This window comes from Phycodurus eques, chromosome 1 (genome assembly GCF_024500275.1).
Source record: "Phycodurus eques isolate BA_2022a chromosome 1, UOR_Pequ_1.1, whole genome shotgun sequence".
NCBI classification, from domain to species: Eukaryota; Metazoa; Chordata; class Actinopteri; order Syngnathiformes; family Syngnathidae; genus Phycodurus; species Phycodurus eques.
Window position 1 is genome coordinate 7,224,962 of NC_084525.1, and position 144,179 is coordinate 7,369,140.

The 144,179-nt window shown below is 41.1% G+C and overlaps 8 protein-coding genes across 10 annotated transcripts in view; 6 read left to right on the plus strand and 2 right to left on the minus strand.

Moving 5' to 3' along the window:
• Positions 1 to 20,272: 20,272 nt before the first annotated feature.
• Positions 20,273 to 24,711, minus strand: slc16a7 (solute carrier family 16 member 7). Its single transcript, XM_061673985.1, has 4 exons — positions 24,481 to 24,711; positions 24,272 to 24,415; positions 20,555 to 21,391; positions 20,273 to 20,481 (listed from the first exon to the last, which is right to left on the minus strand). Exons 1-4 carry the CDS (start codon positions 24,695 to 24,697, stop codon positions 20,273 to 20,275), a joined length of 1,407 nt encoding a protein of 468 aa, XP_061529969.1. The 5' UTR covers positions 24,698 to 24,711.
• A 13,638-nt stretch (positions 24,712 to 38,349) lies between these two features.
• LOC133407588 (calcium-independent phospholipase A2-gamma-like) lies at positions 38,350 to 45,280 on the plus strand. The gene is made up of 8 exons (XM_061685640.1): positions 38,350 to 38,487; positions 38,535 to 38,753; positions 39,967 to 40,124; positions 42,635 to 42,729; positions 42,808 to 42,979; positions 43,067 to 43,124; positions 43,201 to 43,395; positions 44,691 to 45,280. Exons 1-8 carry the CDS (start codon positions 38,350 to 38,352, stop codon positions 45,147 to 45,149), a joined length of 1,494 nt encoding a protein of 497 aa, XP_061541624.1. The 3' UTR covers positions 45,150 to 45,280.
• A 7,101-nt stretch (positions 45,281 to 52,381) lies between these two features.
• LOC133401787 (neurofascin-like) lies at positions 52,382 to 76,968 on the plus strand. Its single transcript, XM_061675177.1, is given in 28 exon segments — positions 52,382 to 52,404; positions 52,999 to 53,111; positions 53,205 to 53,310; positions 53,411 to 53,601; positions 54,950 to 55,072; positions 55,428 to 55,646; positions 55,988 to 56,099; positions 57,834 to 58,021; positions 58,098 to 58,229; positions 58,312 to 58,455; positions 59,659 to 59,770; positions 59,861 to 60,024; positions 60,760 to 60,907; positions 61,005 to 61,056; positions 61,058 to 61,130; positions 61,223 to 61,324; positions 72,310 to 72,507; positions 72,668 to 72,738; positions 72,820 to 73,042; positions 73,176 to 73,291; positions 74,376 to 74,586; positions 74,665 to 74,787; positions 74,854 to 75,027; positions 75,121 to 75,252; positions 75,326 to 75,395; positions 75,865 to 75,876; positions 75,971 to 76,006; positions 76,176 to 76,968. Coding segments are annotated over 27 exon segments (3,540 nt in total). The 5' UTR covers positions 52,382 to 52,404; positions 52,999 to 53,035; the 3' UTR covers positions 76,408 to 76,968.
• Positions 76,969 to 78,980: 2,012 nt separating this feature from the next.
• LOC133401788 (acidic mammalian chitinase-like) lies at positions 78,981 to 89,223 on the plus strand. The gene is made up of 12 exons (XM_061675192.1): positions 78,981 to 79,042; positions 79,122 to 79,162; positions 79,231 to 79,260; positions 79,354 to 79,558; positions 83,000 to 83,056; positions 83,151 to 83,316; positions 83,393 to 83,517; positions 83,597 to 83,720; positions 83,811 to 83,993; positions 87,769 to 87,885; positions 88,430 to 88,562; positions 88,671 to 89,223. The coding sequence occupies exons 2-12, from the start codon at positions 79,138 to 79,140 to the stop codon at positions 89,009 to 89,011; spliced, it is 1,506 nt and encodes a 501-aa protein (XP_061531176.1). The 5' UTR covers positions 78,981 to 79,042; positions 79,122 to 79,137; the 3' UTR covers positions 89,012 to 89,223.
• A 6,955-nt stretch (positions 89,224 to 96,178) lies between these two features.
• LOC133407707 (chitotriosidase-1-like) lies at positions 96,179 to 98,641 on the plus strand. The gene is made up of 8 exons (XM_061685876.1): positions 96,179 to 96,219; positions 96,603 to 96,677; positions 96,893 to 97,046; positions 97,124 to 97,248; positions 97,330 to 97,423; positions 97,536 to 97,700; positions 97,788 to 97,865; positions 98,410 to 98,641. Exons 1-8 carry the CDS (start codon positions 96,179 to 96,181, stop codon positions 98,557 to 98,559), a joined length of 882 nt encoding a protein of 293 aa, XP_061541860.1. The 3' UTR covers positions 98,560 to 98,641.
• A 1,726-nt stretch (positions 98,642 to 100,367) lies between these two features.
• On the minus strand, positions 100,368 to 111,882 carry pm20d1.2 (peptidase M20 domain containing 1, tandem duplicate 2). 3 transcript variants are annotated; one of them, XM_061674210.1, is made up of 13 exons: positions 111,592 to 111,882; positions 111,379 to 111,465; positions 109,236 to 109,471; positions 103,126 to 103,212; positions 102,906 to 103,039; positions 102,709 to 102,828; positions 102,557 to 102,632; positions 102,428 to 102,489; positions 102,269 to 102,347; positions 102,114 to 102,185; positions 101,880 to 102,045; positions 101,712 to 101,811; positions 100,368 to 101,562 (listed from the first exon to the last, which is right to left on the minus strand). In XM_061674210.1, the coding sequence occupies exons 1-13, from the start codon at positions 111,761 to 111,763 to the stop codon at positions 101,433 to 101,435; spliced, it is 1,521 nt and encodes a 506-aa protein (XP_061530194.1). In that variant the 5' UTR covers positions 111,764 to 111,882; the 3' UTR covers positions 100,368 to 101,432. The 3 variants fall into 3 exon arrangements, with proteins under 3 accessions (XP_061530194.1, XP_061530104.1, XP_061530289.1); XM_061674120.1 differs by having other exon boundaries at positions 111,559 to 111,882; XM_061674305.1 differs by lacking the exon at positions 101,712 to 101,811 and having other exon boundaries at positions 101,464 to 101,562; positions 111,559 to 111,882.
• Positions 111,883 to 125,327: 13,445 nt separating this feature from the next.
• Positions 125,328 to 131,224, plus strand: LOC133401414 (major facilitator superfamily domain-containing protein 4B-like). Its single transcript, XM_061674433.1, has 10 exons — positions 125,328 to 125,557; positions 125,633 to 125,831; positions 125,925 to 126,167; positions 126,260 to 126,422; positions 126,538 to 126,653; positions 129,732 to 129,905; positions 129,984 to 130,131; positions 130,740 to 130,810; positions 130,900 to 131,020; positions 131,130 to 131,224. Exons 1-10 carry the CDS (start codon positions 125,328 to 125,330, stop codon positions 131,222 to 131,224), a joined length of 1,560 nt encoding a protein of 519 aa, XP_061530417.1.
• Positions 131,225 to 140,993: 9,769 nt separating this feature from the next.
• The window catches only part of LOC133401480 (CMRF35-like molecule 3), a 3,285-nt gene continuing 99 nt past the window's right edge, over positions 140,994 to 144,179 (plus strand). The window contains exons 1-4 of the mRNA XM_061674567.1: positions 140,994 to 141,094; positions 141,172 to 141,537; positions 142,921 to 142,984; positions 143,947 to 144,179. The exon at positions 143,947 to 144,179 is cut by the window's right edge and continues 99 nt beyond it. Coding sequence (XP_061530551.1) covers positions 141,058 to 141,094; positions 141,172 to 141,537; positions 142,921 to 142,984; positions 143,947 to 144,049 — 570 coding nt within the window. The 5' untranslated portion in view covers positions 140,994 to 141,057 and the 3' untranslated portion in view covers positions 144,050 to 144,179. The remainder of the gene's footprint in view (positions 141,095 to 141,171; positions 141,538 to 142,920; positions 142,985 to 143,946) is intronic.

The following is a 144,179-nucleotide window of genomic DNA, read 5'->3' on the forward strand; positions in this document are numbered from 1 at the left end:
AAGCCTTCCACAAAGGTCAATAGGAAATGGTTGCTGTCTGCTTTATCTGCATGAGGCGACTCTGAAATTCAGCCAAGTCAGAAACAAGATTATCTTGATTGAAGGCAGTGTGGAAATTTGGCCTTTGAATCTGTTTTAGTGGAGTATTAACATCTAAGTGGGTAAAATCAATACAAACAAGTCTTGAGTGGGAACTTTTTCAATTTGCAGAGGCCCCGCCCCTAATGTTGAAAGCAAATTGAGTTTTTACACCTGTCACGTCAGTTGATCTTAACATTTAATAGCCTCTCTTCAGTATATTAATCTGTTCCGTTAGAGCCTTGTTGTGGATAAGAGGTAAAACAGCGAAGCAACTCATTAACTTGTTGGGCACAAACCTTTCCGCATTTGAGCTGTGATGTGAGTAAATGTAGGCAAAAAGCAGAATATACATTACGCATGCCTAATTTCTCAGGAGGTAGTAATAACCACATGCAAATGTACATCCTGAGTCTAACATTGACATTTACCCAGGGCAACGTTATTTGATCCCCAGTCAAATGTCATTGCATGCACATTATGAAATATTCAAATTAACAAAAGAACTGTAGGTTTCCATGTTGAGGTTTTCTCCCCCAACCCCCCCAAACAGCTGATGACAGTCTGCACAGAGCACAGATGCTTTTACCTTCTGGCTCTGGGCTGGGCCGTTCCATTCCAGTAAGCATCTCCATGCCTCCTGAGATCTCCGACTGTTCAACTCTATTGGCCACCAGGTGTGAGACATGAATACAAGAGAAGGCGTTTATTCATGGCCTTTAAGAATGTCATCGAGAGTTATCTGCGTTAATATTTGCAATTTAGCATCCCGAGCTTGATGTGCATTTCTTGTATGCCAGATAAGGAAACATCATGCAGGGAGATAACAGTGCCTTTGAAGGATTTTGAAAAGGGATGAAAATCTGGCGAGATGTCACGCAAGCAATCATTTCAGTAGCCTTCATTTTGCAATGCCACCAAAGACCGTTGGCTCCCTCACATAAATCACATGATAACTCCAACAATTATGCTCGCTCCTGTAATTTTTTTTCCCCTGACGGCTGTATTCATCACCCCAGATGAAACCGTGTTTGCCCTTTATATGTTTACGTCAGCGTCTAAATCACGTGAACAATATCACATCCATGTGTTACATGTCAGGTATGCACAGCAGAAGGTTTGAGTCGAAGCTGGAATATGCTGCAATGAAGCATCATGTCTTCTGTTACATACGGAGGAAAAAATGCCAGCAAACTGCTGAAATTCAGAGCAATTCTCTCCCTCCTAAAGTGACACCTGCACAATGACAGAATGCTGTATAAAAATAAGTAGGCTATTAAAGGGTGGGTCTCTGAGAAACATAATTCAGGAGGATATCATTTATATTATATGACACATGTCAAATCTTTGCCCATCTCCTCTTCAGTCAGAGAAGGATTCGGTTGAGATCTCAGCCTGACGCTCCTGACAAGGTCAGAATGTCTCATGCAACCTCTTTGTGGAAAGCACTCAGCACAACAAACGTAGCCTAAACTGCTTGATGCCTACTGTTTGCACTCTAAAGGCAGCTCGCAAGACTTGATTATGGACACCAAGCCTGGCACGCTTCTTCCTCGAGCATTTGTTCTGGGCCACTGCTGCCCGAGTGTGACTTGAACAGCTGGAGGAAACGCAACGGCAGAGGTCAGCCACAATCGCCCCGAGAGTAATGAAATCTGTAGAGAAAAATATGAAATTTGATGGTCGGTTTTGAAAAAAGCAAAACAAAAAGCAGACAATGCAATAAAGGGAGCTTTCACTTGAAATGACAAAAGACAGAGTGAGTCCACCCTAAATGTTGTCTTCAGACCAAAAGGTTAGCGTATCTGAAATGGGTTCACAGTTCACACACAGTTAGGTGTTTGGCTGACATATTTTGTAAGGGTTTGACAGCAACAAGAACATGGATTGATTATGTTTCTTCAGAAAGAGCAGAAAACTGAGGTCTGGCAAGAAACTAAGACGGCAGAAGTGAAGGTAGAAACAAAACAACAAGCAACGCAACAAATCTTTTCTAACCCCCCCCCAAAAACAGCAGATTACAGCAGTGGGGGGGCGGGGGGGCGGGGGGGGGTGTTGGGGTGGCCGGGGTGGGTAGGGGTTGGGAGGAGCAGCAAACCTCCGCTGACTACATGACTTTAGAACCAGGGGCGAGTCTAAAATCAGAGGTTTAACAGTGCTGAACTGCTGGCCAGGCAAGATTAATTTCAGTGTTTGATACATTTGAATGCAATTTTCATTCCCACATTTATAAAAGAGAAGCATAACACTGTTAAGGAAACTCTATGACTCAGCCAACAAATCTGAGAGAGGTTATTAAATGTTGAGCCACAGCAAGAGAAGCATGGATTGACATTTTAAAACAAACATACATACTGTACTAATTTCTGGGGGAAGACAGCTAAGTACTACCTCTACATACACATTAACAGTATGTATTTTTTCTGGAGTAAACCAGCCCTCTACAGTGAGAACTTAAAAATGACAAAAATTAAAGTTGACGTTGGACTTCTTTTTGTAGACTTTTATATAAAATGTAATTCATCATATCTAAAACACATGAACAGAAATTGACTTTTGTGACGACTTTGAATAGTAATATACGGAGGTGTGGACTCGAGTCACACAGCTTGGACTCAGGTCAGACTTGAGTCATGAATTTGATGACTTAAGACTCCACTTGGCAATGTGTTAAGACAGCGATGAGTCGTGACTTCACTTGGACTTGAACTCATTGACTTGTAAAAACTAGTATGCACCCTTCTCAAGTTGGTGCAAATAAACCTTGGCATAGAGGCGTGGACTTGAGTCACATGACTTGGACTCGAGTCAGACTCGAGTAATGAATTTGATGACTTTAGACTCAACTTGGCAATGTGTTAAAAGACTTGCAACTTGACTTGGACTTGAACAGCACGTCACTTACGCTTGTTTTCATTAGCAATAGCAGCTGGCTTTGCGCGCAATCACGCAAATAGTTACACGGCGGGCCGACCGTGCGCTGTCTGGGCTTCCTGTACATTATGGTCTAGTTTAGTTAGTGTAGTGTTCTCAAGATTCAGTCTGTACTTTTTTTTTTTAATTCACTTTATTTACCAATCGATCAGCACACAACTAACATCTATTCGACATGAAACTACCTTTTTCTTTGTTTCCTTTTCTTCGTGTCTTTTTTACATCGTGCCCCCTAGTGTTCCGATTGAGATACCACAGTTAGATACAATTGTAACTTTATAACAAGATGACAAACTTGTGTTCCTCTTTTTTTCAATTAATGTCTTGTATTTTTGATACTCACAAGAAATGCCAATTTTAAACTGAAATCTATTTATATTTATGTTTGAAATTTCCTCACTAGAAATGTTTGTAGACAAGAAAATGCAGTTTCCTGCTATATGCAGAATGTGAATTAAAGAAAAAATACTGTTGATTATCTAAAAGAGTAAACCAATTGGTCATTCAATATTAAGTGAAATGTCTCATTTTCTATTGTGTATTCAAAATTTCTCTTTAACCAAGCAAAAGTACAACAAGCTGGCAATTTTTTGACTTGAGTTCGTTGTCACATTTCTGTGGGGCCAATTATGTATTACTCGTGCACTCACTGTAGTTGTCTCGCCATGCTGCACTATTTGCATATACTGGCCACTCATGCCAGAGTAGCATCTGCTCCATTTGCACACTGATTGAGGAGTATCTGCAACATTTGCACAATCAACATTGTCCCAGATTATCGCACTACTCGTCAATTTAAACCGCATACACTCCTTGAAGTCTCAGCGCCCTTTGCACAATGGTCATTGCACCGGACTATTGCAATATTAGTCATTCGAACTGCTCTAAGTGCTAGAGGACTATGCATCTTTTTGCACAATTGTTTTTTGTCAATGTCTTTATGTCTCCAAGTGTTCTGTAAATTGACGGTCTGTTGTACTAGAGCGACTCCAACTACCGGAGACAAATTCCTTGTGTGTTTTGGACATACTTGGCAATAAAGATGATTCTGATTCTGAAAATATATTTATCCTTATCCAATCTTGATTATTATGAAAGAATTGTCAGTAAAATACTCGATTACTAACTGCAGCACTACTGTATGCAAATTCTTATTGGTGACATGTCTGTTCAATGTCACTTCAGAAATAAAGTGAAAAAAAATAAGTCATAGCATAGCATTTTCCTAGAATAACTGAAAACGTACTTTCAATCGGTTTTGAAGGGGCAATGAACTAAGCCCCCCCCCCCTCCCCTTGACGATTGGCTTTGAAGGTGCACAATTTTTGATCAGCCCCCTGAATTTTCTTATAAAGATTCAATGCACTTGTTTTGAAGAGCAGGATGAAGCGGCTGGGGAGAGGGAAGTCTGGGGACTGCCCCCGCGACCCGACCTCAGATAAGCGGAAGAAAATGGATGGATGGATGGATGCGCTTGTTTATCAAATTTGTTTTGATAAATAAATATGGATGTTAAATATATAAATGCAATATATAATATATGCATATTAGTTAAATATAAATATGATATGTATTACAATATTTGTATTTTTATTGTAAAATGACTCGAAAGGACTCGAAACTCAAAGTGTAGGACTTGCGACTTGACTCGGGACTTGCATGTCTCAGGACTTGAGGGCAAAGACTCGAAACTTACATATGACTTGCAAAGCAATGACTTGGTCCTACCTCTGCTCATATATAAGATCCTCTTTTTTCTCGTCCCTTTCTATGTGTCCAAATAGGAGTTATATTGTAAATGGGAATCCGGTCAGTTAGCTTGTCAGTAGCGCCTTGGCTCTAATATTAACACATGCACATGACACAACAGCTAGCTTCTCTCATTCCAATTCAAACAGAAGACAGTGCTGCTGTCTTTGACCACCTGAAACATGTCCTCGCTAGAAAAAATCATCAGCTAACTCCTACCTAACAACATAAACACTGAGCTATGACTGAGTTACAGCAAAAATGAGGAATGGTAACGATAATAGTTTAGGTATTATTATTTTTGGAGTTATAGAAGTTAAGAAATGTTCACTTCCACGTCCTGGTTTGCACCAGGTATTTAAACCACAACTTTGTATGACTAGACTGCAGCATCCATTGATCTGTGCAGTCAGCGTGCACAGAGTCCAGTCTTGGAGAGGTTGGAGATATTGGGTGGAACAAACAATTTTTGAGGTAAGGGGGGGGCATTATTTCTGTTGTTAAAATATTACATTTCAACCAGGTACTGTATAGTTATACATACATATACTTTTGTATACATTTGTTTAAAAAGGAAATATGGTGCAATACATACTTTATTCATACATACATACATATGTACATACATTTAGGGGTGTATGATCAACCCCCCCCCCCCCATAAAAATGGGCTAGAAGCGCCTATGTTTAGAACCTTGAATGTTGAATTTGTGAGAATGTAACTTGTTTTCTCACAAGATGATTTCCTTTCCCAAGAAAGTAATGTTATCGTTATTTTCAAAATGCAAATAAAATAAAGTCAACTGCGGTGAGCTGAGCAGCCAAATTGGATGGTCAAAGGAAACAAATAACTGGAGTGAACTTGAGCTCACCAGATCTTTGCTCGCCTGCACAGGCAGGATGTGAGAATAACTAATAGAAAAACTGAAATTGTATTCCCCCCCTGTAAAGAGGGATGGTTGCATATCCAGGTGCCTGCTTCAAGTACCCCCTGTGTACGACTCCTGGGTGCGGAGAGAGGAAATATTTTTCTTCCAGACGATGGAAGAGCGAGTCAGGTTTATGACTGTTGGGGGGGCCTTTATTTCCCTGAGAAGAGTCATTATTATTGCCCTGCAAATTTATGGCTTACTTCTGAGGAGAACGTACCAGCTGAGTGCCTATCATTTCTCTTACCAGATGATACATTATTGATAAGTCTATGGACCTATCATCTCTTACGTGCCAGGGCCGTAACTCATCAGCACACAACAACAATGCAATGTGTGTGTCTACTCTGTTTTCCCTACTGTATTTTTTCATGTTACAACTCGAATGCTTTAATCCAGACTGCTCAGATCGAAAGAATTGTTACTTTTAAAGTCACTGTAGAGTAAAATTGCCTTGTAAATTTGACACACCACAGAGAAGTGTTGTTAACAACCCTGCCACATTGAAACGATTACCAAAAAAAAATAAAAAATCACCCATGACAAAAAAATGAAGATTCAAAATTGGGAAAAAACAAGTCATTGTCTCCATTCTCAAATTATGTGGGGTCATCTGCTTTAAATGAAATATCACTACAGATGGATGCTACCGTAACTTCCCGTGTATAATGCGCACTCATGTATAAAACGCAAAAAAAGTTGACCTCAAAATTCTGGAAGACCCTTCTACCCATGTATAATCCATTTTTACAATGCATGATTTTGCGTCTACCCATATGATCAAAACGTGAAGTAGTATCTGTATTTTGTTACTTTTTTCAAATAATTATTCTGAACTTAACACGTAATACTTTCTTTTTATTTACTTGCTCTTATTTTGAAATTCACAGTCATACTTGTATTTAGTAAATGAGAAAACACACAGTTGTGCTCATATCGTGTTTGATTACCCAGGCAAAATTTGTAAGATGGGTACAATTCTTTAAAGAAAACATAAAGGACCAGGCGAAACACATTTAATTTTATTTTAACGGGATTCAAATTAAACTGTCAAACATTTCACAAAAGCATTATCATTAAACAAAACATAACCATAAATAAATTAATGATGGTTGTTGTTCAGTCATCAGTCGTATTTAAAAAACAATATTTCACAAATTCTGCCTGGGTATGTAAACATATGAGCAGAACTGTACATATATGCAGTCATATTGGAATGAAAGTGTACACCTTTTACATAACCTCTAGATGGGGGCATACATTTATAAAATCGGAAAGTTCTTTCCATTTTCCCCATATACCTATGTATAATGCGCACTATTGACGTTTGACAATTTTTTGGGGGGGGAAATGTGCATTATATATGAGAAATTACGCTACTTCATCGAGCATCTTTCTTATGCCTACACAGAACTACATGTTCTCCTCACTCTCGGGCCAACAACGAGGAACTCTAAAGCAAACAAGTGAGCCGATTAACAGAAGAGAAGACGCATTTTCGGGCCAAAAAAAAAAAAAATCAACAAAACTGAAATTGGTGAAAAAGAGTTTAATGCTATATCTCCCAGTCATGGACGACATTTTCAGCAATTATATTCAAACAATACAATACAACATATTTAGAAACACATGTTCATAGTCACTTTACAGGGTTTTTAAAGTAGAAAGAAATGCTTTCCAAAATTGGGTATCATGAGCAAGTTTGCATGAGCTGGGGTCACACATGGGTTGATGAGACGTAGAAAATGGTTTAAGACGGGACAGATGCAGGCTGAGAGACAGCGAGTGTGCCCCGTGTCAGCCAAAAGGGACAGCACTTGCCTCTCATTTTCATAATGTAGCCAGGACATGGAAATGTGAAATCATACACAGGGATGAGTTTTTGCGACAAGTATGTTAGCATAGACAGTGGAAGGTGCAATATAGATGATCGAAGAAGAGAAATGATGAAATACTGTTTAAGCGTCGGCTATTTTTTCAATGCAAGCTGGTTGCTATTATGTTGTGAAAGAGTAATAAGGCAACAAAGGCTATCCTCCTTTTGACGTTGTCCTTCACCTGGCTGTGAACAGCTTCTGTGTAAAAGGGCAAGAAAGATGGAAAATATTATTTTCTATGAGAACAACCCAACATGAGCTACACACCAGAGTCTCTGCAGTCTGCACACTGAAAAAAGTTAATCATCGGTGATGTTTTATACGAGGCCTCCCACACGTGCGCCCCTCGCTGAAGGACCCTTCAGCCCAGCAGCAATCATCCTATTTAGACAATGAGAGGGCCTACTTTTTGCGACGTGCTATTGTGTAACGTAGCCTTCGGTTGCAATCATGCTCTTCACGCTGCCACGATGACGCTTAACTTGGAGCTTTTGTTTTTGTTTTTTCCAGGCCGATTGTTTATGTAAGCAGTTTAATTAAACCCTGGATAGGTTGATTATCGTAAACGAATGCTTTTTAACATTTGCACATTTTGGAATATAAAAACCCAACTACATGGATCTTCTAAATTGTGTCCTCTACCACAAGCTGACAAACTATAAATGTAAGCAAGTATCTTTGAGACATTTCGTTACATATTGTAATTTCATCTTGATTGTAAAAACATACATCATGAGCCTCATTAAAGAAAGATAAGGCTAAATCTCATTTATTCATTTGTAACTTCCCCGGTTCTTCCTTTGCAGAAGTCTTTTAGCACGTTGACAGTGATGTATGAAAAAGGGTGTGTACCAGCTGGATTGTAAACAGAGCAGGATTTATCAAGTTTTAAAGTGATAATTTTCACATTTTAACGCAATAAGTTATCATGTTTAAACGTGATAAAATTTTACTTTTGCATTCAGCAAAAAAAAAACAAAGCAATTACTTGCAGTACAGGTCACTGGTGGAGCCCGATGAAGGGAGAGAAAGGTACGTGTGTCTTTTTGGGTCTTATAAATGAAATCTTACTAGTTATGCAACTATGATGTTCTTCTAGAATACTGTAAAAAAAATAATAATGAGGCTGAGGTTTTAAAAAAACTGGAAACCGAAAGTCAAATTTGTCACATTTTAATGTTAAATGTTTAATGTTATAATGTTAAAACTAGAAACCTATCACATAATGTGATACTGAACTTTTTTTTTTTCTGTTATGGCAACAATAAGCTTCCACAAATTCTCACTCCTCGATGTGAATTTAAAACAATTTGGAGATGTTCCTTAACATGGCGGCGTCAGAACAACTTCCGCCTCGCTGTCAAAACATCAAAGAGCTAGTAATGTTGCAATTAAGAGAAATGAAATCCACCAAAAGACTCAACGAATGTGTTTATTTGCTTCCCACATTCTCAGCCCCAGCCAATCCATCACCACTGAACAACCTTATGAATACATTAGAATAAATTACAGCTGATTGGCTGTGCAGGAGTCACTTGGTGACTTATGTTGTTTGTCATTCTCTGTTTCACGAGCTGCTGCAGCCTGCAGGTGATGATGCACAGGCCGTGTATCGGAAGAAAGCACGGCAGCATCATGCAGCTCTCTCTGAGTGAACGTTCACACTATTGCTTTAAATTCTTTTTTTCTCTACATGGCAAACATTAAGACATTTGTAATTGTGACTTCAGATTTCAGCCGACACTACCGAATGACTGCCTGCACTTTGAGCTGAGTTAAATACACACAGAATGATCGGACAAAGAGGCACACTTGGACAGGACGAGTGGAAGGAGAGAGCTGATTGGAGGAGACAAGTGGCGCAGGGCACACTAAGACAGGACACAGGTGAAACTAATAACAAAACAGAAATAGCAGCCATGACATACACACACACACACACACACACACTCCAAGCCATAAGTGTTAAACAAATTTTTGTTGTTGGCCACATTGTAGAAAACATTAATATTTAACTGTCTCATCATATTACATATACACAACAAACTGATGGATAACTAGTTTTGAAATCAAAAGTCAAGGATAAGAGTTTGTTCAACTATTGTTCAAGTTACTGTAAAAGGAGGTTTGGTAACAATAAATGCTTGCAATATCAATATAATATTTATTATATTTGACAATTTGAAATGTTGGTACAAAGTTGAACAAAAATTCTGGAAGTTGACACATTATTTGTTTTTGTGGGCCACATAAAATGATGTGGCCGGGCGGTTCTGGCCCCCGAGCCATGAGTTTGACATTTTTTGATAAATTTTAGTCTTGTTATGTACCTTCAACAAAAATTTAGGACCATTCGGACTTTATAAATAAAATTCTTACCGACAACTGACACTGGAAGTGAGGGCTTACGGGTAACTGCCCAAAATGACTGTTATTGTAGTCTGCAACGGTGTAGAATTGTCCGGCATTATACTGACAGCTGTTTCTAATATTGTGACTCTTAATGAAAAAATATTATAGCACCGTTACAAACAGTGATATGTTATGTCATGTGATAATCATGTGACAAACAGTGATATGTCATGTCATGTCTCCTGGTCCACCTGAGATGTGACTTTAAGGTTTTGTTTCTTACTGATAAAATATTACACGGCACTAAACACCTTCCTATCTTGCTGACTTAGTAGTACCTTATGTTCCTTACGCTCGGGTCGGTCTTTTGGTGACTCCGAGAGCTAAAAAAGAAGTTAGCAGGTACTCTGGAATGCCCTATCTGTGGAAATTAGAGCGACTACCTATGTAGAAATGTTTGCTTTAAGATTCTTTTCTGATTAAGGGTTTTAAAAATAAACTTGACTTGCATGTACAGTATTTATTGGAAAAATGCTTATGTAAAAGGGAAAAACCTCAAATATGAATGTAGAATGTGTCTATGTGATATGACAACTCATTCGTAAAGCGTTAGGCATTTAAACCCTGACATACTGTTCATTTTCCATATACTGTATGTTCCAGGTCAATTTTGATTTGGGCCAAGAATATCCTCCTAATAATTTTTTTATCAGTTTTAGAACTACATATCTTTTTTCATTGTATTAATGACCTGTCTGACATTAATAATTTGATAATTAATCCTTAATGTTTCAGAGAAAAGAAAATATATTTTTACTTGCTACATTGCAGTTACCTGTTTTTGCAGGTCCAGAACTCACTTTTACTTGTTCGGATTTTCGAGAAAGGCAGTGCAGTGAACGACTGGTTAGCGCATCTGCCTCACAGTTCTGAGGACTGGGGTTCAAAGCCCGGCCCCGCCTGTGTGGAGTTTGCATGTTCTTCCTGTGCCTGCGTGGATTTTCTCCGGTTACTCCGGTTTCCTCCCACATCCCAAAAACATGCAGGGTAGGTTAATTGAAGACTCTAAATTGCCTGTCGGTATGAATGTGAGTGCGAATGGTTGCTTGTTTATATGTGCCCTGCGATTGGCTGGCGACCAGTTCGGGGTGTACCCCGCCTCTTACCCGGGGATAGCTGGGATAGGCTCCAACCACCCTAGTGAGGATAAGCGGAATGGAAGATGGGTGGATGGATGGATGATTTTTCGAGAAACCCCATGACCCTCCAAATCTAACAGTTGCAGGTTTCTGCAGTAAACTGTGCAAATGTGTTGTAAACACAGACAGTTCTCAGGACTATTCCAAGCTCTCTCTTGAACACTAGTCACCACACTGTCTCATAAAAAATGTCAACATTTTTAAATTACAGTTTCAAGATTCCCACCTTTCCCACCACTTTCCTTAATTAAGCACACACTGGTAAATGTAATAATACATTTTTCATAAACACGGGTTAAATTCGATCCAGTACAGCCACAGTGTACACAAACTTTGTAGCACATGTACAAAGGAATGACATTTTCATTTACATTGTTTATTTTGGGATTCAATTTAAGGGTCTAAGAATGACATTTAGGGAATTTTTATTTGCTGTCAAATGTCAAACTAGGTCAAATTATACCAGAAGACTATGTAATACTTAAATAATAAATATATGTGCACATTTTGTAAACAATAAACAAAGACTGTGTTTTTTAAAACATGTATTGCAGCACCCCTCCTTGAGCCATTACTTTATTGTGGTGGTGGGGTTTGTGTGTTCCAATGAACCTAGGAGTTAAGTTGTCTGGAGCTTTATGCCCCTGGCAGGGTCACCCATGGCAAACAGGTCCTAGGTGAGCGACCAGACAAAGCATGGCTCAAAAGACCCCAATGTTGTATAAATAATATTGGAAGACGTTTTCCCTTGTGGGTAACCGGGGCCACTCTGGAGCCAGGCCTGGAGGTGGAGCTCGAAGGCAAGTGCCTGGTGGCCAGGCCTGCACCCATGGGGCCCAGCCGAGCACAGCCCGAAAGGGTGACGTGGGCGCCCCTTCTCATGGGCTCACAACCTGGCACTAACACAGCCCCAAACCATCACAGATGCTGGCTTTTTAACTTTGCGTCCATAACAGTCCGGATGGTTCTTTTCCTCTTTGGCCCGGAGGACACGACGTCCACAATTTCCAAAAACAATTTGAAATGTGGACTCGTCGGACCACAGAACACTTTTCCACTTTGCATCAGTCCATTTTAGATGAGCTCAGGCCCAGAGAAGCCGGCGGCGTTTCTGGGTGTTGTTGATAAATAGCTTTTGCTTTGCAAAGTAGAGTTTCAAGTTGCACTTACAGATGTAGCACCGAACTTTATTTACTGACATTGGTTTTCTGAAGTGTTCCTGAGCCCATGTGATGATATCCTTTACACATTGATGTCGGTTTTTGATGCAGTGCCGCCTGAGGGATCGAAGGTCACGGGCATTCAATGTTGGTTTTCGGCCTTGCCGCTTACATCCAGTGATTTCTCCAGATTCTATGAACCTTTTTGATGATATTATGGACTGTAGATGATGAAATCCCTAAATTCCTTCCAATTGTACGTTGAGGAACATTGTCCTTAAACTGTTCGAATATTGTATATAATATTATATAGAATATAATATCGCCGTAATACTGTATTCGTTGTTCTTTGGCGAGGATCAAGAATATCTACACCTGTGAGTATTGTTAGATTGTCTGTCTACATCTGTTGACATGGCACCACAGTAATGCTAAATGTAACAGAAAAACAGAAAAAGTGGGGTCAGCAAAAGAAATAAATAAAGTGAAATTGACCATATTTGGACATACAAGGTTTTCGCCCGACAGCGATGGCATACTCTCTAGGTATGAAAATAAGAAACTTCCACGTGAAGTCATCAGTACTGCTCAGCAGCACTTCAGTTTCAGGGGTGGGCGGTAGCCTAGGGCCTCCACCTTAGGGCGCATCCAAACGCGTTTGAGTGGGCATCCAAAACCTCACAACCCCCATCGACGATTGGTTTTCAATTGTGATAAAGTTTGATCCCCACCACCACCTTCCAGTCAACAATTATTGTTCTGGGGTATCACCAAAGTGGTGGGTGCCCCGAGCAGCAGCACACTGCAGGCCACTAGTTGGACCAACATGTTTCACCCCGGCCTCCATCTTGAGGCTGAGCTGCTACGCCTCACTTACTCTGCTAATTATTTATTATCTTCTCCCTTTTGCATTTCCAGTCCCAGTCATCCTCGCATTCTCAGCCCGAGCACGGGTGTCGATTCCTGAGGGCGCGGCACTGCCTTTGGTGGGCATCTGCAGATTCATGGGAATAAGGAGGGGATCTGGGATTGACCATTCCAAATGGAGATAATCAAACTAAAAGAGGTCATATTAATCACTCGAGCATGTCTGATAGACCGAAAACACAAGCCAGTTGCGTTTCATCAGCCACATGACACACATTACTTCATGTGTGCTCAGCGTGTAAATGTGTTACCGGGCAGCCTTGTGGGCAGTGAATGCCATTTACTCTTCAACCGAACATGTTTATGCTGCAGTGTGATTCAGCGTGGCATTCAAAGGATAGATTACAATCCGCGTCTTCCTCCTGTAACACGCACACAAGAACGCTGTCGGTTGTCCACAGCAGAAATACAAGCGTTAGTGGGTTTCTGCATTGGCCAGATAAAGAGAAACAATGGTCCTCATAGGCAGCACAGAGCTTCCACACCCAGACTTTCTGTGACACATTCCTTCCAACAAAGCCTAAATGTATTTTGAGTGGCAGATTAAGGATATTGGTCAGAGCCCGCATTGTCAGCACAGAAAAGTGGGGTAAATGTGCGTATAGATGATAATTCACACATCTTTATAATAGTCGGCAGACAAAAAAGTCATTTTCTTCTGGCTTTCGGGGAGTGTGTTTCACAGATTGTCAATTTTGGGCACCGTAATCGCATTAAGTCTTTGTCAAGCATTACTCATGACGGAGAAGTTCAGGGCCTTCTCTGGTTTGTGCACGTTCAAATGAATCCATAATGAAACTTGCTGGATCATGGGGAATAAATCCATCCATCCATCCATTTTCTGAGCCGCTTCTCCTCACTAGGGTCGCGGGCGTGCTGGAGCCTATCCCAGCTGTTATCGGGCAGGAGGCGGGGTACACCCTGAACTGGTTGCCAGCCAATCGCAGTGGGGGAAAAAAATAACATCCAAATACAATGTTCCTGCTGTTCATTTTGATCATCTCTTAAATAAACTTTATAGCAGCGATTCCCAATACTTGTTTAGCCAAGGTGCAATCTAACGACACACCATCAAACGAAAATTGAGCAAAAAATTTTTATATTGAAATAATGAGGATCGAGTCCAGGGGGTGGGGGTGGTGGGGGCATCAGTTTTTCCACAGTTGTTGCTAATTTTGTCCACTAGACATTGCGCAAATGACCACTTAATGTAATTGCCCACGTGAGCATGACGGTGAGACCTGGAGGGGCGTGATCCTGAAGAATGGTCCCTCCCCGACCAGAATCCGAGCGGTGTTCTGTTATTGGACTTCTGATTCAGATTTTCCTTAACGAATACCATGTTCAGACATAAGGATGTCCACGTGCACCTGGCACCATTTAGATGGTCGACTTTGTGGTCATGTCAATTGACTTCCATGTCTTGGACACTCGGGTGCAGAGATGGGCGGAGCTGTCAACCGAACACCACCTGGTGGTAAATTTTATCCGTTTTAAGTTTCATTTTTTGGAATGCAGAAACAATTAAAAATCCAAAAGTGGTGATAAACTTACTTGTCGAGCAGAAATGTAATTTCAGGCCACTTCTGAATCCTTTCAGCTGCTTGATGTCCCGCCATCTCTGAAAGGCAACGCCTACGTTCACCAATCAATCCCATGTTGTTGCTTCTTCACTCTTATTTCTGTTTGCTAGTCTTATGCCCAGTTGTTGGCAAATGAGGGATGAGCATTTATTTATTTTTATTTAGTTTCAGCAAACCTACTGAATCCCAAAGAAACAGGTCAGGGCAAGGCTGCTAGGGCTTAATTGCTTTGAGTGTGTCGGCGAGTGCACAAGAAATGATTGACACCTCTTCAGTCACACCCTCTTTCTCTGATTGGTTGATTTTCATCAGATTTATTTTTATTCCTCTGATTCCTCTGATTTTCCTCCCATCTTCCTCAGTGGTTTCTTGCAAATCAAATAAGAGGACAAAAAGTGTTTTTTGTTTTTGTATTTATCGCTAGCTGTTTCAGACTGTCCCCTAGTGGTCAGCTGGTTGAAAATATATGAATCGTCCATTCTTATTCTTCTCGTCTTCTCGCAAATATTGACAAATGTTGTTGTCAGGTAACGAAAAGTATTAATTTGTCCTTGAATGTTAAATGTTTTCCTATTAGTAAATGTTAAGGAAATACTAACTATTACTATGCAGGGGAGTTTGCATGGCCTTCAGAGATTCAGTGCTGACAAATTTTTTATTTTTTTTCAAACAAACAATTTCAATAAATGTTACGTTTCACTTGTGACACACACAAAACATTATTCGTAATTATTTATATATATACTGTGATAACCGTCACCTTGCATATTATGCATAAATACAAAGACTCAAAATAATGCAAAGGCCAAATAGTCAATGGCACTCTCAGTCACACACGGGAACATGCATGTGTATTATATGATGCACTTTCCTATTATTATGTCCTCTCGCCAGCTATTCTTGATAATAGCCACCTTGCACAATAGAAATGAAAAGAATGACTACAAATACTTCCCAGAGAGAAAAAAAGAAATAGTCCACCCTATGCTCTTAGTAATTAATGCGCATGCTGTACAATTATTTCAACCATCCATTTATTTTTATTGCAATTGTCCTCTTTAAGGTCACAGGTGAGCTGGAGCCTAGCCCAGCTGACTTTAAATGAGAAGCGGGTGCCAACCCTGAAATGGTCACAGGCCAATCACAGGGCACATTTGACATACAGTACAACCATTCACAGTCAGTCAAACCTACGGACAAGGAGTTAAATTCACCGAAGAAGCATGTTTTAGGAATGTAGGAGAAAGCGAGAGTGCCTGGAGAAAACCCATGCAAGCACAAGGAGCATATGCATTTCACAGTGTAAGCCCAGATTTGAACTCTCAACCTCAGAAATGTGAGTCGGATGTGCTAACCACTCTCACACCATGGCGTGCTCCACAATTATTTATTTACAATTATTTTATTTCATATGTACATTGGTGCCTTGAGATACAAGTGACCCGACACACAAGTTTTTCAAGATTTGATTTTTTTTTTTTTTTTTTTGCGAAACAAGCGCTACATGGTAGCAGTGAACTCAAATCGCTTCACAACAAGCAGCAGTGCAGATCGTGAGCAATTCTTCAAAAAAGAGGCTTTAAGCTTTTACATACAGGTCACATTTGGAGTTCACTGTCAAACTGAACAAAAACAAAGATAATTACACATTGTGTATTTAAAAATTTACCAAACTTCACGAACTTAATGCTAACACATAAGGAAAAACACTTATGCTAGAAAGACTAACAAATAGCATTTATATCTATAACGCTTTAAGAAAGGGATATCTGAACACAAATGATGCAGCATCACATGTAGACAGAGAATATTACAATACTCATAGGCATATATTATTTATCCTCTGCTATAAATTACCAATATTACTGCCGATTACTGAGTCACTTACAGTAAAGGAGTGAAACTCTTCTTCATTTATCTGCATTATTGTATTATAATGCCCCGAGTGGGCAAGTAATGCACACCAGAAGGAACTTCAATGAAATTAATCATGATGCATAAACTGGTTAATTCTTGACATTCCATGTAGTTATGTGATTACTGTATGTTTTAATAAAGTACAACATTAAAAAGTGCTATTTTCCTTAATACAAACGGGCTGGAATGGATCTCAAGACACCACGGTACTTTGTTATTGATAACAACCACCTTGTGCAATAAAAACAAACTAAACACCAAGAAACACTCGCAGTGTGACAGGAGACCAGTGTGGGGCGGGAGATCGAATGTCGGACAAGCTTAGCTCAGTTCGAATGACCAAGTGTGAGTAGGGCCTTAAACCAAATGTTCGGGCCACAGATGATAACTAAACGCTTCCATCTCCGGTTGACGTGATAGTCACGCTGCTTGTTTGTGTAAACATGGCATAGACAGATTACTATTGGGTTGGAAAGAAGATTAGCAGTTCTTATTAACCACTATGTTGGATTAAATAGACAGTATCAGTCATGTTTTACACGTGCACAGTTGCCGTTGCCACAGGAATAGCTTCCCGGATTAAATCGTGTGGTCCAAATTAAAATCAGATTTACTGACATCAGTCACAGTTCATCGCAATGATTACACTCAAGCTGTTGAGAGAGGAGATGATAATAAAGCTTATGGGTTCCGCTACTCATAGGAAGTCTTGATTTTTCTCTCTTTTGCCTCTCTTTAACCTCTTTTCCCATTGCTAACAGCCTAACGTCACATTTGGGTCCGCATGATCACAGTTGTGACAAAAGATTCTCAAAGGAATTTGAATAATTAGCTCAATTGTACCTGTTATCTGATTGAAATGAAACAAAAAGAACTCACCCTAAAAGCTTTACCCTTAAACATTCCATCTCATCTGCAGATAATGTTATCCACGCTTGTAGAAGAACCTATTGATTCACACACATAAACAATTTCAGTCCATAAGAAAGGGAGTCGATATGCACCTTACAGGGACATGATAAGGATGGAACATTTAAGCATACATTTGTAATAATGGCATTCTTTCCTTGAATGCCTCTCCAATGTATCTTGGACTGCAGATGCTCCATGGTATGAAGCTGTAGTCAAAGCAGAATGTACAGGGGCTTTTAACTGGAGCTAATAATGTGACCATACCAGTCAGTCCTCTTGGGTTTTCTTTCTCTCCAGAGGCTGCCAAGAGTATTTTGAGTCTGAAGCAGTCCTCGACGTTTCATTACAAGATTGTGGCGCAAAGTCCTGAAAACAACCAAATCAAAAGTTATACGAAAACACGGAGGTTGATCAATTCAAACACAAATACGACTGAAAAGGTGCAGGAGGTTTCTGACCAACAATGAATCAGAAGAATTAAAGGTTATTCATTCATCATAGTTGACATTTCCTATAGACATTTTTTGTGGCCAAATTAAATAGAAATAACTCACCCCCCTCCATCTCCATAATTTCTGAAAATAATAATAATTTCAACAACAAGAAAACATTTGCTAGAGTAGTGCTAGAGTAGTTCCTCGTTTACTGGGGGTTACATTCCAGAACCCCCACAATAGATGAAGTGGAGTAGAGACCATATATCTATTGTTTTATTTAGATTTATTTTAAAGTTGTATGCATAATACCAATACAAAATATGCATGTGAGGTGCAGGTATTATTTTTGCCCACTTGGGGTCGCCAGGCCCATGTTCTAGACTGTAATATCTGTGACTTTTAATGTGTATGGCTCTAAAAACCGGGGCCTGGCAGGATAGTAGCGGACTATTAAGTGGCTTACCCTACGCTAGTCTGCGTGTTGAGCTCCTCTGACTGTCAGTTGAACCGTGCAGCTCGTATATGAAAGTGCTTGTCACGTGTTTACTTTGCTACCGTTTGTAAAATAAAGCGATTGAAAGTGCATGGGCGGCGGCCTGTGAAGGGATTGCAGTTCATTCTAACTAACGGTGGTATTAAGTAGACGGACAGTTGCGTGAGCCAGTTCTGCTTTGTAATACACACAGTATACTTTATCTTCTTTTTTTCAGTGTGAAATGATGCCAAACGGCGGCACGGTGGCCGACTGGTTAGAGCGTCAGCCTCACAGTTCTGAGGACCCGGGTTCAATCCCCGGTCCCGCCTGTGTGGAGTTTGCATGTTCTCCCCGTGCCTGCGTGGGTTTTCTCCGGGCACTCCGGTTTCCTCCCACATCCCAAAAACATGGATTAATTGGAGACTCTAAATTGCCCATAGGTGTGAATGTGAGTGCGAATGGTTGTTTGTTTGTTTGTGCCCTGCGATTGGCTGGCAACCAGTTCAGGGTGTACCCGCCTCCTGCCCGATGACAGCTGGGATAGGCTCCAGCACGCCCGCGACCCTAGTGAGGAAAAGCACCTCAGAAAATGGATGGATGGATGATGCCAAACGTTGGACAATCTCAACAGTCTTTTATCCCATCTTTCCACTGTTATGGCAATGTGAGTCTGCAGTAACAGCCTGTGTGGAAAAGGATGATACTACGTTTGCATATGAAATGACAGTATTTTGTTAGTATTCTTAGAACATACAACTTTGTTTTACAGTAAATGATCATCCATGTTAGATGCTTTTTTTAGCTGCACGTATAGTATAGAGCAGGATCAGAAATCCATAATATTTTGAAATGGGAGGTAAATTTAAATTAATATCATTTCAATCACAACTGACCGTGATTATTATCTTTCCAAAGCCACATTTATTTCACACAGCTCTTATATTGGAGTCCATTAGATTTAGTTGTACCTAACAAACTATCACAAAGGTGCAACCCTTCAGTTATTTACCATTTAATTGTTCAATGTAAATACTGTATCACCCATTCTAATTGTTACACTCCTTTCCTTAACCGTCTTATGTAAATTGGAGATAAAACACTTAATTCACTTCACACACTTAACTGTATGTTTGTATGTTGAATAGAGAGAGGTGAAATAAGTAGAGCGCGTGTATGACCTGCGGTACCTACAGCATATGAAATAAGGTGGGAATGTAGAGAAAATTTCAAAATAGAAATGTCTGCCCCCTTTTAGTCCATTGTGTCGCTGCTGGGTCAATACAGTATATTCAATATACCCTGTATAAGAAGGTGTTTTCAATTTGAACAATAATAATAAAAAAGAACAAAAAATAAGACCAGCAGATGATATTTCATCCTTTTTTTTCTTTTTTTAATATGTTTTTAATGATAAAAAAGAACAAAAAAATAGACCAGGAGATGAGATTTTCAGCCTTTAAAAATACTTTTTCTAGATTTTGCAAACTGGGTCAACTTTACATATTGGTGTTTGCTGCCACCTAGCTGTATTAGTAAATTGATAAAAAAAAAAATAATAATATACTGTACATACATACTGGCATCATGTGTTATCCTAATCCTTCAACCTCTAAATAAACCAAAAGGCCACACATACTGAAAATCTATGGGTTTAATCTGAGGTAGAAAGTGTTTCATTTATTTATTTCCGTAAATATCAACTACACTACACACACTCCACACACTCACACATCATACCCAACAGTCATTCCTGTGCTTCATCCTGATTCATTTTCAGCTGCACAGCCTCTGCACACGTCTTCATCTCTGCAGACGGGCGCTGCCTCTGCTCCTCATCCAGCCTCTTGTAGTTGTAGTAATGCATGATGAAGAAAAATATGCCTGGCACCAGCATCAACACACCACATGCGTAGTACATGTACTTGTAGTCTCCAAAAATATCTACCAGCGCTCCTGAAAGACAAAAATAAACTCATCACAAATGTTGTCACGTCAATCTGATGTACTCACTTATTTAGTTCCAAACCTGAAAGCGGAGGACCGAGAAGCACTGGGCCGCACTCGATAATGGTGACAAGTCCAACTGCGCTGGAGAAGCGATGCGCTCCCACGAGGTCCATCAACACTTCGAAAAGCAAAGAACACACCATCCCGAACGCCATCCCGAAAAACACGGCATAAACGACAAGGCCAACATATCCAGATGCCAGAGGGCACAAAAGGTGGCACACTCCATTGTAGGAAACAGCAAAACTGAATAAATACTGGATTTTGGGCCGGATCCACTTTGTATTGCCGATCAAGCCAGTTGTTGGTCTAACAAACATGTCCACGAGAGCAAAGATGGACAGCAAGAACGCTGCTGAATATTCATCAACACCCAGATGTTTGGCGTAGGGGGCTAGAAAAACTACAGGTCCAAAAAATCCAAATAACATGACCACGTTACCGATGAGGTAAATGAGGAATCCCCTGTGTTTGAAGAGCGAAACATCTATAAAACTATGCATGCAGCCCTTTTTATTACTCTCATTTTGGATTTCTACAGCTTGTTGGTTATCTGTGGGGACTTCCTCTGCTCCATTACTCTCATGTGGCTCACTTTTTAGTTGAGTTTGGACTTTTTTGTTGGCAGGCCTCATCAGAGAACCAGCAACACAGCAGTTCAAAACGAGGCCTCCAAGGATCAGGAAGCTTCCTCTCCAGCCGAAAGAATCAAAGAGAAACTGATTGAGCGGAGCAAGAGTAAAGAGAACCACTGGACTTCCTGTCATCGCCAGCCCGTTTGCCAGCGGCCTCTTCACGTGGAAGTAGGTACCGATGATGGTCAGGGCAGGCTGCAGATTGAAGGCTAGGCCAAAACCTGATGAAATTATACAAGAGAGGCTTTATCATATCATAAATAATACAGGAGATTTGGCATAATGGTCAGTTAAGCAATGAGAGAAATGTCAAGCTATAGCACCACAATGCAAATAATTACATCTTTTCCCACCCATTACGACCACTCTATGCTTGCATGATGGGATTTTTAATGACCATTAGTTGTCCAATATTGTACACAACAAAAACTACATTGTGAAGATTTTTACGATAATGTTGCATTTAATAGCGCTGCCGTAATACAGATTAATTGTTTTATAAATCACATATGATACATACAGGAAAGGATAGATTTAAAAAACAATTTGCAGTATTAGCTGAAATCACCTCAGGTTTCATTTTGACGCAAGATTATAAAACATTAGTGTCTTAGATAAGGACTTCCCTTCTTTGCATTACTTATAGTTAGCAAACCAAATTTGTTGTTGGTTGGACAAAGAACATGCGACTTTTGTCACAAAATGCTGACATTTTCTAATACAACAGAGAGATGAGTGAAGTGTTGAAGTAAAAAAAAAAAACCTTTTTGTGCCAATTTTGTTGGAAAACATTTTGTTAAGAACAACTTTTCACACATTGTATAGTCCTTAAAATTAACAAGGTGTTTACGCAATGTCTGTGTTATGCGTTTGAAAAATTATTTCCAAAACGTCAGCTCACATCTCCGTTTTTATTGGGCAAGTGTAAAATGTTGGACGATAGATTCATGCTTGTTCTTACACAATTGTAATTTCCATCCATCCATCCATCCATTTTCTACCGCTTATCCGAGATCGGGTCGCGGGGGCAGTAGCTTTAGCAGGGACGCCCAGACTTCCCTCTCCCCAGCCACTTCATCCAGCTCTTCCGGGGGGATCCCGAGGCGTTCCCAGGCCAGCCGAAGGATGTAGTCTCTCCAGCGTGTCCTGGGTCTTCCCCGGGTCTCCTCCCGCTGGGACGTGCCCGGAACACCTCACCAGGGAGGCGTCCGGGAGTCATCCGAATCAGATGCCCCAGCCACCTCATCTGGCTCCTCTCAATGTGAAGGAGGCAAACCGAAGGAGGCATGACCGTTCCTACTAGCATTATAGTTTCTGCTCAGAACACCCCCATGACTGCCCTTTATAGATTCCGGTGCCGATGACAACTTCATTCACGAAGCAAGAATTCACCAGCTCCAAATCCCTCTCCTAACCACTTCCGTCCCGGAAGAAAGTCACAGGCATGGATGGCCGAATCATCTCCCCCGTTACCCACGAAAAAGTGCCATTCACCTTGTTCATTTCTGATAATCACCTTGAAAACATCTCACTTTTTGTTATGAGGTGGATTTTTTCGCCTGTGGTTCTGAGTCGATGGTCCACCGGGAGAACACCGGCTTCCGTTGGGCAGGAATGAATGAAGACTTCGAGACACTTGGCTTTTGGGCTAATTCGATTTATTGAACAAGCCTTCGTGTCATAGCAGCTGCTTACAAAGCCAGGAGAACGAAAAAGCCCCCAAAACGCCTGGATGCCAGTTTATAAAGGTATAATTATCTGGGCGTGGAATTAGCCCAGCCCCTGGGTTTACCCGGAAGGTGGTCGCTCCACATGACCATATTTGGAGGGTTCTGATGGCCACAAGGTGACACTATGCCGTGAAATACCCACACCCGCCTGCTGGCGTCCAACAAACTGGCCTGGTGCACAAATGGTACCCTTATCTCATAAGATGCAAATCAGTCCTCTTTGAAGACTCAAAACCTCTGCTGTAAACCAAAGACAGGTTATTGTCTGACAAGAGAAGGAAAACCCTAATAAACGCACAAATGGTTGTAGGAATTCCTTTGATGTAGAAATACAAAGAAAAGATGGTTAGCTTCAATACCGATCTCAAAGCATTTGGTCCTCTCAAAGCAATTCTGACTTCGGTACTATTTAAATATATTACAGATATTACTTCTCCTGAGACCCCATTATTCCTCGGTATTCCCTGGCTTAAACTTCATAACGCTGCCATAGACTGGACACGTTTACCTATAACAGGATGGAGCCCTCATTGCCACTCACACCGCCTGCATTCTGCGGTACCACCAAAAATGCGAATTCCACCTCTCTTCCGTACATTTCCTCGGCTACATTATTGCCAAAGGTCAATTGCAACCAGACCCCGCCAAAATCCAAGCAATCATAGACTGGCCAATTCCCACCACCCGGAACGCGCTGCAACTTTTCCTTTGATTCGCCAACTTCTATTGCCGCTTCTTCCGCAATTACAGCAAGGTCGCACTTCGCCTCACATCCACCAAGTCTCCTTTTCAGTGGACCCCGGCAGCATCCCAAGCTTTCGAGCAACTCAAAACCATTTTTACCAGTGCTCCCATCCTACGCCACCCCGACCCCTCCCTCCAGTTTGTGGTCGAGGTTGACGCCTCAGACTCAGGGGCTGTCCTCCACCCCTGTGCTTTTTTTCCGCCGTCGCCACATTTTAATTACATATCATATACTATACTGTATATCGTTTTAAAAATAGCATATACTCTGCAATTGGCTGCCCAACAGTCCAGAGTGTACTCTGTCTCTCTCCTAAAGTCAGTAGGAATGTGCTCCAGCTCACCTGTGACCTAAATGAGGACAAGTGATGTAGAAAATGGATGGATGGAAAAATTTGAAATGTGGGTCGTGAGCTGAAAAGTTTCAGGAAACTTTGCTTCAGAATGACTTGGCATGGCTATGAAATGTCCAAAAGTCTGTATATGAATCAATACACATTAACAGATATACATATATACTGTACCTATAAAATATTGTCAAAAACAGCGACATACTCCTTAACAGCTAACCCCTGAAGTAAACTTTCTGTAAGTGACATTTTTGTCTGCTTAGAAAGGTTCAATTACCTCCAATTACTCCAACACAGAGATACAGATGGACAATAGTTGTTCCAAAAGAGGCGAGCACCATGGCAGAGGAAACCATGAGCCCGCCAACTATGACCACGGGTCTGCTGCCATAGCGATTCACAAGAATGCTACTCACAGGCCCTGCACAGGAGAGAGCAGTCACATTACAAACTAAGTACATAGAAATGTGTTGCATTCCAACTGACCTGCTGCATACATAGAGGCAAGCATGACAGAGGACACCCAGGCAATCTGGCTGTAGGAAATGGAAAAATATTCCTGAATCTCCTTGTAGTAGATGGTGAGCGACTTGGGAAAGGCGTAGGCGAATCCTATGGAGATGAAGGAGGCGAAGACGACGGCCCAACCCCAGCCTCCGTCCGGTGGAATGTAGCCCAGATTGGTTGCTGCTTTCGCCGGCATGTTGGATTGAACGGCTGAACAGAAGACAGAGGCAAAAAATAATCAACAGATTCAAGCCTTCTACTTACATGCCAAGCAAAGGTTATGACTGAAAGTGCAATGGACAGACAACACCTCTGCACAAAACTTACAAGTGTATTGGCTGACCTATGAAGTGCGTCGTTGGGTGTGAGTGTGACTGGCTAACCCTTAGAGGGGTCCTGCTGAAAGGCTTCTGATCTCATCACGTGTGCTTGTACAATAAATACAAGTAAGGGGGCAGGAAGGTGTGGGGGGGAGCCCAGCTTGAGACTGTGAACTTGTTTTTTAAATGGAGCCCTCAAAACGTCTTGTGTGATAAATATATATAAATAATATATATAAAAGCAAAACCTTTGTTTTTACAGCCATTTTTCATGAGATCAACTCAAACATCTAAGACTTGTACGTACTGAAAAGGCCTATTTCCCTCAAATATTGTTCACAAGATCTGTCTCAAACTGTGTTACTGAGCACTTCTCCTTTGTCGAGCTAAGCCATCCTCTTCAGGTGTGCTGGTTAGACAGCATGATTATTGCACAGGGGTGTCCAATACTGCCCACAAAAATAGGTCACTAAATGTTCAGTTTTACTATTTTCGTAAGTATTAAATCTTTAAACTGTAAAATGAGTTTAAAATGATAAACTGTTTTGGGATCAGTTTTGTGGTGTATTTATGGTTTAAACTATGAATATAGACGATTATAAACCTTTTTTTTATAAATGAGGAGCATCAATTTCTCAGTTTTTCGCTATTTGTAGTGGGGCTTGGTTTTCATCCAATGTGAGTTGATGAAGGGTTTCGATCCTTTCGCAGAATTCATACAGCAAACTCGATACAAAGAAGAAGTAACCATCAAACAAATCACTGTAATGTTTCTAACTACGCGGCAGCTCCAGTATAGTCTCGAATCTATATTTATATTGATTTTTATTTTTGTAGCCTTCGTGTGTGAAAGGGAAAACAACAAACATGACCTTAGTTGGCGATTAACTGAAAGTTAAAAATGTTGAAATACATTTTTTTTCACCTAGAATCACAAGCACCTCGAGGACGAGAGTCTCCCTGGTGATCCACCCTTTCACTGCTATACACTATTGTTTTTATTTTCACAATGCCTGCATATTCCATAACATCCATTACATCTGTTGACATGAACCTAGAGGAAGGCGTTTCCTTTTTCTACTAAGAGAGGCGGATGAAAGAAACCTTGCGGAAATAACATACATTTCTTTAAAGGCGGCTTATTGTCCAACTTCCCATAGTCGGGGGGGGGGGGACTCGGCCCAATGTCTCAGCTGTCCAAACATAACTGCTTGTGTGGAACATTTTTACCTTCAACAATTTATTGTGGTCAGCACCATTTATTTGCATTTATTTATTGTTGTCACATTACACCTGGTGAATAGGCAGCCCCTGTGGACTAGCTATTCATTAGAATAAAAACGCATTGACTGCATGTGGCTCAATTTGTGTTGCACTGCACTCAGCGACAGGTATGTATAAAACAAAGTGACTTAGTCTATCTAATTTTAGCTTCTAACATTTTTCCTCTTGCCATAAAGAAATCTAAATGATCCATTTATTTATTTACTTCATTATTATTATTATTATTATTATCATAAAAATGGTTTGGCTATAGCAATTATTTGAAAATCAATAAATATTTTATATAAAATATAATTTGGGTCAAATCTGACCCCGTTTTTAGCTTCTGACAGCAATTTTGAAAAGAGTACTGTAAATGTCATTCTTTTACCCTGAAATTTCAGTACGTTTTTCTAACGTGACCCAAAATACGCAAAAATTACAACATTTAAGAATATCATTCTTCTTGTACACGAGCTATTAACTTTGTATACAGTGTGGCTGTTCTGGGTCAAATTTGACCCATATCTGCTAAAATGGATTTTAGATTTGCCAGTGTGCATTAAATGTTGGGAATCTTGAAAGTGGGAAACTGTACATGCTGTAAATATGTGCATTTTTTGCATGGGACAGTGGTAAAAGTGTTTAAGTAAGATCATGTTTTTCCTGCAGAAACTGTAAAAGAGTCCTCGTCATGTACTGTATATGTGTATTTGTATGGGACAGTAAGGCCGGTGTTCATGGGGGACTTCGTAACAGTCCGGGGAACTGTTTAACTTCCTACCTACCACATTTACTTCGGTTCCCACAGAATCATTATCTCTGAAACATTGATTCTTCTTCTTCTTTTCATTTGGGCTTGTCTATTTAGGGGTTACGACAGCGCGTCATCCTTTTCCATCTCCTGCATCCTCCTCTCGAACACCAACTGCCCTCATGTCTTCCCTCACGACATCCATCAACCTTCTGTTTGGTCTTCCTCGAGCTCTCTTGCCTGGTAGCTCCATCCTCGTCATCCTTCTACCAATATACTCACTATTTCTTCTGTGGACGTGTCCAAACCATCGAAGTCTGCTCTCTAACTTTGTCTCCAAAACATCGAACATTGGCTGTCCCTCCAATGAGCTCATTTCCAATTTTATCCAACCTGGTCACTCCGAGAGCGAACCTCAACATCTTCATTTCCGCCACCTCCAGCTCTGCTTCCTGTTGTCTCTTCAGTGCCACTGTCTCTAATCCGTACATCATGGCTGGCCTCACCACTGTTTTATGAACTTTGCCCTTCATCCTAGCCGAGACTCTTCTGTCACATAACACACCTGACACGTTCCTCCATCCGTTCCAACCTGCTTTGACCCGTTTCTTCACTTCCTGACCACACTCACCATTGCTCTGGATGGTTGACCCCAAGTATTTCAAGGCCTCCACCCTTGCTATCTCTTCTCCCTGTAGACTCACTCTTCCCCCACCACCCCTCTCATTCATGCACATATATTCTGTCTTACTTCGGCTAATCTTCATTCCTCTGCTTTCCAGTGCATGCCTCCACTTTTCTAACAGTTCCTCCATCTGCTCCCTGCTTTCACTGCAGATCACAATGTCATCTGCAAACATCATGGTCCACGGGGATTCGAGTCTAACCTAATCTGTCAGCCTACCCATCACCACTGCAAACAGGAAGGGGCTCAGGGCTGATCCCTGATGCAGTCCCACCTCCACCTTAAATTCGTCTGTCACACCTACAGCACACCTCACCCCTGTTCTGCTGCCCTCATACATGTCCTGTATTATTCTAACATAGTTCTCTGCCACTCCAGACTTCCCCATGCAGTACTACAGTTCCTCTCTGGGTACTCTGTCATAGGCTTTCTCTAGATCTACAAAGACACAATGTAGCTCCTACTGACCTTCTCTGTACTTTTCCATCAACATCCTCAAGGCAAATAATGTATTTGTGGTCCTCTTTCTAGGCATGAAACCATACAGTTGCTCGCAAACACTCATTTCTGTCCTGAGTCTAGCCTCCACTAGTCTTTCCCATAAATTCATTGTTTGGGTCATCAACTTTATTCCTCTATAGTTCCCACAGCTCTGCACATCACCCTTGTTCTTAAAAATGGGCACCAGCACACTTTTCCTGCATTCCTCAGGCATCTTCTCACACGCTAGAATTCTATTGAACAAGCTGGTCAAAAACTCCACAGCCATCTCTCCTTGATGCTTCCATACCTCCACAGGAATGTCATCAGGACCAACTGCCTTTCTATTTTTCATCCTCTTTAATGCCTTTCTAACTTCCCCCTTACTTATCATTGCCACTTCCTGCTCTTCTACTCTCCCTTCTCTCTCATTTTCCTCATTCATCAACTCCTCGAAGTATTCTTTCCATCTATCTCACACACTACTGGTCAACATATTTCCAGTCAACATATTTCCATCTCTATCCTTAATCACCCTAATCTGCTGCACATCCCCCCAATCTCTATCCCTCTGGCCAACCTGTATAGATCCTTTTCTCCTTCTTTAGTGTCCAACCTCACATAGATGTCATCATATGCCTCTTGTTTGGCCTTTGCCACCTCTACCCTTGCCATATGTCGCATCTCAATGTATTCCTTTCACCTCTCCTCGGTCCTCTCAGTGTCCCACTTCTTCTTAGCTAACCTTTTTCCTTGTATGACTTCCTGTACTGTGAGGTTAGGGTTAGGGTACTCCTTTCCTGCCAGAAGATACACAAAGTACTCTCATGCCTGCCTCTCTGATCAACTTGGCTGTAGTGGTCCAATCTCCACCAAGAGCCTGTATCACCTCTTCCCAAAGCTGCACAACACTCGTCCTGTCTCAGCTTCCACCACATGGTTCTCTGGTCTGCCTTTGTCTTCATAATCTTCCTCCCCACTACCAGAGTCATCTTACACACGACCATCCTATGCTGTCTAGCCACACTCTCCCCTACCCCAACCTTACAGTCGGTAACCTCCTTCAGATTACTTCGTCTGCACAAAATGTAATCCACCTGCGTGCTTCTACCTCCACTCTTGTAGGTTACCCTATGTTCGTGCCTCTTCTGGAAAAAAAGTGTTCACTACAGCCATTTGCATCCTTTTTGCAAAGTCTACCACCATCTGTCCCTGTACTTTCCTCTTCTCTTTCTGCCGAAGAACCCGCTTTAAACCTCTTCTTCTTCTTCGACTTTGACCCATAGTAGCAGAATTTCCACCGGTGCCCTGCAGGTTTACGGCGCCGGTGGCGGACGTTGTTAACCCGGGCCACGACCGATCCGGTATAGAATTCTTTGGATGAACGCTCATATTTGTTGGCAAAGTTTTAAGGCGGATGCCGTTCCTGATGCAACCCTCTGCATTTATCCGGGCTTGGGACCGGCCTACAGTTTGCACTGGCTTGTGCCCCCCATAGGGCTGCATTCTGTGAAACATTGATTAAGGGTTCATAATCCAATTATCAGTGTCAGGCAGGCTATTAACACATTTAAAAAAATCTGTAGTTAATCTGTACTTGATATACTGTAGATTATATTCAGATAATTATTAAAATATTCTTAGCCCATGTCAGAATTGACCCCAAACTTTCCGTATGCCGGAGTAGTCTGAGAAAACCTAAGCAAGCCAGGTTATAACCTGCAAACCCCACACAGGAAGATCAGAGCTGACATTTCAACCCCAAACCTCAGAACTGTGGAGCAAACCACATGCTGCCATAGAGTTAATCAATTCTGTTAAAATAAAAAAGAAAGCAATTATAAGTTTCACCCATTTCAAGGGCTGCAAACTTTGTATGTTTCAAATGTAACAATCCATGTAATTAAAAGTCAGCAAAGTTCTTAACAGACGTTATTCGCCGATAAACTGGAAATGGGAATTACGTCATGCACAAACGGAAAACATATTTACAGACCTCGCACAAAACTGGTTAATCAGCAGGAAACTTGATTAGATATTCTTTTCCATTTTAATATCCTGCAGCTCCAAATTATGTGCACAGTTTTGAATTTCAACATATTGCTTTCAGTTGCCTTTTATCTCTTACAAGGTATCACGTTGACTTGTGATAAAGATCCATAATCATAACTTACTTATTTAATGTCGTAATTAGTAATTAACTTGGGCAAAATACTACAATTTTCACAGCCTCCTTGGGACTTTCAACAGTCCGTACCCTTTAGGACCCATCCATGCTAAAAATAAAACAAACAAAAAAACTACAGTATATACAACCCCAATTCCAATGAAGTTGGGACATTGTGATAAACATAAATAAAAACAGAATACAATGATTGGCAAATCATGTTCGACCTATGTTTAATTGAATACACTACAAAGACAAGATATTTAATGTTCAAACTGATAAAGTTTATTGTTTTTAGCAAATAATAATTAACTTAGAATTTTATGGCTGCAACACATTCCAAAAAAGCTGGCACAGGGTCATGTTTACCACTGTGTTACATCACCTTTTCTTTTAACAACATTCAATAAACTTTTGGGAACTGAGGACACTAATTGTTGAAGCTTTGTAGGTGGAATTCTTTCCCATTCTTGCTTGATGTACAGCTTCAGCTGTTCAACAGTCTCCGTTGTTGGACCACAGAACACTTTTCCACTTTGCATCAGTCCATCTTAGATGAGCTTGGACCCAGAGAAGCCAGCGGCGCTTCTGGGTGTTGTTGATAAATGGCTTTTGCTTTTCATAGTAGAGTTTCAAGTTGCACTTACGGATGTAACGCCAAACTGTATTTACTGACATTGGTTTTCTGAAGTGTTCCTGAGCCCATGTGGTAATATCCTTTACACATTGATGTCGTTTTTTGATGCAGTGCCGCCTGATGGATCGAAGGTCACGGGCATTCAGTGTTGGTTTTCGGCCTTGCTGCTTATATGCAGTGATTTCTCCACATTCTCTGAACTTTTTGATTATTTTATGAACCGTAGATGAAGAAATCCCTAAATTCCTTGCAATTGTTCGTTGAGGAATGTTGTCCTTAAATTGTTCAACTATTTTCTCACGCACTTGTTCACAAAGAGGTGAACCTCGCCCCATCTTTGCTTGTGAATAACTGAGCAATTCCGGGAAGCTCCTTTTATATCCATTCATGGCACCCACCTGTTCCCAATTAGCCTGTTCACCTGTGGGATGTTCCAAACAGGTGTTTGATGAGCATTCCTCAACTTTCTCAGTCTTTTTTGCCACCTGTCCCATCTTTTTTTGGAACGTGTTGCAGCCATAAAATTCTAAGTTAATGATTATTTCCTAAAAACAATCAAGTTAATCAGTTTGAACATTAAATATCTTGCCTTTGTAGTGAATGCAATGATTTGCAAATCATTGTATTCTGTTTTTATTTATGTTTAGCACAATGTCAAAACTTCATTGGAATTGGGGTTGTAAATATGTTCTTGTCAATTTGTTCCACTCTGTTAATTACTATCATGTTGAACTGACAGCAATTTATTACTTTATATCATTAGAGTTTAGCATAATCCAATTGTGTGGAACAGGCGGAACGAGCCTATATTGGCTGTTTATTTAATTTAATTTTTTACTGTACACTTTTGATCGTAATATACGGAAGTGAGTCAAATAAGGGCCAGTATTAAACAAACCACATCACGAGTCAGATCAGGTGTCAGATCAGTAGTAACAATTCCAGATTTCTATACTTTCTACTCCTTACTTTTGTTAAAACGAGCTTGTTACTTTTTTTTGAACAAACCCACTCAGTGCAGTGGCGTGAGGATGGCAATGACCTCTACAGTACATTGGAGATAGCAAGCAACCCCAACACAAACATATGGCACAACATAGAGTAGGACAGCAGTTTCTTTGAGTCCAAAGTCAGCAGTTCATTTGCATCTCAAAAAGAAGGGGCATTCCTTTGAGGGCAATTTATCCCAAATTATGGATATGGTGGATTGCTGGTTTGAAAGAGGTGCGAAATCAGCCATCTGTTTCCAACTGGAAAGGCCCTCTCCAAACAGAGGAGGCGGTTTGCACATAATGTCCTGACATCTCTCCCCTCAAATTTTTTTGACGTGCTTTAGTTTTAGGGTGAGCTCTGCCGCATCAAATATGAAGGATGTGCTGTGGTATTGGGGGAACAAGTCAACCGATAGACATAATTACTAGATGCCTCACCATCTAGTCGGGTCATACGTCAAGGCGTCCGCCATTTTGCTGCAGTCATTTCCCAAGACTTAAGCAAAGATGCCGAATCACTGTCCTGCTTAGAGTTACACAATTTTTTAAACATTCAAATTACCTTTCAGAGGTAGGAGGAATTGTGTTTAGCCCATACAGCATTAGCTTAGGAGAGTCAATTGTGGAAAATGCTATCTATTCCCTTGCTCAAGCTAGCCCCCAAAGAACAACAACAGCAACAATGGTGAAATATATTCATTTTAAGGTAGTAGTTTTGCTGCAGTTCTTGAAATATGCGATTTTATAAGGAATCAGTCGCAGTGATTTAAGTAGGTTATGGTACTAATTTCTGAAGGTTGTCATAGCAGCTGAACATTCCATTCATCAGTTAGAACTAGGTCAAAACATGAGCAAGGCCTGTCTTAACCAGTTTATCTGTGCAGACATTGGATCATATCAAGTATGGCATAGACTACCACCATTTTGGGTTCATGTCAGGGGTAGTATTTGTTTTACACAAACTAATATTCCATTCCATGGCGAAATTAGAACACTGAAACGTCAAAAAGACAATTCAGGGAAGAGGCTGTGCAAAACACTCCTTTTCCAAGGTTTTTAAATTGGTTAAATAAAGCAATACCTGGCATCGGCATCGAAACAACAGCACCCCTCAGCCTGGTGTCAAGGCGAGTTTTTATTAACAGTTGACAGATCACACAGATTGGTTTCTGATGTAATGCTGTGATAGCATACAAGTCAAGCCTGGAGGTCACTGTGGGTCAAATAGCGTGTAAAATTAACCAAGTTACATCATTAGACAGCTGTAACCTTAGTGGTAAAAACCCTTTATTTTGCTACTTGCTGTAGGTACTCCTTAAGCCGTTTTATTTGTGCGTTTTTAAATAAGTTAGAAAAGGTAAAGTTTGTTGTCGCAATTGTTGATTGATGTCATTAACATAGCAATATAACTATAAAGATGATCACACATGAGGAAAATCACAAATCACTCATCACACTATTATCTCAACAGCGTCACCTTGAAAATCCGAGATCAGGACCTCCTGGCTGGTTCAAGTTTTAGCAGCAGATTGTCCCCATGAACTGAAGCGTCCACTTGGCTGGCTGCGCAAAGTGGACACTAGATATATTTGGCTTTACTTTTAAATGTCAGTAATGCAACATGTCACTTACACTGCAAGTGGAGGACCACCTGCTAGTAGTATTCATCCTACACCTAACAGTCAATACACAAAGCTAGTCACTTAATCAGGCACAGTCAGAAGTAATGGAAAATAATTTAAGCATGATTAAAATATCACTCAGTACTCACACACAAAGTTCAGTTTCCAAAGTGAGTTGAAATATGTTAACAATGAAATGGTATTCCACATTCTGAGCAACCAGCAGTCGATATCAATTTAGGGTGTAAGTCATAATAGGGTGATGCTGTTGAGGATTATCTTTTGCTGTTTATTTTTGTACATGACGTGACACGGAACTATCCCTTTTAGGAAACAGTTTTTTTCTTCTCTGCTTCAGGTGCTGTATGATAGACTTTGTCTAATATGTGTTACGGAGATCCGCTTCCTCCAGTTTCTGCAGAGAAAGCAGCCCGACAAAGTCAACTTTGTTGATATTTCACTTCCAGGCTACAACGAAGCCAAATACAACCCCAATTCCAAGGAAATTTGGACGTTGTGTTAAACAAATAAAAACAGAATACAATCATTTTCAAATCATGTTCAACCTATATTTAATTGAATACACTACAAAGACAAGATATGTAATGTTCAAACTGATGAACTTGATTGTTTTTAGCAAATAATCATGAACTTAGAGTTCATGATTATTTGCTAAAACAATACATTGTATGGGGGCACGGTGGCCGACTGTTTAGAGCGTCGGCCTCACAGTTCTGAGGACCCGGGTTCAATCCCCAGCCCCGCCTGTTTTGGGTTTTCTCCGGGCACTCCGGTTTCCTCCCACATCCCAAAAACATGCATGAATTGGAGACTCTAAATTGCCCGTAGGTGTGAATGTGAGTGCGAATGGTTGTTTGTTTCGATGTGCCCTGCGATTGGCTGGCAACCAGTTCAGGGTCTACCCCGCCTCCTGCCCGATGACAGCTGGGATAGGCTCCAGCACGCCCGCGACCCTAGTGAGGAGAAGCGGCTCAGAAAATGGATGGATGGAATACATTTTATCAGTTTGAACATTAAATATCTTGTCTTTGTAGTGTATTCAATTAAATATAGGTTGAACATGATTTGCAAATCATTGTATTCTGTTTTTATTTATGTTTAACACAATGTCCCAATTTCCTTGGAATTGGGGTTGTACAGCAGAGTCAGCTTCGAGGCAGCCTTGGACGAAATGCATGTGATTGATGAGAACGATGAGGTCAATTAACATTACTGAACACTTATTTTTTTCGAACATTACTGTTGCAGTAATTGAAGGACTGTAAAGTAACGGCCTGTATCGCCTATTCACGTCTTTTTGTGTTTTTTCTAAAATGCCTTAAGATGGCACCAAAGCCCTGTCTGTCTACGTGAGAATTGGTGTCAGGGAAGTATGGTGAAGTAATGTATCTCAACTAAGTGACAAGCATTACATCTCGGAGAGGAGCTGTAACTGTAGTCTGGGTTGTTAATGGAAGTTACGGAGAGTTTTCACCACATATGCATGTACACACGCACTTTGGTGCATTGTTTTTTTAAAGGTAACGTAAAATTAGTTTGAAAATTATATTGAACTTTTTTTACATTGTTTGTTGTATATTGACAGTTTAAACAATTAATATAGGTATATATATATATATTTTTTTTTTACTTTTCACGGTCGTCTCTTAAAATTGACAAAAAGTTATTTTTTAGTTAGAAAAATTAATTTGCTTGGAATAACAGAGAACATTGAAAATATGTGTTCAGTGTTACAGAAAATCCTTGTCTTTTAGAAATCATGTGTTTTATACTGACTCTTTACTTAATTCTTGCATGTTACGTATATTATGTACAGTGCATTCCTGACATAGCAGCATTAATGCTTAGGTCTCTTCTTCTAATTTCTTCTTTGATCAGCAGGTTCATCGGGGTGTCCCAGCGTTCGCAGTCATGTACGGCGCCGTGGGCCTGGGTTGGCTAGGCCGCTTTATGATGTTGCCGTCAGTGAGACCATTCATGGACAAGTCCTACGCAGTCTTTGCCCGGAATCGCTTAAAGTGGACCGGACGTGGAGAGGAGTGCGCCACAGGACGTGAAAAGAAAACGTAGTGATCAGCACAAATAGAGACTGTGAAGGAAAACTCTTTTGTTCATCATGGACCTGAAGTGAAAAACAGTCAGGTGCTTAAGAGAAGTATATAATGTCAGATTATAACCAATGTTTTTTTGTTTGTTTGTTTGACAAGAATGTATTTATTAAGTTAGTGTTTCCCAACCTTTATTGAGACAAGACACATTGTACATTAATAAACTCTCACAGCACACCACCAAACAAAAATGTCGCAAAATGTATCCACTGTAAAGTATACTGAAATTATGATGATGTTGTCTTGATTTAAATCTGGGCTAGAGGTATTCTGTTTTATGAATGGCAATGTATGTACAGTAGACAGTCAAGTTGATTATGTGTCTAAGTATTTACATGTTCTGCCTGTCACCGTATGTCGCTGTCACGTATGGATGAACAAAGATACATTAGTTGTAGTACATAAATTATTATTTTTGGACCAATCAAGTGACATTGGATAATAGCACAGTGGTTGGTTATCACTATTCTGTCTTCACTGGATGTAAACTGTCGCTGTTAAACTGCCAGTTAGCTTTCTGGAGTGATTTCACATAGCTATTTAAAAAAAAAAAAAAAAAAAAAAATTACAGTTACAGTGAAAATCATTTATGGTGTGAAAGGTTTTAGGGTTATACTGTAATAGAAGAATGTTCGCGAAGAAGATAGTTTTGTAGCAGATAAAAACTAATGCCCACTAGATGTCATTACAGGACCTAATCTATACTGTGTATAAATAATCTGTTGGTAAATTAATCATGCACTCCAGTTAGCATAGTTTATTTTTTATTTTTTAAGACTAGTTGTCAGTTAATACAAAATGGGTGTACAAAGAGCAACGTTGTAAATAACAATGGCAAAGAGTTATATATTTTCATGCAATGTTAAATATAGTTGCTGCAGGACAGCGGTGTTCAGTTTCAATGTGTGTATGTATGCCGTGGTTTGACGTAAAACGGGGCTAACATTAGACCACTGCGTGTGTTGCCAGCAGTGGCACCATGCACATGACCTTAAGCCTGTTTGCGTTGACTGAACACTGGGCAACACCCCCCCCCCCCACACCAAACTGAGTTCATCCAATAAGGAGAGGAGTTAAGTAACCAAACACAAGAAGGATATTGCTCCTGGCACATTTACAAGTGGATTGAAAAAAACAAATATCATAATGACTGAAGCGGATGCACAAGGACAGAAGAAGCTTATATGTTTCAGGTAAATACTAAGCAGATGTAAACTATACTTTGTGTCTTGACCTTGCTCTATGCATGTGGCAACAATTAACTACTGCGTATATAACAGCGCTGTTAAGCCTCCCCCCCCCCCACCCCCCCACCCCCCTAGCCCCCCAGCGGACTGTTGAATTCAGCACTTGTCCCACTTAAAGAAAAGAAACAAGGACACCCAAGGGCATGCTAGTGTACAATTACTTTGAGGTTGCATTCCTATACAGTACTGAGGAGTGTATAAGAAGAGCGCCTACAGCCACTCATGAATTATTTAACTAACGTACATTTTATTTATTTTTTTTTAACATGGATTGTCTCTGTTGCAATCAGTAAACAGTAGGCTACTTGAAAAAAAAAAACTATAAAATTGATCACGTTATGTTTGAAAGGTTGATGAATTTGTAATGTACAATCTTTACCACTAGATAGAGCAAGTACACTGTACTAGAATTGTGCAAAATGTTTTGGGGAAAAGCATGATAACGTTCAGATGTCCACTGGGCTATACATTGTAATTGTTGCGTATATTATGTACACAGTTTTGGTCGCTAAAAATAAATATTCCACTTTGTGGTCTTGTTTTCCTCAGAGCCATCATCACTATGCGCCTGTGCTTGCAAAAATAAAATTTGGAATTCGAGCAATTGCAGTTGATCACATCAGATCAACAATGTGCCGTTACCTCAGCATCAGCCTAAGGACTGTGGACAGTAATTGGAGCTCTTACTGTAAAGCGAAATACTTAAACATTTTCCTGAGAAGGTACCCGGCCTGTGAGCCACTTCACTTCCACCGATATTCATCAGTGCCTGCTTCTCATCTCTCCCGATTTGCGCATAAAACTATATTAAAAAATGTAAATCTAAGTGATGACAGTTCTGTCTCTAATCTCTTCCTATCAGATTTTTCTCCAAAAGTGAAACATCTCCAGATTGTGAGATGGTACTTGCCCTCCAACAGGGGTGCGTTCAGAGCCCAAACTACTGCTGGGCTCATTGAGGCACCTCAGAACAGTTTAGAATTAACTGCTCGGGGTCAATCTTTTAATCGATTGTCCCGAAACGTTAACATTTATTTCAGGAAAAAGGACATTGTATCTCAGGCTGAAAATGCTCCGGCGTATATCAGCAGGACGCAGCGGCGGAGTCCAAGTCAGCAGGCATCTGCACAGAGACCTATATCTGAGGCTAACGAAACAACAGTCCAATCACCAGGAGACAAACAGGAGGACTTGGGTCTTGCAAGCCAGGCAAACTCTGGACTGCAACTATTCCACATTAGTTCTTTGGCAACAAGATTTGGAGAGAGCTACAATTATGTCGCCAAACACATTAACTCAGTCTTCTCCCTGGGTTTTACCAAAGTGCAAGTTCCGGCGAAAGGGGAAATCACAAAAGGATCCAACAGGAGATCCAAGAAGAGAAAAATGCAAAGTTATCATGTCATGCATTCCAAAGATATTGAAATATCTCAATTAAAATCAAGTGCTGACAAGGCAACCGTGGAACCCAATTATAGTAAAAGCTGGGAGGAGGGCTATCGTCATTTTGCAAAACACATTAATACGTACTTTGGCGCCAAGGTTATTGATGATGCCAGCCGTCACACTCGACCAGAATCCCTCGCACGATCTCCCTCACACGTCCAAGTCGGCACAACACGACACAGTCAAGACCGCATCAGCCCTGAAACTGGCCTTTTCCATAGCGGCCACAATACAACCCACTTTGGTGAGAACTATTTTCAGATGTCAAGTCACATTAATCAATATTTTAAGGCCACGAGCACATTACATGACACTAGTAGGAATCTGAAGAACGAGATTGACTTTCCTGCCGCAGACAGACAGAAGGCAATCTCCTTCATGGACTGCTTTCATCACCCCACAAGAGTCATCCCTGACCTGCTCAGAGCATTTCTCAACCGGGTGCCCTTGCCCCAGAACAGAAAGCCAAAACATGCAGTAACATCACCAGAAGGAGGCTTCGGTGAAAAGGTAAGTTCTTAGAGGTGGGAAGAAAATAGGATGTCCATCAGAAAAGCTAAAATGGTCCTTTGGTTTGCATTTATTGCCAACATCCAAAAGCCTATATTTTGTGTTGCATGTTGTCAGTTGTTTTTGAGCCACAAGCAAGCTGAGGAACTGACACATGGGTTGATTGAAAACCTGAGACAGGCTTCATCTGCAGAAATTCTGACTACCTGTGTGGAGATGCTGAATGAACACCTGCGACATCATCCTTCACGTAAAGCTTTGATGTGGCAGGTTTGTTGGAAGGGGGAAAAAAAAAATACATACCCTTTCATGCATAGTGATCTCTGATTCACTATCGTGAGACGGATGCACGTGCGGTGTGGAGTCACCTCCATATCTCTGCTCACGAGCGAGCCACCTCGCTGCTCCCACGACGAGTGTGTAGTTTTAAAATAATATAGCAAGGATAAGCGGTACAGAAAATGGATGGATGGATGGATGGACTAGTCATGGGTATGTCACGCTATTATGCAATTGTATCTGTAAATGCAGACATTAGCTAATGTTAGCTAGCCACGCTAGCTGAATAAGTAAGAATATGGAGTCACGGGTAAGTGTTTTTATGGAGGTTTGGAGTTGACTTCAAACTGCATGTGTACTCTTTTGACTACATTGGACAGCTTTTCAAAAGTTTGTTTTGTCTATATGCATTATTGATGATGTCAAAGTTGCCATCAGTCACCACAGTGGGCACTTATGTCATACCTTACAATGCCAACCACTGGTCTGCAGTTTTAAGTCCAAAAAAAAAAAAAAAAAGTCCTCAAACCAGAAAGCCAGGAGTGCAGTGCAGGGAAAGAACATCTCTTTCCATTCCTTCTATTCCTTCCTTACGATAGCAGGTAAAACAAACCAAAATACTGTATATTGAGACATCAATTAACAACTAAGAAGTAATACATTTATTGACATTTGCAAGCATTGATTTTGCGATACCATGCAACAGCACTGGACTATGTTAAAATGTGTGAACACATAGTTTAAGTACATAAAAAACATGAAGTATTTCATAGTTCCCATAATCTTTTTTTGGTTCATTGTTTTGTTAAAAACATGAAGAAAATCAATTAAAAGCCTAGTGGACACCAAATCCTTAAAATAATGAAGCTGGCTTTTTGTGTTTATGCCAAAGGTAATACAAATCTTTTCTGTCATAATTCACTTAAATCTGTAGGAGAAAATGGCCGTAACATTGCTGAGACAGCGGCGAGTCCATAGAGACAACCAAGCCCTCCAGACGGCCATAAGAGAAGCCCTGGCTCTCATCGGCTATGTTGACCCAGTCAAAGGTCGTGGTATCAAGGTCCTCTCCATTGATGGCGGAGGTACAAGGTAAGAGTCACACCAGACACAATACAATCTTATGGTTTTCCACTACTCAAAAAAATACATGCCGAGTATGCCGTTCAAGCATAAGAGCAAAGAAATATTTTGATTTATAATTAGTCTGACCTATACTGAAAAGCAATATTTTTCCTTTACATTGTTACAGGTGTCTTTTCAGGGTGTTCATATTTTGATTTCCATAATTTTGGCAAATATTTTTACATAGAGCAACATATTCAAAGTTATTTTAAGTGAATTGATTTTGGCATAGTATTGTGCCCTGTCTGTTTGGATTCACATTAAAAAAGAAAAAACAATTGTTTTAGTCTGGCCCGTGAACCTAGTGAGGAGAAGCGGCTCAGAAAATGGATGGATGGATAGTTTTAGTCTGTTCGGAAATGTTTCTCCTGTTTGGTGCATGACCTAAAGTGTGCTTTGAGGTTTGGTCCTCTGTGCAGTTGAGTTTGACACCCCTGCGTTAAGGAACACCCTAACTCTAACCCTAACCCCGGGACCGGATGGAAGTCATCCAGTCCCGGGGCCATGCCACAAAGGAATTTTTTAACCACCTCGGCAATTTCAACCCAAGGTTTCCAATATGACCAGCACAGAACTGCAATAACAAAGTAACACTCGGTTTCTGGTCTCCTAGGATCACTGTGACACACAAACTACACAAACCATGATAGCTCATGGAGGAGCCCATTACAGTATAATACACATTTTTAAAATGATAGCTCTCATAACAGTGGCAATATAAATAACATCTGTTTGTAATGCAACTCTCATCGTACAACCCCAATTACCATGAAGTTTGGACGTTGTGTCAAACATAAATAAAAACAAAATACACCCACCCATCCATTTTCTGAGCCGCTTATCCTCACAGGGGTCGTGGGAGTGCTCGAGCCTATCCCAGCCATCATCGGGCAGGAGGCGGGGTACACCCTGAACGGGTTGCCAGCCAATCGCAGCGCACACATAAACAAACAATCATTCACACTCACATTCACACCTACGGGCAATTTAGAGTTTTCAATCAACCTACCATGCATGTTTTTGGGATGTGGGAGGAAACCTGAGTGCCCGGAGAAAACCCATGCAGGCAAGGGGAGAACATGCAAACTCCACACAGGCGGGGCCGGGGATTGAACCCCGGTCCTCAGAACTGTGAGGCAGACACTCTAACCAGTCGGAAACAGAATACAATGATTTGCAAATCATGTTCAACCTATATTTAATTGAATACACTACAAAGACAAGACAGTTCAAACTGGTAAACTTATTGTTTTTAGCAAATAATCATTAACTTAGAATTTGAAAACCTGAGACAGGCTTCACCTGTCACCTCTAAACCTTTTCTAAGTAAAAACACTTACCCGAGCTCATCTAAGATGGACTGATGCAAAGTGGAAAAGTGTTCTGTGGTCCAACGAGTACACATTTCAAATTGTATTTGTAAATTGTGGACGTCCTGTCCTCCGGGCCAAAGAGGAAAAGAACCATCCGGACTGTTATGGACGCAAAGTTCAGTACTAGACTGGCCTGCCTGCAGTCCAGACCTGTCACTCATTGAAAATGTGTGGCGCATTATGAAGCGTAAAATATGACAACGGAGACCCCAGACTGTTGAACAGCTGAAGCTGTACATCAAGCAAGAATGGGAAATAATTCCACCTACAAAGCTTCAACAATTAGTGTCCTCAGTCCCCAAACGTTTATTCAATGTTGTTAAAAGAAAAGGTGATGTAACTGTCACATGTGGGGAGTAGCTGGACCCAAGAGCAGGCGGAGGCAGATGTAAAATGATGAACAGTTTATTGAGGAAAGTTTATGGAGGTGGTCCTGGATGTGTTGGCAGGCAGTGGACAGAAGAGACGGCTGGCTTGGTGGCAGGAATGACGTGGGTCAGGAGCACTGGGAACGAGGAGACACAAGAGTTTACAAGGGAAGCGAGGAACATTACAGCTTACTTGACATAAGGTGGGCTGTGGTACCGCTAGGAGAGGCTGCAATACTTAGGCGAGGATTTCTGGGAACAGGCAGGCTTATATACACCGGTGGTGATGAGGCTGATTGAAGACAGAGAGGTGCTGAAAACAGAGAGGGGAGGGGGGGGGAGAGAGAGGACACAAAGCGCCCTCCCGGCTCCAATAATGGAACTGCAGGGCAGTATATGACAGTAACACAGTCGTAACCATGACCCTGTCCCAGCTTTTTTGGAACGCGTTGCAGCCATAAAATTCTAAGTTAAGGATTATTTTCTAAAAACAATCAAGTTTATCAGTTTGAACATTAAATATCTTGTCTTTGTAGTGTATTCAATTAAATATAGGTTGAGCATGATTTGCAAATCATTGTATTCTGTTGACGTACACATTGTTTTATTATTATTAATACTCCATATAGCACTCCCACATGCCATATTAAATTTTATTTTACTGAATCTTTGCAGTAAGTGCGCGACATTGTGTAGGGCCGGAATGTCAAACCGCTTTCTATTGTTTGTGTTCCAGAGGCCTGGTGCCCCTGCAGGTGCTCAAGCTGCTGGAAGCACAGACAGGAAAAAAGATTCATCAGCTGTTTGACTACATTTGTGGCGTCAGCACAGGTGACCAAGCCATGAAACTATGATGTTTCTGACAATAAATCCATCTAAATCCCAAATGTCACAATATTTTAACTGCAGGGGCTGTGTTAGCCTTCATGCTCGGCTTGGCCCATTTTTCCCTGGAAGAGTGTGCGGACATGTATCGGCGTTTTGGTTCTGAAGTTTTCCGACAAAACCGCTTGGTTGGCACAGTGAAAATGGGTTGGAGTCACTCTTACTATAACACAGAGACATGGGAAACCATACTAAGGTGCTTTGTACAAGAACAATGGACTCTGGATGACTGTAGATGCAAGGTGTAATGTGAAATAAAATGTCACATTTTTATTGTATAAAGAGAGAAGCTTGGTGATCGAGTGCTCATCAAAACAGCCAGAAATGAGTCAAGTCCCAAGGTGGAAACACTTACAAAAACAAAATACGTACTGCTTCAATTTAGCTGCTTGGATTTATTGTACTGTATGTGATCAGGTTTCAGCTGTCAGCGCTGTGGTCAATTGGGGCAACAGTCCAAAGGCCTTCATCTTCTGCAATTACAACCACAAACCGGGATCTCTGAGCCGCTACGCAGGTGGCTCCAGCTACCCCATGTGGCAGGCGGTGCGAGCGTCTTCGGCCGCTCCGGGATACTTCCAGGAATTCCCGTTACAAAGCGACATCCACCAGGTTGGAAGAATTACAGAAGTTGTTTGCACTGTTTCCCAAACTTTATTGAACCAAGGCACATATTTTACATGACTCAACTCAGTCTTATTTCTAGAGCAGTAACAAATGTATATATTTGCAAAGTTACACTGTTGGAAATGTAATAGTAGGTTAACTATTTTAATTAGTTCCTCCAAGTAATATAACTAATTACATTTTACTACTTTTCTTAATTTTGAATTAATGCATCAACGGGACCCTTGGATGTTTCCTCTAAAAAAAAAAAAAAGGTGGATTAAAACCATAGATCATTTTGGAATTAACCACGTACTTTATTCTTTACACAAATAATACCAATAACAAAACATGCTAACGTCAATACTTAATTAAAAAAAGTGTTTCTTGCATTTTATATATACAGTATTTAGTCCAAAATTCTAAAGATGAAACTGCTCCAAAGCCAATGTTCTTTTATATGTTCAAATGCATATAGTTACTGTGTAACTATATGCAAAATGGCACATGACCAGAGAGCCAATCACAAGTGTCGGCTTTAGAAGGAGGAAGTGATACGAAAAAAGTCAGAGCCGCTGTAATTTAATTTCACATTTTCTCCCAGTAATATAATGGATTACAATTACATACATTTTGTAATTAAAATACATAACCTCCTTACATGTAATTAGTTACTCCCCAACACTGTGCATATATGCATGTATGTATAAATGTACAATACAAATTTTACATTTGGATGCCCTTCTGATGCATCACAAATTTTGTTTAATCTAGTAAACTCTATATTTTTAAGAGAAAATGACAAAAAAAATGAATATTGTTAAAAAGCAGCAGTGTTTGCATTTGTCTTTACAAACTTAACTATATTTATTGTATGAATTACACTCTTATACATTTCTAATTCCCCCTTTCCCATCAATGTCTCAGTTAAAGTATGCTGTTCTTCTGAGTAATGTGTAGAAGCACCCATTTTCAGAAAGCAATGGATGCACCATACATACTGGCTTCAGGTGCTTTTTCTTTCTTTTTTTTCCTCAGAATGAATTACCTCACTAACTGAAGTCCACACTGCTGTTACTTTCAACACGGCCTGTTCAGTTTATTTTTCAATCACAAAAGGAGCATGCATATCATGAATGTTGGCTCCGTTGGTTTTCTATGACTCTCCAACACCTACTAGTAGATCATTTGCCATGTAGTAATATAATTTCTACCAAAAACAGTAATTGGTTAGTCATATTTGACTGCTGTTATTTTGAAGACAACTGTATGTAGAGTTGACGAGATACTTTTTATTGTAGGACGGAGGGATTATCATGAACAACCCCTGCGCCTTAGCTGTGCATGAAAGCAGACTCTTGTGGCCCAACCACGCATTCCAGTGCGTGCTGTCCCTTGGCACCGGTCGCTATGACAATGCTAAGAGAGGCCCTGCCAACTCCACAAGCCTGAGAGCCAAAATAAGCAACCTGATCAGTAGTGCCACCGACACCGAAGGGGTCCACACACTTTTGGATGACCTGCTCCCCCCCGATGTCTACTTCCGCTTCAACCCCATGCTGAGTGCTGAGGTGTCCCTCGACGAGAGCCGCCCGGGGGCTCTGGACCAGCTGGAGACAGACACGCGGGTTTACCTGGAACGAAACCGCCTCAAACTGGCTCGACTCTGTTTAGTACTCGGGGCAGAGCGTTCGGCTCTTAGCAAAACCAAGGACTGGATCTGTGGAAGGGCCTGGGAGATGAAGCACCAATGGGTCTAGATAGAACTGCTGGAATTAAGAAAAATAGCCCTGCATAGTCTGTCTTTTGTGGGGATAATTCTTATTATTTATTTAATCGTACATATATAATGCTCATTTTTGAGGCTATACTGCATACAACATGTCTAAAAGCAGGGTTAAAATACATAATGAGAACTGTTTCTAAATTATTTTACTCTTATTTATTCAGTAAAGCCTTGCCATTCGCGGGGCATACAAAAACTGAGTAATTGTCGCCCCCTAAAAATGTTTATCCAGTGGTGCCTTGAGATTCAAGTGACCAGACTTACGGTTTTACGAGATATGAGCTAAATATATATATATATATATATATATATGGCTGAAGTATTTAACACGTCACCATCTTTCTCACTAAATATATTTCCAAAGGTGCTATTGACATGTAATTTTCGCTTGATGTTGGGAACAACCCAAGTAATCCATACATACCAAGAAATTAGAAGAAATAAGATAAAAAAATTAAGTTGTGCGTAATAATGTGAAATGACACAGGGGAAAAAGTATTGAAGACATGAAGAAAGGGAGGTGGAAAAAGGCATGGAAAGCCAAGACAACACCTAAAATCCATCAATAATCAAACAGCAATCCAGCCCCTTGTCAGTGGAAATGAATATCATCTTGTTCAGTCCTAATTTATGGCCTACAAAAAGGTCTCATTGCCAAGGTGTGAGTCAAGACACATCTCATGAGGGGTAAGAGCAGAAAGCTGTCTCAAAACTATCGCAAACTAATTGTTGCAAAACATATCAGTGGCATTGGTTACAGGTGCATATCTAAGCTTCTGAATGTTCCAGTGAGCACGGTTGGGGCCATAATACGTTAAGTGGAAAGCCAATCATACCATAAATTTGCCTTGAATCAGGTGCTCCTCACCAGTGATGCCGGTAATGCGTTACAAAGTAACAAAAGTAAAGTACAAAGTAACGCGTTACTCCAAAAATTTGCCATTTTGAGTAACGAGCGCAGTAACGCATTACTTTTCCCGGTAAAGTTATTAGACTACAGTTACTTCTTCAAACCAACAATAGTTACTTTTGCATCATTAAAGTCTCTCACCAAACATTAATTTGTAAATGGTGATTCGAACAAAGCACATTTAACCAAGACCGCTCCTTTTTCCAATGAATAGTAGGATGCGATTGGGAAGTGATTGTTTATTACACAATGGACAGTCATGATGCAGTACCATAAAAGTGCAAAGAAAATGCACAATTTTACTGTCGCCACACTATTTTTTTTTTTTTCCTGCGGAAAATGTATTTGATTGTTGTTACTTTTTTTATTTACACATGAAGAATACAGTTTTACTGGCGTGTTAAACGTGCTATGCATTGTGGGTTAATTATTCATACCGGAGTGCGCAGTCATAAATTGGTCACGGAGGGTAAGGACTCACTCACTGAAGGACTTATACTTATAATACAATACTTAGCTTAAATCATATTTACAATAAAAAGTGAGAACTCTCAACTTTGTCTGCGAGCTGATTTGCCGCGCTGCACGGCTGACGTCACGTAGTAAGAAACATTTTTTTCTCGCTCTTCCCATCAAAATGTCTGTGGTGGCAGCAATGGTGTGTGTGTGTCACTCACTTTCACGTTTCGGTACACGCATGCACAAAGGCACGCACACACACACAGTTGCCTTCGTGGACTACAATCGGCAGTGTACTGTGAATGGTGTGCTTGTTTACATGTTTATGTACTTACTGTATTTGTCATGTCAAGTCTGCACTAAGTTGTTGATTTAATGTGGCTTCAACTACACTAATATTTAATATTTATTTATATATTTAATAATCAGAAGAGTTGTCCAAGAGCCAAGGACCACCTGTGGAGAGCTTCATAAAGACTTAGAATTAGCAGGTACTGTTGTCACAAGGAAAATAGTGAGAAATGTACTTCGCCGCCATGGCCTGTATGCACACTCACCAGGCAAGACCCCATTGCTGGAAAAAAATGCATGACAAAGCTGGTTTAAAGTTTGCTGAACAACATTTGGACAATCCAGTTAAATACTGGGAGAATATTGTCTAGTCTGATGAGAGCAAAATTGAACTCTTTGGATGCCATAATGCACACCACGTTTGGAGAAGAAATGGCACTGCACATCACCCTAAAAACACCGTACCAACAGTGACGTTCGGAGGTGGGAACATGATGGTGTGGGGCTGCTTTTCAGCAAATGGTACTGATAAACTTCACATTATTGAAGGCAGGATGAATGGGCAAATGTACCAAAACATTTTTGACAAAAATCTGCTGCCATCTATGAGGATGATGAACATGAAACGAGGGTGGACATGTCAGCAGGATAATGATTCAAAGAAATCCTGCCAAGGAAACTCTCAATTGGTTTCAAAGAAACAAAATAAAGCTGCAAGAATGGCCCAGCCAATCACCTGACTTGAATCCAATCAAAAATCTATGGAAAGAACTGAAACTCAAGCTCTGTAAAAAAAGGCCAAGAAAACCTTACTGATTTGAAGATTGCTTGTGTGGAGGAATGGGCCACAATCACACCAGATGAATGCATGTGACTAGTTTCTCCTTACAGGAGGCATCTTGAAGCTGTCTTTCGTACAAAGTATTGAATAAATACCAGTTGCCATGTACAATACTGTGTCATTTCACATTATTACACACAGCTTAATTTCAGAGCTTATTTGTACTACTTTCTTCGAACATCTGGCAAATTGTTTTATGTCAATAGCCCCTTTGGAAATATATTTAGTGAGAAAGATGGTGAAGGAACCTGAATTTTATAATCACCTATTACTCTCGAGGTTCCATGCGTGTTTGTTTTCGTGGAAGAACTACAATTATAACGTGTTAAAAGTCAACCAATTTATTCCTGACAGAGGAGTCCATACATTTTACAGAGCTCTGGGTCAGCAGCTACGCTTATCCTCGCCTCAGCAGAGACAGCGCAGACTGAACAAAGCTATCTGTTCTTGCCCCCGACTTATACAATGTTTGAAAGAGGAAGTATGGAATCGCTGTCGTCTGATTGATCCATGGTCCCATCTGATGTCATCATTGCTCTGCAGAATGATGACCATTTGCCGCTGGCTCCAGACGCCGTCTCCACAGTCTTTCATCTCATGTTTACAGTGACTCCCCGCAGCCATTGTCTTCTCCGGCATGTGTTCTTTGTGGCCTCCACATGCACCCTGCTGGAAGCCTTCTTGCAACACACTCCCACACCCTTATCTGATTTACATGTTATGTCCCCTGCAATAAACTCTCTTGATCACCCCCAGACTTGTCACACCCTGAAACTCTATATAACCTTCAATGGTGACGTGTTAAATACTTATTTCAGCCACTGTATGTATGTGTGTGTGTGTGTGTGTGTATATATATATATATATATATATATATATATATATATATATATATATATATATATATATATATACACACACACATATATATATATATATATACACACACACACACACTGTGTGCCCTGCAATTGGCTGGCAACCGGTTCAGGGTGTACCCCGCCTCCTGCCCAATGATAGCTGGGATAGGCTCCAGTACTCCCGCAACCCTTGTGAGGATAAGCGGCTCAGAAAATGGATGAATATATATATATATAGTATATGTATATACATATATATATACAGAGTATATATCCACACTATTGTTCACATGTAGGATAAACAGTTATACATTTTCATGTTGAATTGTATTTTCACATCTCTGTAGAGTGCAAATTTTCATCAACCTTACTATAAATCAGTCTAATCCTGACAAATGATGTAATAGTTGATCATTGTCTGGGAAACCATCCAATTACTGAATTTCTGGGGTTAAATCTCACCCATAGGTCTCAAAGCTGACAGGCTGTGTCCACAATGGGGTGTCTTTATTCCAAACAATGGTGCATTGAGTAAATGCTGCATGGTGCCAGTCACAGTTAAGATCCAAGGTCAGTAAGAAACACTTTGCTCCACTGAAAATCAACCAAAAAAGGGGGGAAAAAGTCTTTAAAATGAGATGTAGTCAGATTGAGGGCATGCTTGTCTTGGTTCAAATTATGTCTTCTCCAGTGGTGTTTAGTTGTACTGTGGCATCACAGCGGCAATGACGTTATATTTTTTTTGCATTTCACAATGGATTTATTATCTCGAGCCTGGTGTAGCAGTTGTCGGGCAAGCCTTGTCGACCTTGATCTCTTATCCTGACATGCTCCCTTACCTGGAGGAGATGCTTGTGACGCTGAGGATGAGAAGAAAGGGGTGTTTTCAGTTTCCACGGCAACTAATAGAAAAGAGAAAGGAGCAACCCAAGTACTTAAAGGTAGGACAGTCTATTTATCCATCCATCCATTTTCTGAGCCACTTATCCCCACAAGTGTCGTAGGAGTGCTGGAGCCTATCCCAGCTATTTTCAGGCGAGAGGCAGGGTACACCCTGAACTGGTCGCCAGGCAAGCGCAGGGGACATACAAACAAACAACCATTCGCACACACATTCACACCTACGGGCAATTTAGAGTCGTCAATTAGCCTACCGGAGAAAACCCACGCAGACACGGGGAGAACATGCAAACTCCACACAGGCGGGGCCGGGATTTGAACCCCGGTCCTCACAACTGTGAGGCAGGCGCTCTAACCAGTCGCCCACTGTGCCGCCCAGTCTATTTAGTCCCTAGAAATACAAGTTGAATATATGAATGCATCTGACAATGTTAGTGTTGGCATGTGAAGGGGCGCTTTTGTGCTTGAGAGTGCTTCCTTGCCAAGAATGAATGATGTCACAAAAAGTGGGCTGGATCTAGAAGTGCATCGAGATGTCAGTAAGTGAAAGAAATATTGGGTCAAAATGCTCTTACGAACACAATGCCATTATATTAAAAATGCTACATTTTCCTTTGGTTTCCATAAATGTTACAAAGTATACAGTACGTCATCACTTTTGAGTGCCAACATATATACTTTTATAATCTCACACTTATGCTGTTCAAGGTTGTGGGGAGCTGGAGCCTATCCCAGCTGACTTCGGTTGAAAGGCTTTATACCCTGGACTGGTCGCCAGTCAATCATAAAACACATACAGAGACAGACAACCATTAAAACTCACATTCCGACCGTCACTGAGTGGGAACTGAACCCACACTGCCTGCACAGAAGTCGGGGGATTGGACCACTAAACGTCAATGACTGTTAAGTAACACTTTGAGGCAAATATATTTTGTTTACAATCAGTGATGTTTTTATACTTAGAATGATTACTCTCCTGGAAATATGGCTTCTGCCCAGATAGCAGAACAAGGATTGGGACAATAGGCAGTAGCACTCAGGAAATAACCCCCATACAGCGAGCGTTGTCATCTTGGAGGAGAGAAATTGGTCCCAGAGTGTGGATATATGAGATTGCTCCTCGTTGCAGAATCCCATCTCAATATCTCTCTGCATTGATGTAAATGTTGATTGAATGGCAAACCTCATCTTTCCAGTGAGGGAGATGCCGTCCCATACCATCAAACTGCCTCTACCAAAGATTTTACTGTATCGGTACAGAAGTCAGCATAGCGTTTGCTGTGTCTTCCACACACTTAGACCCTATGATCCAACTGTTGTAGGCAGAAACAGGACTCATTGTGAGTGGGTGGCAAAAGCTCAAGCGATCTCCGATTGCACCACTAGTAAACATACCCTTACATCTCTTGGTATCTTCTCTGTAGAACTTTTTTTTTTATGACATCCATTTGAGTTGTCCTCCTCATCCACAGGTTTTGCTGAATTAATTTTGTAATTTTGACTTTTTAAATTAACATTTTTGAAGGAAATTGAAAATTGCCAAAACCTTTTGGGGTACATATGGCGGCGTAACCCCAATTAACACAAGTTTCAGTTAGTTAGTCAATAGCTTCTACTGAAGTATTTTTAAAAATATTATAAAATAGTCTATTGAATTGCTCTTCTCAATGAAATAATTGTACGTTTTTTGAAATAAAAGTTTTTTTCCTGGATCTCGTGGACCATTGCCCCAATAGGAGTGGCACAATGTTCTGCTCAAACGGACAGTCCTTAGTCCAGTGCCCCCTCCCTCATACAATGACAGCAAAGTGTAACTGATATTGGCAGAAACCCCCCAGCAACCCACTCTTACCATGAGCTTCCATTGAAGCTTTTGGCCGTACGCGAGCATGGAGACAATCTTGTCGTCACTGAGCTGACTCCCCTCACTGTGCAGTGTGGTGCATGGCACTGATCTCCACTGGCTGCTCTGAAGTATGACAAGTGCATGCTCGTTCTGACAGGCAGTCGCGTCAGCCTTGCTTGGGTCGGTGGTTTCTTTCCAGTGATGCGTTTGGTGTTCACAGCTACAGTACCTTGAAATTATGAACAATCTATGTTTAAAATTGTGATACCAGCTCAAATTAGGGAGCGCGTGGATGCCTGAAAGCCTCCACATAAATGCAAGCTTCTTCTGTGCACTTGATATCTCCCATGTAGTGAGGCTATGCGTGCAGCTATATGCAAAATAAAATGTTTAGATTCTTTTACTTCTACCAATACAAGGTTTTATGTCTCAGATGAATGAGGAAAAAGGAGATAATAGTCGAGGTATTTTCAAGTAATGGGCTTGTTGCCAGGGAGTCATGGGACTTGAGGATTGTCACATGCAAATTGCAAACAAACATTGCTTTCATACTGGGCTCCGCAGTTATTCGGAGAACAATAAAGCCCACATTTAGATGTCATCAAAAGCAGCAGGAATGCAAGTTGGCCCTATTATTGTGGGTTATTATCTGCTTTCTTGTGCATTTCTGAAAGTCACACTTACTATAGTTATACTATAATTATAAACCATATTAGTTCTAACATACATAATCACAAAAGCCCCAAGATTGTCCTCATTAAATTATTTAAAATGTCCTGTGCTTCCTGTTCTCTTTGGACTATTCAATTGGTGTATGGTTTTCATGCATTGTAGTTTACAAACAAACCTCATGACTGTATTTGAGGCGAATATTGTTGTGATTGTGAGAGAAGAACAACGAAGTGCAGAGACTGAGGTGTAGGTGGTTGTATGGCCCTCATTCATTATTCATGAGCTGGGTAAGCGCTGTGTAAGTGGCAGTGACGGACACAACCTCTATTACTGAGGTGCGATACTGCTGATATTTTGTGGATTATACGTTACCCCACACAAAGAAGAGTCCTTTGTGGAATGTTTAATTATGACGAGTTGGATTCGGAGGAGAGTCACATGAGAAAGGTAGGTACAAATACAGTATCTATTATGTCTCGTAGTATTTACCTAAACAGACTTTTCTTACGGGATAGTCAATGAATGCTACCCATTTGTCCCATCAATTTGATCTAAAATCATTATTTTACAGATGAATTTGAATTAGGATTTACATTGTTAAAAAATACAGAAAGTTAGTCAGAGCTAATTGAATATGTCACGAGTACCAGATGAGAACACTGTGGACTGTTGTACTGATAAGTGAAATGATGACACCTGAGACATGTCTTATCTTTACTGAATTATCATACTGATTAACAAGTGCTCTCCTGCATTATCAATTGTATTATATCCAGTCTCATAGTGTTGATAATATTGTCTTTTCATTCACACTTCAACGTATTGAAGTATCTTCAATCAATACACAAACCCATTTTTGTCCCAATAGTGTCCTGATCTCTAAAAAAAAAAAAGACATTATTAGTATATTATGCACACTTTTATCCAGCATGTCAAACGGACACATTTCATAACATTTTTCACCAATTTCTATACAGCATGTAAACAATTAAGTCATGAATGTTCTTAAACAGCAATCGTTACTTATGTGTTTCAATTAAGAGTTTGTGACAAGCGGAGGACCCAATGCACAGTAAAGATGGGCACCCTGGTAAATCCAGCACTGTTGATGCTTTTATGGCAAAGTGTTTGGCCTTTGGACGTCCCTCTGGAAAGTGAGTCAATAACCTCCTTTTCTGCTTGGACTTTGTGATATGTATTCTAATCTTCTGGTTTCATGCCCACGCTCATTCTTTTCCTGCCTGCAGTCCGACAACCCCCAGCCATCATAAAGCAGTCAATGAAGGAGCATATTGTTGACCCCAAAGACACCATGGTCATTGAGTGTGAGGCCAAAGGAAACCCTCATCCTATGTAAGCAGCAGATGCAGCCCATTGTAGCATTTGGATTCAAACCCTTGCAACAAAGCTGTTTTCTTCCACCTCTTGTTTCATACTTTGCTCAATCACAAAGTTTCTCATGGAGGCGCAACGGGAAGTATTTGAACGTGGCACGTGACCCGCAGGCAACTATGCGCAGGCGCTCGGGGACGCTGGACATCTATGCCCGGAACAATCCAGAACAGTATGAGGCAGAATATCAGTGCATTGCCTCCAATGAGTATGGCTCCGCATACTCTCATAAGATCAGACTGCAACTGTACAGTAGGTTGAAAAAGACGCTCTTGTTTTTATCTATTTTATTTATTTAACACGTTCAAGTTCTGATGAGAAACACGATGCAGTTAGTCATCCAAATCAATTTTGTACTGCAAGGTAGAACAGAGGCTATTTTAGAAAGTACAGACAGAGAGAGACAGACAGACAGTCTTTGCACAGCAAGAACATTACGCCTTTCTCTGCATGACATGCGCACACTCATTGCTGATGCTTAATGCGGGGGAGGGGGCGACTCCTGCATTATCGGACAACTTTTTAGCCACGCCCCAAAAAATCAGGGAAAGTGAAATGGTGAAAACCAGTTTAACGCTATATCTCCACAATTGAGTACGACAGAGTTCTCAGTCTTTGCACGTTTTCAGCAATTATCGTCAAATTTATAATCTATATAGGAACAAATCTATGAATTTACTTCACTGAGTATTTAAGTTAAAGGTACAATTTGCAAGATTTTAAACTAGTAGCAATATTTGAACGTTGCCTCATTTCAGTCCCCGCCCCAACCACTGCCATCTCGCTCCCTGCACAAAGAAATGGCCCCAGCTCACTTGGACAACAAAATAGAACTGGAATTTGGGCTGGAGCAAGGGGCCGCAGCGTCCCGCTAGCCTGTGGCCGCCTCAGATTTTGCAACATTACATGAAATGTTACTGGTTTGATTCTTTTTTAAAAAATGTATAGTCAGTTATATTTCAAATTGACTCATTCCAAAAAATAAGAGAGGTGATCAATTTACCTGACGAATCGGTTAGAACGTTGATGTGACGTACGCACTGTTTTTCCAAACTCACTTATGCAGCCGTCCGCATAATAGGACACATACCACCGTTCTACAGTATGTTTACCCCTGATTTGTAGTAGAGAGCTATCCAATTCGTTTTTTTTTTACTTTTGTTGTCAACCAGAGTTAAATAATCCAGCCAAAAAACTACAATAGTCTCCTTTTGCTTGAGGCTGCTGTTTTCCCCTGTGAGACTCATGAGCATGAGGCATGCGTGTGCAAAGGATTGACGGACTATTCGATTACATCTCCATTTATCTACTCGCTAATTGGCTATTTTTGTCCAGGCGTGCTCAATAATAATCAAGATTAAATTAGAGGCATTAACAGGGGCCAGAAAAAAAATCATTTTATTAATATTATACGGTCAGTTCATACAGACAGTTTAAACATAGGTTATATGACTAAAGTTTATTTATTTACTTTTTTAAAAGGAAATTGTCCCTTTAAGTGGGATAGATGGATATTTTGCATTTTGCATTGTGCACACTGGATGTTTAGTTACAGTGTAGAACTGAATGGAAAGTGACAGATTTTTTTGTGCTTGCGCAGGGGCTCCTGTGTGGCCGAGAGAGATTGTGGAACCAGTGGTGATTAGCGCTGGCTCACCTCTGGTCCTGTCCTGTGACCCGCCAGCAGGGCCACCTAAACCTGAAACCTACTGGATGTCCAGCTGTAAGTGTAGACCTTGAGGCTCTGAAAGTGGGTAGTATGTAACCTACACCCCTCCAACTCTATCCACCATACCGAAAGGATTAACGCTTCCATATTTACCTATATTTGTGCTGTTATAAATTTATTTGATTTTGAATACAGTAATAACAATGGACAGCTGTTGTATATGAGACTAAAAGAAGAACATACAACCACCATTTCATTTAACTAACTACAGTAACTGAAGTCTGAACGTTTTTAAACTGGAGTATGGTGGTACCTTGTCTTACAAGTTCATTCTATCCGTGACTGAGCATCTTGTGAGCGAGAAAAGTAATTGTACAGTGGACTGGAATTTCCATATATTACATTTCAGGCTCCTATGCCAGACCCTTTAACTGGCCGATTCAAACAGCGTTCCCCACCATGCACGCCGTGCGGCAGGACCGTCGGGTATCCTTGGGGGTTAATGGGGACCTGTATTTCTCCAACGTCCTATTCAACGACTCTGCCTCAGACTTCTGCTGTAGCGCCCGCTTCCCCTACAAGAATGCTATCCAGCAAAAGATGCCGGTAGTCGTCAAGGTTCTCACAAGTAAGTAGGAATATGTACCCACGTTTCCACCTGTTCCGCCATTTGTTATTTTACCCCAATTAAGACCGGCAAGTCATAGGTGACTAAGTTATTGCTCTTTACTCCATTTTTTAAATACAATCTACTGTCTGGTCCAATAATATTACCACTGACTTTGGTGGTCCAAGATCACCATGACTTTGGTGGTCCAAGATCACCATGACAATAACACACACCATGACAATAACAGACACTTCAAAAACTACGTACTTTGTGATTCTGCTAGATTCCTGAATAGACATGAGTCAAACCGACATGGGTTTGTGTGAGGCAGTTTTTGATCCAGTTTGTTGCCTTTTCAGCTCAGGCCGTGGTGGAGGCTGCCCCCACCTGGTTGTCTCCCACAGGCTCGTCCAGTTCTGTTCTGGTCCTGCTGGGGGAGGAACTACTGCTGGAGTGTATTGCTGCAGGAGTGTGAGTGTGTTTCAGGGTTGTCAGATACAGTATGAGTCTAAACCTTTCATGCGTGAATTATGACAACCTTCACAAGAAAGCGTTTGCTTCTCTTTACTCATAAATAAATGTTAGCATTAAAATTACTGAAATGGAAGACCTGGACAAGAAGAACAACAATCCTAAAGCAGAAGCAGCTTACACAGTGATTCTTTGAAATTTCTTTTTATACCTGTGTGAGGATGTTAGTTAGCCCCACTAATTATCATCACGAAATATAGACTGTGCTCTATGCGACGACCATTGCTTTTTCTTTATCCCATGCAGATGGGATTTTCTTTGTCTGACTTTGTCATTCTCCCATTTAATCAAAAATAAACTATGCCTACTCAATTGTTAACGTTTTTATTATTAACTCATTCAATGAGTCGGCCGTTTTCAAATCTGTTCCCCATATTGCCAGCCATTTTAGAGCATTTTGATTCATCTTTCAAGAATTCACAGAATGTTATGTCCTGGAAAAATATAGAGTAAGCACCAAATCTACGAAAAGAAAGAGTAGACTCCCTTCTTTCACCAAAATTTAATTTGTTTCCAGCTTTTTCCATTCTTTAGTAATCAACTATTGAACCAAAACACGAGTTTCTGACCAAAATGTGGAAAAACCAAGGTTTTTTTTGTGGAAAAGAAACATCATACAGAACAGTGCCTTTGACACTAATATTTTTTTTTGCTTTGGTGACACCTCAAACCATATAACAACAAAAATAAGACTGAGAAAGGGTTCATCGTTTATTTCTAGATATACAATTAAGAAACGTGCCGTGAGCGACGATGACTCTTTGCATGGCCCGAGTTGACCGTCAGTGACTTTTATACATGCCGTTCATAATTCACTCTATGAATTGCATCATCTTTTCTCACGATCGCGGCACACACATTCTACTACCTAGTGCAACACATACTCCGCTTATACCATACATATACATATTTTGTTGGAGTGTGAGCTGGCTAAACTCGTCCGACTTCCAACATGTTGGCGTTTCTCTCCCTCATAATCAATATGACAAGCCAAGATTCACCACCTAATCTTTAGCTTCCACTCGAAAGCTTTGTCACACTCAAATCCAAAGCGATAAAATGCCGCCATCTACAGGAATCTGTTAGTCATTACAGTGTCTTACAAACCCGAATTTCACAGACAAGCTGGGCGAGACCCTCTTCCACGCCTACCCATTGAAAACAACGTACTTGACGAGTATGTGTATTTGTCGGTGGCAGTAAACATTGGATTCCAGCTGACGAATATAAACGGAACAGCATGTCAGGGCAGTTACAGTTTAATGTGTTAAGAACACATATAATTCAAGCCGTGATTGTCTGCGTTTTCCATTTTTTTTAAATCAAGGAGTTTGTGGTATCTCCATTATCCTGGACAAAATGCATTTGAATTTTAACTGGTGAGCTATGTATTTAACAAAATGAAATCTTTATGTGAACACTTAAATACTGTAGCTAATGTGGTATACAATATATTAACACGTTCCAAAACTATTAAATGCATTGCAAAAATGTTGAACCTCATTACACTGGACAGCAATTCAAAAGCTATTTTCTCCATTAGTTTTGATGTCAAAATTGTACATTATTCACCAGTATCCACTATGCATGAAAAGGCTAAGATAAACGATTTACTTGAATGGAAAATACATAGTAATATGAGTGTCATATTAATTATTGTTTATCATCAACAAGGCCAACTCCTCATATTACCTGGACAAAGGATGGTGAAGACTTGGCAGTGACCCCACGCATGAAAATTAAACGCTTCAACAAGATGATTCAAATACCAAAGGCAACATTTGAGGATGCAGGCGATTATGTCTGCACCGCGACCAACAAGATCAGCTACATCCAGCACAGGTTAACCGTCACAGTCAAAGGTGAGAGGTGCATGTTAACAAACAGGCCTTTTTTTAGGGCAATTATTCCAGAGACTGACAAGACTTCAATTAACAGCGGCTCCGTTCTGGTTAGAAAAGCCTGAAAATTTAGTTTTGGCTCCTGAGGAAAGCGGACGCTTGGTGTGTAGCTCAGATGGCGCTCCTCGTCCCACAATCAGCTGGTTCATCAACGGAGAACCCATTGAGAGTATGTTTTCAAGAAGTGTGCAATTCAACAAGCTTTACAAGTCAATCTAAACAATCTCTTTTGGTTCTCGTGTTTCTACAAGCTTCCACACCACAACCCAACAGACAGGTGTCAGGAGATACGCTGACCCTCAGCAGTGTGACAGCCATCAACACGGCTGTCTACCAGTGCAATGCCTCAAACCCGTACGGCTACTTGTTGGCCAATGCTTTTGTCAACGTATTGCGTGAGTAATCACCCTGTGATTTGTCTGCAAACCCTGAATGAAATGCAAACTGCTCAGGATATCTGACCTTAGCTACCTCAAAACATCTTAGTTTAGATATCCTTTAAAATCTACACGTTTTTAAATTTTTAAAATTTGTTTTAATATAGTTCATGAATGTGGGAGAAGGACTAAAATTGTGGCTCAAGGGGTACTTTAGCTCATATAAAAAATACGGCCATCTTAAACCTCATTCAATACCACTAAGAACGACTTCTATGTCCATCCATCCACTTTCAGGCTCTTTAAGGGCGCAACTGCAGCGGGACGCAAAAACTGCCGTATCTTGATTTTAGTTAGTGATAAATATTTTCTTTGCATATTTTTGGATTTATCTCACCCAACATTATAAAAAATAGACACAAAAGGAATGAAGACGCTGGTTTATTTTTCTCATGAGGAGGGTGCATGGGAGATTGTTCAGGTTACAGCCTCTCAACACGCTCTAAACAATCTCCCCCGTCGCTCCTACATTTATTTGAAAATAGGAGGGTTTTACAAGACATAATGTTCTAAGCACTAAGACACAACACAAAACATGGGACCAGACCAACACCTGTCACGTCCCCGACCACATCCGATCATGTCCTTGGTCAAGGCGCCCTTCCATCGGATGATGCTGAGTCATCTTCTTGAAGGCGAGACATCTTTCTTTCTAAAAATTGTCCATAATACTAATGCAAGCTAAGCAAATAAATGATAACTTCTAAAATATATTGAACAACAAAACAAAAAAAATAAAATAAATAAAAATAAAATATATTTAACTACAAAAGCGCTATATAAAACCATTTTATGATTAGTAGTAGTAGGCATAGTAGTGTGCCGCATCCACAGGGATGTGGTTGTCGTAATCCCCCCACTTTTTCAACACCCACACCTAATAGCGTTGTGGGTTATTACGAAAGAGAGAGAAAAAACAGTCCATCGTGTTGCTTGTGTGACCTTTAAGGGGCAGGAGTGAGGCAGACTGTCAGAAATCCTCTTAAATCTCCTCGTATCCTGATTCCTGAGCAAACATCTTGTGCATCGTCTATTACTGTTGTGCCAGGAATTAGGGCACTGAGGAAAATTCTGTGTGGCCTCGAGTGCAGAAATAGTAAAGTGTGATAAAATTCATGAATAATACATCCAAATGAATTATGAATTTCTGGTGTTTAATAGATGCAACACCTCGCATTCTTGGGGTGAGGAATGAACTCATCAAGGTGGTGGAGGGACGTCGTACCTTCTTAGACTGCCGCTACTTTGGCTCTCCGGTGCCTGACCTGCGATGGTGAGAGGATGCAGTTTCCCACTTTGACTGTTGTTAAAAAGTGTATCGCTGTGATGTGTCTACTACATGACCACGGGTCCACTCACACAGGTCCAAATACGGACAGGGGAATCTGGAGGGAAATCGTTTTAAGACGCACAGCAACGGCACCCTGGAGATTATGCGCACACAGATTGAGGACCAGGGAATTTATGTGTGTGTGGTCAGCAACATCGCAGGTCGAGATGAGAGTCAAGTTCGTATTGAGGTCAAAGGTAAGCAAAGCAACCACTGGACAATAATTACATTCTGTTTATTATTATTACAGTTGCAGTTTACAGTGGTGGTACCCCATTGAAAACTACAAACGCAATAATAAACTTGCAGTAATATTTCTGTATGATTGTTAACAAACACTAGGAAACACCAGGAGATGTCTTTTTTGGTTTTTGTTTTGCTTTATGCTTGCACAAGGAGGAGATCCCGTACAGAGCAGACTCACAAAACGCATATCAGGTCTTCTGACCGACAAACGTAGTTGACATCTGCCAACTGGTTTGGCGTGCAGATACTGCAGTGAACTCAGGCATATCCGTCGTGTGACTGCATGTACCGAACTGTGACATCCGTACCGTAACATTTCGGGACGAAAACAAATACTGTTACACCCCTACAAGCCACCTAGTGAGCCTTTTGTTGGAACAGAGAGTGGACAACAAATAATGTTGTCCAAATAATGGACAACAAGCCACATGCTGTTTTGCCAAGTCAGACAAAGATATTAGATATCTGATTACGTAAATAAGCTGCTGTGGAAACATTTCCATTACATAAGCATAATATTAACACTTCTCTGTCACTTAAATGTGAGCAATATTACCTTTGTACATGCGGAATATTGTGCAAGTGGTCATAACGATGTGGCTGCTCGGCGCATGGACAGTATGATGATTTATCAAAACAGCACAACTGTGTTTTGGATGAGATGCTTTTCATTTTCTTGTACCCAGAACCTACCTTGATTATGAAAAGACCACAGGATATGAAAGTAATCCGGGGAAGTGATGTGCGTTTGGAATGTGGCGTGAAAGCAGACGCCACTACTCCCGTCACAACCACCTGGATGAAAGACAAAAAAACTGTCACGTTTGGATGGAGGTGTGTGTTTTTTCAACTTAAAAAGATGTTGAATGATATCACAAGGCCCTCAAAGGTCTCTTGCTCTCTTTTTTCTTTTTATATATAAACATCTCAGAATATCCCTGGATGAATCAAATTTGGTCATCACCAACGTAAACGGACGTGATGGCTGGCGTCTACATGTGTGTCATAAACAGTGAACTGGACCAAAAGACAGCATCGGCGCGCCTAATGGTGATGGGTATGACATATACCGAAAACAGGCTTGTCTTCAACAATACAGCATGTCAGGTTCTTTATGCCGGTATTACGCATCTACGTGTTTGTCCATAGACTATCCTGATCCTCCAACTAAACTTGAGCTGTCAGATCCGTATGAACGTACCGTAAGACTCAGTTGGGTCCCTGGTGACAGCAACTTCAGCCCCATTACAGGTAGGAGCTGTGCCTCTAAATACATTAAAGTGCAATTGAGGTGTCCATTTTTTCAGTACTTTTCATGCAATAGCTTTTTAGTGCATAGGGGACAGCCCATTTCAATTTGACACTTATCGTCCAGGTGTGGATCCTGGATGTGCTTCCACTTTCTTAGCTTTTCCATTAAAATTATTTATTATATATACAAACTGATTTTGTATTGCTCTGCAACTGCATTGCTGTGCAACTGCATTTTTCCACTGTCACCAGCAGCACAATGGCCATTCAATTAGAGGTGCAACAATTCATGGATTAATTGACAACTAGCCAATTATCAAATTCATCAACAACTATTTTTTATAATCTATTAATTGTTTAGAGCCATTGTTTAATTTAAAATTGTCCATATCCTCTGATTTCAGCCTCTCAACAGTAAAAATTCTCCGATATCTGTAGTCCTTCATGAAAGTAGACTGATTGTGTTTAATCATTTGCAATCATCTGTTTTTACGTTCGTACTTTGGAAAAAAATAATCAAATTTTTTTCCTATTTTCTGACATTACAGACCAAACCAGTAAGTAATTGTTATTTGCATTCGTAGTATGAGTAACCTGTAATTGACATGTAGTTGAACCTGAAGCAGCCTCAGAAGTGTATATCAAACTAGTTGCACTTATCAGTACCCAAGACGTAGCTCTCAGTTTAAAAAAAGTTGGTATGTCACTCCCTCTTGAGTGATATTGCTTCATTTGGTTTCGTATAATCATTAATGTTGGATTTATCTTGCCCAACATTATAAAAAATAGACACAAAAGGAATGAAGACGCTGGTTTCTTTTTCTCATGAGGAGGGCGCATGGGAGATTGTTCAGATTACAGCCTCTCAACACGCTCTAAACAATCTCTCCCGTCGCTCCTGCATTTATTTGAAAATAGGGAGGTTTCTAAGTTTACAAGACATAACGTACTAAGCTACAAGACACAACACACTAAGGGTAGGGTTTCAAGGTGAAAACATGGCACCAACACCTGCCACGTCCCGGCCACGTCCTTCTCTCAGATGATTCCTGTTGAGTCATCTTCTTGAAGGCGAGACATCTTTCTTTCTAAAAATTGTCCATAATACTAATGCAAGCTAAGCAAATAAATGATAACTTCTACAATATATCCAACAATTCCCTCCTGTTTATCATGTATTTGCACAAATTCTCATATCATCTTACAGTCACTTCATTTCGATTTTTAACTGTAGAATCATTTTTATGAAACAAATACATTTACACTCAGAGTAAATTTGTCATACATGAATGTTGTAGTTTAAACATCGTAATCATCTGGATCAGGAAACAAATCAGTTAAAGCAAAATCATCATCATCATCATTATCTTTATCATCAAACAGTAATGGATACATCAGCTCCATACGGTTCTCCATGGGGGTTATGGCTGTGGTGATTAATTTACTGATTAAAGCCCGAATGCATGGGATACAACAACATCCACAAAATGTCAGAATGGCTGCAAAAACAGCAATTGATATCAATATTGGTGAAATTAGGGTTTTATATTTACCAAAAACGTCCATCCAGCTGTCCCACAAGGAGTGTTGATTGAGGGTCCGTAGACCATCGATGGCTCTGGTCAAGCTGCCATCTGAAGCAGTATTGTTTGTTCTCCAAACATACCGCAAACACCTCCCTCTCTTGCGAGGAGCGTGTCGACAGCTATGCGGTTTTGGAACGTCCTTGAAGAGGTAGCTTTGAGCTGCTCATGCACAGCTTCCAACCCACTCTGAGTCCAATTTCCTAATCTCTGTACATTGAAGTGGATATAGTTTATCCCATCAACATTTTTATTAATCGTACACCACCAGCATATGAAGTCCTCCTGCCACTTGGTCAGCTAATTTGTATTGATTAGGAACCCCACGAGGAACACCTATGGCGTTGATGTATATTTTATGTTGGATAATTTTGCCTCTGCCAGGATAAATCTATTTTTTGTCTATGTTCTAGATTGGACAAAAACATTGGTGCCCTTTCCATTAAATCTTGAACAGGCATAGGGTATACTGACACATGCAATATCAAAGTGATAATAGTGCACAATCCAGATTTATCTTTAGGTAATCTATCAAACAGTCTATCATCTCCGGACCACCACCAGCTGCTGCTCCGTGATACTGGCATACATTTTGGTCCGACTTTTAAGGTTACTTTACACTGTGTGTCGTTAAGTGGTCCTGTTTTTTTTTCCTTTACTAATCATGTTTATACAAGTGAAATTATTCGGTGCTACTAAAATAGAAAACATTGGTTTGTGTTTATCTGCTTCTGTTACGGGATATGTAGGATTCCATGATTCACACCTCTCAGTTGGTACAGTAGCATTCAATAATGGAATAATACAATCTTGTGATAATTGTGCCGGAACTATGCGCAACAAAGGCCTGGGACCCATGCAAACCACACAATCTTTTCTCGCTACATTTGCTGCTTGTTCCACCAATAGTAACCAATTGTTATTTTGTCCTGAAACTCCTGTGACTACAAGGAACCAATCATCAGTAGTTATGTTGTTAACAATTAAAATGTGTCCACCTTTCTCTGAAGTTTTCAATGGCATTTCTGGTTTAACACGGTTCCCATAACACAATGCTACTTGGAAGTGGGGATCTTTTCCGCCAGAATATGCCCACAAACTCATCATCAAACACACTGGGTGACTTGATTTGTATTTCAATATTAAACTATGGGCCGTTTTGCTTATGTTAAACTTCTTTCTATATTCTTTTGCTATTTTTTGTGACCAACTGGACCAATCATAACCTGTTTCACCAATCCCCAATTCTGCCCATTCTCTTGAGCATCATTGGTGAGAGCCGCATATGGAATTATGATTAAAGTATCTTGATTTTGGGGGGCACAAAATATTAAACTGTTTTGCCGCATTTGGAGGTCATGCCCACAGTTCTGATCATCAACTGTACTCCTTTTGATACGAGTTAATGATTCCAAATTTTTTATTATTGGGTTGGTCATATTGGTCCAGTTGGTAGGTGATTTCCTATCTAAAAAATGCATTGTATCATTTAGGGTGGGACGTCCCATGTACCACAAAACAAAATCAACACTATAGTAACCAAAGTTGCTATGTAACAACTCATCGAATCTCGTAACCAACGTGGGTGTGCCATTCTGCTGAGTTCTCACTAAACGGGTTGGTGTCTTTTTTCTTCACTGACCAGCAAGCGTTTTCAGAATCTACACATCTGCTCCCGCTCCGTTATCAGACTTTTGCTCACCTTCCCTATTTGAGTACTCAGCTGAAATGACTCTTTTACAGTGTGTTAAATGAACCCACGTGTTTCTTTCTGCTATTTTTTATTGTCCCATTCATTCTTTCCACTCGACCTACACTCTGAGGGTGGTAAGCACAATGGTTTTTCAAATTGATGTGGAACATGGTTCCTATTTTATTGATGATTTGATTTACAAAATGAGTCCCATTATCGCTGTAAATGGTTTCAGGTATGCCATATTTTGGAATGATGTCTTTACATAGTGCTTTTGCCACCGTCAGAGCATCAGGTGATTTTGTTGAGAATAATTCGATCCATTTAGAAAATGCATCTATGATAACCAAACAATACTTTTTTCCTTCACTTTGGTTTAATTCAATATTCCTCTCCTGGGCCTCAAATTGCCTTGTGGATTATACCTAGCACAAATCATACATGCTCTACTTCTTCTTTTCCTTTCGGCTTGTCCCGTTAGGGGTCGCCACAGCGCGTCATCCTTTTCCATGTAAGCCTATCTCCTGCATCCTCCTCTCGAACACCAACTGCCATCATGTCTTCCCTCACGACATCCATCAACTTTCTCTTTGGTCTTCCTCGAGCTCTCTTGCCTGGCAGCTCCATCCTCATCATCCTTCTTCCAATATACTCACTATTTCTCCTCTGGACGTGTCCAAACCATTGAAGTCTGCGCTCTCTAACTTTGTCTCCAAAACATCGAACCTTGGCTGTCCCTCTGATGAGCTCATTTCTAATTTTATCCAACCTGGTCACTCCAAGAGCGAACCTCAACATCTTCATTTCCGCCACCTCCAGCTCTGCTTCCTGTTTTCTCTTCAGTGCCACTGTCTCTAATCCGTACATCATGGCTGGCCTCACTACTGTTTTATAAACTTTGCCCTTCATCCTAGCAGAGACTCTTCTGTCACATAACACACCTGACACCTTCCTCCACCCGTTCCAACCTGCTTTGACCCGTTTCTTCACTTCCTGACCACACTCACCATTGCTCTGGACGGTTGACCCCAAGTATTTAAAGTCCTCCACCCTTGCTATCGCTTCTCCCTGTAGCCTCATTCTTCCCCCACCAGCCCTCTCATTCATGCACATATATTCTGTTTTACTTCGGCTAATCTTCATTCCTCTTCTTTCCAGTGCATGCCTCCATCTCTCTAACTGTTCCTCCAGCTGCTCCCTGCTTTCACTGCAGATCACAATGTCATCTGCAAACATCATGGTCCACGGGGATTCCAGTCTAACCTCATCTGTCAGCCTATCCATCACCACTGCAAAAAGGAAGGGGCTCAGGGCTGATCCCTGATGCAGTCCCACGTCCACCTTAAATTCTTCTGTCACACCTACAGCACACCTCACCGCTGTTCTGCTGCCCTCGTACATGTCCTGTATTATTCTAACATACTTCTCTGCCACTCCAGACTTCCGCATGCAGTACCACAGTTCTTCTCTGGGTACTCTGTCATAGGCTTTCTCTAGATCTACAAAGACACAATGTAGCTCCTTCTGACCTTCTCTGTACTTTTCCATCAACATCCTCAAGGCAAATAATGCATCTGTGTGGTACTCTTTCTAGGCATGAAACCATACTGTTGCTCGCAAATACTCACTTCTGTCCTGAGTCTATCCTCCACTACTCTTTCCCATAACTTCATTGTGTGGCTCATCAACTTTATTCCTCTATAGTTGCCACAGCTCTGCACATCACCTTTGTTCTTAAAAATGGGCACCAGTACACTTTTCCTCCATTCCTCAGGCATCTTCTCACGCACTAGAATTCTATTGAACAAGCTGGTCAAAAACTTCACAGCCACCTCTCCTAGATGCTTCCATACCTCCACAGGAATGTCATCAGGACCAACTGCCTTTCCATTTTTCATCCTCTTTAATGCCTTTCTAACTTCCCCCTTACTAATCATTGCCACTTCCTGGTCCACCACACTTACCTCTTCTACTCTCCCTTCTCTATCATTTTCCTCATTCATCAACTCCTCGAAGTATTCTTTCCATCTAGCAAGCACACTGCTGGCACCAGTCAACATATTTCCATCTCTATCCTTAATCACCCTAACCTGCTGCACATCCTTCCCATCTCTGTCCCTCTGTCTGGCCAGCCTGTATAGATCCTTTTCTCCTTCTTTAGTGTCCAACCTGCCATACATGTCATCATATGCCTCTTGTTTTGCCTTTGCCACCTCTACCTTTGCCCTGTGTCGCATCTCAATGTATTCCTTTCGCCTCTCCTCGGTCCTCTCAGTGTCCCACTTCTTCTTAGCTAACCTCTTTCCTTGTATGATTTCCTGTACTGTGAGGTTCCACCACCAAGTCTCCTTCTCTCCTTTCCTGCCAGAAGATACACCAAGTACTCTCCTGCCTGCTTCTCTGATCACCTTGGCTGCAGTGGTCCAGTCTTCTGGAAGCTCCTGCCGTCCACCGAGAGCCTGTATCACCTCTTCCCGAAAAGCTGCACAACACTCGTCCTGTCTCAGCTTCCACCACATGGTTCTCTTCTCTGCCTTTGTCTTCCTAATTTTCCTCCCCACCACCAGAGTCATCTTACACACCACCATCCTATGCTGTCTAGCCACACTCTCCCCTACCACTACCTTACAGTTGGTAACCTCTTTCAGATTACATCGTCTGCACAAGATGTAATCCACCTGTGTGCTTCTACCTCCGCTCTTATAGGTCACCCTATGTTCGTGCCTCTTCTGGAAAAAAGTGTTCACTACAGCCATTTGCATCCTTGTTGCAAAGTCTACCACCATCTGTCCCTCCAAGTTCCTTTCCTGGATGCCGTATTTACCCATCACTTCTTCATCACCCCTATTACCTTCACCAACATGTCCATTACAATCTGCACCAATTACGACTCTCTCTCTGACTGGGATGCTAAGAACTACATCATCTAGCTCCTTCCAGAATTTCTCTTTCACCTCTAGGTCACATCCTACCTGTGGGGCATAGCCACTAATCACATTACACATAACACCCTCAATTACAAATTTCAGCCTCATCACTCGATCTGATACTCTTTTCACCTCCAAGACATTCTTAGCCAACTCTTCTTTTAAAATAACCCCGACTCCATTTCTCTTCCCATCGACACCATGGTAAAATAATTTAAACCCTGCCCCTAAACTTCTAGCCTTACTGCCTTTCCACCTGGTCTCCTGGACACACAATATATCAACCTTTCTCCTCATCATCATGTCAACCAACTCCCGAGATTTTCCTGTCATAGTCCCAACATTCAAAGTCCCCACATTCAGTTCTAGGCTCTGTGTTTTCCTCTTCTCTTTCTGCCGAAGAACCCGCTTTCCACCTCCTCTTCTTCTTTGACTTCGACCCACAGTAGCTGAATTTCCAACGGCGCCCCGCAGGTTGACGGCGCCGGTGGCGGACGTTGTTAACCCGGGCCACGACCGATCCGGTATGGAATTCTTTGGATGAACGCTCATATTTGTTTGGCAAGGTTTTAAGCCGGATGCCCTTCCTGACGCAACCCTCTGCATTTATCCGGGCTTGGGACCGGCCTACAGTTTGCACTGACTTGTGCCACCCATAGGGCTGCATTATACATGCTCTACAAATTATTATTATTATTATTATTATTTTAATAGGAATTAAAACCATAAGTTGTATAATATTGATTTATCTGTCTTACCATCCCTCCTGTTGAGACATGTGACACAGCATGGCTCAATATAGCAGCCCATTTGAATAGTTCTTTTTTTTTTGTTCTTGTTGTTGTTGTGGAACCCTCATACTGGCTATGAGTATAGATTGTACCATCTTTATTTATTTTTAGTTTGCATGCCTCGGTTAATGCTACTAATTCAGCAGTTTGTTCGGCCAATTCCTGACAATCATGCTGCGTGCCTTCATCAGGTAAGGGTGTTAGCGTGGCTGGATTTAAGGTTGTGCATCGCTCAACAGTCAAATGTGGTTGTGACAGCAAGATGGCCATGCAAGACAAATATCTTGCAGGTGATAAAAACGCCATATTGGTTTGCAATAGGAGAGCAGACACTGTATGTGGGACCTTAAGAGTTAATGGATGAAATAACACAATCGTGGAACTGCTCTCTACTGCCATTGAAGCTGCCACAACTGCTCCGACACAATGCAGTAATGCACACGTCACGTTGTCCAATTTAGTCAAAAAATAAGCCCATAGTCTTAGCATATCACCGTATTGTTGTGTAAGTACGGAGGTCATGTCATAGCTTTTACAATCTATAATTTGAATGAATGTTTTATCATTAAATTTGGAAGGCCGAGCGCAGCACTGGACACCAAATGTTGTTTAATGTCACAGAAGGTATTTTCCGCCTCTGTATTCCATAGAACAGGTGATGTCATTTTAAGGTTTGCTTCATACATCAATTTTGACAATGGTGCAATAATTTCTGCATCGTTTTGAATCCATGCTCTCCCTTAATTTGTCAGACCTAAAAATGACATCATATGTTTCTTTGTTTGTGGTTTAGGGTTTTTTAAAACTGTAGCTTTTTTGTCTTCTAATATAGTCCTTCCTCCTACACTTAGATTATGTACCAGATATTTGACTTGTTTTTTACACCATTGCAATTTATTTTTGTTAACTTTATGTCCCTCCTCTGCTAGATGACACAGTAAGGCTAATGAATCTTTGCATGTCGCTCCCTCCTGGGGGAGTGAATTTAGACATGCTTGTTATTATTACTTGTGAATAAATGGTTGGACTTTCACAGTAACCTTGTGGTAATCTAGTAAATATATATTTTCTCCCTCAAATTTAAATGCAAACCAAATTTGACTGTTCTTTTCTATTGGTATAGAAAAGAAGGCATTGCTTATGTCAATATTTCTTCATCAATTTCAGTGAGGATCATTTGGTCCAATCATACAGGATGCATGTGTCTCCCTTCATCAGCCTGCGTTGTCCAAAACATCGCATTCCTGATTAGACCAGTTGACGCACTGTATTCCAGTTTGTTTTCTATTTGTCGCCAATCATTTGTCTCCTATCCTTGTTTCAGTAATGTTCCCACATGTTTCCATTGTGACCCATAATCTTTGCACAATGAAATATGTGGGACACTTGTATTTTTATACAGTTCCTTTAATTTGTCCGGTAAAATAATTCCTGTCGCGACTTTTGCTTCATTGTCTGAGTACAGATAATCGACAATAATTTTATCAGGTGTCGCATGTCGTAACTTGTTTTCATCTACTGGGTCTGGGTTTGGGCGTGTTTTTGTACCACAGTGTTATATGCAGCTCATTATTGTTTTTTTGTTTGTTTTGTTTTTATCTTCTATTTGTGTGATAAGCTGCAAGGCTGCAGACAACAGGGCCTCTCCCATGTTTAACAGTGGTTTGTCTGGGATATCGATTGTATAATAGAATGTACTCTCTCTGTTTTCTAGTGTCATATAGAGGTTGTCTCTTTTTAATTCATGTTTTCGTTTCACTACAATATTTCCATTTGATGATGGAATGAGTATAAATCCTAGTTGGAATAAGCCATCTCTTCCCAACAAATTCACAGGGCACTCCGGGACTTGGAAAATTGGTATTTTACAAGTTCTCCCCTGAGGGAGAACTCTCTCTAATCCACACAGGCTCATGTTCAAGTTCCATGGCAAAAGTAATTTGCCTATTTGTAAATTTAACTATTGCCTTATGTCCCGATAGTTTGGAACCTGGGATCTTTTCCCTACATGCTTTTGTATCGCAAGGAAATTTCATTTCTTTCCCATTTATTGACAAGGTTATTTCAGGTTTTTTTCTTTTTTTTTGTTTTGTTTCCAAACACAGAATGTCCTGTAAATTGAAATCCACTTCCTCATTCTCTGTAATAATTAAACAAGAGGATTTGTTGAGTTGGGAATCAGGTTGGCTTAGTCATGTGGTTGTTTGTCCGTATTCTGTTATTTTTCTTAGGGCAGTTACGTGCGATGTGGCATTTATCTCCACAGCACCAACAGATGGTATTATCATAACATTTTCGACCATATCTTACTCTCCCACGGCCTCTAAAATGATCTCCCTCTTTGCCTCGACAGTATTTCTTTTTCTCATCTCCTTTTTCTCTTTTAGACGCCATGTTTAGCCAAAAAGTAAGTCGTCAAATCCATCTTTTTCCATTTGTGATATATTATTTTTGTGTCGACCCTCTATTTCATTTCGAAGTTGAACTAATTTTTGCGAATTTAGCTGGCCAGCGAAACCGTATTTGGTTATCCGTGTTTTTAAATGTTTTATTTTGGAAGGGTTTTGAAGTTGTACACATTTCCAATCTTTACACGTCAGGCTTTCTGTTGGATTCGTTTTATTGTTATTGTTTCCCATTTTTGTGAATTTGGAAGTCAGTTTATTCGCACCTAGAGTGACCTAATACTGACTTTATTCAAAAAATGACTGGGTGACAATGAATGTCTGAGTTCTGGTAAACCTCAACCTTCTACCCCAAATGGGGCGGAGGATTCTTGCCTCTGCTTCCAAACTCAGTTGTCACTTACAATCCAGTCTCATACATCCATACTTTTACACAAACACACACGATATTAGTAACGTTTTAACAAACACACGAAAACATGGAAACACGGAAACACAAAGGCACGGAATTTTAAGCACGTCTAGGACTCCGCCGTCCTTTATTTTTTTTAATTTTTATTTTATTTAACACGGAATTTTAGCACGTATAGGACTCCGCCGTCCATGCGGAATTTGTCGGACTCCGCCGTCCATCAGTTACTTGCCAGTGACTAGTATTACACAAGGTTTATTTCGCCGCAGACTTCTTTGTCGCGCGATACATTCATTCTTTAAAAAAAAAATTAAAAAATTTAACTCACCAGTCGTCTTCAATCCTGTGGATTGTCGTCAACCTTCAGATCCCAGTTGAGGAGTACGAAGACCAGTCCCGGAAAGGGTCTCAATTGCCGTGGCCACGGTCTCTTAACTGGGTGTCGGCTCCACAACTGGAATCCTCGGGTGTGTTGACATCCGGCTCGAAGGACCAATTTAATGTTGGATTTATCTTGCCCAACATTATAAAAAATAGACACAAAAGGAATGAAGACGCTGGTTTCTTTTTCTCATGAGGAGGGCGCATGGGAGATTGTTCAGATTACAGCCTCTCAACACGCTCTAAACAATCTCTCCCGTCGCTCCTGCATTTATTTGAAAATAGGGAGGTTTCTAAGTTTACAAGACATAACGTACTAAGCTACAAGACACAACACACTAAGTCATCGAGAAACTATATATTTTGGAATAAAAGTTACTGCTTAATACATTTTATCCGATTATTCATGGAATCATTGATAGAATAATAGGTTCTAAAGATATTCGATAGTGGAAGCCCTACATTCAATTGATGCAAAGTGTGACAATACATTTTTATGTTTTTAGTACAATATTACAGTGCTGTTTTTCTCATTAAAATAACAAATTACAACCTTTTTGGCATATACAGCAAATACAGCACTGAGTGTGCCGTGTTGTACCACTTGAAAACATTCTTACGCCATCTGTAACCTCGAAATGTGGTACCATCCTAAACCGAGGACCGGCTATAATTTTTTACCACGTTCGTAACCCACCCAAAATGGGTCCCAACCCACCAGTTCAGAATCACTGAATATGAAAGAAACGTAATGGAAAACCTGCACTTTTGCTTTTATTTGTCTGTTCTTCAGAATACTTAGTGCAATACGATGATGATGACTGGTTACCTGGAAAGTGGAAGAACTTGTCAACATACCCTGGAAGCCTAAATTCTGTCATTCTGCACCTTTCACCTTTCACATACTATGAGTTCCGCGTCATTGCCATGAATGAAATTGGTTCAAGTCGCCCAAGTCGTCCATCGATGCGCTTCCAGACCAGCGGTGCACGTGGGTTTCATACTCCCGCTTGGGAGATTTTTTTTTATCTCCCCCCCACTCCCCTCACCATTTACAATTACTACTAATTTTTAAAAATAAGTTTCAGTTCAATCTACATGTTTGAATCTCAAGAAATGTCAAGCTAGCCATGCTAATAATTGCTCCACAGCTCCAGATGTCATCCCAAAGAATGTAAAAGGAGTTGGAACGTGGAGAAACAACATGGAGATCAGCTGGGAGGTAAAACACACTTGAACGAGAAGTACTGTACCATGGACCCCCATAAACCTAAAGTACCACTGCTGTGGTCTTTTCTTTCAGCCTCTGACTTACAGAGAGTGGAACGGGCCACACCTCAAGTATCTGGTCTGGTGGCGAAGGAGAGAATCCAGAGAGGAGTGGAAGAATGCCACCACCAAATGGCTGAAATATTATATTTACGATGCAGATACATTTACTCCTTATGAGCTCAAGGTCCAGGCTGTGAATGACTTTGGTCTTGGTCCAGAGTCTCCCGTTGTCATTGGTTACTCCGGAGAAGACCGTAAGTTCCACGATTCATCTCAGTCATCATTTGAATGTGGATTTTCAACACATTGAGGGAACAAGCCGCCATTTTCTCCTTTCCCTCTTCAATGATTGCTACCAAACACAATCGACTTTCTGTCTTCCCATAGGTCCCGTTAGTGCACCCCAAAACCTGCGACTGTCAGACATTCAGAGCACACAGGTGACAGTGCACTGGGACCCAGTGGTGCAAAGCTCCATCATGGGACAACTGAAAGAATACAAGGTGTGTTGACTAGGAGACAAATCGCTTCTATCAAGATCTATAAGCCACAATGTCAAAGTAAGACATTCAGTAGATGTGACGTTATGTTCGTGATCACTGCACAGTAAAAGTTATTCTAAGGTGAGTGGATAACCTCTGTCTACAGATATGAAGAGCGGACAGATTTTATAGGTTTTGTTAGACTCTGTTTTATGACAAGGAATAGCGATGACCTGTTTTTTAAATCAATTTAAAGACCCCATAAAATGTGTTCCTAAATACATTATACTGTACATTTGAAGATAATTGCTGAAAACATGCAATGACAAGAGCGTTCAAGCTATTTTCAGTTTTCCAGATTTTTTTGGACGCATTATATAAAAACTGAGTGCCTTCGTTAGCATCAGCGGTTATCTGGCACACTACACAACGTCCAGACAGCTAGCTAGCTATGCCTACGCCCAGGAAATGCATCTTCCCTTCAGATAGTCCGCTGCCGTGGCCGTTTCTGAGCTCCTCGTTGTCGGCTGTGAGTGTGCGCACGACGTGCAAAAAAAGACGGAAGAGCGGGGGTAATTTATTTTTAAAAGTCAGACTTCACAGACAGCATGTGGACATGGGCTTTGCACTTTTTTGTCATTCAAATTTGGCAGGGTTATCAACAACACTTCTCTGTGGTATGTCAAACTCACAAGAAATATGTATTTTCACTTTACAGGGACTTTAAATGTTTCTGCTAACAAAAAAGTATTTGTTGCAAGTTAGCCAAATATTGAAATATATGAATATTTATTTCATTTTGCCATCACTTTATGTTGTTAACAAAGTGGGCGAATAGTCATTTCAAATCCTATTTGTCCTGTACATGTGGTGTTTTGACATGAATGCTGACTGTAACTTGAAACTTATTTTATTTATTTTTTTTAATTAGCATTTTTCATCTACTCATCATGGATTTTTCATCTCTTGTGTGTATGGTAACATCATTGTAACAAAAAAAATTCATTATGGTAACAAAAAAATGAATTAAATTATCACATTCCTGAGCTGCATTCTCCAAATTAACCATGCAGTGGTTGCTGCTTGGTTCTCGTTGGCCTTGCAGGTCTACTACTGGAGGGACAGCAGCCAGCTGAGGTGGCTGAGAGTCAACAGAGCGATGAGGTCCCAAGTGTTTGCAGACACTGGTCCCGAGCCATCGGGGGTTCTCACAGAGCTCATCCCTTACAGCAACTATAAGATGTACATTGTGGTGGCCAACAGTCGATATGAAGGGCCGCCCAGCAACAATGTACACTTTTCTACACCCGAGGGAGGTAGGAAATGTATAAAGGAACAAGTTGGAGTTTCACTGAAGCACTGAAAATCATCTCCTGCTGTGTTTTCGTCTCTAGTCCCATCTGCTCCCACATCCTTCAGGATCCAGCAGCGACACCTTGACAGTATTTATGTGGACTGGGACCTGCCAGCCGAACCCAACGGAATTATCATCGGATATTCCCTCAAGTACCAGACAGGTGATTATTCATTTAGATTGGTAGTTATTCTGCATTCACCCATTGAGATTTCCTCCCGCTGCGCAGTGAATGCCACCAAGGGAGAGGAGCAGAGAGTGGAGGAGTTCCTTGCGAATGTCACAAGTTTCTCACTGCGCCGATACGACCGCTACACTCGATACCGATTCTCTGTGGCCGCTCGAACTCGATTAGATTTGGGGGAATGGCATACGGAGGAGTCGCCGCACTACACAACTGAGAGTAACTCTATGCACATTTGTTGGCTTGTGTGCTTGTGTGTAAAGTTGTTGAGCAGGGCTATGTTGGGATGACATGTGCTTCGTCCATCCGCAGTCTACGCCCAGGATCAGGTGGACATCTCCACTCAGGGCTGGTTCATTGGGATCATGTGCGCTGTCGCCCTCATCGTGCTCATGCTCCTTATAGTGTGTTTCATTAAGAGAAGCCGAGGGGGGAAATACCCAGGTGCATTCAAACTTCCACAGATTGTCCAATTGTCGCATGGTAAATCGTAACTGTCTTGTTTTTTAAATTGCAGTACGGGAAAAGAAAGACATTTCATTAGAACATATGGATGACATAGATCAAGAGGGTTCCTTTGACTATCGGTAAGAATAAGAGTAACCATAGCCACTCCTCTCTGAAAAATGTGGGGAAATATTATTGTATAATAATGTCTTTATCAAAGACTTTTTTCATGTCAAATCATCTTCTGTCATATTACGTATGATAAAAATGTGATTGACACCCCAACGTAACACCATTCTGTCTGCAGTGCACCCATCACAATGTTTTGTACATCTCTTTCGTTCTAGTGTTAATTAGTTCCCTTTCCTCTGTAACTATGTGGAAATAAGCTGCATGCCGGGCCAATTCAAGGAACCATTTGAAGTTCCCTTGTAAACAAACTGATAAGTCAAATTGCACAATGGTGGAAAGCAGCATCTGTCTTAAAGAATAATTCTGCACAGACACAGATCAAACAAAAGTCAATATTTCCTCTATTAATGTGTTTTTCTTGCTTTGCCTTTATGTTCATCCTCCCCTCAACCCTTTTCTTGGCCTCTAAACAACAAGTTCTCTTGAAAGGTATGACCATAATATGAGTTTTTATGCAAGAAGTGGCTTAAACTGGGCGTTCAATGAATGATCAACTGAACAAATGTTCTTTTCTGTACTATAGGATAACACACGTCACAACTTTGCCCTACCCGCGGTGGTATGTACAATTTATGTACACTGCAACATGATTTCATGAGCATTTAATAATAGGAACTCATACTGAACTCTACTTATTCCACAAAAATTTTATCATTTCCACTTTGCCAGAAATTGTACTGAATTCTTATGAGAACAGTTTCTAACTTTGAACACTTTCTTACCTGCAGGGAGGAGGAAAGGGGGCTTCAGAGAGGTCCACCTTCTAAGGAAGCTGTGATAAGAAGGTCAGAGAGCGACGACAGTCTGGTGGACTACGGAGATGGCGGGGACATACCGTTCAACGAGGACGGTTCGTTCATCGGCCAGTACACAGCGCAAAGGAGAGACGTGAGGGACTTGGACTTTGGCGGGAGTCTGGAGCTTCATTCTCCAATGAATGCCATCTACTCCCTGGCTTGAAACTCTTTCTGAAAGGGAACCTGCATGTGGACTGCCAGGACCAGCAGGAGTATGAGATGGCCTCAAAGCAGCTTTGATGGTGGGATAGCAGGGAAAACACTCAATTTCCTGTTTGTCACATCAAAATATCATGTGCATAATCATGAGTAGACATGCAATTACATATACATTTGCATGTCAAGTGAAAACCTGCAATGGAAAGTGATTCACTTTATCATGTTGATTTTTAAAAAATGCAAGATAAAAACATTCCATCATACGTTGGTTTCTTTTCGGTCAGCATCAATAGTGAACTCTTCTTAAACCTTTCAATGTCATAAACCATAATTTAGCACCTGCTCATCTCAAGATATTCCCAATGACTAATGATTAATTCCTGTCATCCAGTTTGCCGCCAGGCCTGATAGGAAGCAAGGTGGTGTCATAAATGTAACTTATTGTAACCTTTCACTCACACGAGAGAAATGACTAATGTTGATTGTTGGAAGCTTTTTTCCACATTGTGCCCGCTGTATATTGCACTCAATACTGTATTGTAAATAAAGTGTAAAATGTTACTTTCTGGAATGGTGATGATGTTCTGTTTTACCACTCCCTTTCCGAAGTTAAAGTCCCTGTAGAGTGAGCAGAAACATGTCTTGTAAATTTGACAGACCACAGAGAGTTGTTAACAACTTTGCCAAAATTGAATAATTAAAAAAAAACACCAAGTACATAAAAGGAGGCTTTAAAATCATGACAAATAAAGCTGTTCCCGAATGTTGTGGCCGTGTCCGCTGAATGTGCTGAAACCACGCCCTGTTCAACTGTCATCTGTTAATCAAATACCACATTCATCACAGTAACCAAAGATGTGTCAGGGCAGCACCAATTGGTTCCTAGCAGCGCAAATATGTTTTTAATAATAGTTTTTATTGCTTTGAGGCAGAAATTTTTGCATCAACCAATTTTTGGTGTCGACTTAGCTGACTTAGCCAATTTTTCCCCCCAGCCTTAGGTTAGCTGAATTTTTGGCAGGCTGGCTAACTCTTTGTTGTAATTGCACCGATAACTACTGATGCAAAAAAAAAGGCACCAGGTGTCGCCCCACCATAAAAACAGAAATACTAAAATGGTGAACAACAGTTTATTTCTACATCTAAAAAATTGAGTGCTGCATCATTCTCAGTATTTGTAATTTTTCCAGCAATAACCCTCAAACACGTCTGATGTATTTAGAACTAAATCTCTGAGTTCACTTTACAGGGTCTTGAAGAAGAATTTTTTATTTTTTTTAAGTAATGACCTTCAATTAGCTGACTTCAAATATGAATGATCCTGAATTTAACTTGGATTTTTGCTGCATGTTGTGTTCATTGACTTGAACCCTTGAACAAATTGCCTCCATACAAGACAACTCACGGCTACATCATTCAGGTTAGTGGCAAAAAGAAACTTCTTATCATATCACCTTTCCACTATGGAAGGTAGTGTTAACATGATAAAGAGAAGTTGTGTTATTGCAGCCTTGCTGATTGCTGCATTCGATGGCAAAGTCGACACGTTTGCTGGGGAGGAAGACCGAGATTGAAACAATATGTCAACATTCAGTGTGCTAAAAATTAAAACTGTATTTTGGATAGGAAACATCAATTATACATACATGAACTTGATTTATTATTATTGTTACTATTGTTATTATTATTATTATTTAAACCTTAATTTAACCACAGTATTATCACCGAGATTACGATCCCTTTTGCTAATGTCTCCTGGACAAACAGGCAGCAGTACAAGTAACATAACAGACATTTAAAACTTCGCCATAATAATCATACATGTGAGATATGAACATTAAATGGGTTGGGAGTACAAAAATGTAGGCATAATGATATTAAAATCAGTTAATCAGTTAAAAAACAATAGATCATTTGGAAGCAAATCTAAAATACATTTACGGACAAAAAAAATGAGCCAGTGTTTATGTCCACACCAAGACAAATCAGATCAACACAGCTACACAAAAGGCTTTAAAGGTTTACAATGAACCTTGGTGCATGCATCATGGTACTCGCTCTGTAATCTAGCACTGCCACAAAGGTGGAGGCAACAAATTTCAATACATTCAGTCAATGTACACATTTTCCAGTGTGTGCATTATATCATTATAATGGTAACAATTAAAATGTGAGTCTGACAAAAGAAGAGGCTCATATATGCACCCGAGGTGAATATGATGACTTCATTGATCCTTGAAAAATTATCCATAAAACAATGTCATATTGAATTTGAGAATTACCAAAATAATAGTGACATGAAGGCAAAGACGGGGGACAACAGTTGGGCAAGTTTAAGTCCAGAGTCTGCAATGTGGAGCTGCAAGTAGGAAGATTATAAAATGTGAGACTGGTTTACTGTAACTGTCCAAATGCATAGGAACATTTATCAAGCTGTTCTTATCTGCAGAGGAGTATTTACATAACCTCAGTTGCGTTGTCCAGATTTATCTCTCAGCAAATGGTTTCCATTTCTCACCGGAAATTGCGCTTCCGAGAGCATCTCTCTCACCAGGGTGGTATGCAGCCTTTGTCCCTCCTAACCCTCCTATAAAATCCACTCCCACGTCGAGAACAAACATACCCAGGCATTGGACTCGGTAAGATATTTTTAAGCTTCTAAAAGCGGAATTTCTAACCATTTTCCAAGACGAATTCACATGATATCTCTGTTCATAGTTGCAGGCCACTTAACATGGCTCCCCTAAAACTATTGGCTGGTAAGCTTATTATTTTTCATTTTAATTGAAGGTACTGACAACTAATCAACTTGAAATGTCTTTTTCAGGACTTTCCCTCTTGATGTGCCTCCAAATTGGTCTGCCTTTCAAAAATCCTTCACTATTTTCATAATACCTTTTAAACCTACGGTAGGAGATTTGTTAATTTCACTTCTCTTTTTTTCCATCAGTGTCCTCGACCAAACTGGTGTGTTACTTTACCAACTGGTCCCAGTACAGGCCAGGAGTTGGAAGATATAGGCCAGAAAATGTGGACCCCCATCTCTGCACACACCTGATCTACGCATTCTCCATCATCAGCCCTTCAAATGAACTGTCAACATATGAATGGAATGATGACGTTCTGTATAAATCCTTCAATCAACTCAAGAGCATGTAAGCATTTAAGATGGGCTTCAGCTCACATTTAAGAATGAGGGGGGGGGGGGGGGGGGGACAGCTAATATACTTCAAATGACAGTATAGTAATTATAAATAGTTACTTTTATAACTATGGTCAGGGTAAGAAGCGTGGTCATCCGGGAGGATCTCAGAGTAGAGCCGCTGCTCCTCCACATCGAGAGGAGCCAGATGAGGTGGCTGGGGCATCTGATTCGGATGCCTCCCGGACGCCTCCCTGGTGAGGTGTTCTGGTCACGTCCCACTGGGAGGAGACCCCGGGGACGACCCAGGACACGCTGGAGAGACTACGTCTTTCGGCTGGCCTGGGAACGCCTCGGGATCCCCCCCGGAAGAGGTGGATGAAGTGACTGGGGAGAGGGAAGTCTGGGCGTCCCTGCTAAAGCTACCGCCCCCCGCGACCTGACCTCAGATAAGCGGTAGAAAATGGATGGATGGATGGATAACTACGGTCACATCATAGGGGATTGCAGCCCACTTTTCAGGGTACTCAAGCACCCCTAACGTGAATGGCAGCACCCGAAAATTTGAGAGATTTTTATTTTTTTTAAATTTGTACTGTATGTCTGCTTTAAACAAGCTAGTTAAGTGTATAACCATACTGTACTTGGTTGAAACAAAAGTTAATGTGTATATAGAACCCCAATTCCAATGAAGATGGGACGTTGTGTTAAACATAAATCAAAACAGAATACATTCATCCATCCATCCATCCATTTTCTGAGCCGTTTATCCCAACAAGGGTCGCGGGAGTGCTGAAGCCTATCCCGGCTATCATCGGGCAGGAGGCGGGGTACACCCTGAACTAGTTGCCAGCCAATCGCAGGGCACACATAAACAAACAACCATCTGCACTCACATTCACACCTTGGGGCAATTTAGAGACTTCAATTAACCTAACATGCATGAATGATTTGCAAATCATGTTCGATCTATATTTAATTGAATACACTACAAATACAAGATATTTAATGTTCAAACTGAAAAACTTTATTGTTTTTAGCAAATAATCATTAACTTGGAATTTTATGGCTGCAACACATTCCAAAAAAGCTGGGACAGGGTCATGTTTACCAATGTTTTACATCACCTTTTCTTTTAACAACATTCAATAAACGTTTGGGAACTGAGGACACTAATTGTTGAAGCTTTGAAGGTGGAATTCTTTCCCATTCTTGCTTGATGTACAGCTTCAGCTGCTCAACAGTCCAGGGTCTCAGTTGTCGTATTTTACGCTTCATAATGCGCCACACATTTTCAATGGGAGACAGGTCTGGACTGCAGGCAGGCAAGTCTAGTACCCGCACTCTTTTAATACGAAGCCACGTTGTTGTAACACATGCAGAATGTGGTTTTGCATTGTCTGAAATAAGCAGGGGCGTCCATGAAAAAGACATTGCTTAGATGACAGCATATGTTTCTCCAAAACCTGTATGTACCTTTCAGCGTTAATGGTGCCTTCACAGATGTGTAAATTACCCATGCCATCAGAATCAGAATCAGAAACATCTTTATTTGCCAAGTATGTCCAAAACACACAAGGAATTTGTCTCCAGTAGTTGTAGCCGCTCTAGTACAACAGACAGTCAATTTACAGAACACTTTGGAGACATAAAGACATTGACAAAAAACAATTGTGCAAAAAGATGCAGAGTCCTCTAGCACTTAGAGCAGTTCGAACGACTAATATTGCAATAGTCAGGCCCCATACCATCACAGATGCTGGCTTTTGAACTTTGCGTCCATAACAGTCCGGATGGTTCTTTTCCTCTTCGTCCCAGAGGACACGACGTCCACAATTACCAAAAACAATTTCAAATGTGGACTCGTCGGACCACAGAACACTTTTCCACTTTGCATCAGTCCATCTTAGATGAGCTTGGGCCCAGAGAAGCCGGCGGCGTTTCTGGGTGTTGTTGATAAATGGCTTTTGCTTTGCATAGTAGAGTTTCAAGTTGCACTTACGGATGTAGCGCCGAACTGTATTTACTGACATTGGTTTTCTGAAGTGTTCCTGAGCCCATGTGGTGATATCCTTTACACATTGATGTCAGTTATTAATGTAGTGCCGCCTGAGGGATCGAAGGTCACGGGCATTCAATGTTGGTTTTCGGCCTTGCCGCTTAGATGCAGTGATTTCTCCAGATTCTCTGAACCTTTTGATGATATGTTGGACCGTAGATGATGAAATCCCTAAATTCCTTGCGATTGTTCGTTGAGGAACATTGTCCTTAAATTGTTCAACTATTTTCTCACGCACTTGTTCACAAAGAGGTTAACCTCGCCCCAACTTTGCTTGTGAATGACTGAGCAATTCAGGGAAGCTCCTTTTATATCCAGTCATGGCACCCACCTGTTCCCAATTAGCCTGTTCGCCTGTGGGATGTTCCAAACAGGTGTTTGATGAGCATTCCTCAACTTTATCAGTATTTTTTGCCACCTGTCCCAGCTTTTTTGAAACGTGTTACAGCCATAACATTCTAAGTTAATGATTATTTGCTAAAAACAATAAAGTTTATCAGTTTGAAGATTAACTATCCTGTCTTTGTAGCGTATTCAATTAAATATAGGTTGAACATGATTTCCAAATCATTGTATTCTTTTTTTATTTATGTATAACACAACGTCCCAACTTCATTGGAATTGGGGTTGTAGAAGTGATGAATGAATTGTCTTCTCTCAGAAATTAGGAGGGTTACAATGTGTTTGTTTTATAAATCCAATCCATTTCTCTTCTGCTGTGGTTCAACATTTATTTAACCTTTATTAGATTTGATGGTTTAGTGACAGACTGTCCCCAAAAGTGCTGCTTCTGTTTCATAAATGTGGGAATGAAACCTAAACCTCTGATCCTAGAATTGCTCCTGTTCACATTAGTATAAAATTATGAGAATAAAAACAAAGACAACTCAACCCGGAAGCGCAATACACTCACGCAGGGTAATCATGCAGGTACGACACCACTAGTAGGACACGAGGCTGGTACAACAGGTGCAGCCTAACACAATCAGGTGCAGTAAATGATAGACACAGCACACAGAAAGTGGCAAAAAAAAAATTTTATGGGGGTCTGAATCAGAATCAGAATCATCTTTCTGATTAAATGTATGTCCAAAATACACAAAGAATTTGTCTCCGGTAGTTGGAGCCGCTCTAGTACGACAACAGACAGTCAATTTACAGAACACTTTGGAGACATAAAGACATTGACAAAAAAAATTTAAAAAATTAAAAATACTTTCCGTACCCATTGTATATAGCAATCAGAGGCAAAGCTGGGACGGAAAAACAAAGGAGTCAAGCCAATGAATGTCCATACAAAATTCAACTCTATTAATACATCATGTGTTAAATATTTGCTGACAATACTTGTGTAAGTTTATAACCACGTCAATTGTACATGTGGTGGTCACACAGAAACCCCAACTTGAAGACTTTGCTCGCTGTTGGTGGCTGGAACTTTGGAACTGCAAAGTAAGTTTCCAAATCCAAAAGGCTTGGATTTAGATCTTTTCTGACACATGTGTACTGTTAAAATGTATTTTAAGTCTCTTACCTGTTCCTGAAGATTTACCACCATGGTCTCCACTCCCGCCAATCGCCAGACGTTCATTCAGTCTTCCATTAAGTTCTTGCGACAGTACGGCTTTGACGGATTGGACCTGGACTGGGAGTACCCTGGAGCGCGAGGAAGCCCACCGGCGGACAAAGAGAGGTTCACAGTGCTTTGTCAGGTCAGCTGGCAGAGCAGCAAATGTCTGGTTAATTATCTTGTAAAAGTACTGGAAATTGCTCTCCAATTACATGAAGGAATTACTGGCTGCCTTTGAAGAGGAATCAGCACGGACCAGTCGATCTCGTCTGCTTCTCACAGCTGCAGTTGCGGCGGGAAAGGGAAACATTGACAATGGTTACGAAATAGCAAAAGTGTCAAAGTGAGTTCTCTGTGATTCTTTTTTTCCTTTGGTGCCTTTGGTCATTACATGTACTCTGGTGTACTCTGGTGTCTAACAGGTTTCTAGACTTCATCAACATTATGACCTATGACTTCCACGGAGCATGGGACCCGTTCACTGGTCACAACAGCCCCCTGTACCGCGGCTCTTTCGATCAAGGGGACAACATCTACTACAATGTTGTGAGTCCAATTTTCTACTTTGATGTGTTCCTACTTGGAAATCCATTGAGTTTTATACGGACAACCCTGTTTCTGTCCCCCTTCTTAAAGGATTTTGCAATGAAATACTGGCGAGATCAAGGTGCTCCTCTTGATAAGCTCAACCTTGGTTTTGCGACATATGGGCGCACGTTTCGTACAGTTTCAGCAGCTAATGGTGTTGGCGCACCTGCCGCCGGAGCGGCCTCAGCTGGGCCCTACACACGTGAAGCTGGCTTTTGGTCCTACTATGAGGTTAGTGAAAATATATACGTATAGATAGATAGATAGAGAGAGAGAGAGAGAGAGAGAGAGAGAGAGAGAGCTGTACATAAGTATATATGTGTATAAAGAGGTGGGTAGGAACGTGCTTTACTACTACTTTACTACATTTAAAAAACATGTCAAAGCTCCTTTAAAGTTTGCTGAACAACATTTTGGACACGCCAGTTAAATAATGGGAGAATTTAGTCTTGTCGGATGAGAGCAAAATTGAACTGTTTGGATGCCATAAGCACACCACGTTTGGAGGAGAAATGGCACTGCACATCACCCTAAAAGCACCATACCAACAGTGATATTCGGAGGAGGGAACCTGATGGTGCGGGGCTGCTTCTTAGCAAATGGTACTGGTAAACTTCACATTATTGAAGGAAGGATGAATGGGCAATTGAAAATGAGACATTCTTGACGAAAATCTGCTGCCGTCTACGAGGATGATGAAAATGTAACGAGGGTGGACATTTCAGCAGGATAATGATCCAAAACATACTGCCAAGGAAACTCTCAATTGGTTAAAAAAGTTTAAAAAAGCACAATAAAATGAGGACTTAAAATAAAGAAGTAAAATAAGGAAGGACTTTGCCATCAGCTTTGTAGTGAGGAAACACCAATATAAAAAATGAAAAGGTGAAAAAGTAAAATATTCAGACAATGAAAACTAAAACCAATAAAAAGTGAAAGTACATACTAATCTAAGGTTAGGACTAATAAATATCACTAGACCTTGTAAAAAAACATAAACATATGTATATATATATATATATATATATATATATATATAAACATAAACATATGTATATATATATATAAATATAAACATATGTATATATATATATATATATATATATATATATATATATATAAAAGGATACTGAAATGTTTGCTTAAACCCTAGGCTAAAAACATATGCCTTAAGTTTACATTAAAAAAATAATCAAACAACACTGCTACAGCTGCCTGGACATGATGTGTTTTTGTTCTAATTTTAGGAATTGTTAAAAGGCCTCTATCTGAAGACCTGAGCGTTCTAGATGAGTCAATATTTAAAAGCAGATTGGATAAATAAGTGGGGCTAAGACCATTAAGTTTTAAAAAACAGAAAGACGACCTTAAAATGACTCCTGAACTTCCTGAAGCACGCAGGCAGCCACCGCACAGATTTTAAAATCAGTGGAATGTGAGCTTATTGGTCTTCATAAGCAGACATGCATCTGAATTCTGCACAAACTGGAAGGGTGCAATACTTGTTTTTGTAAGACCTGAAAGAAGAGCATTCCAATAGTCAATTTTGCAGGTAATAAAAGCGAGCATTAGTGTTTCAGTATTTGTTTTAGAGAAATGGATGCATTTTGGCAATGTTTTTAAGATGATTAGGTCCAAGCTTTGTCATGTGTCTGCTTTATACAATTTTAATGAGTCAAATAAACCAGCAATATTCTTACCTTTTTCAGATGGTTGAAGAGCCAATGCTTTCAGTTTATAATATAGCTTTTCTCTCTGGGGCTCAGGACTGATAACCACTACTTCAGTCTTATCCTGGTTGAGCTGTAAAAACATTCTGCCATACATGACTTAATATCTAGCTCTGTTGATACAGTAGATTGCAACATATTGCTGCAGGTTGGAAAAGTGGATAGGACTAAATGGAACAATCCTTAAATGGCTCAGGTCCTACCTTGAGGAAAGGACTTTTTTCCTAACCATTGGAAGTTTTCAATCTCATCGAATGGCAATGACATACAGTATGCGGTCCCGCAAGGGTCAGTTCTTGGACCCCTTCTGTTCAGCCTGTACCATATATGCTACCATTGGGTTACATTCTTCAGAACCTGAATGTTGACTATCATAGCTATGCAGATGACACACAGTTATATCTAGCAGTGTCTCCAGATGACCACAGTTCAGTTGAGGTGTTGTGTGACAGTCTAAAACAAACAAAACGTCCTTCAATTAAACCACAACAAAAACAGAGACAATTGTTTTCTTGGCAGTAAATACAATAGGTTTGCTGTTAGTAAATACCTGGAGACACTCTCTTTAAAAACCACAGACCCAGTCCGAAATCTTGGTGTGTTGATAGATTCCGACCTGACTTTCAACAGTCCTGTTAAACAATCACTAAAACGGCCTTCTAAAGTCTCTACAATGGCTCCCAGTCAGCTTTAGAATAGATTTTAAAGTTCTGCTACTGGTCTATAAATCACTGAATGGTTTAGGTCCTGAATACCTTAAAGACACACTATCCATCCATCCATCCATTTTCTGAGCCGCTTCTCCTCACTAGGGTCACAGGCGTGCTGGAGCCTATCTCAGCTGTCATCGGGCAGGAGGCGAGGTACACCCTGAACCGGTTGCCAGCCAATTGCAGGGCACATAGAAACAAACAACCATCCGCACTCACATTCACACCTACGGGCAATTTAGAGTCTCCCATTAATACATGTTTTTGGGATGTGGGAGGAAACCGGAGTGCCCGGAGAAAACCCACGCAGGCACGGGGAGAACATGCAAACTCCACACAGGAGCTGAACCCGGGTCCTCAGAATTGTGAGGCTGACGCTCTAACCAGTCATCCACCGTGCCGCTAAAGACACACTAATGGAATATAAATCCAATCTGAGATCTATTGACTAAGGTCCGCTCAAAGTACAAAGCACAACATGTACAAAGCAAACATGGTGAAGCAGCTTTTAGCTGCTGTGCTGCATGCAAATGGAATAAGTTGCCAACCGAAGTGACGTCAGCCCTAAGTGTGAATGTTTTTATGTCTCGGTTAAAAACTCTTCATTTCTCTCATGCTTATGATGGAGCATTTTGGAGCATTTCCACTTTTAAACAATTGTTCTTGCACTGTGCTGTTTTAATTGTTTTTTAAAAAAATGCTTTTAAGCCATATTTTATTTTTCTCTTTATTTATTTTAATAACGTAAAGCACATTGATGTAAGTTGTGTATGAAATGTGCTATATAAACAAATTGGCTTTGCTTTGCAAAATGCTTTAACATAGCAGGAGATTTTTTTTTTTTTACAATTCCATGCTCCCAACTTTGTGGGAACAGTTCCAACATGACTGTGCAACAGTGTGCAAATCTAAGTCCATAAAGACATGGATGAGAGAGTTTGGTGTGGATGAACTTGACTGGCATGCACGGAGTCCCGACCTCAACCCGACAGAACACCTTTGGGATGAATTAGAGAAAAGACAGGCCTTCTTGTCCAACATCAGTGTGTGACCTCACAAATGCGCTTCTGGAAGAATGATAAAAAATTCCAATAAACGCACTCTGAAACCTTGTGGAAAGCCCTCCCAGAAGAGTTGCCGCTATTATAGCGGCAAATAGTGAGCTGATGTGATATTAAACCCAATGGATGAAGAACGGAATGTCAGTTAAGTTCATATACGAATCAAGGCAGGTGAGAGAATAGTTTTGGCAATACAGTGCACTATATGTATATTGTTTTAACGTTGATAGGAAATCAGAAATTTCCATCTAAAAGGGTTGTGTTTACTACCTTTGTTTTACTTGACATCAGAAAACTGTCTCAATCGGTTTGTCTGAGTACAAACTCATTTCATGTTTCAGTGTTCCTGTTTTCTGTCCACAAAGTCCACAAACTGCTGATTTGCAAGTGCACACTTTGCTATTGTGACTCACAAAAGGCCTGACACGAGTTAAACTTTCACATGCAAGCTGTCACAAATGCAATTAAGACACACCTTATCAGATTGTTTCTTTCATCGCAACAGATTTGCACTTTCCTTGAAGGAGGAAGTCTCCATTGGATCGAGGAGCAGAGGGTGCCGTATGGCGTTAAAGACAACGAGTGGGTTGGCTTTGATAACAGACAGAGCTTTCAAATCAAGGTAATAAATGGCCTACTTTTATGAATGTTGAAGTTTGTGTACAATTTATTATGTAGATAAAGTATCAACAGAGCATGTTATCTGTATTTATGGAGCCGTCTAAACAAGACACACCCAGTGCTTCGTGCCAAGTGGCCTCATCAAGCCAAGGAGCCACAGCAGTATGAGTCCTTGCACATTACCAAAATGTCCAAAAAACACCAAACAAGAGTCAATGGCAACAAATGACAAAATAAACTGTTTCGAACTGGCAGAAAAAGAAGAATTCATGGGCACAATCCACATAATCAGCTCTGTGGCTCATCCAATAAGTTCCTGACAAACTTTGCACCATTTAAAAAGGGGAATAAACATGCTTTCCAACAGTAAAAGATTTATTGCCAAGAGGCAATGTTACAACAAAGAAATAATCTACCAAACACAAATGTCCTTAATTTTTCTCTTGTTTATTTTCTTTCCCATTCAGTTGAAATGGGGTGCATATGCAAAGCTTTTCTCCAAAACCATTTTAAACTGAAAGCACTTTGTCAATGATGTCCCACAGACACAATACTTGAAAAGTGAAAACTTTGGCGGGGCTTTTGTCTGGGCTCTGGATCTTGATGATTTTGCTGGACAGCTCTGCGGACAAGGAAACTATCCACTCATCAGTTACCTGCGCTCTCTTCTAGGCTCAGGTCAGGAGTTCTCCTCAAATTAATCAAATCTGTTTCACAAGTCAAATAGCTGGTAATTAATCTCTTCAATTATCTTTATGTTTAAGCCGTTCAATTTCTTTATCTTAGATGATCCAACACCACCGGCGTCAACCACAAACCCACTACAGACCACACCATCCTCAATCCCAATAGCAACAGAGACCACAATGACAGCAGAAAACACAACGGCACCTGAGACCACAATGGCACCAGAGACTCCAGTAGCTCCAGTAACCACCACTGCACCAACCACCACAACGGTTGTGTCTGGCAGTGGCTTCTGTGCCGACAAGTCTGACAATCTTTATGAGAAAAGTGATGACAAAAACTCCTTTTATCAGTGCTTCCACGGCCGCACGTTCATCCAGACATGTCCTGCTAATCTTGTTTTCAATAGCAGTTGCAAGTGCTGTGATTGGCCAAAATAAATTTTAAATCATTGCCTTGCTCAAACAATGCAGTATCTTTTCATCCTTCATTTAAGGGAAGTATATTCAATGTAGTCCACAAAGAATAACCCCAAAGTTTTCTGCTCATGGCGATATTATACATAAAATATCATCTGTGCGGCATCACACCATAATATGTAGATATTTTTATCCTCACTTTCATTAAACTACTTTTTGGTGCATTCCTTGAAGGTTTTGTTTTTGTTTTGTTTCCTTTCGCATTTACAGATGGAGTTTTTGGTCACACTAACACTACACCCACTTCAGGTCATGCAAGTAATACATCTCACCATGATATGCTCATAAAATACCACATCACATAACACAACGTCCAACTTCGTATGCTAGGTTAATCATGTAATCAACACTGCCTCTCTGGGTACTCTGTCATGGGCTTTCTCTAGTACTACAAAGACACAATGTAGCTCCTTCTGACCTTCTCTGTACTTTTCCATCAACATCCTCAAGGCAAATAATGCATCTGTGGTACTCTTTCTAGGCATGAAACCATACTGTTGCTCGCAAATACTCACTTCTGTCCTAAGTCTAGCCTCCACTACTCTTTCCCATAACTTCATTGTGTGGCTCATCAACTTTATTCCTCGATAGTTCCCACAGCTCTGCACATCACCTTTGTTCTTAAAAATGGGCACCAGTACGCTTTTCCTCCATTCCTCAGGCATCTTCTCACGTGCTAGAATTCTATTGAACAAGCTGGACAAAAACTTCACAGCCACCTCTCCTTGATGCTTCCATACCTCCACAGGAATGTCATTGGGACCAACTGCCTTTCCATTTTTCATCCTCTTTAATGCCTTTCTAACTTCCCCCTTACTAATCATTGCCACTTCCTGGTCCACCACACTTGCCTCTTCTACTCTCCCTTTTCTCTCATTCTCCTCATTCATCAACTCCTCAAAGTATTCTTTCCATCTAGCAAGCACACTGCTGGCACCAGTCAACATATTTCGGCTTGTCCCGTTGGGGGTCGCCACAGCGTGTCATCCTTTTCCATGTAAGCCTATCTCCTGCATCCTCCTCTCGAACACCAACTGCCATCATGTCTTCCCTCACGACATCCATCAACCTTCTCTTTGGTCTTCCTCTAGCTCTCTTGCCTGGCAGCTGCATCCTCATCATCCTTCTACCAATATACTCACTATTTCTCCTCTGGACGTGTCCAACCTATTGAAGTCTGCTCTCTCTAACTTTGTCTCCAAAACATCGAACCTTGGCTGTCCCTCTGATGAGCTCATTTCTAATTTTATCCAACCTGGTCACTCCAAGAGCGAACCTCAACATCTTCATTTCTGCCACCTCCAGCTCTGCTTCCTGTTGTCTCTTCAGTGCCACTGTCTCTAATCCATACATCATGGCTGGCCTCACCACTGTTTTATAAACTTTGCCCTTCATCCGAGCAGAGACTCTTCTGTCACATAACACACCTGACACCTTCCTCCACCCGTTCCAACCTGCTTGGACCTGTTTCTTCACTTCCTGACCACACTCACCATTGCTCTGGACGGTTGACCCCAAGTATTTAAAGTCCTCCACCTTTCCTATCTCTTCTCCCTGTTGCCTCATTCTTCCCCCACCACCCCTCTCATTCATGCATATATATTCTGTTTTACTTCGGCTAATCTTCATTCCTCTTCTTTCCAGTGCATGCCTCCATCTTTCTGACTGTTCCTCCAGCTGCTCCCTTCTTTCACTGCAGATCACAATGTCATCTGCAAACATCATGGTCCACGGGGATTCCAGTCTAACCTCATCTGTCAGCCTATCCATCACCACTGCAAAAAGGAAGGGGCTCAGGGCTGATCCCTGATGCAGTCCCACGCCCACCTTAAATTCTTCTGTCACACCTACAGAACACCTCACCGCTGTTCTGCCGCCCTCGTACATGTCCTGTATTATTCTAACATACTTCTCTGCCACTCCAGACTTCCGCATGCAGTACCACAGTTCCTCTCTGGGTACTCTGTCATAGGCTTTCTCTAGATCTACAAAGACACAATGTAGCTCCTTCTGACCTTCTCTGTACTTTTCCATCAACATCCTCAAGGCAAATAATGCATCTGTGGTACTCTTTCTAGGCATGAAACCATACTGTTGCTCGCAAATACTCACTTCTGTCCTGAGTCTAGCCTCCACTACTCTTTCCCATAACTTCATTGTGTGGCTCATCAACTTTATTCCTCGATAGTTCCCACAGCTCTGCACATCACCTTTGTTCTTAAAAATGGGCACCAGTACGCTTTTCCTCCATTCCTCAGGCATCTTCTCACCTGCGAGAATTCTATTGAACAAGCTGGTCAAAAACTCCACAGGTGGTCAAAAACTTGGTCCTGATGACAGGAATGTCATCAGGACCAACTGCCTATTCCATTTTTCATTCTCTTTAATGCCTTTCTAACTTCCCCCTTACAAATCATTGCCACTTCCTGGTCCACCACACTTGCCTCTTCTACTCTCCCTTCTCTATCATTTTCCTCATTCATCAACTCCTCGAAGTATTCTTTCCATCTAGCTAGCACACTGCTGGCACCAGTCAACATATTTCCATCTCTATCCTTATTCACCCTAACCTGCTGCACATCCTTCCCATCTCTATCCCTCTGTCTGGCCAGCCTGTATAGATCATTTTCTCCTTCTTTAGTGTCCAACCTGCCATACATGTCATCATATGCCTTTTGTTTTGCCTTTGCCACCTTTACCTTTGCCCTGTGTCGCATCTCAATGTATTCCTTTCGCCTCTCCTCGGTCCTCTCAGTTTCCCACTTCTTCTTAGCTAACCTTTTTCCTTGTATGATTTCCTGTACTGTGAGGTTCCACCACCAAGTCTCCTTCTCTCCTTTCCTGCCAGAAGATACACCAAGTACTTTCCTGCCTGCTTCTCTGATCACCTTGGCTGCAGTGGTCCATTCTTCTGGAAGCTCCTCCCGTCCACCGAGAGCCTGTATCACCTCTTCCCGAAAAGCTGCACAACACTCGTCCTGTCTCAGCTTCCACCACATGGTTCTCTTCTCTGCCTTTGTCTTCCTAATTTTCATCCCCACCCCCAGAGTCATCTTACACACCACCATCCTATGCTGTCAAGCCACACTCTCCCCTACCACTACCTTACAGTTGGTAACCTCCATCAGATTACATCGTCTGCACAAGATGTAATCCACCTGTGTGCTTCTACCTCTGCTCTTGTAGGTCACCCTATGTTCGTGCCTCTTCTGGGAAAAAAGTGTTCACTACAGCCATTTGCATCCTTGTTGCAAAGTCTACCACCATCTGTCCCTCCAAGTTCCTTTCCTGGATGCCGTACTTACCCATCACTTCTTCATCACTCCTATTACCTTCACCAACATGTCCATTACAATCTGAACCAATTACAACTCTCTCTCTGTCTGGGATGCTCAGAACTACATCATCTAGCTCCTTCCAGAATTTCTCTTTCACCTCTACGTCACATCCTACCTGTGGGGCATAGCCACTAATCACATTACACATAACACCCTTAATTTCAAATTTCAGCCTCATCACTCGATCTGATACTCTTTTCACCTCCAAGACATACTTAGCCAAGTCTTCTTTTAAAATATACACATAATACCCTTAATTTCAAATTGCAGCCTCGTCACTCGATCTGATACTCTTTTCACCTCCAAGACATACTTAGCCAACTCTTCTTTTAAAATAACCCCGACTCCATTTCTCTTCCCATCTACACCATGGTAAAATAATTTAAACCCTGCCCCTAAACTTCTAGCCTTACTGCCTTTCCACCTGGTCTCCTGGACACACAATATATCAACCTTTCTCCGAATAATCATGTCAACCAACTCCCGAGATTTTCCTGTTATAGTCCCAACATTCAAAGTCCCCACATTCAGTTCTAGGCTCTGTGCTTTCCTCTTCTCTTTCTGCCGAAGAACCCGCTTTCCACCTCTTCTTCTTCTTTGACTTCGACCCACAGTAACTGAATTTCCAAAGGCGCCCTGCAGGTTGACGGCGCCGGTGGCGGACGTTGTTAACCCGGGCCACGACCGATCCGGTATGGAATTCTTTGGATGTACGCTCATATTTGTTTAGCAAGGTTTTAAGCCGGATGCCCTTCCTGACGCAACCCTCTGCATTTATCTGGGCTTGGGACCGGCCTACAGTTTCCACTGGCTTGTGCCCCCCATAGGGCTGCATTCTTAATTTCCTTAATTATTGTCATTAAATAATTATGAAGTACTGTTGGATCTATCTCGCCCAACACCTATAAGAATAGACACAAAGGAATGAAGACGCTTGTTTCTTTTTGCTCATGAGGAGGACGTATGGGAGATTGTTCAGTTACATTCTCCTATCACGTTCTAAACAATCTCCCCCGTTGCTCCTGTATTTATTTAAAATTGGGAGGTATCTAAGTTACAAGACATAACATACTAAGGGGAGGGTTTCAAGGTGAAGATATGAGATTAACACCTTGGTCAAGGTGCCCTTTTCTGATGATTCCTGCTGAGTCACTTTCTTGAAGGCGAGACATCTTCCTCTCCCCCACGGTCAGCAAGCAACCATCTAATTCGTCCACAATACCAATGCAAGCAGCAAATAAATGATAACTTTGTACAATTTATTTAACATTTCCCTCCTGTTTATCATGTATTTGCACAAATTCTTATATCATCTTCACGGTGCCGGTGGCGGACGTAGTTAACCCGGGTCTCAACCAATTTAGATGAACGCTCGTATTAGTTTGGCGAGGTTTTAAGCCGGATGCCCTTCCTGACGCAACCCTCTGCATTGGCTTGGGACCAGCCTATAGTTTGCACTGGCTTGTGTCCCCCATAGGGCTGCATTTCTCCTTCCTGTTCTACAGTTCCACAAAGACCAAAGCCACCAAAACCAAACAGACATGACATGAAAAGGGACACAAGGAAAACATGACATAACATGAAACAAAACCTAAATCTAATCAAAACAAATGCAACCACAACACGGACCATGACAAAAAATATTGAGTTTATATTGTATATCGATTCCTCACAAACTAGCTCACTAAAGCAATCCAGGATGTCCAAGGTAGCTGGCTTTTTTCTTGATGGCTGTCACTCTTTAATGCTATCCAAACATACTACTTTTAGAGCTGTTAAAAGTAGCTGCAACTGGAGTTAGTAATTCACCTACTTACCAGGTACAGTGGCGGTCTGTGTGAAACTCCCCTTTAGTGCACGCCCACAAACCCGACATCGGAATGGGCCTTATATTTTCTTTAAAATAAATTGAAATAGATTGAATTACAAACCAAGTAGAATCCAGCATCAGCAAAGAATGGTTAGAATTATGGTAACAAAGAACAGAACAAAAACTCTGGCATTGCACAAATGAATTCACACTCAAGAGAACCCAATTGCACTTTCTTTCGTGACAGGTATTGTATTTCTATTTCCTATATTCAAAATAATTTCTCCGTTGCATGAGGAGATGTCAATGATTGTTAGATAGGTCCCTATTGACAATTTGTACAAATGGCACTAAGGACGCTGTGATGCCCAGCGTCGTCCTCTTCCCCATTACTACAGCAGAAGTTGAAGCTGCACTTCCCAGTATGCCTAGCAGCATTTTGTAAAATAATGTTGTGAATTAAGTGTTATTATAGTTAACGCAGATGTTGTTTTCCTTCGTAGTTGCGTGTGTGTTACATACATGTTCTGTGTCATGTCATTGCGTTTGTACTGTAAGGTTGATATTTGGTTTAGTCACCACCTTGTTCGTTTTGATAGTTCTTGAACTATAGTAATTTATACCATCATTTAGGTCACGATTCTGTGAGATTCACATTCACTGAGCATGAGCACATACTGAGAAGATGGCACTCCTTCAGACAAGAAGGTGCCACCAAAATTAAGTCACCACACAAAGGCAAATGTCAGATCATGCCTTTACACATAATTAAACTGTACCAGGAAGCAATTTTCTTTTTACTGGGTTTACATTGCCACCCCACTCAGAAATGTCATCCTATGTAAGGATGCCAATTCTAATTAAATTGAATAATTAAGTCATAATGAGAATGTATTTGTTTGCATTGCAGGTACACCTCACCCATCCCGTGGTGTACTTTTGACATGTGCCAGATCATTTTGGTCATGATGCTGAGCCCCTTGAAAGAATGACAGCCGCTGACAAACCTGGTCAACATGTATATAAGGAGGACAAGCCAGTCATTACTCAGCCATCATCATAGGGAGGCACTCAAAAGCTGTCTTTTTTTGGTGAGTATACATTTACATTACCATGTGTTAATTGTTAATTATTAGTACGTTAGATGCTGGTTGAAGTCGGTTCATTGTGTGTAATCTCATATCATCTATTGCATTTGCACATTGCCTCCAAGCTCAAAATGTTTTTCCTGAAAGTTGAGTTTTAGTGGTCATTTAAATATGAAAAGATGAAATTAATTTGAAATTCCTTCCTCTTCATTAAAATGGTAAACTGAGCGAGCTCCCTAAAATTGAAAGAGTCCAAATTAAAGCATGCCATGATGCTGGATGGTCTCTGGCAGCTGGTCTAATGGTGTTAAGCACTTGACAATTGGACTATACTTTGGACGGAAAGTCAACACATTTCACACACGCACAACACAAACAAAATGAAAAGTAAAAATATTTTGGGAAAATATTTGTTCATTTTTTTCTGAGTCTTGGTTGAAAATGTTAATAAAACTGTGCTCTTCGTTTATTTATTTTCCAATCATTTCAGATGCTCTTTGGCCACTGATTCTGAATTCTGAATCTCTACTATCCCAACTAAAGTAAGGAAAATGTCAAATTTTAACTATTTTCTAATATGTACAATATTATAAATACATATATCATATAGTTATAGTTTCTAAACACAGTCCTTATTTGGGCTGTTTGAGAGACTAGTTCAGTTTTTGTGGCACAAGATATATTCCTGCTTTTTGCCAAAATGGCATCATAAATCATTATCGTCATTGTGAATGCTTGCTTAACTTAATAACCTACCACTTATTGTCATCATTTTTTTTTTTTTACTTTACAGCAGCAACATGCAAAAGCTAGCTCTTCTTGCAGGTGAGGTGATGATGAAGAGAAAAAATTAATAATTGATACTCGATAGTTTGAACAATTCTGATGAAGCATGTCAATTTGCAGGTCTCTGTCTGATCGCCGCACAGTTGGGTAAGTTTGTCTTGCAACGATTTATATATCCAACGAACAAGTTTATACTTTCTAAGTGCACTGTACTGTAATTTTAGCTACCATTTTAAACAAATGCCAAGCAATTTTCCTCAATGTTTTAGGCTCGACTGCACGCCTTGTGTGTCAATATGCAAGCCACTCAGACCTACGTGACGGAAAGAGACAATTCCACATTGCAGACATTGATGAAGACCTGTGTACCCATCTGATCTACAGCTTTGTCGGCATTGATTCAAATTTTAAAATGTTTGCTCCAGCTACTCAAATAAAAAAAATTTAGGCCTTCACTGCGCTAAGGTCAGACCTTGAGCATGCACATTTTTGTGAAAGAGGTGTGTTTTTCGGCATATTTTGTTCATAAGTAAACATGTTTGCTCCACCAGTGGTCCGAAGCTGAAAAAGATTTTGGACGTCAACTTGATGGTTGAAAAAGCGATGTAAGTTGAGATGTGCAGTCATCGATCTAAAAGAACATGATGGCAGTATCTTTCTTCTTGATTTAATTTATTCACCCCACAACATCAGCCCGGAATTATAAGGAAAATGAATTTATAATTACAAGACACTGAAGAGCTGCAAACAGTGTCAGTCTGCAAGTAGCGTTCTTTGTGCCACCATTCTCAAAGAGCACCTGTTTTTTCTTATGTTCAAGAGTCCAAGACATGATGGCCACATCTGCAAACAGGGACACTTTTATCGTGTCTGCAGTTCGCTTTATGAGAACCCATCAGTTTGATGGGATAAACATCTTGTGGGTGAATGAAAACAATCAAGTCAATAAGGCGTTGTACACTTCCCTCATTGAGGTATGATCAGAAACCAGAAACCTTCATGCCAAAGAATATTTTACGTACAATGTTCACAAATTATTTCTGTTGTATAGGAATTCAGAGTCAAAATCGATGCTGAGTCGCTTGCATCTGGAGAAGCTGCTCTACTGCTCACTGCGAGTGTCGCTGCTCAGATACTGGCCATTGAGAAGAGTTATGAGGTCCCGCAGATTGCAGCGTAAAGAGAAATTTAAAAATGATTCCCACAATGTTCTCCTTTCATGTTTCACGAAGCACAATATCCTCTGTTTTCTATCAGTGCCGTCGACTTCTTGAATGTGAGGACATCAGACGTTTACTTTCCATCAGCGCCACTATCTTTCAGCACTCCAACTGCCTCATTCAATATGGCAGTAAGTAACGAGCAGCAACCTCTCTACTGCGTATATGTCTTTCGTACATGTTTTAATGACTTGAAGTATCATCTCTGTTCTTTTGCCCCTGACTATTTTCTTCATACTTTAGACCACATCAATGGAATACTGGGAGTTTAAGGGAGCACCGGCCGCTAAGCTTAACATGGGAATCGGAGTATTTGGACAAGTTTTTACTGTCGACGCTGAGGGTAAAGTTGAACCGCTTAAAGGGAGCTTGAGTGATGTACCACCAGGTCTGTGGGCCCGTTATGAGGTAAAATATGAGGCAGTGGATCAGCAGCAGCTTTTATTATAACAGATGACAATACTGAATGTCAATATATGTTGATCATCCTTTCAGGTGTGCTCTTTGCTGGGAAGCTCTGCTGCACCAGATCTTTGGATTGCCTTTGACAACAAAGCCGCCATTGATGCAAAGGTAGACCAACTAAGCCAAACAAGTGAACCAACATTACATATTATATACAGTGCTGCTTGAAAGGTTGTGAAGCCTCCTGACATGGTCACTCTTTTTGAAAAAAAAACAAACAAACACATTGAACTAACCATGTTAGACATACATCAAAATGCAAATTTGTAAACCATACCTTCCAAATAGTAGACACACAAAAATATACGTATTTTTATTATTTAATCCAATAAACGTTTTTTTTTTTTTCACAAAAACTGATAATTGTATGTGTGCAGAAGTATGTGAACCCCCAGCTGCAGTGGTGATGATGATCAGTTTTTGTGGGAAAGAAAAAATGTTTGTTGGATTAAATAATGAAAATATATCTTTTTGTGTGCGTGCCTACGATTTGGAAAGTATGCTTTACAAATTGGGATTTGGACGCATGTTTGACAAGGTTAATTTAGTTTTTTACAAAAAAGAGTGACCATGTCAGGAGGGTTCACACACTTTCAAGCAGCGCTCTATATATGATATTATTCCTACATTATTTATTTATTCTGGCATACAGGTCAATTACATTGTAAACAACAATTATGGGGGAGCCTTTGTCATGTCTGTGGACCTGGATGACTTCGATGGAAATTCCTGCAAAAACACGAATGATCTGAATGGACCATATCCCGTCATCCAACATTTGCACAACCAATTAGCCATCTAAAAGTTGGATGACGGAATAAAGCACCATCATTATGGTTTATGTAATCATGTTTACTTAATTTACCAAACATGAGTGAATGCTTTCCTGATATTAAAACAGTAGAGTACCCTGTCTCCCCTTGTCACACAGAATACACAAGCATTTTGCTGGCTTTGTGGGAGGTAGTGATTAAGTTAATTGGGGCCAAAATTTTGACAAAAATGTATTATTAAATCAGTTATGTGTGCATTTACAGTATGATGGTGGAATTGTTACATCAATGTTGGACTAATCATTAAGTATTTTTATTCCAGGTTGAATTTTATTTTTTTCAATAAGGTGTTTGTATGATGAGGCAGTTGTTTTCAATTATATAAATTTATAATTTGTGTGACTACATGTAGATTGAAGACCCTCTCGATAGCTTTACACACCAAACTGCGCATCATTGGTTGTTGCTTTTTTTTTTTTTGGTTGATTGGGCGATTCCGTGAAACAAAACACAATAAAATGCATCTTTGACTGCAGTGTGTTGATTCATATACACTCTTATGCCATTTTTAAAAACTCTGTAAAATGAAAAAAAAAAAAAACTGTCTTGTAAATTTGGCACACAGCCCCTTCTTGATCCATCCTTATTGTGGTGGAGGGTTTTGTGTGTTCCAATGATCCTTTGAGCTAAATGCTAATCACAGATCACCCAAAACAAACACCATGATCAGACATAACAGTGTCCATATGTGCATTTAGCACCAGGACACTCTAGGTCACAGTTTGACGATCGACTTTGTAGTCGTGTCATCAGACTTGTGGCCGCATGTCTTGGACACTTGGGTGAAGAGATTGGTGGACGTGTCAACTGATCACCATCTGGTGGTGTGTTGCCTCCCATGGTGGAGAAAGATGCCGGTCCGACCTGGCAGGCCTAAGCGTGAGGATCTGTTGGGAACATCTGGCAGAGTACCCTGTCAGAAGAACTGTCAACTCTTGCCTCCGGCAGAACTTCGACCACATCCAAGTGGACCATGTTCCGTGCCTCAATTGTTGAGGGGTTAAACCGAAGCTGTGGTCATGAGGTGTTCGGTACCTGTCGTGGCGGTAATTTGCAAAATGATGCATAGTTCAAACATTAACACAGGAAAATAAAATTGTACTTAAATTATGATTACATTGAAATGTATTCCACAGAAACATTAAATAAAAGTCATACTCCAATAAATGTAGTATTGTATTGTAGTAGCAGCTAAAGCAGGGAAGCCCATACTTCCCTCTCCCCAGCCACTTTGCCCAGCTCTTCCAGGGAGATGCTGAGGCGTTTCCAGGCCAGCCAATCCTCCGAATCACGCACTTCCAGGTCTCACTGTCTTTGCCCACGTGAGCATTGAACTCCCCCAGCAGAACGAGGGAGTCTCCAGCAGCAGCGCGCTCCAGCACCCCCTCCAAAAATTCTAAAAAGGGTGGACGAGTGGAAGAGGGTCCAACCTCCCTCAAGAGTACTGGTACCCGAGCCAAGACTGTGTGTGGAAGCAAGCTCAACGATAGTTAGTCGGAACGTCTCAACCTTGCACACCAGTTCGGGCTCCTGCCCTGCCGGAGAGGTGACATTCCATGTCCCTCGCGCCAGCTTCTGTAGCCTGAGATAGAATCCCCAAGTTTCCCACCCACAAAAACAAAAGGTTCCCAGGGTCAGCAGCATTTAATACATAAATAAGTGAATAGTTTCCTGAAGTTTACCCAGTTTTAAATTGACCTCTAATTGGTCGTCAGATTAAAAAAAAAAAAAAAAAGAAAAAAGAGGCCAATGCCAATATATGTAAAAATGCCTAATATCGGCGCCGATAAACAGCCAAGCGAATAATTGGTCTATCCCTCGTAGTTATCGATTATTATGTAGTTTTCCTCTTACCTCACTGAAGCAGTCCGAGATGCCCAAGGTAGCTGGCTTTTTATGGTGGTGGATCTCACACTATACTGCTATCCAAATGTACGACAGTGCTGTTACAAGAAGCTGCAACCTCAAGCAAGTCTTCACCACCTCTTTTCCAGGAACAGTCCATCCATCTATTTTCCGTACCGCTTTATCCTCACAAGGGTCGCGGGCGTGCTGGAGCGTATCCCAGCTATCTTCGGGCGAGAGGCGGGGTACACCCTGAACTGGTCGCCAGCCAATCGCAGGGCACATATAAACAAACAACCATTCGCACACACATTCACACCTAAGGGCAATTTAGAGTCTTCAACCAACCTACCATGCACGTTTTTGGGATGTGGGAGGAAACTCTTTGCTCTACAAAGAAAGTCGAGTGTCTCAGTTTAAGACCCTAGTGAAGATAAGCGGTAAGAAAATGGATGGATGGTTTTACTTTTGAGAGACGAAGGGAAAGCTCGCCCAGTCAACAATGCAATGTGCCACCCGTTATGTTCAGCCGTTCAACTCTGCTTTTTATTTTAACATGTTTAACAGTGACCCAGTACTACAAAGGAGATGGAAAGTTAACATTCAGCGAGACAATTTCACCATGGAAACAACAAGAGTGAGTGACGGGCGAAGCAATTAGCCTGTTCACCGGTGAGATGTTCCAAACAGGTGTTTGATGAGCATTCCTCAACTTTCTCAGTCTTTTTTGCCACCTGTCCCAGCTTTTTTGGAACGTGTTGCAGCCATAAAATTCCAAGATTATTTGCTAAAAACAATAAAGTTGATCAGTTTGAACATTAAATATCTTGTCTTTGTAGTTTATTCAATTAAATATAGGTCGAACATGATTTGCAAATCGTTGTATTCTGTTTTTATTTATGTTTAACACAATGTCCCAACTTCATTGGAATTGGGGTTGTACATGTGTGCAATTTGGTTTTCAGTGAAAGGATATGATTTTGTTTCTTCCATTTGTTTAGAGTTCATGGACAGAGGTGTGAGGCTCAGGGAGTTTCCGAATGTCACAGTTTTGGATCAGTCTGGAGTAGAACAAAACAAGGTCCTCGTAGTTCTTTCTGGAAATCCTTTCATTTATGCCATGAAACCTAATAAGACGGGGAAAATACATCCCCTTTAAATCTGTCATGTCTATAAGATAAAACTCATTGTAGTTGTTACAAATAAATGGCATTGTTAATTCTGAGCTTTCAGTCATCATCAACAGCTTTGTTATGTTTCTATTAAGTCTTTTTACCTCTTTGCATCCCCTGGTTTAAACCACAAAGGGGCAAATCTGTAAATATCTTTGGTCAAATCTTTGAAGTGTCGACTGTCTGTGTTACCAACACAAATACCTGCACATTCAAACATTGAAATATACAGTTAAAGAATGTTGGATGCCCTGTTTCAATATGGCATTTACCTGGAGCGACTGATACTGTTGGAAACATGTCCAACACAGTTTTCTTGATGATCTGGAAGCCATAAGATTTGTCATCGGATGAACTGACTGGCAAAGGATCGAAGCCCTCAATGAGCTCAATCTTTACACGGTGGTCCCCAATTGTAAACTGGATGAGGTCCATGACCTAGAAAAAGTAATAATACATTTATTTGCTGCTGAAAATGCCTGCTGGAATTTTTTTTTACTGAATACCTCTTGTAATGACTGTGCTGTGTGGATTCGTAGATTCACATACGCTTCAGCAAGAGAAGGAATAACATTTAACTGCAAAAAGAAAAAAATTATTATTTTTTAAATTAATTTTGAAAATCACACTAAAGGATTGAGACTATTTCTACTGACTGTACCTTTACGCCTGCATTAAAGATTGTGACTGCAGTAGTAGTCCTTACAAAGGCATTTGAGTCTGGTTTTTGTTCAAGAAACCTGCGCCACAGCAGATGCTCATTCATTGCAAAAGTACTTTTTTTTTTTAAACTGATGAATACATAGAATGATGTAATTACCTGCCAACAAGTGGAGAAAACAGCCACAAATTTGAGAGTATGAACTTCAAAGGTAGCCCAAACTAAAATCACAAAAACAAAAGGTTTCATCCATATGAATGTTAACTAAGTAGTTGATTTTAAAGGTACCTTATGAGCTAGGTGTTCAAATGTTTCACGTTCAGGTCCATGACCAAATAACATGGGCATAGGGTTGTCCTCAAGTCTGAGGGATAACGTTCTTTAAGAAATGGCAGTGCAAAAATCTATCAGATTAAAAAGATAGCTATATAAAAAAAAACCTTTTGACTGCTGCAGCTAAGATCCCAATGCTGCTCTCCCTGGAAGGCATTGAAGCGTGGCCGGGAAGAGTGGACACACTCAGCTTTACAGTGGCAAGGCCCTTCTCACTTACACCAATTCTATACAAAACGTACATGCAAACAGATAAACTTTAATGTATAATAAAAAAAGTTTCATTTTGACGTCACATACTTACAAAGCAGCGGGTCCATCGAGACCGCTGATGACTCCATCGAGCACAGCGAGACCCTCGTCCAGGACAAACGCCAGTCGCACATTGCGCTGTTTTAGCAGTCGTACGATGTTCAAGGCTCCCTGGTAACCACTGACCTTGAAAAGACAGAAAAGACGACTACTTTATTGTAACACGATGAACCGCATCGACTTTTAAGTTTGTTTATGGAGAGGTAGGTTACTTCTTCATCATGGCCGAGACCAAGGTAAAATCCTCTACGTGGGGCATAGCCTTTAATCAGTAAGTATTCCAGGGCCTGAAGAATACCCTAGAAGACATAAGGAAATAATGATGAAGAGTGGTTGAATTCAGTTTGACAACAAACCTCCTGCCAAGGATGGGGAGCAGGGCCAAAAGGCATATGGAATATACGGAGCCGTGAAAATGTACCGTACTTTCTCGTGTATAATGCGTTTAATGATAATGCTTTTTTGAAATGCTTGACCGTTTCATTTTAATCCCATCCATCCATCCATTTTCTGAGCCGCTTCTCCTCACTAGGGTCGCGGGCGTGCTGGAGCCTATCCCAGCTATCATCGGGGAGGAGGCGGGGTACACCCTGAACTGGTTGCCAGCCAATCGCAGGGCACAAACAAACCTCCTGGAAACCGTCACCTTACCGTGGTGGAGAGGTTTGTGTGTCCCAATGATCCTAGGAGCTAAGTTGTCTGGGGCTTCACGCCCCTGGTAGGGTCACCCATGGCAAACCGGTCCAAGGTTTGGGACCAGACAAAGCACGGCTAAAAGACCCCTATAATGCAAACTATGAATGGATCTAGGTTTCCCTTGACCGGACGCGGGTCACCGGGGCCCCCCTCTGGAGCCAGGCCTGGAGGTGGGGCTCGAAGGCGAGCGCCTGGTGGCCGGGTCTGCACCCATGGGGCCCGGCCGGGCACAGCCCGAAAGGGTAATGTAGGTCCCCCTTCCCATGAGGTCACCACCTGTGGGAGGGGCCATAGGGGTCGGGTGCAGTGCGAACTGGGCGGTGGCCGAAGGCAGGGACCTTGGCGATCCGATCGCCGGCTACAGAAGCTGGCTCTATGGACGTGGAATGTCACCTCTCTGTCAGGGAAGGAGCCCAAGCTGGTGTGTGAGGACGAGAAGTTCCGACTAGATATAGTCGGACTCGCCTCCACACACAGCTTGGGATCTGGTACCAGTCCTCTCGAGAGGGGTTGGACTCTCGTCCACTCTGGAGTTGCCCACGGTGAGAGGCGCCGAGCAGGTGTGGGTATACTTATTGCCCCCCGGCTCGGCGCCTGTACGTTGGGGTTCACCCCGGTGGACAAGAGTGTAGCCTCCCTCCGCCTTAGGGTGGGGGGGACGGGTCCTGACTGTTGTTTGTGCCTATGCACCAAACAGCAGTTCAGAGTACCCACCCTTTTTGGAGTCCATGGAGGGGGTGCTGGAGAGCGCTCCCGCTGGGGAATCCATCGTTTTGCTGGGGGACTTCAATGCTCACATGGGCAATGACAGTGAGACCTGGAAGGGCGTGATTGGGAGGAACACCCCCCCCACTCCCCCCACTCTGATCAGAACCCGAGCGGTGTTCTGTTACTGGACTTCTGTGCTCATCACAGATTGTCAATAACGAACACCATGTTCAAGCATAAGGGTGTCCACACCTGCACTAGGCACCAGGACACCCGAGGTCATAGTTCGATGATCGACTTTGTGGTCATCGACCGCATGTCTTGGACACTCGGGTGACGAGAGGGGCGGAACTATCAACTGATCACCACATGGTTGTGAGTTGGCTCCGATGGTGGGGAAAGATGCCGGTCCGACGTGGCAGGCCCAAACGTATTGTGAGGGTCTGCTGGGAACATCTGTCAGAATCCCTTGTCAGAAGGAGTTTCAACTCCCACCTCCGACAGAACTTTGCTCATGTTCCGGATGAACCGGGGGACACAGAGTCCAAGTGGACCATGTTCTGCGCCTCCATTGCTGAGGCGGCCGACCGGAGCTGTGGCCTTAAGGTGGTCGGTGCCTGTCGTGGCGGCAATCCCCGAACCCGTTGGTGGACATCAACGGTGAGGGATGCTGTCAAGCTGAAGAAGGAGTCCTATCGGGCGTTTTTGGCCTGTGGGATTCCTGAAGCAGCTGATGGGTACCGGCTGGCCAAGGGTAATGCAGCTTTGGTGGTCGCTGAAGCAAAAACCCAGGTATGAGGCCATGGAGAAAGACTTCCAGACGGCTTCGAGGAAATTCTGGTCCACCATCCGGCATCTCAGGAGGGGAAAGCAGTGCACCATCAACACTGTGTATAGTGGGGATGGGGCGCTGCTGACCTTGACTGGGGACATTATGAGGCTTCGAAGACCTCCTCAATTCCACCGACACGCCTTCCCATGAGGAACCAGAGTCTGGGTTCTCAAAGGCAGGCTGTCCTATGTCTGGGTTTGAAGTCACCAAGTTGGTTAAAAGGCTCCTCGGTGGCAAGGCCCCGGGGGTGGATGAGATTCACTCAGAGTTCCTAAAGGCTCTGGAGGTTGTGGGGCTGTCTTGGTTGACACGCCCCTGCAACATCGCGTGGACATCGGGGACAGTGCCTCTGGATTGGCAGACTGGGGTGGTGATCCCCCTTTTTAAGATGGCGGACCGGAGGGTGTGTTCAAATTACAGGGGAATCACACTCCTCAGCCTCCCTGGTAAGGTCTATTCAGGGGTGCTGTAGAGAAGGGTTCATTGGGCAGTCGAATCTCAGACTCAGGAGGAGCAGTGTGGTTTTCGTCCTGGCCATGGAACAGTGGACCAGCTGTACACCCTCGGCAGTTTTCCCAACCAGTCTACATGTGTTTTGTGGATTTGGAGAAGGCGTTCGACCGTGTCCCTCGGGGGGTGCTTCGGGAGTATGGGGTACCGAACCCCCTGATACGGGCTGTTCAGTCCCTTTATGACCGGAGTCAGAATTTGGTCCGCATATCCGGCAGTAAATCGGACTCGTTTCCAGTGAGGGTTGGACTCCGCCAAGACTGCCCTTTGTCACCGATTCTGTTCATAACTTTTATGGACAGAATTTCAAGGCACAGCCAAGGCGTAGAGGTGGTCCGGTTTGGTGGCCTCAGTGTTGCATCTCTGATTTTTGCAGATGATGTGGTTCTGTTGCTTCATCAAGCCGTGATCTCCAACTCTCACTGGAGCAGTTCACAGCTGAGTGTGAAGCGTCTGGGATGAGAATCAGCACCACCAAATCTGAGACCATGGTCCTCAGTCAAAAAAGGGTGGCGTGCCCTCTCCGGGTCGGGGATGAGATCCTGCCCCAAGTGGAGGAGTTCAAGTTTCTTGGGGTCTTGTTCAAGAGTGAGGGAAGAATGGAACAGGAGATCGACAGGCGGATCGGTGCAGCATCAGCAGTGATGCGGAGTTTGTATTGATCTGTTGTGGTAAAGAAGGCGCTAAGCCGAAAGGCGAAGCTCTCGATTTACCGGTCGATCTACGTTCCTACCCTCACCTATGGTCACGAGCTGTGGGTCGTGACCGAAAGAACAAGATCCCGGATACAAATGGCCGAAATGAGTTTCGTCCGCAACGTGTCCGGGCTCTCCCTTAGAGATAGGGTGAGAAGCTCGGTCATCAGGGAGGATCTCAGAGTAGAGCCGCTGCTCCTCCACATCGAGAGGAGCCAGATGAGGTGGCTGGGGCATATGATTCGGATGCCTCCCGGACGCCTCCCTGGTGAGGTGAAGTGGCTGGGGAGAGGGCAGTCTGGGCGTCCCTGCTAAAGCTACTGCCCCCAAGACCCGACCTCGGATAAGCGGTATAAAATGGATGTATGGATGGATTTTTTTCTAATTTATAGAGATGACATACCAAGAAAAATTGTGCAACAGAAGCCTGCAGATGACTATTGGGGGGTGATTGAAAAGAAACTCCCTATTTTTAAGTACTTTATTTCTTAACTATAATTAGTCGACTGAACATGAGAAGACTGCGTATTGCATGGAGTTTTATTGAAAATTCGGTATGGCCACAAGTTTCTCAAGCCGCCTTGGAACCGCATTAACTGATTTCACAAGGAACTCTCGTATTCGCCCTTCAGGTTATTCCAAAGTCGTTCGTTTGGTAGAATAGACTTGCTCCTTTAACCAACCCCACTGAAAAAAGTCGCAGCGTGTTAAGTTAGGACTTGTGGCTGGCCACTCATACACCCAAAAAATTTTGGGAAAAACATTACAACATATGAATAAATTATAAGTATTTTAAAATAGGGAGTTACTTTTCAATCACCCTGCAGATGTGATTTATTAGCTGGAAAATGCAAGAGGGAAACAGCCTGAAGCCTCACACAGTTCCACTACAAATTTGAGAACAATCCATCAAAAATACATATTTATGCTTATGCAAGACAGACAAACTTGCTTTCCCTATAATTATAAGTGTTACAAGTGACAATATTCAGTCATTATATATATGAAACTATATCACGTAATTAACTTAGATTTATTTTTTCAAGGTACTGTGTGCCACCCAGTGGATAACCAAGGAAACGCAGCATAGTGGAGCGCTCATTGCTCATGGTCAGTACAAAATACAGGTACGTTTTTCATACATAAAGCATGATGTCACCGTTTTTGTATTCATGCTTATAATATTTTCTTATTATATATTTTGCACATAATGTTCTTGTAGTAGGTGGCACGGTGGATAACTGGCTACCACGTCTGCATCACAGGTCTGAGGGGGTTCAAATCCTGGCCTCGCCAGTGTGGAGTTTGCATGTTCTCCCCGGGTGTCCTCCCACATCCCAAAAATATGCAAGGTAGGTTAATTGAAAACTCTGAATTGCCTATAGGTGAATGTGAGTGTAAGTGGTTGTTTGTTTTTACGTGGACTGCGATTTGCTGGCGACCAGTTCAGGGTGTACCCCACCTCTTGCCCCGAGTCAGCTGAGATAGGCGCCACCACACTCGCGATAAGGATAAGCGGTACAGCAAATGGATGGATGGATGTTCTTGTAGTGCATAAAGTCAGACTTCCTTGAACGTTTGTCTAATGAAGTTATCTGAACTAGACTCCTTGAATTCAGAAAAAAAAAAAAAACGAGAAGCATGATAAGAGGTAAGCTTCAAAACGAAGTATTTTTACTTCTTAGTATGTGGTTTTCATCCAGTAGATGTCTTATATGTAAGACTGAAATGGAATTCATAGCAGGCCAGAATCACATGAACAACTTTGAAAGCACTTTATTCCCCTCCGAAACCAATCATCAAAAGGGGGGAAACATTTTCAGGGGCACTTTTGCCACTCCTAGCGTACTGATGGCCGCTACGAGAGCACTTTTTGACACTTCTGAAGCCACATTTTTCTGCTCCAAGGGCACTTTTTCCTGCTTTACACAAAGGGGCACTTACGATAAAAAAGGGAGGGTGTGGGAAGATCAATCAGAGCAAAGCTTTTCCATATTTAACATAAAATAACAGCGGTCTGCTCAGAGCAAAGTTTATTAATGAGAACTCTGTCAGTCTCAAATGCCAGGCTGAAAAGACCAACTACAATCGCTTGAGAAGGGGCCTTCTGAGCATTTTTAACCCATATTTTCTCACAAACCTGATAAAAGAACATGAAGGATTATAAAGAATTAAAAAAAAATTGAATAATGGAGGAGGGCCTTTAATAAATAAAAATCACCATTTAATAACTCGGGTTTAGAATCTCTGGCATGAAGCCGATTCGCTACATATCTCGAAACACAGTTAGCTCACCCTATTTTCAAACACGTAAAAGACCCCTTAACCCTTTGTCTTTCTCTCTGCAATTGGCTGGCGACCTGTTCAGGGTGTACACCGCCTCTCGCCCGAAGATAGCTGGGATAGGCTCCAGCACGCCCGCGACCCGAGTGAGGATAAAGCGGTACAGAAAATGGATGGATGGATGGTTGTCTTTTTCTGATATTTAAATTTCTTTGATGATCTTAAAAATTAAAGTGGAAAAGGAATTTGAGAATGGGGCAAATATTTTTCACGGCACTGTATATAGTAACAGTGAACACAAAATAAGAATTTCAACATGACGTCACAACTTCTTTCCGGTGGCAAAAGCTGAAGCAATCTGATGGCTATTCTTCCTGGAAGGCACTCTTGCTATCGTATCTGTACAACCCTTTACGCTAGATGAATTTTTATTTCTCTTTTTCGGGGGGGTGTCTATCTGGAGGCACCACTCCAAGCATAGTTTTTTGTCATCATTTCAGTTCAGGTCAACGGTAGTCACTCACATTCTGCCACCCAGAAGTATCCTGGCCCATATTGTTTACAACCGTTCTGCAATGTCCTATACGGCTTCTCTCACCATTAAAGAGCTCTTGTCATCTATCGTCCCTCGACCATAGATGAAACCATCTATCTCCTGGGCAGAAAAAGGCGGAGCCACCCAGCCATCTGACTCTGTAGCAGGCACCACATCGATATGAGCCAACAGCAGGTACGGCACCAGGTCAAGCTGCGATCCTGGGACCCAAAACAGGTGGCTGTAGTTGGCCACCAGTTCATGGTGTACTAAGCCTGAGGTAAAAAGTGTCGGGAAGGCTGACAAGGGGAGAGAAGGAACACAGAGAATGGTGAAACAAACAACTGCATTTACTTTTTAATTTTCAAAAGGATAAAGAATTTTGATTGGTCAAGTCGAATATATCTTTGTTCATCTATCTATGCCACAGGTGTCAAACTCAAGGTCTGGGGACCATATGTGTCCTTCCATATGATTTATGTGGAGCGCTAAAGCAAATCATGTACAGTGGAACCTCGATAAAATGGACCCTGATAAAATGGATATCGGATAAAACGGACCGTTGGGACTGAACAATGTGTCCATGAATAGTTTTAAAGTACCCTCGACAAAGTCTGTTAGTTCCAGAATGGGCCGCTGTTGTTTACCGGCTCTGTGGCGCAATGCAGGCAGAGAATGGGACTGACGTATTTCCGGGTCACAAATACAATATGACGAGATTCAATTCCAAAACGTGTGCCTGCCGTGCCTCCATGGCGACCATGTTGAATGTGAGGCATGGACGAGGCGGCCATGTCATGATGGTTATATCTATTGTGCGTAGAGCGCAAGAGAAAGAGAGAGCAGCATGGTGGCAGTGTTAACTCCAAGGAATACAAAACAATCCACGGTGATTACCACAATGATGTGTTACTCAAGTTCACCAATCAAAAGACAAGAAATTCACGTCGGGCTTCGCGGGCCAATCAAAGTGAGTTGTGACAGCCGCACCAGACTCGTGTTTACATTACAGACTACGATAACAACAGCTTTAACATGCAGCGTAGTTTTGTCACTGCCCAAACCTGGTAATTTCAGCCCACTTCTAACTTGAGAAAACACCTTGCAGTAAGTTGCAGATGTTTTTGCTATTGTTTTGGCTGTGCAACATAAGCCCCATTTCTCTCTCTCACACACACTTTATCAAGAAGTCTGGTCAGCAAACAGCTTCTTCATTCAGTCATTTTAGTGGATAAAGCAAATGTTTCTATAAAGCTCTATGCATGTTGTTGTTGATTTTTTTCCACTTAAAAATTGAAATGGTGGCAGGTGCGTGTGGACTCCCATGGAACAGGGGTTTCAATGTGATCTGTTCCTTCTGAACACAGCCACATGCCAGTTGTAAGAGAGAGTGCATCTTTGTGCAACCGGTTTTATTTTTATTTAAAGTTTATTTAACTCGGTAAAATACCTGTTAATACAGAACACATCTTTTGCAATGGTGACCTGGCCAAGAAAGCAGCAAGTTAGACGTCTAGTCCAAGTCAATAACATTCAAGTTTATTTCAGTTGTTTATTTCCACATTCCCTCTCAAAAAGAAACAAAAAATAAATCAGTTTAGTTGTACAAATTGTAGAAAGGTCACATTAATGGTGGAAACCCCTTTTGAAATGATTTATCTCGGTCGTAAAAAAAACTTTCAACACAAAAACCTGGCATTTGAAAAAGGGCCATGTTCCTGTTTTTTTTTTTTGTTAATCTGTTAAGCCGACAGTATTGTGGTGTTTAACAAGTGACAACAATATCGTATACGACCATTTCTTGGAGCTGAATGTGCCTTGATTTGTTATATAGTGTAGTTTATTTTCCACTGATGCCTTTCTTACTCTTCCTGGAGGAATTATATGGAGGACTACTTTTTACTTTGACTTCAGTCATATTATTCTATAGTAACAGTACTCTTACTTGAGTACAATATTTGGCTTACTGTACCCACCTCTGGTAACAAGTAAACAGATCGTGTTAAGTTTTTGTTCGGTGGTGTTCTGTGATATTTTTCTTCTGAAGATGGGTGCGTTGGCTCAAAAAGGGTTGGGAAAACACTCAGCTAATCAACAGCTGTTAGCTTGTATGTACAGTAAGAATACAGTGCAGCACTGTGATGCGTTTGTCGGTTCCTGTTGTGGTGAACGGTGCTTTTTCCTCCGAAGATTAAAAAAAAAATACCTCTTCGGAGAAACGAGTTGAAGTGAAGAAGTGCAGTCGTGTTGCTCTCCGTGGGTGAAAAAGACACAGTGGGGATGCGAATGGCCTCTGAAAAGAAGAAGGGAGAAAGTAGCGAACAGGTAGGAAGCATTTTACTCGAGCTTTGTTGAATTAATTGCTTGTTTAAAATGGTGCCGGTACCCTTAAAGAGAGTTAGCAGCTCCTCTCGCTTACGGTGGTCTATATCAAGTGAAATATCACTCGGCGTTTCCCAGCGTGCGAGTTGAAGTCCTGCATTGACGTCCAGGGACAGAGTCCTGATCGACGCTATCGTAACCAAGATGAAAACAACAATGAAGCCAGTGCCTATTATGATCTTCAAAAACTTGATCATTATCAGGTTCATCCGGGGAATAAAAGTGTAACTCCTGAATTCCAATTGCGGTTTTTTTTTTCTGGAGAGTTGTGGATAATGCGTTGGAAATGTAAACTCCGCTCCAGCGTGAAGCGGTTTACGGTTGACGTCCTGACGCCAACACGCATGCTTTACATAATGACGTCACACGCAATGCACCGTCAACGCGGAAGCAAAATGGAATAGAACACTCAATTTGGGAATATTAATGACTGACTTGCTACTTTTATTTTTAGTTTCATTATTTTTTATTTTCATTATAAATGCAATTTGAGAATTACACTTACAAACTACGACACAACATATACCCAACTCACATCTATATTTCACGATTTCTTGATGTTGATGACAAATGTTCCCTTTTTAAAGCAAAACCTAAAAAGTGTGACTCATTTATTTTATGGTTGCCCCATTAGTGCTACATTGTGGAAAGAATTCCTCGTGACTGTTGTGCAGGTGTTATCTGCAACTAATGGAACCGTTTGTTGGAGGTTATTGCTGTCAAAGGAGGGGCAACCAGTAATTAGTAAATCCAAAGCTTCACATATTTTTACTACCCTCTACTGTGACATTTACTGTACATTTTGTGTTACTTTTCAGCAAAAACACAGGAGCATATAATTGTTTGTGTGGTATCAGTTTTGGAAAACTTTGTCAATTGTTGTGACTTAGATAAAGATCAGATCACATTGTATTACCAATTTATGCAGAAATCCAGCTAATTCCAAAGGGTGGACATACTATTGAAACTGTCTGTCTGCCAGCCAATGAATTACTTGACATATAATATGGATGACAGTACCTACTCATTCTGTCATGATATAGTTATTTTCCTGTAACATAATTCAAAGCGCCCCAATATTCTTCTAATGTTGGATGGTTAAACATACAGTAGGTAAAACAAGTCATTTAAAAAGAATTGTAAATTTGTGCTGTGGATCCCTGACTGAGGCTGGAGCGATTATGATTGTAGAGCTGTGAATGGGACATGACAACTAAACCTCCAAAGTCATGCAGATCTTATTACCTTTGATGATATTACATTAATCAATATTTGCATTGTCCATGAATAAACACATAATTTTATGACTTGCAAACTTGTCTGAATCTTGATCATACAAAAACACAGTGACGCAGAACATCCCTTTTATTAAAAAATAATTACAATAAAAGTAAGATTTGGGCAGCATCATATGTCGTGTAGCACACAGCATGAAGCAAAACATACAGTACAACTGAACAAATGTTTACAGTTACACACACTTCAGTTGAAAAAGATAGAAATTATGTTTCTTGTTCACTAAAAGGTTTCCAATGAACATTCTAGTCCGTTCTAGTCTCTTGTCTCTGCCTCCTTGTCGTCTATCCTGCGGAGGAGCTTGTCCATGAGTGCTGCAGGAGGACTAAATAAGTATTCTTCAACAAAAATGAGGAATAAAATGACAAAACCCTGACTGGTGTTTTTGGCTATCTTATATAAACAGTGCCCAGGTCTGCTTGTTGGCTTGCTTGTCCACAAATGGAGACAGATCCAATATAGACACACACATGACTGCATTCCCCTACTTCAACTCTTCAAGCACCACCACAGTTTGAGCTTTAAGTGTGACTGAACAACCTGAAAATTACTGACCCTGCTGGACTCAGACCAATTCTCCTGCACATTGCTCTTGTTCAGCTCACTGGCTACACTAATATCGGCGAACCGATATGTATTGTTCAAAGTACTCACTGTAAGAGAACTAGTACAGAAATGTAAATCCAAGAGTGAGGTCTGCTTACCATTAAGCCTTATCGACACTGTACCTCTACTGGCGATGCTCTACTGCTGTGATTCTCAAAGTGGGGCACAGGTAGTACTCTAGTCATAGTGCAAAACAGTGGTTCTAAACTGGTGTGTCGGAACCCAAAAGTAGGTCGGGGATACATTTGGGTGGGTTGCGGACAACTAGTAAAAAATAATTACATGTATATTTATTTTGAATTTTCCACTACAGTACAGAGACGTATAAAGTTCCCATATGGAACATTTTAGGTATAGAACAGGAAGTGTAGATGCCTTGTGCTTTAGCCACTAGTTTACTCTGTAAACAAATACAGTGCAGCTCAACGTCTGGCTCGCAGATGTCATAATGAGCAATATGCCTTTGGTGGTACATCAAATTCATTTGAAACAGCTTTTGAAAATATAATATACTCTACATGTGTTGTCAGCTGCTATTTTTAAACAAAACATGTTCCTAATTGTTCTTATATAAAAGTGGGTCAAGACTTCACAACAAAAGGAAAATGCAGGTCCCAGGGTGATAACAGTTGAGAACCACTGGTATAAAACACTAGCTGAAGCCTCGAGAGAGAGAATCCGCTACGTGTCTAATGCAAAACGAAATTTGTTTACACAACTGCTCGTCTAAGGCCTGGTACACACATAAGGCTTTTTTAAATATTAAAAGATTATTTTTATCTGTGACAGACCCATTTCCATCCATCCATTTTCTGTACCGCTTATCCTCACAAGGGTCGCGGGCTTGCCGGAGCCTATGCCAGCTATCTTCGGGCGGGAGGCAAGGTACACCCTGAACTGGTCGCCAGCCAATCGCAGGGGAAATATAAACAGACAACCATTCGCACTCACATTCACATCTACGAGCAATTTAGAGTCGTCAATCAACCTACTACGCATGTTTTTGGGATGTGGGAGGAAACCGGAGTGCCCAGAGAAAACCCACGCAGGCACAGGGAGAAAGTGCAAACTCCACACAGGCGAAGCAGGGATTTGAATCCCAGTCCTCAGAACTGTGACGCAGATGTGCTAACCAGTCGACCACCGTGCCGCTCTGTGACAGACCCCACACATAAAAATAAAAAATCAGGCATTTAGCAGACATTTGACATTTGTTTTTGTTTACTGCCGCTTTGTTGTTCCTCAGTAAGATTGCGTCTTTGATTGGCCACATTCATATTCGCGTCACAGTTCACGGAGTCATGAAGACTGTAAATATTTACATTCTTTATTTAAGATTTGTCCGACCTGTTTCGGATCCTAAAATCAAAACGAATCCACTCTTAACATTCTTATATCTTCTTATAAGTTCTTATAAGACAAAATTGTCTGGCGTTTGACGTGTTTGGTTGGGAAGGGGCAAAATCGGCACAAAATAGGCCGATTGCCTTTATGTGTGTACCAGGTCAAAGTTCAAGTAAATATTAGCTAATTTAATATAGCCTACCACCACTAGTTGGAATGAATTGTAATCCCTCTACAGGTGGTGAAGGATAGACACAGACGCTGGGGCACTTTCAATCGCTTTATTGAACAAATGGCAACAAAATAAACACGGGACAAGCACATTCATAGGCCACAACTGACGCCCAGAGGCACTTTACACCAGACTATCCTAAACCAACAACAGAGAACTCTCTCTCACTCACATGCTCATTTACTGACTTCCACATCACTCAACTTTTAACGGCACACACAGTCAAAGTCACAGATAATACAGTGTAAAATGTGAGGATGGCGACCCCAAGCGGACAAAAATAATACCTGCACCTCACTTGCATATTTTGTATTTGTATTATGCATACAGCTTTAAAATAGATGTAAATAATAAAATATGTTGATAGTTAGCAGATTGTCACGTATCGGAGGTTCTGGAACGTAACCCTCATGGTAAAGAAGGGACCACATATCTTTCATGACGTCAGTCCTGGAACTTCTTTGACACACGTCGTATACTTCATTTCACAAATGATTCTCTGACTAGGAGAATATAGTGAAAATGTAAAAGTGTTGTGAGCACCTTGAAGTTAGAAAAGTTAAGCATGTAAATAATATTTCGAGAACAAGGTCTCCTCATGTTGACTGTCCACTGTGTGTCCAATGGCTTTAGACCCTACATGACATGCTAGAGGGATTTCACATAGGAATAGAAAGCCATATGACACAGTTGTGGGCTCATTTGGATGACAAGATGGAGTGCTGCTGCAGTAAGAGCTTGGAAACAAAAAGAGGTAAAATGAGGGGCAGGTTGCTGACAACATTCCGGATTTAAAACTCACATAAGCATGAATAATTAAACAAAGAAACTGCGAGTCTTCATAAACCCTGGGGAACTAGCACTCTCCTAGAAAATTTTACTTTTCAGAGGACACACTAAAATAAAATGACCCCTACCCGATGTTTGAACCTTACAGCAGCATATCGTGGGAGTGATTTAAATCCCTAAGCAGGCAAAACTAATCTTTGATATAAGATGCTGTATGCAAGGTGCCATTTTGATCACAATTGTTTTCCTCCTCTATCTGAAAGTGTGAAATCACCATACCACTAACCTCAATGCAACGGATTACTAGAGCATACAGCTATGTAAAATAATTAAATTCATCCAATTAGCATCATTTGTAATGGAGGTGGAAGTTGTGGGAATGGTTGAAATGTGCTGAAAATAATAAAAATGACCACATGCTCATATAGAGTGGCACAGCCCAAAGAATAGTGTGATTGTACGCAAGGTAGCAGTTTTATCTAAACTGTCAGAGTAAAGACGATCACTGGAGGCATTCTTCTTTTGAGATACACCACAATCCTTGTATTAATATGATTGCCCTCTTGTTTTTTTTTTTTTTTTTTTTTTTTAATAGATTATGGCTCAGAGATACAACTAAAAAGATGCTGATGTTAACAGACAATCTGAGGTGTTAGGTGCATTTTTTTAGACCTATTTCATTGACTAGAGACTCCAACTATGGAGGCCAGATTCGCTCACTCAGATGTGTACTCAGAGAACAGTAGCCCTTGTACAAACAAGAAAAAAAGTGCTGTGTACAGAGGGGAAGCAGGCTACTATGGAGGACAGAGGAGGCATTTATTGACATTGTATCAAATGCAACAGAGGTATTTGAGGTGCGTAGGGGCCAGGTATTTGTCAGTCGGTGATTCTTGTCTCCAATTCAAACAACAAAAGTCCCTTTGAGACAGTGTCCCTTTTTTCTCAACCTCCTGTACCATGCTGCAACTTTCCAGTGCTGGGAGAACTACTTCTCTTCCACTTTCCGTACACCTGTTACAAGCTCTTGCAAGAGAAAAACTACATTTTTTTGGGGCTTACTATCATAAAAATACAATTGTTTCATCCAGCCTTAAAATTCAAAGTTTATTTTATGTGACCATACTGGATATTAAGATGACCTCAGAGATAGAATTTGCTGCACACGGATTGAGCAGAGTTGTTTATTCATGAAAGGCCACCTCCTATGAGCCCCAGTGAGCCTGTGTCGATGCATATCTCAGCATAAATTATCAAAGCCTCCGTGACAACCTCTGTCCAGACAAGAAGGTGATTGTTAGCCACAGGGAGGATTAGCTCTAAATCCCCTAACATCATACATGGTCCCTCTCTTATGGGAGCCAATTAGGACAATCAGCTCTGGCCAGATGTTTTGAATCACATATGATGGTCTTGGCCACGTTTATGTATTCTGATGGTTTAATAGTGAAGCATGAATGATGAGGTGGGTAAAAAGAAAAGAATAGGACGGACACAGCAAATGACTCATACATCATCACAGGTTACTGGCTCTGAATCTAAAGATGAATCTAAAGATGATTTCTTATCCCATGCTGCACTCGAACACAAAAGCAAAACACTCCCTCAAGCCTATCTTTTGTACAACACTTCTGAAAGTAAGGTTCTGTTAACGCATGCTTACGATGGAAATCTGACTCTTACCTCCTTCTCCCTCTCCCGCGTCCCTCGCTGGAGCCGGAATGGCATCCCCTCAGTCTGATACTGTATGGTGAGACAATGGGTAGCGGGGGGGGGGGGGGGGGGGGGGGGGAGGAGTTACTATGTGAGCAGGAGGGAGGAAAAGCCAAATAAAAACCATGAGAGAGGGAAAGAGGGTGAAAGGGGCCTCTGAAGGGATCACCCACTTATAACGCTCTCAAAACGTTACGTGAATGGCAATTCTTCAGCAACCCCCAGCCCGACCCTCCCCACCCCTTCCCTAGATGTAATGTCAGAGAAATCATCAAGCAGAAATCCCTGCTTCACGTGGGAAATGTCAGGAAAAACAAGAGACTGTGAAAGAATGCTGTTCCTGGTTTTAAACAAGTCCCTTTCTTTGGCTTTCTTTGAATGATTTCTTAAGACTCCTAGTTGGCAGAGTGCCCACTGGTCCTAGATGAATAAAAGAGGGGCTGGGGTGGGGGGGCTTTCTATTGTGTTTGTTCCCTTCCTTTCAGGCCAGCCACTCAAGTTGATCTTTGCAGCCAGTGAGAATATTCTTCAGTTATCCTTCACTGTCACCACTCCCATTTCCACTAATAATGTATTTTCACCCAGTCTCCCACCCTCCATCGGGGACAAAAACAAGTTGCATTTAATGTAAAGTATTGACATGAGTTCAAAACACCCTCAAACAAGTCTTTTCCTTCTTCTCTTACTTTGTCTTTCCAGTCCATCAGGAGTTTTCCCTGTGTATGTGGGATGAAGACAGCAGGTGTTGTGGCCCCCTCGTCCCTTTCTGTTCAATGTGAGCTACTGCAAAAAGAAGTACTGACTATGAGAAGAGATGCCATTTTGGAAGGTTTTAATGAGTGACGTCATGTTGGTCAGAGGCTGCGATGAGGATTAATGCAAGTGCAACTCACACTTGTACTGCATCAGTGCTGCAAGAGGAGCCTTGTTTTCACTCCCAGTCAAGCCCTCCTCCTCATTCCCCACTAACCCTTTCCTACCCTCCCAGTCTTCATCTGGCTTTTCCAGCAAATAGACACAGGCCTGGCTCATTACTATTCACCAGGTTCCTCGAGGACACACATCGCTGCCCTGCACTCTACCACCGTATCGAAAATGACGGGTGTGAGGTGAAGTAGAGGAGAGGATCGGAAGGGCTTGTTGCCAAGAGATATTGTAGCTTATGATATGAGAATGATAGATCGCATCTGTATGTTTTGCATCTCGATCTTTGTACCGTTAACAGACTACTGCATGGATGGCTTGGTCTCTCCCTCTCTCTCTCTCTCTCTCTCTCTCTCTCTCTCTTTCTCTCCCGCTCTCTCTCGAGAAGCCCTTATAGGTGGTCTTAAGATACAAGTGATCTGGGATTTGAACCGTTGTTCTGCCGATTTTTTTCTTGCTCTGATTTGGGAGCACTTGAGATACGAGCATGGTGGCAGTCACACAGTTCAACTCACCTCATGATAGGCTAAGAAGCAGTTTGTCAGATAGAATTAGAAAATATTCTTCAAAAAAGAGGCTTCAAGCTGTTTACTGCCGTTCTCCATTGACGTTCACTGTCAAACTAAACATTAAACAAAGTGAATTATGTGTATTTAAAACAACCACAAAGCTGCGCCTTTAGTCGACCACCTTAATGCTAATGGTAACACATAATGGGAAACGCCATTGACACGGTTAACTTTTAGAATCTATGTAGCGGTGTGTTGTAATCTTTGAAGCAACAGATATTTGACAGATGATATAACAGTACTCACAGACATATATTCTTTATCCTCTATGAAGAACAACTAATATTATTGCTGAGGATTTGTGACGTCTCCTCTTTATCCATGTAAATACCTATGTCTGTCTTATACTGCCCCCAGGTGGCGGAGGCATGCATACGAAAATGAGCGGCACAATGTGCATTGAATCGAAGGAGAAATTGTGACAAGCTGTTTAATTCTATTCAATAATGTCATTACTGTATGTTTTTATAAAGTATGTTAGAGAGTGGTATTTTTCAAATAAGAAAATACATTACAAATATTTATATGTGCGTGTGTGTGCATATATATATATATATATATATATATATATATATATGTATATATATATATATATTATTTATTTGTGTGTGTCATTTGTGTGTATTTATTGACCGTCAGATAGTTACAGTACTGCGCAACAAGACACGTGACAAGGCTAAAAATAAACTAGCTTTTGGACTCATACGCGACACGGAGTTAAATGTCTTGTGCGGAGCCGATGGATGACATCATTGATCGGATCGGCGATTTATGACATTAAAGCCGATCAGCATAAAATGCTAATTATCGTCCGATACCGATAACACAGATCAGCGTAAAGTCTAATATATATATATATATATATATATATATATATATATATATATATATATATATATATATATATATTTGTAGAAATGGATGAAGCATCTGGCAACTAATTGAGGCACTGTGTCTATTGGCGAGGACTCCCTTTGAGAAGCTAAATATTTATTCAACTTAATATATATTTATAATATTCTTATTTTAATTAAAAACTCTTAAATTATCGACTTTTTTTCATTCTCAACCAATGAATTATTTCCTACAGGTTAGAGAGTATAATTAGCCATTGCAACAAGGGTCAGCCGATACAGCAAGCTTTCATTTATGTGACCAAAGTGGTGATGGGATGCCAGAAGCTGTTATCATCACAGGCCTCTCATATTGTATTCATCTTGTGAGAGAAACCACTGACTGTTAAGCAACATCACTCAGATGCACAGAAACATCTTGGACACAAGCATTGGGAGATTTAGCCAATACAGAATATGGACGAGTTCATACCTGAGGTTTACACACTTTTTCTTGCTACTGCATCTGTTTATATCGCTATATTCTATTTCGGGTGCAAGGGTTGTACTGCATGGCATGCCCATCCAGAGCCCCAGCAATTTAGGTGACAGCTACAGTCTTGTGGCATAAAGAGTTTGTGTCACATCTACTTGACTTCACTTTGTTGCAGAGCTTGAGTTATTTGTGGCTGTCTGACTTTCCCAGTGAAAATACATAAACATATACTGACTTCCTGCTTCCCGTTGACGTTCACATATTTATTTAGCTCATTCCTTATCAAACAGCCAATAGCTTAGGAAACCTCCATGCAATCCGTTGGCAGTTGTTAAAATGCCGACACTACACACTTACACACTACTCAAAGCATTTCGGTTGATGTCATTCAACCTGTGGCTTTGACGCAATCATTAATCTGAGGTGGAATGATTGAAACAAACAATAACATTGAAAAGGGCATGTATGAGCCTGAGTGCTGACATGTGATGTGAGTTGAATAAGATTCTAAATGACCATCACTTCAAGTTTAATAAGTTGAAGGAGTTCTGGTTCATGTTTACATGCGCTTATTGGCCGCAACATTTAGCAAACCTATGAAATCTAATGAGATTTGATGAAACTGTTTTGTATAAATATATAATTTCTATGTACTTTGCACTAAACTTTCAGCCTATGTTTGTCAAAAAAGGACTAAGTCTTTGGTCTCAAAACAAAATCATGCTTTTTGATGCTCAAAAATCCTTGAAATTCTTTGGACCCAGTTGTTCATTTAAAAAAAAATTGTCTAAAGTTTTCATCATCAAAAATGTGTTTTTCTTTACTGACAAATAGGCTAAGCCAAATGGAAATTTCTAACTCCTAAAAGCGGAGAAAAGAAAAACACACACACACACGTCCGACAAAAACTTCTGAGCTTGAGTAAAAAAAAAAAAAAAAAAAAAAGTTTTTCAATATCAACAAATGTTCAAAGTCCTTGGGTGTTGAAAAATGGCAGAGTCCAGAAGAAAAGTCAGGATTCTGTGTGTAGCCCATATTTGTTTTTGTTGTTGTTGTTTTTTCTTTTCTTTTTTTTCCTTTAAATTACAATTACAATTACAGTGAGTGAGGTTCTAGTGACCCTTTTGGAAAGTTCTCTTTACCTTATTTGACTATTCCATATACAGTCGAGTGGAGCACGGTGGCCAAACCCTGCCTATGTGGAGTTTGCATGTTCTCCCTGTGCCTGTGTGGGTTTTCTCCGGGCACTCCGGTTTCCTCCCACATCCAAAAAACATGCATGGTAGGTTAATTGAAGGCTCTAAATTGCCCGTAGGTGTGAATGTGAGTGCGAGTGGTTGTTTGTTTATGTGTGCCCTGTGATTGGCTGGCAACCAGTTCAGGGTGTACCCCGCCTCCTGCCCGATGATAGCTGGGATAGGCTCCAGCACGCCCGCGACCCTTGTGAGGAGAAGCGTCTCAGAAAATGGATGGATGGATGGATATACAGATGTTTACATACACTATATAAAAATACTTTTTTCCCTCACATGAAATCAGACTACACTTTTCCTGTTCAAGGTTAATTAGGATTACCAAAATGAATTATTTTTGCTAAATGCCAGAATAATGACAGAAGGATTTTTTTAGGCAATTTTTAATTACTTTCTTCAAAGTCAGAAGTTTACAGAAAATGTTGAGTCTGATTTCATGTCAGACAGTGAGGAAAAAAAGTGTGTTTATATATACTCTGTTAACGTCTGGTTTCAACTGTCAGTACATTTTCTGATTGTGTCTTTAATATGACAAATTGCCTTATTAGGGCCCTTTGAATGACCCCCATCATTGTGTCATTCAATCTTTGATACACCAACATTTAATTGTGTCTGCCAGCTCACTATGCACCTATGGCCTCCCTTTTTTTTCATTGTGCATCCTACTCTAAAGAGTCAGACTTAGAGTATCTTAGTTTGAGATAAACTTTATCTCTTATAACAAGGTTAGAGTTATAACAGAATCAAGAATTTTTGGAACATTTAAAAATAATAAGACCAGGTTACAGTAATTCTGAAGACAGTCATAGGCAAATTTGTAAGTTCAAACAGTGAATATTAATTACAAAAAGATGACTAAAAATACATTTTAAAAAGACCACAATGACTCTCTGACAGAGGAAAACAAAAGTGAACTTTAGTATTTGCATGCATGTACTGTATATGTCTCTTGAATAGTTATGTACAAACAGTCCATCAAGTGTCAACTCAGTACCGTTGTCTTTGAACGTTAAATATTAGAAAGGCAATGGCATTTTTGGGGAATGTTATCGGCGCACAAATCCTGATTTTAGAATTAGTGATAATTTTCTATTGTAATTCTCAGTTTTTTTTTTGGTCCCAATGTAGGATCTTTTTTTCCCCGCTGTAAAACGCATTAACTTGAATATTTGCCCTTGAATTGTGTCTCACTGCAGTAAATTACCGCCACCTTGTGTTGAAACTTGAAATAAGTTTTGGCCTGGTGAAAAATGAAAATGTTATCGAGGTTTCTGTGTTGCATTGCAGAAATCCTAGTAGTAAGGCAACCAATCACAGGCTATTATACAAGTTTGACTTGATAACGTTTGACAAATGAACTGCATACATTTACCACGCATCAGTGCAACATTTCTGTAAGAATAATTGTCCATTTTCAGTTGTTGCAATTTTTTATGAATTTTCCGTTACATATGCAAGTGAAAATGTTCAATGTTTTTAATTATGACGATAAACTAAGCCACCGTTAACCTCTTTCTTTATCGGCAGTAATATCAGTGACACGCTGTCCCTTTTTGACAATCCAACCCATGTAAGTAAAAGGTTCATGTCCTTCTTCAGTAACCAGACGTGGCTGTTGATTTTTAACGGGTATCTTAACATTACACAAGTTGACAATTACCTGAAAAAAGTCATCCTGTGTTGTTATATCTCCAGAGGAGGAAGTGATACATGTTAATCAATATCTTTTGTATAAACACGCGTGAGCTTTCGCTCGTCCATGTCCACTTGTAAGACATTTAAAATCTCTTACAGGAAAACCTATCATCTGTACTCAAAATGTGTCATGACATCCAGACAAATGTCAAACTGACTAAACATATTTCAAATATCGGGGAAAAATTTTTTTAAAAAGTAATTCTGTTACATTCAAATGTGTATTATTTTCTTTTAATGTTATCTGACTAAAGTTTTTTCGTTTTAGGTAGGAGCTCTAAGAAAAATCTGAATGATTTATGGTGTTTTGCAATTTTTAAAGTTTCAGCACTGCCGGAAGCCCATATTTAACATATTCAGGCTAACCACCGTTGCTTCTCCCATACAATCATTCAAGGGATTAGGTATTAATTCCCTGTCTTACTCACACTGCTCCAAGTTAAATAACGCTCCACGTTACTGTCATTCACTGTGGACTACAAATGGTTTTAAATGAAAGAAGCATCTTGACAGATCACTGGCTATCCAAACTTGACGTATTCTGCTTTTATCGTGACAGATTGATGCCATCTCTAACACATGGAGAGCTGATGTTGTGAATGCCATCAAACGCACTTCACAACAAACCATCAACCTAAGCACTAGACTAAAGCTCACAGTCCTGCTGGTTACACACACAAATGAAATTGGGGAAATTATACACATTACATTATTAAATTATACACAGTATATTACATTTAAAAAATTAATAATTGAATTCATGAATAATGTAAGATTGTAGAAAACCAGCCTACAGCTGCAGCTAACATGAAATGAACATGAAAATACAGTAGTGCCTTGACATACTATTGACATGACTTATGAGGTCTTCGAAATATGAGCTGTCATTCGGACCATTTTTTTTGCTTTGACTTGCGAGCGCAAACTACAGATACATGCGCTGTATGGTGGCAGCCAATTCAAATCAACTCACTTCACAACAAGCAGCAGTCTGGCAGATAGTGATCAATTCTTCAAAAAAGAGGCTTCAAGCTGTTTATTGCCACTTACGGTTAAAGTGTACTGTCGAACTGTTGTGTACAAAATTTCAAATAACTAAACTACTTTGCCTTAGAAATGCCCGGCTTGGTTAATGCTAACACATAATGGAAAAACACCATGTGCTAACAATTAGCATTGAGAGTTGTGGTGTTAGAAGCCTTTAGACAACTGATATTTGAACGGTGAAGCAACACATGTAGACAGACAATATCCCAAAACTCACAAGGCATATATTCTTTATCGTTTGCGAAAAATGACAAACATTATTGCAGCTTATTGACTCACACACAATTTACCCACCTCGAGTGATGTCTTTCCCCAGAGAAATTCCATTTGGATGCTTCTCTCCTCCCCTCATGTGGATGCTGAGGTCACCACCCCTTCCATCCCACCTTTTGCATGCCAGTGAACCACTGTGTCGTAAAAAGAAATTAGGCCTAAATAATGGCCAAATTTAATGTAAAGCAATGTACTATAGGTTTTATTTGAAAATGGTACAGCACGGTCAAGCATGAAAGTGAACTTAATGATGATGACAATGTAACCACTGAACACATGACTACTGGAGGTCAACTCTATGTAATTTTCTATTCAAAAATCACCTGCCCGTGATGACACACGGGGTCTGTCACAGATTTATAGTATTGAATAGCATAAGATGATGCAAGTTAGTGCCGTCACCAAAGAACAGGATCTTCTCAATGTGTCATTGCCGCTCGTATTGAAACATTTCCTTCCGCCACAAAACATAAACACACATTTTCTGGTAGCATTTCAACAAGCGGCTCTTTTTTTAGGTGCTAATCATTGACCCAATTTGAATGCACCTGTTATTGTTACAAGCATTTCCACTTCACCCATTAACCCACGAGGACATCCTTTTTAGTTAAGCAATAAAATAGAGACGGGAGTAGAACGCTTTAAAAGAAACCAAGCGAACTGACAATCCAGTCTGCTGCTCGTTCCTTTTCGTGCGGCCAAGATGTTCGTGGATGATCGGATAGTATCTCTGTTCAAAAGGAATGCCCACCACACATTGACTTACTGGAGTGTTTTCTTCAGCTTTGGACTGTGCATCGCCTTCCTCGGGCCTACTATTCTGGACTTGCAGTGTCAAACAAACTCCACGCTGAGCCAGATTACATGGGTGTTCTTCTCGCAGCAATTCTGCTTGTTGATCGGCAGCTCGGTCGCCGGCGTTTTCAAGAGGACGTAAGTAACTAGAAGAAGCAAGGTCTCGGTGGCTACCAACCATCGAGATGTCGTCACTGTTTTTCTCTGTTTCAGGTTGTTCACCGCTCTGTCCGCTTTATTTGTCTCGGCGCTCATCATCTCTGTGATATTTTCCATCATCCCATTGTGCAACAATGTCTTGGTGCTGGCCATTGCCATGGCTGTGTCCGGTTTGGCCATGGGACTCATCGACACCATTGCAAACATCCAACTAGTCACCATCTATCAAAAGGACTCTGCTGTTTTCTTGCAGGTGAAAAGGCATCTTCTCAAAGTGGACTGGTTCAAGAAGTGCATAGTAGTCATAGTAATTAAAAGTGTAACTCTCACTTCTTTTTTTTTGCAGGCTCTCCATTTCTTTATTGGCTTCGGCGCCCTGGTGAGCCCTCTGATTGCAGATCCTTTCCTGTCGGAGCACGGCTGTGGGAATCACACTGGGAACGGGACAGTGATCATGCATCATTTCAGGAACATGCTGAGAAACAGTCCTATTGCGGAGCACAACATCACTCAGAACTACTTGCCCCACGGGGGGGTAGAGGAAGAGTCCAGTGTGCACTATGCCTTCTGGATCATGGCCCTTATCAATGTAAAGGCTCCAAACAAAGACACTGACTTACTTGATGGTGATATTTCAGCTCTCTGGTGGAAAATGAACATTATTTGATTTTGCTCCTTTAGCTGCCTGTACCCCTCGCTGTGCTCTTCTTGATGTATCGTGAGCAGCTGATACCATGCTGCCCCAGCGGCACACCTCAACTGCTGGACAAAGATGAACTGGCAATGGAGAACCAGCAGGGAGCTGAGGGCACAGAAGTGGGGCAGGGAGCACATGAAGCTGGAGGTATAGTAGTAACCCATGGAAAATGCATGCCTCCCTCTTCCATGTCCGGGGAGAGAAAAAAACAACAACAATAAATGCAATTTTGTGTGCTGCAATGTGTCAATTGTGAGCACAGGTCATGGGGATATCTTTAGCTGCTGTCAGAATGATAACCTGCGCGGCTTGCCAGTATCCTTCTTCATGATTCACATCCTTGGTGGGATGGTGCTCTTCATGACTGATGGTATTGTGGTGAGTGAGCTGTAAACACAAATAACACACACAAACACACATTAATAGAGACACTGCCACACATACAGTGGTGCCTTCAGTGTTGGGGGAAAACTTGTAACATGGAACAAGATTACATAATTTCATTACAAATTTTATGTAATTATACTCCGTTACATTAATGGAAGAAATTTTGTAATTAAATTACAATAGGTTTTGGAAATATCCATGATGATCTCAAATAGCTACAAAATTATTATTTATTTTTTTTCATATCACTTCATCCTTCTAAAGGATTGGCTCTCTCTGGTCATGTGCCATTCTGCTGTTGTCTCAAACATGGCATACTTTTCCAAATATGACCTCCAAGCACCACCCTGTGGTTCAATCTATTAGTTTGTCTAAGATTTTGAAAAGGTTAGACTCATATGTAGGTCATTAGGTCAACATGGTATGGTATCGTGTTTTTCTACATGTTGTACACATATAATTTTTGATCATGTATTTACATTTCATCATGTTTTTTTAATCAGTTTATTATTTGTGTAAAAAAACCTAATATGTCCAAAATAATAATCTGTAGTATTTATCCACTTTTTTAGGGGAAACATCCAAGGGTCTGATGCATTCATTCAAAATTAAGAAAAATAATCAAAATGTAATTAAATGTAATTAGTTATATAACTTTCAGAAAGTAATTAAAATAGTTACACAACTTTTACATTTTCAACAGGGTAACTAAAGTCATCTTCCCAACACTGGCGCCTTTAGATATGAGAGAGCCGACTTACAACTTTTTTGACATATGAGCTGTCGTTCTGATGATTTTGTGCTTTGACTTGCCAGAAAAAAATTTAGATACAAGTGCTGTATGGTGGCAGTGAACACAAGTCACTTCACAACAAATAGACGTCTGGCATATAGACAACAAATAGGCTTCAAGCAGGTTCATGTCACTCCCAGTTGAGGTTTACCGTCAAACTAAATATAAAAGAGGATTACGTTTTGTATTTGAAACAATCATATAATTTTGCCTTAAGTCAGTTAGCTTGATGCTAACACATAATGGGAAACGCCTTTGACGGGCTAACGAACGACATCTATGTTTAGAGAATGGATATTTGAACACAAATGATGCAGCAACACATGTAGATAGATCATCAAAGAATGCTCACGTGCATATATTCTTTATCCTCTGTGAAAAATAAGAGATATTACTGCAGATTTCGGAGTCCATTACAGTAGTTGAGTGAAACTTTTTTTCGTTTGTCTGCGTGACTTTATTATTGTGGTCAAGTCACTTACACCTGAAGGTGGCGCAATGAATTAATCATGACGCACAAACTGTTTAATTCTTTACAATCTATTCACTTGTTTTTACAACAGTGGTGCCTTGAAATACAAGTTTAATTAATTCCGTATCCTTGCTTGTAACTTAAAACACTCATGTCTGATATTATATTATACCATTGAAATATATTTCACCATTGAAATGAATGGAAATGCCATTAATCCATTCCAGCCTGCCCCCAAAACATTGAAATGTGTTTTTTTTAAATAAGGATAAATAGCGCTCTACAAAATTATACTATAAAAAAAAAACTGTCATGACATAAATCCATCCATCCATCCATTTTCTTTACCGTTCATCCTCACTAGGGTCGCGGGCTGCTGGAGCCTATCCCAGCTATCTTCGGGGCGGGAGGCGAGGTACACCCTGAACCAGCCAATCGCAGGGCACATGGAAACAAACAACCATTCGGACTCACATTCACACCTACGGGCAATTTAGAGTCTTCAATAAACCTACCACGCATGTTTTTGGCATGTGGGAGGAAACCGGAGTGCCCGGAGAAAACTAACGCAGGCACGGGGAGAACATGCAAATTCCACACAGGCGGGGCCGGGATTTGAACCCCGGACCCGCAGGGCACATACAAACAGACAACCATTCGCACTCACAGTCATGCCTACGGGCAATTTAGAGTCTCCAATTAATGCATGTTTTTTTTTTTTAACCCCGGTCCTCAGAACTGTGAGGCTGACGCTCTAACCAGTCATGTATATTTACATCTCATATAACACTTTAAAGGGAGTTGTGATAACCATGAATACATAGGATTCAAAATAATTAAAAAGCTTTTGTCACACTTTCTGTTTCAATGTAATGAACATTATGCTACTCATACCGGTGTGTGCCCCTTGGGCACCTGGGGCAGTATAAGACAGACATAAAAATGTACTGTACTGTACACAGAGACAGTCTCAGCTTCTCAGTGTGGCAGTAATATCAGTTGTTCTTGGCAGAGGATAAAGAATGTATGCCTGTGCATATTGTTATATTGTCCGTCTGCAGGCGGCACAGTGGACAACTGGTTAGAGCGTCACCCTCACAGTTCTGAGGACCCGGGTTCAATCCCCGGCCCCGCCTGTGTGGAGTTTGCATGTTCTCCCCGTGCCTGCGTGGGTTTTCTCCGGGCACTCCGGTTTCCTCCCACATCCCAAAAACATGCATTAATTGGAGACTCTAAATTGCCTGTAGGTGTGACTGTGAGTGCAAATGGTTGTTATTTTGTATGTGCCCTGCAATTATAAATATATATATATATATATATATATATATATATATAAATATATATATATATATATATATATATATATATATATATATATATATATATATATATATCGTTAGTGGGATATAACATTTTGTCCATATCGCACAGCTCTAGCTGAGAGTGGTATGAAACAGCTTGAAGCCTCTTTTTTAAAGAATTGTTTACTAATTATTTTTGCCAAACTTCTGGTTGTTGTGAAGTGAGTTGAGTCGTTGCCACCATACAGCACTGATATAAAATTTGCGCCCCCAAGTCCAAGCAAAAATGCTTCCTAAAAAAAGGAAGTCGCGTCACTCGTATCTCAACGCCCCACTTTATATGTTTTTATAAAGTACAATATGACAGGGTGCAGTTTTCAGTATTAAAAAACACATTACAACATTTTTTGTTGTTTTTTTGGGGGGGCGAGGCTGGAAAGGATAAATACATATATTAATACATATCTACATTCAACATGATAAAGTGTGCTTTTCTTTTTCAGGGGGCATACGCTGGTTTTGTGTACACGTATGCCGTTGCATCGCCCATGTCCCTACCCCATAAGACAGCAGGCTACTTAGCCAGCATTTTCTGGGCGTCCATCACCGCAGGTCGACTGCTGTCCATACCTCTCTCGTACCATTTCCAAGTTGTGAGACTGCTCATGGTCAACCTGGTAATGACGCATTAGAAAAACACGGATGTGACGCACTGACAGCTGAAGGTTCAACTTCATTTGTCCTCCGTCTTACAGGCAGGTGCTATTATCACTGTGTTGCTGCTGCTGATCTTCTACACCAGCAGTACGTTTTTGTATGTTGGGACCTGTTTGTGTGGGCTTTTCCTCAGCAGCATCTTCCCGTGCATGCTTGCTTACACTGAAGACATCCTTGATTACCAGGGTATGGTTACAGTGCACAGTGGAACCTCGGCTTACAAACATCATATGTTCCGTGACCCCCGTTTCTAACCCGAAAAGTTCATAAACCAATGTAATGTTTAAAATTGAAATTAATAGAAATGCAAGACGTAATATTTATCTTATTTGGATCCTTGAGTTTTTAAAAATAAATAAATAGGTGAAAACACTTTCTGATGATGAAATAACAGTGGGTTCGCTTGCAAATCACTGTGCAGTGCCTTAGCGTTTTTGGGTGATGTTTACGTTCACTGTGGTTACTGCTAGCCCTAAATGGCCACCACCGCCCACAATAGAGCGCAGCTTTTGCATTGCATTGTGGGATGTGGTGGCCATTTTAGGCAAAAAACACAAAGCTACCTAAAGGATGGAGCCAATAATGTTTATGCGGCGTGATAAAAAGCACAAAGTTCTGAGCCTTCCGGAGCCATGCCAAGACTGTTCGTAAACCGAAAATACTGTCCAGCCCGAGGTGATTTTTGTTTTCTAAAAATTTTCATAAACCATGTTGTTCATAAACCGAGGTTCCAATGTACACATTTACACTAATAATAGACCAAACATTAAAAACAAACTATGTATTGTTTCTAGGTTGTGCTACCTCAGTGCTGGTGACAAGTGCAGGAATGGGAGAGATGGTAATGCAGGTTCTGGTTGGCTCAGTAAGTTTAATTGCTATGAATGCAAAAGCAATAATATTTGTTTCATAAGCAACTCTTGTGGAGATTTATCATTGCCATTATATCCTCAGATTATCCAAACTGAAGGCAGCTATAGCTTCCTTCTGTGTGGAGTGATTATCGCCAGCATTGGTTTTATCCTTTTTATTGGTCTGCTGTTCTTCCATCGGATGCACAGAAACTATCTCACAGGTACAACGGCAACTCATATTCAACCAATGTAGGCCTGCTGCGGGGTTATTTGCATGCATTTCACCCTTGTCATCATTCACTCACTGCCCTCCTCTTGCATCCCCACTAGGAACAACAAAAAAGTCCGCCATGGTGGAGGAAGAAACGCCAGAAACTAATGGATTGCCCAATGTCGAGCCAAAAGAGGAGGCACAGAAGAGCTGAGAGTCATGGGCACTGTGTTTTCTTCTTTACATCAAATCCATACATTTACCAAAATGACTCTTGTGACTTTTAGTGTGCTGGAGCAATATGTACTGTATATGTATATATATATATATATATATATATATTTATATATATATTGCTATTAGCAATATGGATGGATTTGATAGTTTCAATTGTGTGGATCTAATTATTGAATAATCGCATCTTGATGCATTGGAGGCAAAATGGGGTGCACGACTACCACAGATTCTGAAGTTGGCTGTCTGAAGACGTCGAGTCAAGTTTATGTGCATCGCCAATAATCACAAAAAAGTCTCAGAAGAGCAACATGACATCAGCTATGGCTAATCCTTTGGCAGCATTTCAGTTTTCTATACAACACTGGCATCAAAACAGGAGTCCAGTTCAATATTCGGAGAGAGCCTCTCTCTTCCCATGAAAAAGAATATTAAAATAACAAGTAGTTTATTGAATTATTAATATTCTGCCTTGTCCATTGAGGGAATATTATCAAAAGCCCATCCCTAATGTGCAAAGTAGGAAGTTTTTTTTGTTTTTTTTAATGAGCTTTTTGAAACTTCTGGAATACTTTGGTGTCGTTTTTTATACTGTAACTAGAAGAAGAAAAAGAAGCGACTTTTGGCTTTTCCCTGTCAAGGGTCACCACAGTGAGTCACTCGCATGATTTGTTTCCTGATGCAACCCATAGCCATGGGACTGGCAGTGGCTGGTATTGGTACACTGACTGAGAATCGAACCCACAACGTCTGCGTGTCAGCATCATGTAACACAACACTACACAGATATTCTCCTACTGTATATAAGTGAAACACAATAATTAAAATTTAACCGTTTTGGCGCTAATCTTATGCGGTGAGGACTTTGTACTTGGTAAGATAACGAATAACGCATTCCAAACAGCTTAAGTCCAGTCAATTTGTAACTCCCGATTTAACATCTCCACAGAAGTACAACTGGTTCATGTTTGCTGGATACAACTTCTTAGCAGGCAGTTCTTCTACAGACATCCAGAAGGGGGCAACAGAGATTGTTTCTGACCTGATGCCAGAAAACCTCATGGTGATAAGCAATAAAAATCACGAGAAGACGCATATGAAAGAAATATGTGCTCATGCTACTTTAAAATAAATATTACCTTTTTAAAAAAGAATTGTAATACTTTAATTCAATAATGGCGGCACTGTGGACGACTGGTTAGAGCGTCAGCCTCACAGTTCTGAGGACCTGGGTTCAATCCCCGGCCCCGACTGTGTGGAGTTTGCATGTTCTCCCCGTGCCTGCGTGGGTTTTCTCCGGGGACTCCGGTTTCCTCCCACATCCCAAAAACATGCATGAATTGGAGACTCTAAATTGCCCGTAGGTGTGACTGTGAGTGCAAATGGTTGTCTGTTTGTATGTGCCCTGCGATTGGCTGGCAACCAGTTCAAGGTGTACCCCGCCTCCTGCCCGATGACAGCTGGGATAGGCTCCAGCACGCCCGCGACCCTAGTGAGGATAAGCGGCTCAGAAAATGGATGGATAATTCAATAATTAAATAACTTGGAACCCATTCAGTTCAAAGTCAGAATAGAAGGAATTAAATACTCTGGCAATTGATTTGTTAGTAAAATATTCAAACCTCCAAATTGATGGCACAACACTATACTGAACTGTGTGTCAGTCAGTGGCAATCCCAACTTGAATGTCTCCCTGTGCAAAACACAGACACGTGCACATAATGGGAGTAGGTGCTCTAGCCAAAAATTGTTCATACAATTAAAAAAAAAAATACTATGTCTTTAAGCTGTGTATTTATTTCTGTTAACACAATCAATACAGTCACTGATGGTGTAGTGGTACACTCGCCTGACTTTGGTGCGGGCAGCGTGGGTTTAGTTCCCACTCAGTGGCGGTGCGAATGGTTGTCAGTGTCTATATGTGCCCTGCGACTGACTGGCGACCAGTTCAGGGTGTAATCCACCTTTCGCCCAAAGTCAGCTGGGATAGCCTCCAGCGCCTCGTGACCCTAACCAGGATAAGCGGTGTTCAAAATGGATGGATGGACAATCAATACAATAAATGATAACATGTTTAACAAAGGGGAGTCAAGGGAGGCTACAGTGGATATAAAAAGTCAACACAGCCCTGTTCAAATGAGAGGATTTTGGAAGGAGAAGGAGGGGGGCTGAGGTCAAGGCGGGAGCACATGTACAATTCTCCCAAGGACTAAAATAAATGCTGGTCAGATTTCAAAACACTTTAGTAAAATTGATGACAGAGAGGGTAATTTTTCTTTTAAATATTGGTGAAGAAATAAAAGAGCTGCACCAAAAAGCACTTTTTGGTTCAGGGCAAAAGGTGGTGCTTGAGCACCACCTTTTTCATGTGTGCACATGCCTCGTGAAAACCCCCTTTGGCGTGTTACTGACTTGTTACATGTTTTGCTATCATTTTGTTTGTACAGCGGGTGAAGTTAGTGGTCTGTTTAGTGAACAGTTTCTTTCTTAGTGGTGGAAATGGCAGTTTTGGCAACCATACTGAGTCAGTTCATCAAAAAAGATTGATTCAAAAGGATAGAAAACTGTTTCACTTAGCAATATTTTATATTTTATTTTAGGGCATGCCGGCACGATGACCGACTGATTTTCACATTTGCCTCACAGTTCTGGGGACCGGAGTTTGAATCCCGGCCCAGCCTGTGTGGAGTTTGCATGTTCTCCCATTGCCTGGGTGGGTTTTCTCCAGGCACTGCGGTTTCCTCCCACATCCCAAAAACATACGTGGTAGATTGATTGAAGACTAAAATTGCCCGTAGGTGTGAATGTGAGTGTGAATGGTTGTTTGTTTCTATGTGCCCTGCGATTGGCTGGCGACCGGTTCAGGGTGTACCCCGCCTCCCGCCCGAAGATAGCTGGGTTAGATGGATGGATGGATGGATTTTGGGGCATGGTGGCACCCCACCCTCCAGCAATGCCACCCTGTGCAGCCTCACATAATGGGGAGAAGAGAAGAAACCTTGGCATGTCTGGCATGCATTCCAATCGCTGACAAATTACAAGCGACGATCCCCCCAAGCTGAGAACAATAGCACACTAGCCAACGACTCGAATGCCTTCTACTGCAGATTTGAAAAGGACACTTTCACTTCAATAGATCTCTGGAATTGTGCGAAGTTCCATCCTGTTTCAAACGCTCCACCATCATTCCAGTTCCCAAGAAACCTGCAATCTCGGGTCTAAATGACTACAGGCCTGTCGCTTTGATATCTGTGGTCATGAAGTCCTTTGAAAGTCTCGTGCTGGACCACCTCAAGAGTGTCACAGGTCTCCTGCTGGGCCCCCTGCAGTTTGCCTACCAAGCGAACAGGTCTGTGGATGATGCAGTCAACATGGGACTGCACTTCATTTTAGAACATATCGACAGTGCAGGGACCTACGCGAGAATCCTGTTCGTGGACTTCAGCTCAGCGTTCAGCACCATCATCCCTGAACTCCTTTCATCCAAGCTTCTCCAGCTCAGCGTCTCACCTGCCATCTGCCAGTAGATTTACAGCTTTCTGACGGGCAGGACACAGCAGGTCAGGCTGGGGGAGGCCACCTCATCCACACGCAGCATCAGCACTGGGGCGCCCCAAGGTTGTGTCCTCTCTCCGCTGCTCTTCTCTCTCTACATGAACGACTGCACCTCAGCGCACCCGACTGTCAAACTCCTGAAGTTTGCAGAAGACACCACTGTCATCGGCCTCATCAAGGACGGTGACGAGTCTGCATATCGACAGGAAGTGGAGCGGCTGGAGCTATGGTGGGGCCGACACAACCTGGAGCTGAACACGCTCAAGACTGTAGAGATGATCGTGGACTTCAGGAGGCATCCTTCGCCACAGCTGCCCCTCACGTTGTCCAGCTGCCTTGTGTCAACCGTCGAGACCTTCAAGTTCCTGGGAATTACAGTCTGTCAGGACCTGAAGTGGGAGACCAACATCAACTCCGTCCTCAAAAAGGCCCAGCAGAGGATGTTCTTTCTGCGGCTTCTGAGAAAGCACGGCCTGCCACCGGAGCTGCTGAGACAGTCTACGCAGCGGTCATCGAATCAGTCCTGCGTTCTTCCATCACAGTCAGGTTTGGTGCTGCTACAAAAAAGGACAAACTCCGACTGCAACGGACAATCAAAACTGCTGAAAGGATTGTCGGTACCCCCCTACCCACCATTGAGGACTTGCAAGCTGCCAGAACTAAGACAAGGGCGTGCAAAATCCTCTCGGACCCTGTGCACCCCGGTCACCAGCTCTTCCAGCTCCTTCCCTCAGGTAGGCGCTACCAATCAATGCAAACTAGAACTAGTAGACATTCCAACAGCTTCTTCCCTCTTGTGATCAACTTCTTAAACACCTAAGCTACAATTCCATTACAACATGCTGGCAATTTTTTGACTTGAGTTTGTTGTCACATTTCTGTGGGGCCAATTATGTATTACTCGTGCACTCACTGTAGTTGTCTCGCCATGCTGCACTATTTGCATGTCTGTTGTTGACCAATACTGGCCAACCATGCCAGAGTAGCATCTGCTCCATTTGTACACTGATTGAGGAGAATCTGTAACATTTCCACAACCAACATTGTCCCAGCTTATCGCACTACTCGTCACTTTAAACCGCATACACTCCTTGAAGTCTCAGCGCCCTTTGCACAATGGTCATTGCACCGGACTATTGCAATATTAGTCGTTCGAACTGCTCTAAGTGCTAGAGGACTCTGCATCTTTTTGCACAATTGTCAAAAAAAAAAAAAAATGTACCGGCATTACCAGATAACTAGCAACCCTTTACTGCTCAGTGACTGTTTATTTTTTGTCAATGTCTTTCTGTCTCCAAAGTGTTCTGTAAATTGACTGTCTGTTGTCGTACTAGAGCGGCTCCAACTACCGGAGACAAATTCCTTGTGTGTTTTTGGACATACTTGGCAAATAAAGATGATTCTGATTCTGATTGACCACAGATGGAGGGATTCCCTTTCAGGATGAACAAGCCACAATGGATGTTGAGTGGACAACATTTATCAACGTTATAAAGCCCTTTAAACAGCTGAAAAAAAAGTGCTGTAGACAGATAAAAAAATAAAATGTCAGAAATACAAACAATTTAAGATAAGCAATTAAAACAAAAGAACATTAAAACCACTGAGGTCCTGAGTCTTAAGCCGGGCTGAAAGCCACAGAATAAAAATGAGTTTTAAGACATGTTTTAAAACACATAATATGGTGCTGAACAATGTTAATTAAGACGGCATTAGACTCCATTTAATGAGATAAAGCACCACAGGTAATTGCCTTCAGGAAAGCGGTTCTTCATCAGGACCTGGCCTGGTAGGTCGGAGCAGAATCCTCCATAGCGACGGTCTACCTGAGACCTTGTCCCAGTTGGTCGATGCAGAATCCAGCAATGGCCTCAGATTCGGTCATCGCCACCTAGCCCCCTCTCGAAGCAGGAGTGGAGGGCGGAAGAGAGAGGAGAAGCTGCAGCATAACAGTCCTACATCGAGTTTCACTGAATGCCAATATGTAAAAACAAGTCTTAAATTGAGATTTTAACATTTCTACTGAGGAATCACCTCAAATATCTGCAGTTGCTGCAGCATTTTGTACTGACTGCAGGCTTTTAATGCTAGACAGGGGAAGACTAGAAAGCAGCACATTACAAGAGTCATGGCGAGATTAACAAATGCATGGACTGTGATCTCTGTGTCATTAGTGGATAGAATGGGCAATATCTTAGGGATATTGCGCAGATAAAAAAAAATGCTGTTATGTTAATGTTCTTAATGTGGATTTGAAAGGAGAGAGTTGAGTCAAATATAAGAGAGATTTTTTGTTGAGTCACTTTGGGAAATGGTGCTTTATGATAGTGAGCAAGGCAGTGCGACTGATTAGTGGTGGGAATAATTACACTAATCACCTGTAAGAAATTTATAATGCAAAAGAAAGGTCAGTCTGGGTAGTTGACATGATAATACAAGCCACCCACGCCCCAGGACCCAGGGTGGTGTCGTGCATTAATATCGGAGGGACTGGTGGGAGCGAGAGTAAGTCATGAATACTGGCTGTCATGACAATGTGTGTATAGAGGCATTAGGGTAAGAGGACATCTACCGTATTTTCACGACCAGAGGGCGCACCATATTAAAAGGCGCAGTCTCAGGTACGGGGTCTATTTATGTATTTAACACATAAATAAGGCGCACCGTATTGTATGGCAGGCATGGTAAACATACACTAGCTTAGAACATACGGTAGCATGCATGCAGGCTAAAACAATGTTTTTAAAAAGGCAGCGGGAGCAAAACTGAGTTCGGTTGTACTTTATTGAAGTATTTAACAATGTACTCACGTTATTTTTTGATCAATCCTCATCCACAAATCCATCAAAGTCCTCATCTTCTGTATCCAAAATGAACAGCTGGGCAAGTTCTCCCACAAACACGGCGGGTTCCCGCTCGTCATTGTCAGAGTCAGTCTCGTTGCCTGGGGGCTGTTCAGCAATGATGCCGGCTTTCACGAAAGCTCGGAGAACAGTCAAAGCAGATACCTTAGCCCAAGCACCCACAATCCATTCACATATGGTGGCGTAACTTGCCCGGCGTTGCCTCCCAGTCTTATTTGCACTTGGTTTTTCACAGCGGCTGTGAGATGGGCGCGCATGGAGTCACAGATCAACAGGGACGGTGATGCGTGGGAAAAAAAAACATCTTTACGTACACCTCACTCAGCCACTCTCTCATTTTCTCCTCGTCAATCCAGCCCTTTTGAAAGTGAGCGAAAGTGAGCGGCACCTCGTCCATGTCGGTGATGTGGTTGGGCTGGATGTGTTTGTCGGCAATCTTTTTACTGCAGTAGGAGTGGAAGATGGCCAGCTTTTCCTTGTTATCCACCGGAAGTTGCTGCGCCACGGTGCTCCTTGCCCGGATGGATAGATGACGCCGTTTCATAAAACGAAAGCACCAAGACGGACCTCCTTAAAAATGTTCGATTTTCATTTCTTCTGCAAGCGTTATTGCCCTCAGTCGAATGGTGACTGTAGAGACGCTTCTCCTGGCTGTTCTTTGCTCATTAATCCATTGCTAGCGTTGGTCTTCCAACTCGGGCCACCTCGCCTTGTTTTCCATTGCTAGCGTTGGTCTTCCAACTCGGGCCACCTCGTCTTGTTTCCGCGGAAACTCAGCTTCGTTTTCTTGACTTGGCGAGGCTCGTTTTCCTGCTTCCTCCACTTGCGAACCATGGATTCGTTGATCCTGAATTCTCTCGCGGCTGTTCGATTCCCATGTTCCTCCGCGTAACTGACAGCTTGCAGTTTAAACTGTGCTTCGTAAGCGTGTCTCTTCGTAGGTGCCATTTTCGGGGTCCTTAGCCAAACCGATGTTGTTTTGCACAATGCACATACTATAGTATACCTACTGGGGGCGTGTCTTTACCGTCCTCTGTCACGAGCACCCTTCCTCCTATACGTCGGCATGCTGTACTCAGTTACGTCCGCCTTAACTCTATATAAGCAGCGTGTCGGCAGGAAATGCTCCCAGTCAGTCAAGCGGAGCACTCATCAAAGTCACACAACATTTACAGATTTTGGAACTCGGTGCACACATAAGGCGCGCCGCATGATAAGGCGCCACGTCCATTTTGGAGAAACTTTAAGACTTTTAAGTGCGCCTTTGGTCGTGAAAATATGGTAATTTACAGCCTTTGTGTTTCAGAATGGACACACAACTATTGCTTTCAATTGTGTGATGAACACAATTAGTGTTCTCTTTTCCCAAACAAGACAACAGCAAACGTTATAAGACGAGCCAAGATTCTCAAAGGATGCGTTTAATGTCATCAAATATTTAGCAGTCATTGCAGAATCCATTATCCGTGATTTTTAATGTGATCAGGTTTGAGTTGTTTTGCTTTTATCACCAAGATCAATTTAAAAAGATTTATTCAAACTGCGTGAGTGCCTTACCTGCCCTTATCTTACGTTTCTTGTCCTGCAGACTTGAGAATTTCCCCTTGATATTCCTGCTGAGGAATGAATAACCTCAAACTAATATGATAGAACTACAGACGATTACTGACAATTGGGTGAAGCTCATCTACTGTACATTTTCAGTTTTTATAACACATTTGATTGACCGGTCATATAACCTGCACTTGGCTTATGACTTCGTACAATAAAGCCTTCACTACCCAAAACTTTGGCATAGGACATTTAGGACAGCTGTATTATTTGTGTTTTCATCAAATATGCTGTTCATGTTTCCCAGCTAATACATTTACTGCCTCTGTTGAGAGATGACATAAAACAGCAGCCAAATCACATAAACAAGAAGAAAAATATCTTTGGAAAAGCTAATTAGACAGCTGATATGTGATGATAAATATGTTCGACTATACCAATCATGCAGAGAAGTGTTTAACAATATGTCATGAAGATACACTTGCATTTCTGTGAAAAGCATTTTAAAAGGTAAAGAAAGAACAACTTATCTAATCACACAGCTTCCATTATAATGTGGCATTTATCTTTAACAGTTTGTTATATTACAGCTGTCAGCAGAAAATAGAAAATTGGCTGAGGTCTGGAAGCAGAAGTAATAACAAATCCGGTTGCCATAACTGAATCAGCCGACTGTGTGGATGGACCTTCTAAAAGAGAAGTCAACCAAATGTCAGAAAAACTAAAACGGACTGCTTACGTATTTTACACGCAATTAAAACAAATCAAAGTCTCGCCTGTCACACAGCAACCCCTAAAGTCAAATGTCCCTAAAGTGGAACATTTCGGCGTTCAACCAAACCTGAAAGTTAAGGCAGTTGAGAACACATTCTCATTTGCAATCCCTACACAGCAGCAGACAGCAGAGTAAAACAAAGCAAAATAAAACCAAATAGAAATACTTAGACAACAATCTCTACAGTGTGATATAGTAACATAGTACATTGCAGCGTAGTGGCGAATAAAAGGTTCTAAACAGGCTAAACACAGGTGCCGCAATCATGTACAACAGTGGTGTCAAACTTATTTTTGTCACGGGCCACATCGTAGCTATGACATCCCTCGGAGGGCCGCTACAACTGTGAACCCATATAAATGAAAGATTACCTCACATACTGTAATTATGTACAGTATACAGAACACATTAATGAATAACCAGCTTTGAAATCAGAAGCCTATAAAAACATTTTTTTTTTACTATTAAATTTCTTTTCAAAGTGGGATTGGTAACAAAAAAATGCTTGCAAATATCTCAATAGTATTACACCAGAACACAATGAGCAAGTTTTATTTGCTTGCGCGGGCCACATCAAATGAAGTGGCGGGCCAGATCTGCCTCCCGGGCCACCAGTTTGACACCTGTGATGTACAGTATTATTAACACAACAACACTAATGTCTGATATTTAAATATTAAAAAATGCTTGCGTTTGCTCACCACTGCAAATGTCAGCAGCCGAGTTCAGTTTTTTTTTTTCACTATGTGGCAATAAATGATTTGGGTTCCCTCTTCAATACATACAGTAAACACAGGAAAAGTGCTGATGATGGACATGAAGACATGAATGGCTTTGATAGTTCACAGTGGTCATTGTGATTGTACTTCATGCACACTGTTCATAATATCTCCACTTTATTCGTTCGTCCCTGCTGCTATGTCTGACATTGATAACGCCCACTCAACAGTTCTCACAGTGGGCAAAGATGAGCCTAGTTGCACAACTTGCCCATGGAGGAGGCATAAGAGGAAGACCTCAATATTGCCTCATTAACTTCCACACCACATTGTTATTTCCTCTTGAATCATGGGAACCTCTGTGTCACTGTTCAGCTTCTTCAAAGGTAATTCTGTTCTTTGGTTTGTAAATCGCTGCATTCTAACAAATATGTTGAATAACTACCATGTTTGCATTTTGCAGTTCCACTCCTCTTCATCCTCTGGCTTCCAAAGCATTCAGCTGACCCAGATCAGCTGAAGGCCCCGAGGTTAATTAGAGCCGCAAATGGAGGATCCTTGACTGTATCTTGTTGGTACGACTCTCAGTTCAGAGACAACTCAAAGTATTGGTGTAGGGGGGCAGTATATGAGTTTTGTAAGATTGTAGTGAAAACGCCAAAGCAACGCAATCACAACAGATGGTCCATCGCTGATGACAAGGAGGCAGGAGCCTTCATTGTTACTATGACGTCTGTCAGGCAAAGTGATGGGGACAAGTATTGGTGTGTTGTTGCCAGGCCTGGGAGGAATATTGTCGCTGGGGTCAAGCTCATCGTATCCAACAAAGGTACACTTGCTATTCATTAGACTTTACACGATCAGGATTTTTGGGGCCGATCACTTAGAGTCACTTTGAGTTTAAAAAAACGAAAACCGGTCACAGATCCGATCAAAAAATGGAGGAATGTGTCTATTTAAATGACCTGTTCATTTACTCTATATACTTGTGTACTTAATTGCTCAAAACATTATATTGCCAATAAATAATGTATCTTTGTTCCTCTATTTATGCCAGTGAGGCATAGTGACAGACAGAACAAATGAATGGTCTTCTATTAGATGGCAGGAAGTAAATACAGAAATACTTTTTGTGACATTTATGTTTGTTGGAGTGCCGTGAGATTTTTCAATTGTAAAATATGTTCCTTGGCTCCATAGATTGGAAATCACTGCTCTATTCATATTGTGTATTCTACTTAGTCAGGTCAAACCAACATTACATGACAGAAATAATGGGTGCTAACTTACTGTAATTAAATTACTTTATTTTGACTTCAATTAGGCAGCACGGGGGCCGACTGGCTAGAGCGTCTGCCTCACAGTTCTGAGGTCCGGGGTTCAATCCCCGACCCCGCCTGTGTGGAGTTTGCATGTTCTCCCCGTGCCTGCGTGGGTTTTCTCTGGGCACTCCGGTTTCCTCCCACATCCCAAAAACATGCATGGTATGTTAATTGACAACTCTAACTTGCCCGTAGATGTGAATGTGAGTGCGAATGGTTGTTTGTTTGTATGTGCCCTGCGATTGGCTGGCAACCAGTTCAGGGTGTAGCCCGCCTCCTGCCCGATGATAGCTGGGATTGGCTCCAGCACTCCCGCGACCCTTGTGAAGCGGCTCAGAAAATGGATGGATGAATGAATTCAATTACTTCACCCACACTGAAACTTTAGAGCATGATTCGACAGAACGGCGGCATGTTTACGTCCAACCGTTCGTACTACCACTAGCTTGCTAGGCTACATAAAATTTTACTGCCTGCTTGTGAGTCGTATCGTATTAAAAGTATGTGAACATACCTCAAGCAAGCCTTAAACGAACGTCCGATCAGCATAAAATGCTAAATATCGGCCGATATTGATCAGCCCGATAAAATCGGTGTAAAGTCTACTATTCATTAGTGACAGATGGTAACTACTGCCAGAGAACACTTAGTTACACAATGCTTTTTTTATGTGTTGATATATGGACTTGCCTAAGCTCAGTTTAGATCTTATATATTCTTAGGACAAATTGCCTGGCTTGTTTTAATTCTGTGCACACTATGTGAAATTACCCCCAGTAAACCATTAAATGATGTCATATTTAATTCCAAGTGTGCTCTTGAATATATATATATATATATATATATATATATATATATATATATATAATTTTTTTCCCCATTCTGCACAGTAATAGCGCCGACCAGCACAATGCCAGAAAATTCATCAGAGTCAAATGAACAAGACAAAACACGGTGAGAAAAAAAAAGCCACTATGAAGTAATGACGCTTCATATAAACATGAATTGAAAATGAAATCTTACAACCCCAATTCCAATGAATTGGAGACTCTAAATTGCCCGTAGGTGTGAATGTGAGTGCGAATGGTTGTTTGTTTGTATGTGCCCTGCGATTGGCTGGCAACCAGTTCAGGGTGTACCCTGCCTCCTGCCCGATGATAGCTGGGATAGGCTCCAGCACGCCCGCTACCCTAGTGAGGAGAAGCGGCCAAGAAAATGGATGGATGGATGGATGGATGGATGATTATTTGCTAAAAACAATAAAGTTTATCAGTTTGAACATTAAATAGCTTGTCTTTGTAGCATATTCAATTAAATATAGGTTGAACATGATTTGCAAATCTTTGTATTCTGTTTTTATTTATGTTTAACACAACGTCCCAACTTCATTGGAATTAGGGTTGTACAATAAGTGAACTTACCTCCCACTGCATTAGGCACACCTACACGCTATAATAAGAGTTTTCAAAATTCTGCCTGCACAGTAATGAATGGGCACTGTAAAATTGGGAGTGTGTTAAATCAATACCAATCTTACAGTACCAAATGTTTTATTATTGTGTTTTTGGTTTGCAGTGGTGTTTGCAACTGAAATGGGTGTACTGTGTATCACAGATAGATATTTAATTATTTGTATTTATTTTTTTACATTTATTTCTAATAATTTGTTTCTGTCTCATGCTGCTAAACACGGTGAGCACAATACCAAATCACTGTGATACACAGTAACAATATATATATATTTTCCAAAGTAATACCTCTTTGTCAATCAAAATTGTTAGATTTTGTCAATTATTTTTTTTAAAATATATATACTGTATTGAATCTCATTATATTTTTGGTGTTCACATAACCCTGCGGCCAATGAGTGTAAATGTTTTATACAAGTTGTATTGTTTGCTTTATTCCTCATGTAGGTGGTGGGAGCCTCTTCGATGGATAATTTTTTCATCAATGCTGTTTAGTTTGGTATCGGCCCATGGAGCTGTGTGGAGGATAAAGGCTGCTCATAAAACATAAAATATGACACAGCAACGTCCCTCAACAAAACACCAATATTTATGGGTGAAAACTAATAAATGATAAGGTGTGAAGTGTAAAATATTATCAAAGACAAAAATACACACATACATGCATCTTTAAAAAAAAT

Bases quoted from the DNA above. Each gene is read 5' to 3' on its own strand.
- LOC133407707 (XM_061685876.1), top strand. From the start codon at position 96,179: ATGTCAATTTGCAGGTCTCTGTCTGATCGCCGCACAGTTGG. The intron at 96,220-96,602 runs GTAAGTTTGTCT...TTTGTTCATAAG, and splicing joins TCTGATCGCCGCACAGTTGG to TAAACATGTTTGCTCCACCA. The intron at 97,701-97,787 runs GTAAAATATGAG...TCATCCTTTCAG, and splicing joins GTCTGTGGGCCCGTTATGAG to GTGTGCTCTTTGCTGGGAAG.
- LOC133401414 (XM_061674433.1), top strand. From the start codon at position 125,328: ATGTTCGTGGATGATCGGATAGTATCTCTGTTCAAAAGGAATGCCCAC. The intron at 125,558-125,632 runs GTAAGTAACTAG...TCTCTGTTTCAG, and splicing joins GCCGGCGTTTTCAAGAGGAC to GTTGTTCACCGCTCTGTCCG. The intron at 126,168-126,259 runs GTAAAGGCTCCA...TTGCTCCTTTAG, and splicing joins GGATCATGGCCCTTATCAAT to CTGCCTGTACCCCTCGCTGT.
- LOC133401788 (XM_061675192.1), top strand. From the start codon at position 79,138: ATGGCTCCCCTAAAACTATTGGCTG. The intron at 83,518-83,596 runs GTGAGTTCTCTG...GGTGTCTAACAG, and splicing joins GAAATAGCAAAAGTGTCAAA to GTTTCTAGACTTCATCAACA. The intron at 83,721-83,810 runs GTGAGTCCAATT...CCCTTCTTAAAG, and splicing joins ACAACATCTACTACAATGTT to GATTTTGCAATGAAATACTG.
- slc16a7 (XM_061673985.1), bottom strand. From the start codon at position 24,697: ATGCCGGCGAAAGCAGCAACCAATCTGGGCTACATTCCACCGGACGGA. The intron at 21,392-24,271 runs GTAATTGAACCT...TAATTTCATCAG, and splicing joins CTGTGTTGGAGTAATTGGAG to GTTTTGGCCTAGCCTTCAAT. The intron at 20,482-20,554 runs GTTTGGAACTAA...TTTGTCTTTCAG, and splicing joins TCTCGGTCCTCCGCTTTCAG to GAGCGCTGGTAGATATTTTT.
- LOC133407588 (XM_061685640.1), top strand. From the start codon at position 38,350: ATGCCAGCCGTCACACTCGACCAGAATCCCTCGCACGATCTCCCTCAC. The intron at 38,754-39,966 runs GTAAGTTCTTAG...TTAAATCTGTAG, and splicing joins AAGGAGGCTTCGGTGAAAAG to GAGAAAATGGCCGTAACATT. The intron at 43,396-44,690 runs GTTGGAAGAATT...TTTTTATTGTAG, and splicing joins TACAAAGCGACATCCACCAG to GACGGAGGGATTATCATGAA.
- pm20d1.2 (XM_061674120.1), bottom strand. From the start codon at position 111,763: ATGAACCTGATAATGATCAAGTTTTTGAAGATCATAATAGGCACTGGC. The intron at 109,472-111,378 runs GTATTTTTTTTT...TCCCCTTGTCAG, and splicing joins CAACTCGTTTCTCCGAAGAG to CCTTCCCGACACTTTTTACC. The intron at 102,829-102,905 runs GTAAGTATGTGA...CGTTTTGTATAG, and splicing joins CTCGATGGACCCGCTGCTTT to AATTGGTGTAAGTGAGAAGG.